At 42.1% G+C, this 144,179-nt stretch overlaps 2 protein-coding genes across 3 annotated transcripts in view; one reads left to right on the forward strand and one right to left on the reverse strand.

The window, feature by feature from the left end:
* Nucleotides 1-3,453, forward strand: part of AMN (amnion associated transmembrane protein) — a 21,028-nt gene extending 17,575 nt beyond the window's left edge. Inside the window, exons 10-12 of the mRNA XM_030950006.1 lie at nt 663-837; nt 2,927-3,029; nt 3,281-3,453. Of these exons, the coding sequence (XP_030805866.1) occupies nt 663-837; nt 2,927-3,029; nt 3,281-3,376 (374 nt within the window). The 3' untranslated portion in view covers nt 3,377-3,453. The remainder of the gene's footprint in view (nt 1-662; nt 838-2,926; nt 3,030-3,280) is intronic.
* Nucleotides 3,454-9,374: 5,921 nt separating this feature from the next.
* On the reverse strand, nt 9,375-101,370 carry CDC42BPB (CDC42 binding protein kinase beta). Of its 2 annotated transcripts, XM_030950442.1 has the most exons (37): nt 101,193-101,370; nt 72,962-73,053; nt 60,661-60,744; nt 57,001-57,096; nt 52,546-52,694; nt 50,505-50,598; nt 48,977-49,177; nt 47,864-48,112; nt 46,823-46,902; nt 45,681-45,847; nt 45,472-45,591; nt 43,505-43,638; nt 41,590-41,832; nt 39,929-40,039; nt 39,231-39,475; nt 38,943-39,048; nt 38,340-38,464; nt 37,490-37,595; nt 35,757-35,905; nt 35,011-35,105; nt 34,844-34,923; nt 32,210-32,299; nt 31,698-31,772; nt 31,186-31,291; nt 28,651-28,787; nt 27,253-27,392; nt 25,620-25,701; nt 21,845-22,061; nt 21,394-21,456; nt 18,549-19,145; nt 15,537-15,634; nt 15,341-15,425; nt 15,075-15,195; nt 14,857-14,974; nt 13,654-13,762; nt 13,493-13,563; nt 9,375-11,096 (listed from the first exon to the last, which is right to left on the reverse strand). In XM_030950442.1, the coding sequence occupies exons 1-37, from the start codon at nt 101,368-101,370 to the stop codon at nt 10,965-10,967; spliced, it is 5,145 nt and encodes a 1,714-aa protein (XP_030806302.1). In that variant the 3' UTR covers nt 9,375-10,964. The 2 variants fall into 2 exon arrangements, with proteins under 2 accessions (XP_030806302.1, XP_030806303.1); XM_030950443.1 differs by lacking the exon at nt 31,698-31,772 and having other exon boundaries at nt 10,660-11,096.
* Nucleotides 101,371-144,179: the final 42,809 nt, after the last annotated feature.

Genomic DNA, 144,179 nt, shown 5'->3' on the forward strand with positions numbered 1-144,179 from the left:
CCCACATGGCCAGTGGGGTTTGAATGTCTCTAAGGAGGGAGATTCGACAGCATCTCTCTGCAGCCTGTCTCCACAACTGACCATCTTTGAAGTAAACCAGTTTTTTATATATAAATACTTAGATAAATATAGGTATTTGAGTGGAATGTACCATATTCAGTATCTGTCCGTTGCCTCTTGCCCTGTCACTGGGACCTGCTGAGAAGAGCCTGGCTCAGTGCTCCAGCTGTGCTCACCAGGGCAGGGCAGAGTGGAAGGGTCACCTCCCTTGCCCTGCTGGCAATCCTCCACCTGCAGCCTGGGATACCGGTGTGCTTCCATGCCATGTCTGACCACAACCAGCTGGGTGCCTGCCAGGGCCCCCAGGTCTCTGTCTGCAGAGCTGCTCTGCAGCCAGAATGCTGCTCGTGGAGGCAGACAATGGAAGCTGGCAGATGCTGATGGGCACACAGGTCACAGCCAGGGGACCTGGTGGTCATTGTGTGGGTGGCAGACCCACAGGGGCTTGTCCCCATTGAGTCCATCCACCTGTGAATCCCATCCCTGTTCCCAGGGAAGGGCAATCAGCCAGGCAGGCAAGACCTGACCCAGCTGAAGGCTCCCTCTGCCATGGGTGTGGGAATGTGTTGCCCTGTACAATCCTCATCCCTATTTCTTCCCAGGTGAAGCTCTCGGCATTTCAAGTGGCAAAATGGAAGTGGCTACTGGCAGCACTGCCAGCGGGCAGGTGGGGAGCCACCCAGCGAGCAGGATCACAGCAGGGACAGTCATGGGGCTGCTCTTCAGTCTCCTGTTCCTTGGAGGGATCCTCTTTCTCTACAGAAAGGGAAAGCTGAGGTAGGGATGGGGCTTCTGCCAGCAGCAGATACTCAGGCTGCCTCTGCCTGGGAGCAGCTGCCAGCCCAGGCTGTCCTTCCAGCCTGTCACCCAGTGTACAGCTGGAGCTCCCACGGAGAGGGGTGTGCCCTGGCACCCTGCTACCCCCAACATTACTGTTCACAGAACCACAACATGGTTTGGGTTGGAAGGACTCAAAGATCATCCAGTTCCAACCCCCTGCTATAGCCAGCAACACCTTCCACTAGATCAGGTTTCTGAGAGCCCCAGCCAGCCTGGCCTTGAACACTTCCAGGGATGGAGCATCCACAGCTTCTCTGGGCAACCTGTGCCAGGGCCTCACCACCCTCACAGTGAAGAGTTTGTTCCCAATGTCTAATCTAAACCTGCCCTGTGTCAGTTTAAAACCTGTCCTTGCTCCTCATGTTTTTCGGGAGGTGAGGTGGCTGAAAAGCACTTCTGTACTCTTGGGCTGTTGCTTCATTCTCCTCCGTGACCAGGAGGAGCTGCGTCTTGGCAGGGTGCAGTGTGCTTGGGTGGGAGCAGGGCTGCTGCTGCTTGGCTGGAGCTCTGCACAGCCTAGTCATGGTGCCTGGTGACATCTGAGCTCTGCACAGCCTAGTCATGGTGCCTGGTGACATCTCCTGTTCCTTGGCACCATTAGTTTGCAGCCCTGCTGGGGAGGGGAGGACTGAACCTGCCAGGAGCTCAATAGAAATGCATCAAAATAATGCAAAACACTTGTCCCACTGCTTCATAACCATTAAAGGGACAGATAGCCTCCAAGAGCAAGTTCAGCTTCTGGTGCATTGCTCGTTCACACAGCATGGAGTACAGAGTGCAGGTCCCAGGGGAGGGCTGGAGGGTGCACCTGACTGCACCACAGCTGGGAGCTAGTCACAAATACCCCTTCTCCATCACCATTTTCCCTCACAGCTTGGATATGGGGTCTGGCAGTGATTAGGGCATCCCAGCAGTGCCCACAGCAAGTGCTTGGGGCACCCACCTCTGCTCCTCCCACATGCACCTTCCACATGTGGAGGGTTTTGCAGGGTATCCAGCTGTGAGCAAGTGGGGTTGACTTTACACACTTGATAACCAGGGGCCAGGAATTGCTTAAATTCGCATGTGCAAAGTGCATCTGTGTCTGCCAGGGGGTGCTGAGCTCCCTGGTGCTGGGGCTGCTGTGTCACAGGCTCACAAGTCAGGTTGTTTGTTCCCTCCTGCCTCCTCCACTGGGATTTTGTCACCATGCAGCAGTGGCCCTGGCCAGGAACACTTGCCCTGCTGCTCGACACGTGCTGACATGATATTTCCTAGCGGTAAACCCATGCCTTCATTTAATTTCTAAATAAAACTCCCAGGCCCAGAATTGCTACTTGATGATTTATCTTTCACTGATGCTTCTTTGGATGCTGGACAGGCCTTTGAAACCAGCTCTGTCAAGCAGCAGGAGGGAATTTTGTGTAGCTACAGGAGACAGAACTGAACGTGAGCCCGGGGCCTGTCCCACTCCTGCTGCAGGTCCCCCTTGTTTCCACCAAAAGGGGCCTGGCAGAGCCTCTCTCAGAGCTCCTGAGGTGATGTGCATGGACCTGCTGCTGAGCCCACCTGCAGCAGGTACCCACTGCAGGGAAGTGCTCAGTGACTGGGACCCTTAGGATAAAAGTAATGAAGAAAATAATACAAGTTGTGATGGTGATTAGGATGAGAAAATGATAATGTGATAAAAGTAATGATAAAAGTAATTAATACTTGTTGAGATTACAGTGGGAACAGGTTTCAGCTCTGTGGCAGTTCATTTAGGCCACTGGGAAGGAATGATTGCTCCAAAGTGAAGCCTGTGCTAGAGTTGTCTGCCTCTGCAAACTCCTCCCTCCAGAATGCAGGTCCCAGATCTCCAGGCTGAATGATTTCTACTGGATCCAGCTGCTTTTCCCTGGGAAGGGGCACAAATATCCCGTTTCAATAACAGCCTGACATTTTGCCCCTGTATAATTTCCCATCCACCTCTGGAGGAGGCTGGGTTTCAGCTGGGGGAGCTGCAGGGCTGGGAGGGGTGTGGATGCTGATGCCCAGCTCTCCTCAGGTTGCCTGCCCTGCGCCCGCAGCACCCCTGGGAGAGGATGGAGGACCCGGCACCCCCTGCACCAGCCAGTGACAAAGGCTTTGACAACCCTGTGTTCAGCGTGGTGAGTCCCCCCTGCCAGGGGTGCTTGGGGCATGGGCAGGAGCTGCTGGCTGCTGTGACACTCCTGAAAGCCTCTTGGGGTTACCTGAGGGGGGCCCTGCTTTCCCAGGCCAGGAGGGGTTTGTGGGACATTCCTGTTCTCCCTCAGGTCACCAACCTCTTGGCTGCTGCAGGGACTCAGCCCTGGGTGGGTTTTGCCCAAGGGTTTTGCTTCTCTCCCCATTGCGTGTTTTTCCTCTCTTGCTGTTGCAGGAGCCTCCAGATGTTGACCTTGGAGAAGTGGCATCCAAAGATCTCCAGGTCTTCTACCTCAACCCTCTGTACGATGCGAGCGAGACGGAGACCTGATGGTGTGGACTCATGCTGGGGGCAGACCCCACTCCCTTGGGGATATCACCACCTCTCCAGCCCTCACAGCCCCTCACAGCCCCTCACATTGCTCCTGGTGGGATTCAAGCCAGAAGCAGATCTCACCTGAATAAAAGTGTCTGTGCAGTGAAGGAAACCATAGCAAACCTTCACTGCTGGGACTCAGTCAAATGGACATGGCCTCCCTGGTGTTACTTCTGGGTTTTAAACTGTATTTTACAGGTGTCAGTTCTTTTTAGATAGTTCAACATTGAGATTTGGGTCTCAGATGGTATCCAGAGAAGTTGGGGTCTAGCTCAGCACCCCATGCTTTAGCCAGCACTGTGCTGGGTTTGCCCCAGGGCACACAGCAGGTTGAAGGAAGCATTCCTGGATGCATGACAAAAATTCAGTGCTCAGACACATTTTAGAATATGACCCAGAGCCTTCAGGGCCTGGAAGGTTGTTTTGCTTTCCAGGAGTGTGCTCAGTGCTGGGGATCTCTGCTCAGGGTCCCCATTCCTCCTCTCACTCCTGTCCACTGGGTGCTGGTGAGGTGCAGTCCTGATTAAACAATTCTCTCCTCAGGAAGGCTTCTGGAGCTTGCTCCTTCCCTCTGTGCCTGGATTGATAGGTAAGAAACCCTCTTGGACCTTTGGGGATTTATTCTGTTATTCCTCGAGGTGAGAAAGTCTTCTCATGGTAGAAGGAGAAGGAAATTTGATGCCAGGGTCCTGGGGAGGGATGCAGGCAGGAGCTGAGGGCTGGGGACAGTCACACCAGCCCATCTCTGATGAGGGTTGGGGCAGTGGCACTGAGGGGCCTCGTTAGCTCTGGCCTGTGTCAAACACCATCATCCGCTCACAATGTCAGGCAGTGCATCTTTATGGAGCAGGGCTGATGGGTGAGGTGGAAATTATGGATATGTATGCAAATGGATGCAAATTTACACTCTACTGAGTATTCAGTAGGGCTTGTTGGCATATGCCATAAGGAAGCAGCTATTTTAAGTTTATAATATTTTGTTCTAGTCTCTGGAAGACATAATCCCTTCTCAAAGGGCTGGGAATTCATTATTAGGTGCATCAGAGCCCTGACGAAAGGCAGCAGGCAGCCTGTGGTGGTGGGAGCAGCCCTGCCCTCTGGGAACAGGCAGGACAAGGCCAGCAGGGAACAAGGCTTCTCTGAGCTCCTGGGTGCTGTGGTGCATTTGCAAGTGGGGCAGAGCCAGGAGCAGTCCTGTGTTCAGGGCACACACCCCCCTTGGGATTTCACCTCTCCTGAGGGGGCTCCTCCACCAGTACTGGGATGAAAAGCAGCTTGCCTGGGCAGGAGTCTCTGCTGCCTCAGTCAGGCGCTTGTTGCTGGGTGAAATGGTCACCAGGCAGGTCAGAAAGCAGAGGAAGCCATCAGCCTGCAGCCGCTGACGTGGGGAATACCCAATCCCCACCATCCCATGGTCCTACAACCAGTGCATCACTGTGGGGTGCAGTGACCCAGGGACAGTACCCAGGAACTCACAGCACACACAGTCACTCCTGTGGTGTGAGCCCAAGGTGGATCCCCAGCCCAAGCCCCCCTGCTGACCCCCCAGGGCCAGACATGGCCAGGGCTCAGTGCAGCTCAGCAGCCGTGGTGTTACCATGGTGCCTGTGAGAGCAGCCACATCCTCCACCAGCTACATGCCTCCTTTCTGCTGTGAGGGCCTTTTTGTGTTCTTTTCCTCTTTCACCTCAGTTCATTGCAGGTGACTCCAGCCCACAAGCCTTCAAATACAAACATACACACACAGGAATTTTCTTTCTGGGGCCAATGCAGTGCTGCACGCTGGAGGCCACTGCACCAGGCAGCCCATCACACCCACATGAGGAAGGGGCTCAAAGGTGGCCCCCAGGGAGTTCCCCCCTCAGAGTGAATTTCTTCCCTCCCTGGCTGTTTTTGGGCCTCGCTCATTGTGAGTGTGAATTGTGATGTGAGGACTGGGAGGGGTCTCGATGGCTGCATCCCCCCATCCTGTGCAGAGGGGGAAAGGCAAGAGCATTCCATGGCCACGGGCTGAGGGAGAGAAGAGACAACCCATTGGCAAAGGGCCCATTGCATAAAATGGTGTCAGGATGGTGTTCTTCCCCTGCAAGTGGCTGAGGACATCAGCTCTGTGTCCTGCCTGGTCACACAGGGATTTGAGGCTGAGCCACAGGCTGGGGTGTGCTTGTGGAGTTGGACGCTCTCCTGGGACACAGCACTGACAGAGAAGGAGGCAGAGCAGCCTATGGCAGGAGCCTCTACCTGGTCACCCCTACACGTTTGAATTTGCTGTTGGCGAAACTTCATTTTTAAAATGCATTAGCAGCTCGAGGTCACTTACAATAGAGGCTTTAATTAATGCAGAGATCAATTTTTGTCAGTGCACGAGCAGAGCACAGTCTGTACTTTTCCTTCAGGAGCCGCTCACTCACTCGTACAGAACGCGCCGCAGGGAGGGGGGAGCTCTGCAGAAACAAAATGAAACACCGGAGTCAGTTTGTGGTGCTGGGGATCGAGAGGTGCTGGAAGAACAGCTGTATCCGTGATTGTATCCGTGATTGTGTCCATGATTGTATCCATGACTGCTGCACACCGACACACACACACAGCCCGTGCTGCAGGCAGGGCAGAGCAAAGGGGTTTGGTACGCAAGTGTCTCCTGGGATCCTGCCTAAACAAGGAATTTAATTCACAGACATCCTTGGTAAGCAGCACTTTAGATGGGTGGTTTATGTCACTGAGGCTGTGCACAGCAGGTCAGGGCACCTGATGACTTTGTTTTGCTTCTGGTCCCGAGTGTCAGGGGTCCCCCACTGTGACAGACTAATTCAAAATGCATTAGTGTTAATGGCAAGATGTCAGGAGTCGTTGCTTGCTAGCATGTCAAAAGAAAAAGCAACCTGCACACTATTAATGGACACCAACACATAGCACAGTGCCTTTGCTTTGCACTATACAGCCGCTCGCAGAAATTGTGCACAAACCCAGATTGTGGCAGAGTCCTCAGAATATCCCTGAGCCTAAAGACAGACTTGGCTCAATGAATGTGTAGTTTTATATCTCTTTCAGCAGGAGGTAGCAGTGGCAGGAGGGCATTTGGCAGGGACAGGTCTCACCGGAGTGCAGGGGCCGGCCAAGGCACTGCGGGGCGGCAGCTCCGGCCGTGTCCATCAGCAGGCAGGGCTCTGCGCTGCCCGTCCTCACGGGACTGCAGAGCGGGGACTGCGTAAGGAACAGCAAAGGCTGAAAAAAATCTGAGGGTTTTATCTATGAGGAAGCATCAATAAACCTGCATGAACCTGTGCAGTCAGATGACAAAAAAGTGCTGCAGCTTATTGGGGAGCAGGGAAAATATTTGCTGCAAGGACAGGGAAGGGGCTCATTCCTTAGTCCATGTTCCTCCTCTGGCTGGAGCACAGCACTGCAGCTCCCGCTGGCTGAGCACGTCCTGCTGTCTTCTGCTCCTGTCCTCAGCTAACCCTGCCGGCAGCGCTGGCCTGAGCATCAGGCACCGCTGGGACCTGCTCCTGCCAGCGTTTGGCTTTCCTGGGCATCCCACACCAGGCCTGCAGTTGATACCTCGTCTCATCATCACCCCCTGTTCCCAAAAACATGTTTAGGATGTCTTGCAAGCACTGAGATTGTGCTGGCACCGTGCCTTCCCTCCTGTCTTCCTGACGTGGTCCTGTGCCCATGGAACCCCCTCCCCTCAAGCAGAGCCCCTCCAGCCCCATGTGCCGTCCTGCCAGTGCCGAGCCCAACATGAGAGCAGCTCTCACCCTGCAGGAAGGGCTGCCCTGCTCTGGGCAAGGGTGGCAGCTCTCGAGCCCATGAGCTGCCGGGAGCCCCAGGGCTGCCAGGGAGGAATGTTGAGGGGAAGCTGAGAGGGGAGCCACATTCACAGGGGTGCAAGCAGGCAGAAGGTCAGGCAGAGCTGCTGCCACAGCAGAGGAAGGCAAGGGTTGGGCAGCTGAACATTGATTTTTGGACTGTCCTCCTCCCTTCTGCCTGCCAGAGTCGTTTCATCCAGAGCAGATGGTGCAAACTGGAACACAAGATGCTCCAGTAGCCTGGCATGCAAGAATGCCATGTGTTCTTTTTGGTTCAAAATAAGCTAAACTCAGCAAGACAGGGGTTCTGGTCATGATACAACACCTTCCATGCATTAACACTTTGCTTAACTGCACCTCAAGGTGCAGTTCAGTTCCTACAGTCATCTCCTCCCCCAAACACTTTCCTGCTTCTCAGTGCTTCAGGCTACCAGTGCCAGCTCTCAAGGTTTTTACACATCTGCTTTCTCCCAGGGATGCTAATCTGGTGTTGTGCAGAACAAGGGTGCCTGCAGCACCTCCAGCATTTCCACACTGAGGTCTCCTCTCGGTGACTTAGCTGTAAGCCCTTACCCTGCAAAATTATATCCAGCTTTTATGCACCCCCCTCTCCGGCAGATAGCACCTATTTAGGAAGCTGTTTATTCTCAGCACACCTGTTCTGTAGACAGAGTTGGTGGCACATGAGTTTGGTTCTTGGGTGGCAAGTGATAGTAGGATATATTCCAAAATACTCAGCTTTTTGGGGAAAAGGTCTGTGCTAGAAGTGACCAGTTGTTCCAGTGAGTTCCACCCACCACTCCAGCTTCAGGACCTGATGTCATACCTCTGTGAAAATAGAATGAGCCAGAGAAACAGGCAGACACCAAATTACCCTCATTCCTTGCATAGCTCAATTCCTCACTTTCAGTCCTAGACTGGTAGCCTCCAGGGATAAGAAAGTGCATTGTCAGAGAATCATTTCACCTGAATGCCTGAATTTATGAAAATTTTCCTGAGGGCTCAAGAGGACTCTTTAGGTAACTAGAATCAAAATCCATAAGGGAAAAGATGATCTGGAAAGGACTGTGGTGGAGGACTTGGGAAGGAATTCTGCTCGGCCAGACTTAAGCAGGAAAAAAAAATAATAATGTATTCATATGAGCAATTAATTAATTTTTCTAGAAACGTTCTCCTGCTTAAATTATAACCAAGCCCTGGCACTGCTGAGTGCTATGATTTAATACCCCCATAATTAAAGACTTTGTTGTCATCCCAAGCCCTCACTGTGCAGAGAAAAATCAGCTCAAGAGCAGGAGAAATGTTTTTTAAAAGTCAAAGGCTGATTAGCATGAATACTTGTGAGAAGGCTTCCAGCACAGACCCTCACATCTCCTGTCAGCTATTACCCCATCCCCAGGACAGAGTGTGGGTGCACCTTCCCAAGCCAACCCATCCCAGCCTCACCAGGTAGGTTTGGTCAGGCAAGAACAGCAGGGTCCAAAACACCCAGCTCGGCCTTCCCTGTGAAGGGTGAGACAAACCAAGAAGCAATTCAGGAACACCTGGCACTCCATATGGGATGAGGGATGCTTACCTAGGACACCCTAGAGGAGATGTTGGCACTGTCTAGCTACAGAGGGCTGTATAGTGCTCAAATACCAGAGCATGAGGAGAGCTGTAAAAAAAACCCTGTATGAGGGGCTGCACCATTCACAACCAATCCTTGAAATGTTCCTAAGCCTTTCCTTGGGAGTACTGCTTTGACAAGTGAAATATATTTATTGTTTTATGATACTTAAGATGCATGAGTAGACCCTGCAGCCTCCTTACCATGCTTCAGCTGTAACTAACAAGTCATATAAATCATTCAAAAAGGAATTAATAGGGCCAGCAAATCAACGACATAACAACACTAAAACAAAACCAAGGGCACAAAATTTCAGTGCTGTATTCTACCAAAAGGACTTCCATGGCTCCTGAACACTCATTCACCTTCAGCAGTATGCACCTTTCTTGTAGTGCTTTGGGAGCTCCAAAACACCTTCAGTTTATGTCAAATGTCCATGTGAACAAAGTGAATTTACCATGAGACTGAAGCAAGTGTCAGTGGTAGATTGTTTTCAGACAGACAGGTAGATTGTCAAGACAGACAGACTATAAACTTTAAAACCTCCCTCTTCTGCTTTATTGACATGTAAATTGTTCAAAAATGTTCTCACAATTCAATAATTACAAAGACTTAGACTTACATTAAAAAAGTAAAAACCAGAAAACCCCCAAAGCAGTAGTGTCCAGCTCTAACTGAGCCCCTTTATCAAGAATCTGAGAAAAAGAGCAAGTACTGTCGAACACTTAACGTAACAGGATTAAATGTTGACTAGAACACTCAGTTTAAACTAAAGATAAGTGCACGTCCTATACAGTGTTTCAGAAAAGAACATTAGCCATTGGTATATCATTAGCCCATTTAAACTGAATTTTAAATAAGTGACATCCAACTGTCATAAAATTGGCACAGAAGGCACACTAGTGTGACAATGACAAACTGGATATGCCAGCCACTGAATTAATTACAAGCTTTTAATGAAACATGGTCACAAATCTTTGAGTACTAAATGTATAATACATGGAAGCATGAGATTAAATATACACGCAAACATCACTGCACGTGGGCCATCGCAAAATATACAGGAGTGTGTTGTGCATTTTTCTACATGATCAATACTTGATTAATAATCATGGGGTCTTCATGCAGGTGAGGATACAATTAATGAGAAAAGCAGCACCCTCAGTTACACATCCTTCACGTTCCACTTTGGTAACCAATGAACAGACTGATGTTTTAGTGCGATACAGTCCCTGGGTCAAGCAGACTCCGAGGGCAATGCGTCCACAAGAAGGCTTGCTAGCTAAACAGCATAGTGTGTCCTTACACCAAAAACCCAGGAGAAACAACTTCTCAGGAGGAGAAAGGCAGGAACTAGGAGTAAAATCTTTTTCACAGCAGTATTTTAAAGCCCTGACTAATGACTGATGAGGACTAAAAGCAGGGAATGGGTAAAGAGATAGCTGTCAGTAGTCCTATGTACAAGACTAAAAAGTTGGTAGAAAGATAGAAAGACAGTTATGCATCTGTATATGTAATGGCTAAATGAATTAAAAGGCCACAAAACTATAACCAGCTTTTCTTTGACTTCCTGGTGACTCTACTGATGTTGGAAACGATCTACAGCTTCCTACCATTCTCCTTAAGATTTAGGAAAAAAACAGTTACAGGAAAAAGGGAAAAGTGTATTCATCTGAGGATGTAACTAGCCCTGCTCACATTTCCTATTTAGAAGTCCAAATTCTGTCTAAAAGGATTTCCTGCTAATCAGACATTACATCATTCTATAGAAAAATAATATTCCTGATATTGTAGCAACATTATCAGTAACTCTATTTCTCTTTCACCATAAGAATAAGACTATTTACTGGTGGCCTTAAATGCTCCTATGCAATAAAACTGTCACAGCTGTGCAGAAAGGAATCAACCGTAACCGAGCAGTGAACAATTCTGCATAAAAAGCTCAATCGCTATTAGTAAAGAATTTTCTTCATTTCCATAGTTTGTATCTACAATCTGGATATATAATTATTCTTGTACAACACTAGAGAGTCTGTGTCAGTCTTGGCACTAGCATCTGAGAGGCTCTGCCCTGCAGTTGAACGCCGTGGAGCAGTGGGTGACAGGAGCTGCGGTGGCGGGGGCGTTACGCGTCACAGGTTGACTGGTCCAGTCCATCCAGCGTAAGCTGATTCCTATGAGGAGAGTTGGGACTTGGGGGACCACTTGGATTTGAGCTGTTCGATGGAGTAGAGTGTTTGGTGGAGTCTGAATCAGGCTGTTAATGAGAAACATTAAAGAATTATGTTTACTTGAAGTGAAGTCTTTACACTCAAAAGCTTTCAAAGGCACTCAAAAATGAGGGTGAGCAACACCTATGAAGCAGTGTGCATTAGATTAATTCCATGGTTAAACATTCAAGCAATTACTTCCATTACCATCAACAGGCTCTAATGCAGTCCCAAAGGTGACCTCTGATGCAACGGGAATTATGGTAAAGTATGTGGAAATTGCTACATCTCTGGCTCCTCTCCTTTAGCCATTGCAAAGCTTTCCTGATGGAACACATCTCTCTGTACATTGTTGTTCGGAATTTACCAGCCTGCAATTTTTATAGCCCGGGAGTAGCTTTATCTGCCCATGCAAACTATAAAAACTATGGTCAAATCATCTTCAGTTTGGTGAGGAGGAAGGAAACAAGCATTATGAACTGTTTACAAAACAGCAACAAGCCTGTGAAGTGCCTGACAAACGACTGAAGGCTGCCAAGAATCTGGCTGGAGATCTGGAAACAGAATACACTTAGTGGGTATGTCCTACGTCAATATCTAATAAAGACCATCCACAGTTATTTCCCCAGTATGAGATTAGTCCTTGGATATTTGCCTTCACAGGCTGGTCTCACTTCAACAGGATGACTGGCAAGTTTCCCACTATTTTGATGTGTTACAATTCTGAGCACTGCACAGATTCACAGCTAATGAAATACTGCACAAAAAAAAAACCTGTTACCACTGCAGCAAGTTATTTTCAAGGAAGAGAAATATATACTTAGCAAATAGATTGAAAGGTAACATCCTTCAAGAATGCTGTTCAGAAGATTTTGCATGGCTTGAACAAAAATAAGATAATCCACAACAAGATTATCCTAACATGATCCAGTTCATAAAGTCAAATGCCATGGGGGAAATAGTATAAAGCCAAAAGGTGTTATTAGAGCCTCTTTCCAGTTTCAAACTACTATTTTTTTAATTTAAGAAGTCATAAGAAATTGTAAGAGCTACCAAAAAGAGAAAAACATTGTAAAAATTCCCCTTCGAATCTATCATTAGTCATGCCTACAAAGAACAATTACCAATAGAGCATGGAATATAATGGAGTTTGGGAAGGGTGAGCAGAATAAGTAACACAGTTCATCATAACTGCCTTTGAAAACCAAGACTGTTTCAAAAATACCTGTGTTTAGAGATCCCCACTTTCATGTGCTTTTAATGGCTAAGTGAAGGTTACAAAGGAAGTCAGACCACAGGTGTGATCAGAACTCTGGACTTGGTGTGTGCTAAGGGATCCAGCAAAAGTCTGGTTTCACATACAAAAACATGCTTCAGAATTCAGAACATCATATGGGCCTGCAGTTGGGTACCAAAAAGCACTAAAAAATATCTTAATCAGGGACTTTGCTTCCCAGGAATAATTCCTAACACTTTCCTTGCACAGACAGTGCTTTAGCAAAGCTTAGAAGAAAACATATGATAAATCACAGATACAAAGTCATGTATCTTCTCTATTTAGATTCAGGAACATCAGTTTTGTAGAGTCAAGACATTTTAAATTTGGTGATTACTGGCACATTGTCACAGACATTTCTTTCATGAAAAATCTTTCAGGATTTTTCCTGCTGAAGCTGAGAAGTTCAGCAACAAGACATAAACAATAAATTATCTGCTGCTGTAGAATGCAGCAAGTCTGTCTAGATTGGCCCAACTTGCATGTTTATAATTAACAGCCAATCCAGAACTATCTCTTAGACACAGTCCGAGTGAGCGAGTTTGTTATCATTCTTTCACTTTTCTTAGCTTAGCTTAGCAGCTTCTAGAAACTCTCCTTTCTTTTTCTTTTTAGTATAGTATAGTATATGTATATATCATAAAATAATAAGTCAAGCCTTCTGTAATAGAGTCAAAAATCTCGTCTCTTCCTTCACCCAAGCACCCTTGTGACCACCGTCACAGCACATACTCTTACTCTTGCTAAAAGCAGTTTTATGTATTATAAATTTGATTATTTCTCAAGCTACATGACAAAAAGTCTTCCTTAAGGCAGCACAGAAAATTACTTAACTAGTCATATTACTTTGCCATTCTATGCTAATATCCCAGAGAACATTTTTCGGAACTTTGAGGACATTTCATCAATTAGTCAAATTTCAGTTGCCTATAAAGCTTAATCGAAGACATTACATTTCTTAAAATATCACCATAAGAAGATCTTTTCACAACTTTGCCTCTGTGCTAGCATATCTCACTTTTGCTGGGAAAAACACTTGTGGAAAGAAAACATCTCCATAAACATCTCCACGAAGTATTTCCTTGGGAATGTAATTTATTGGAAAAAGAGAACAATCTACATCAAGAGGATATCTGTACTGATGTCCATGTACAGAAGCTGTTTTACCTCTTTGTCAAACTCCTGGTCAGGGTCGGACATACTTCGGGAAGGCATGGCTGCTCCCACATCACTGCCACCTGCAGAGAGGAAAGGACAAAAAGCAATTTAAAGCTCCTGTTGACATCACAGATAACAGCTCAGAAGTGAGCAGCTTGTTCCAGCCTTACTTGAGGAGGGCCATGAGATGTAGGTTTTGTTTCTCTGCTGCTGCTGCTGCCGTGACAGGTTAGCTGAAGACGGACAGGATTTTTCATCCTGGGCAGGAGGTAGGACACTCTACAGTGTAAATGAAACACTGTTAGCCAGCAACAAAAGCTATCCAAGAAGAAATTGTTACTCATGAAAACTTTACGGTGCTTTTGAAGCTATTACAACCCAGTGTTGGTAGAAAAACTGAACTTACTTGACCACATCCACATATTTTCAGTAACAGACACAAACCCTGAGAAAGACAGAGAAAGAACTAAGCCCCATAGCAGCCACTGGAACCTGTCAGCCAGCAAACCCTCTATGAAGGGGCAGGGACTGTACTAACAGCTCTGCTTTCCTTCCTCCTCCTGCTGAAATGATAAATGCCTGACCCACATCTGGGCTATCTGAGAAAGACAAGAGAAAGCCTGACTAACAGCCCTAAGATGGAGGGTACGTACAGAACATAAAAGTGTACCTTCACATCTTCCTCTTGTAGATTTAATACTAAAATAGCTCATAAAATGCTGTATTAGTTAAATACAAAATAAAATTAATTCTATAAAGCACTGCAAGTCGCATGCATTTTAGTTACCTCCACAGCATTAGTTTTTTCCCCTTGTTATTGCTCTAGAATTGGTGAAGTGCCACAAGCATACCATATTCCAGTTCCTAACAGTTTGTAGCTACTCCTACCCTTGCTAGGGAAGCAGAGGAGGGACAGGAAGAGGAAGAAAGCAGAAGGGAGCCTTGCAGTGAGGAATGGTCACTCTGGAGAGAGATTTCAGCAGAGATAGGGCTCATGTGATAGACGTGCTCAAAGCCTGTTGGGGGTGATACCAAGAGCAGAATGTTGAGAGGATGAGGGGAAAGGAAACTCATTCTGTTGTTTTAAGACAAACAAGAAAAAGGAAGGAGGAGAGAATGATTATATACAAAACTACTAACAAGCTCCTGGCAGTGATATCTGTCTTTCAGTGTCTCATTCATAAGTCAGCTAACAGTATTTCCTTGCACAGGATTTAGAAGCATTGCACAGCAGGAAGGTTCACCTTTCTCAAAAGGATTTAAAGAAGAATTCGGTACAGGGATAACACTTGAGCCCATCCAGCTCATCTTCACAGCTTTTGTGAGCAAGAACAAATGCACATATGTATCCCTCCCTTATAAATGTATTTTACCAGTGGGAGGTCCATGAGGACCTGCATTCCATCTCCTGGTCCCATATGAGCCACGTGGTTGAAATTCGTTGGGTTAGAAATCATCTTTGACCTTAGCTCGGGGTCTCTAAGCATTTCCCTAAAAAAACAAGAGTGATTTTTACTATTAGCATTCCCAGTCTCTGCATGTCATCATGTATATTCAGTTATTTTTTACAAATTCACAAATAAATTCTTACCTCCTTTGCTGTAACCGCTCTTCCTCGGGAACCTTGAATACGAATCTTCTTTTGCTCCTGGTCCGGAGCATTTGCTTCTTGCTGTTGTCAGAGGTTTCTGGTACACTGAGGCCAGCTCCTGCTGTAATAGCACAAAGCGATTTCACTTACAGAGGTACAGGCTGACCTAGACATATGCAACACAAATTTCATCTCCTGAAAGGTAACATGATGAAAATTAACCAGTTAGAATGAATTCCTCATTTCTTCCCTTGTTCAGGACTCACCTGAGAACTTGTTCTTGAAATATATTAACCTTGGTGGCTCACAGTTAAGGAGGTTCAGTGTGCCATCCATGTTTAATGGTCTGATCTGTTTTGAGGAAGGAGACAGAGAATTACCTCTAGTCTAGCATACACTCTGAAGAAACACCTCATTTGAAAGTAACCCAATTAAGTGCAATATTCAAAGAAAATTACTTACCCTTCGCAGGCCAATAGTCTGGACCCATTCCATAGTGTTAACATCAAACACATCAACACCATACTCGCTATACACTGTTACATATGAAGAATTGCAACCTGCATTGATTGAAAACAAACAGAAACCCTAATGTCATTTCAGTAGTGCAGAACTGACAAACATTTGAGCAGATTTACACAGTTACAAGTTTTCCACTATGTGCAAAATACATTTTAAAACACATTTTTTAAGTCTCAGTTTCAAATGGATTTTTTGTGAGAATAGAGTTTGCTAATGACAACTACCAGCATTATGGAAATATTTAAATTTGACCCTTTCAGTATTTTTTAAAACTTCACATTGCCATTTCATGAAACTGTAAAATGGCATCTGAAGTTTTCAGATGCATACAAATCTGCTAGGTGGTAGGAACTCAGCAGCTAGCTTTGCTACGGATTACTTCACTTCAGAAGTACCAAACTAACTACACATCTGCTGAGTGCAGAGGAGATGAGAAAGCCACCATCTGTGAGCTGGGTCATGAACTCGTGATGCAGATCTGCTCTCAATTTCCTTCCTCTTTTGCTTACAATTTTCTAGCTTTAGATATTCATGTATGGGTTACTTTCATCAAGTCGACAGAAAAATGTCACAATGCTTAAAGCCCGTAACTCATTTTCTCTTTTCAACTTTTTTTTTACAGCATAAAAGGTATCAGCAGACAAGTTTATTTTAGGTCAAACAAAAAGCAGAGATCTCTAGAGCTTTGTATCAACATGCTTCTGCTCATGTAAAGACTGTCTCCTGATGTAAAAAGCAGTTACTAGTAACTTAAGGGATTTAATAGAGAGAAGATGCTTCAATAAACAAAATGAAAATAACCCAGTAGGACACTAAACACATCACAGAATCTTCTTAGAAGAACTGAAGTACAGTTGTGGTGCTATTTTTTAAATTCATTAAAAGAATGCCTTGGACAGCTATCATAAAAATGTAACACAAAAGTGATTTATGGTCAAGCATCTATTGCATGTGGTCTTGGCTGGCATGGATGTTCAAACCAAGAGGGAGAAGCAAGCATCAGGCAGAAACACCATCTGCAGCCAAGGCTGGCACGTGCCAGTTGTAGCTGATGAGCCTGCCCAGGTCTGAAGTGGCTCCTAGAGAGCTGTGTCAGTGCCTGCACTGGGCTGGCCCAGGCTCCAGCCCCCAGCCTCCAGCCCAGCTGGCTCCAGGGCTTTGCCCCAGGCTGCAGGGGAGCCAAGGACACCCACGCTGGCTCACACAGGACACCAGCACAGGCTGGAGCAGGGACAACCCTGGTGGGCCACCCGGGGTAACAGAGCTGGGCTGGTGCTCATCCTGCCCTCTCCTGGGGTGAGGGCACTGACTGCCCCAGACACAAATTCTCTGTTTTAGCCCCACCTCTCTACAACATGGTGTTTACCACAGCAGAATCACTTCCACTTTGTTGGTCTCTCCTACGAAGACTGGCTTAGAGAACTGGGGCTGTTCTCAGCCTGGAGAAGAGAAGACTCTGGGGAGACCTCACAGCACCTCCCAGTACCTAAAGAGGCTACAAGGGAGCTGGAGAGGGACTTTTTACAAGGGCGTGGAGTGATACAACAGGAGAAATGGCTTTAAACTGAGAGTGGGTTTAGACTAGATATTAGGAATAAATTCTTTACGGTGAGGGTGGTGAGGTACTGGAACAAGTTGCTCATGGAAGGTGTGGAAGAAGCTGCTCCATCCATGCTAGTGTTCAAGGTCAGGTTGGATGGAGCTTTCAGAAAATTGATTTAATAGAAGGTGTCCCTGCCCATGGCAGGGGAGTTGAACTAAGATCCCTTCCAACCCAAACCATTCTGTAATTTTACAACCTCCTAACTGGGGTAGTTAAAAAAATCCACCAACACTAGGACTGAGGATTGAGGACAAATCTAATGAAAAGGGAAGTAATTCAGTTTCCTTTGGCAGCAAAAAATGTTGCTCTTTCTACAAAAAGAGCCTGAGGCCAGCACCACTCAGGACTGCACATACAAGAATGTTATAAAATAGTTGACAGTAAGAACACTTCTAATATTAACAGACAAAACCATTAACTAGCAAGTCTAGTTTGCTGAAATGCAAAAACCTGTAAAGCTGATTAAGGGAAAGGAAACATTAGTTTTAGCTAATAGTGTTTTAAAGTAAATTTGCCACTACATTGTTTCCTTGGGACTTTGCTTTAGACTTCTGGAGAGAACTAGGTCAGAGTAAAGCAAGCAAACAATTTCAGTTCAAATCAAATACAATTAAACACATTCCTATTAGGGTCTGGCCTGATCAAACCAACATCCACCTAACTCCTTGCTGTACTACTTAAACAAAAAGCTATTTATTGCCTTCAATCATTCAAAAAATTTTAATTGCTATTTGAGCTTCAAATAGAAATACCAGATTTATCATCACCTGCGTTTGACTACTGAATATTGAAAAACACTCTGCATGTGCCTCTGCTCTACCCAGCTGATAACCAATGCTCCTGAAACAAGCAGAGTGGTTTGAATATTACCCTCCACCTATACTATTTTTGGATATTGTCCCCTTAAAATTAAAACCAAAAGGAGAAAATTTTTATCTCTTATTATCTTCATGAACCTTCAGACTTGCAGTTACATTTCTTCAACTTTCTACTGTAATTTGAGTACAGTACACAGAAGACACCCTACAGGCAACTGGACGTTTATGCTCTTTATAGAATTTCACAGACAGGTAGTGCACTGTCCTGCATCCAGGACTACTCTCTGTAAAAATTATTTTGCATTCCACTATTTATTCTTCTGTGTCCTGTAATAAGGCAGAGCATTTCTTGCAGCATCCAGGATCTCCAAGTCCAAAAATACCACCAGGAAGAACCACGTGTCTGTTAACTCATCAAAACTTAAACTTGATATTCAAAGACAAACTGAAGCAAAATTAAATACAATGCTGAGTATTTTTTGACAAGTGAAGCAGCAACAGGGATATGGCAACAGAAAAACATATACATACTACAGGCAACAGGAGTTGCAGGCCACATTAGTTCCTGCATGCGTGACCTTCGACCTTGTGAATCGACGTAAACTCCCATATGGCTGAAGCAAAGCAGGAATTCCTCATTACTGAGCTCCACAGCACAAAGGGCATCAAAAGACTGCTGGGAGAGGAAGATAAGCGAGGGGTCATTAGGATTTACCAGGTTTATAGATTGTCCATCTCCCTGGATGGTCAACAGAGAGAACCCAGACTGGTAGCCAACACAGAGCTTGTCCTTGAACACTGTCATCCACTGTACAATTCCTGGAGCCTGAATTTCACTGAATTTTTTGTGGAAAGGTTTAGTTCTGTGAATTTCATAGCAAAAAACCTGTCGTTTGACAGCCACAAACAAACAAGTAGAAGAACTCTTCTTTAGTGTTCCAGTTGTAATCAATTGGCAGCCTTTAGTTTCTGCAAGCTTAATGTCAAAGTTCCCTTCTGACCCATCCAGAGAGGCCCAGGGGTAAAGGTGGACATGATGGTTCCGACCACAGATGAGGATGATGATTTTTTCTTTGGGAGCAAGCTCTATCTGGTACACCTTCTTGCAGTCAGCAGCTCGGACTATCACTGCAAAGAAAGCAAGAGCTGCCATAAGTTAAACAGGAAAATCACCAGGCTCAGAAACATTGCAGTGCTACACAGTGATGCCTGAAAATTAATCTAAACACAGACATGTATCAGGTGAGGAAGAGCACTTTATTACACATGTTTGATTCTCTGTTATTAATTCTCAGAGCAAACAATGAAACAAAGCATTCCTGCAACCCTCTCTATTCATAAAAAAATCTCAACAACACTTTGTGGGAAAATGCCGTTAAACATGTAGGATAAATGAAGACATTTCTTTATATAATTGTATCTGTACCATCTGTACAGTGAAAGATGCTGCATCTCCAGAAGTGGGTCCTACCTCCAGGGAAACAACAGCATCTTCAGTAAATTTTGGAGGAAGATCAAATTAGCAGAAAACAAAGACAAGAAATATAAAGTATTTAATCCTGATAAGTGAGGAGACAAGATGCTGTACTGTTGGGAGACGTCTCAGCCAGGTACAAAAGCAGTACAGTAAGGGGGTGTAAAACACACATATGGAAAGGCAGAAAAATGCTCTTTGTGACAGGGAAAGGATAAGAAGGAAAGGGGTTAGGCTGCAGGAAGAGAGGCTCAGTACAGGCACCAGGAAAACCCTTTCAGAACAAGGACTAGCCAGGCTACCCATGGGGAGTTTTGCTGTTTGATGCATATTTTTAAAGCAGGGTTAGAGGCAGCTAAGGGGGTTAGGTACAATGTGTGCTCTTTGGGGATCTTGGCTATAGAACTTTCAAGAATGAAGTGAGTATTTAATGGGGTACAAACAGGAGAGCAATTCTAAACTAGAAAACTTAATAAGCATAAACCAATAACATTAAATTGTAACTTTAATTTTTCTGCTAGCTGAATGCATTAAAATATTTGTGAATTGTAGTTAAAAAAAAAGAGAACTCTTAATTGGAAATTCTTTGCCTTTTTTCAGTAACAGTTGAGTAATGTAGCCAAAGTTACCAAATTCTTTAAACTTGGCAATAAGACTTAGGCTGTTTAAATCACAAAGTGCTGTTGTGGTGTACCCTCACCTGCATAAATAGATGAAATGTCTGAAGAAATGCTCTAGGAAATAACTGGCTTTGCCACAGAGAAATAATTTCCTTCCTATCTCCAACTCCAGCTTATTTGTCAAGAATTAAGCAATATTCTAACCAAAGACCTTTGCAATAAACAGCTGGCAGTTAATTAACACTAAAAATTACAACTGCCATAAAATGAAAAACAGATTACGATTTATAAAAATGCTATTAACACACAGAACTGGCCAGAGAAAACTCCTGCTAAACATCTCTTAACTTAAAACCAAACCTGATAATTAATTTTCACATTTACATATAACATGGTGATGCAGATAATTGTTCCTTTAGGAAATGACCTTTCAAATTAAATTTACAACTTTCTTTCATGCAAGAAGCTGTACTGGAATTCCTGGAATTATTTGCATCTCAAGTTATGTTTATATCTAACTACTTAAAGAATGGTGACCACTGGAAGTTTACTCAAAGGAATGGCATTCATTACTGCTAAAAAGAATTCCAAATATCTGCTGTCTCCATGTATAAAGCAGTTTCTCCTGGAATTGGGCAATGTCTTATTCTAAACAAGAAGAATTTTCTTTTGACCCAAAACCACATCCCTGATATAATTTAATTTTGGAAGTCAAGCAAGTCTTTAAAAACCTATATTCACTGCTTTATTTTACATTGAAATGCAAGCTTTAGCATGAGTAAAATCCAACTTTCAAATAGCCACAAACTAAATTACACAGAAAAAGGAATTGAGAATATCACTGACAAGACCAGCACCCCAAGACACATTTGCTTTGGACACCAATAATCTTCAAGAGAATGTGAGTGGTTGTCAAATTTCTGGAAGAAACAGATAAGACATGGAGGTTTTAAAGGGAAGTCTACCAACTTTGTGTGTGCTGTGCATGCTCTGTGTGCTGAAGCATTTTGATACCTGCTGTGGGAACACAGCTAGGGTGAGAATGTGTCAGGATATGCCCAGTAACTCATCCCTTTAATTTCAGCCTCTCACCTGAATGTAACGATAATGACCAAATTAGTGCTTATAACTCACATTCACTTTTCCTTCTCATCAATTAACTGAGTGTTTAATACTTACTATACATGAAAGGCTGTTGTGCAACCTATATTACAGCAGCACTAAAAGTTATGGAGCTCATTATTTTGTATGTAATTATTGCATGCATTATGGCCTGACTTACCATCACGGGTCACCTCTATCACATACAGTCCTTCTTCTGAACCAATTGCAATTCTGTCTCGATCTAAGGGGGAAAAAAAGGTAATTAATTCAGCTAAGCTTGGTCTTACCTTTAAAACAGGCTGTTTGTTTTGAACAGCTGAAAAAATTTCTGCACAAACAGATTTTCACCAGCAAATCGATTTTGCTTGAGTTCACACAGTCTGTCAAAAAGCATGCTAAGTACCATGTTGCTAAAACAACCTGCTGAACAACTCAACAGTGTTATTTACTCCAAGTGGATGGAGAAACCTGAATATCAATGCAAGATTAGCATTTTTTGCCCATTATTAAATTCCTATCAAGGAATTCAGCTGAGGAATTTATTTCAAGATGTCAGTGCTCTCATTATAAAAGCCCATCTAAAAGTTCCAACCACCTTCATACACTGATAAAAGTTAAATCAAACATACCTACAATAGCAGCAGCTAAACTTGCTTTAATAAGAGGCAGTGTACTGTCATAGGCTTCTTGTGGAATATGCACAATCTGGTTCCTCAGCCTGTTTTTGTGCAGGATAGACTGCAACCCTTCTAGGATTCCAACCCACTTTCTCTTTTCATTCTCATTTTCCGTCAGGATCAGTAGAGAACAAGACTTTGAAGGCAAACCTAAGAGAGAAGCTGTCACCTTTAAACAGACAGAGACAGTGAAATTAGTTAGAGTATTAAAAGCCCTTTTTATCACACAGAACTGTGAAAATAAACTACACTTTCTCATTACAATGGAATGATATACCCAAGGAACATACACAACACAGGTAATACAGCTACAGTTCTTCAAGAAAACTGTCAAAACACAACCACTGCAAGAAGCCACAGTGGCTTTGTTTAAAAGTATTCAGCCTTGCTTAAACATTCTGAATCCTAGCATATGGACAGGGAATGCTACAATAATCAATACATGGCAGTAAAAGGCTCCTTCCTGCTCTGAACCATTGTTTGTCCTGATCCCACCCACCCATAATTTACTGAGAGTGACACATATGCTTTGGGAACCAGATGCATTGAAACCCAAAGGCATTGCTATCATCAGTTCTGAATTTGTTATCTAATTTTCCAAATATTTGTCCAGGGGAAGAGCACATCATGTCTGCATTCAAAGCTCCGGAGGAAAGCAATATTTGAGACTGAAGAACTGCATTCTCCCACGTCCCTGTGCTAAAAGAAAATCACTATGGCTTCACTTAATTTTCAGTTAAATCATAAATCATCCCATAGATCTCAAAGCAGAATGTGTTCTACATAGCAAAACTATCCAGGAACTTCTGTTGCCTGGAGAATGCACACAGTAATTCTTAATATTTCAGAGTTTTGTACTGCATGAAGAGACTGAAGGGTTTATGGTATCATAGGAACCATACTTTCAGCCACAGACAAACAGGCCAACAGCCAGGATCAGCCCTCAGCACAGACTCTGAGTAACAACAGTTGAACAGAGAAAGAGCAACAAAAGGTGTAAAAGTGCAAATCTGAAGAATGTAACATGGAATATCAGACCTTCAGCCTACATGGTGTTATAAGAAAATGATTGTAAGGATGGATGTTGTGGTAATGTAACACACACACTTCATGGAATGAATGAAACAATAACACTCATCTTGAAGATAAAATAAATCTGAAAGTAAACTTGGGACAACAGGATGTCAAAGACAGAAGTTCAGCAGTAAGATGAAGGTGGAGGTGAAGGGACGTAGGGAAAGAACTGAGTAGCTGCAACTGCTCATAGCTCTTACTACTCTGCATTAAGGTTTGTTCCTGTCTAAACTGTTACTAAGCGTTAATATTTTAAAGACAGGTGGAGGCATAATGGATAATGCTTAGAAAACAAAACAAAACCAGATTCCAGCAATGGTTTTCCATTTGAAGTACCACCATGTATTACGCCTCAATCTTTTGAAGCTGGCAATTTATATATAGTAAAATGCAAGAAAACAACCGAGCAGTTGGTACTAATATATATTGCATTATTCATCATATAAAAATCCATTATTTGCTATGAAACTCAAGGCTTCTTAACTTGGACTGCTAAACTGTGGGAGCACTCCACTACAGCCAACTCCTATACTATTATTAGAAATGTGCATCGACAGCAGAACTTAAGACCGTGGCGTCTGAATGTCAGCATGGCCTAACACCCAGCTTTAAAAACTGGTTACCAAGGAGAAATGTTTGAATTTGAGACAAATTCTTACTCTTGAATTCATGGGGAGTCAGAGGTGGGAACATGTGTTTGGCAGCATTCTATTTGTAGAACAGAATTTGCTGGGTATTGTTCTGCTGGTAGAATATCCAGAAGAAATAAAAATCTGTCTTTCATAGGCTACCAATATCAACATGTGTTATATGCAATGACACATAAAAAAGAGAAGGACCACATTTTTACACAGATGATACGAATTAAAAGTTCAAACTGTTCTGTACAAGCTACTCTATGTGACTGTGTCAGCAAGACGCAGATTTCTAGAACTAAATGAAATGGAGATGAGACTCCCAATCAGGTTTAGTGGTTTCCAGTTTTAGAAATTCCTGCTTTTAAGGGAGGACAACTGAACAGCAGCTTCTCTGGTCCCCTACCTAAATGGATATATTCACACATCAAGCTTCAAGTTAATTCATCACATCTCTTTAATAGGGGATAATCTGATCAAACCGTGAAAATATTTGGTCATGTATATCCACACAAGTATTTTGACAGAGGGATATTTGACAAAAAATATTTTTATTATTATACCCTTTCAGTTAAAAACTGCAGGCAGAAATTAGAGCAGCAAGTCAGGCAGGCTGAACTGTATGGATGCCTTGTTCTTAAATGAATGAACCATCATTCTGCACACCATATTTTCTCTCCTGAGAAGTCCTTTTCTACAGTATTCCATGTTTGCTAATTTAAGAAGAGAGCAGGCAGATGGGAACTAAAAAACCCAAAAACCAAAATACAACTGAGGGAACTTAAGGTAAAGGTAGTAGTAAACCAAAGCATGAAAATTCACTGCAGAAAATATTTTTACAAAAAAAGCAGAAAAGCAGAGACAGAGGCAGACAAGTAGCAAAGACAATTCCCAAGTAAAATCCTGAAGGACCAAATGATAGGGACTGCAACTGACTGACAGCTCTTTGCTTTCCATGTTTTCCTGACTTGATTCTAAATGGGTGAATATCAGATATGCTGAAAACAATGAGTTTCTCTATTCAAATGTAAGAGACTATAGATACTGGCTACTAATGTATTCTTTTCTAAATTGTAGAACTCCAGATTTAATATGATTCACACAAAACACAGAAATTAAGTTCCTGTTGTTAAAAAGTAAATACAGCATTCAGATGGAACATACACTAAAGAGGATATTAAAGCTCAGTTCATTATTTTCTCTTATTTTATTTTTTTCTCCTATACTTAAATATGAAATTAAGGAAACTAGATCAGTTTCAGAATATTCTGTTACAGCATTGGATCCTAAAGCAAGATAAAACAGAATCTGGTAATGCCAATGGAAAAAAAGAGAAAATATACTGAATTATAATCAGGAAAATTAAAAAAGTGCCAAACTTTATATACAAGGAAGCAGCTAAAGAAGGAGAACTTTGTTGTCACATTCATATTTTCTGAAAAATCCCTTCTCCCAGGTTTTTTTCCTGGGAAGCTGACAAGCCTCAGAGAAAACAAAAACAATAATTATCTCATTTGTTTCTCCTCTGTTTTGCTCATGTGTTTGGAGATTGTTTATCCAACAGGTGATTGTTTCATTGGTTTCTGGTGTGAGTGTTTTCACTCATTGGCCAATCAGTGCCAACCTATGTCGGGACTCTGGAGAGAGTGGCGAGTTTTCATTATTATCTTTTTAGCATTCTGTAAGTATCCTTTCTGTATTCTTTAGTATAGTTTAGTATAGTATTCTTTAATATAATATAGCATCTTAAAATAATAAATTAGTCTTCTGAGAACATGGAATCAGATTCATTATTGTTTCCTGCCACAGGGGTCCCTGCAAATACAACACTTTGTTCTTTACAGTTCAGTTGTAAGAGAAGCACCATATTGCTCTTCTACATATGTCAGCAGACCTTGTAAATTCTTACACTTCTATGTAACTTAATCAATGTTAGATAAGGACAGTATATGCCACTATCAAAACAAACCAGTGGTATTTAACAGGTATTTTCTGTAGGAGTCAGTGCACAGCCATACCCTGAATATACATGGGATGTCTTTCCGGGTTGCGTGTATTACATCTGACGCTAGGACAGAGCTCACACAAAAATCTTCATCTCTAGGGAGAAAAGAGAACAAGAGCATCACACACAAGCAAACACTAGGACTGGTGAGCAAAATCTAACTGGTATCACCACTGTTTCAATAGGCTGCAATCTCCTAACACCGCACAGAGGTCACAACTGCTTTGTTATGTTCTAACCATCCTTGACCCAAACAGCTCCCAAGCCTCAGTTATGTCTCTACAGCATCTGGTACGTGTACCTCAGTCCACCTGAAGCTAAGCAGGGTGGGGTGGCTTTGTGTAGTTTTGATGTCCCAACCACACCTATTCTACAATTAGAAGCAAGAATACTGCTCTTCCAGCCCAGCAGACACATTAGAAATGAATAATTCATACCTCAATGTGTAGCAAGAGAGGGGCCTTTGGAAAAAAAGAAAAATCACATAAAAAGCTCTTGGCAACATAATTATAGTTTGTGGGTTTCAAATAAGGGTTTTCAAAACAGCTAGATTTTATTCTCTATTATAGTAAAATAAACAGACATCAGAACAACTTTTGCATTTTAGAGTGCTCCACCCTAGAGGGCTTGTCTGCACTAGCCTTTTCAAACTGAATTTGACCAAGTTGATCACCATAATTGCCAATTTTAGTGCAAAGATGACACTAATGTCTGAAACTTGCCTGTGCTAGAATTCAGAGCTGTGGTGGTTAACAGCTATTAAAAACATCTGAGAACCCTCAGATGACAGCCTCAAAGGGGCAGCTACAACAAGCAGATAAAGCATGGCACAGTTGGTATATGGTATCTGGCTGAGTTGCTTCAAGCAATGTACTGATGGGAATGCTGCTATTTGCAATACTTCCACGTTCCTGCTCCCACTGCCAGCATGTCAGAGAGCTGACACTGACAGCTCCCAGTGAGTGAGAACAGCACAGCACTACTGCTGTAACCCCACTGTACTGCTGTCTGGAAAAAATATAAACCAAGGTGCTTGTGAATGCAAACTTGATATTCAACACAAGTACAAAGGTGCTGTAACATTAAAAGGTATTACGCTTTCTTGATATTTCCAAAAATTGAAATAAAAGAAGTTCCTTGGTTACTCTGATCAACATAAGTCTCAAATATTTGGTAGACAGTGTTCACTGGTTCAGATGGTTCCCCTTGAAGTAATAACTCTTGTTAAAAGGCAGGGTCAGAGCCATTTGCAGTGGAAATTAGTTGATGCTTTTCTGCAGACTACTTCAATTTTTCTAATATTCCTGAATAGTTATTGGCTATGGGATGATCTGTGACTCAATGTTGAGGTCAGAGTGCATGGGAAAAGCAATCTACCAATATACACTTGCTTTTTACAGGTGCAAATGGAATTCTAGGAAGGCTGTGAATACTGGTGATTGCAGTGTGAGGGACTGTAGTCACTTAAGTAATTTCTTGTTGAGCCAACTTGATCAGCCTAAACTAAGCTGCAGTTTAGGTACACAATACATGGATCTTCTTAGGCCACAGCTCTCAAAATCTTCTAATTTCTTGTGTACTAGAAATAAACACTCCTGTAAAGAAAACAGTAGAGAGGATTTCTACTCTGCCATAAAAATACAAACCTGAGATCCAAGACTTGACTTGCCACAACTCCAGGCTGGGTGGATTTTCCTTCAGGCACATCATATAAGAACAGTTTACAGTCACAGACAACTGCATAAGCTCTCTGCCACCCTTTCTTAACTCCTGTAGGCTTTGGGACCTGCAGGGAAATAACTGATTGCTTATTACATGTAAGCACATGAAGAAAACATAGAAAGCAGGACATTTAGAAAAGCTTATACTTAGACCAGTGGAATTAGAACACATTCTGCTTGTCCTTCAGAACAGGATGAAAAATAACAAGTAATCAAACAATCATTTTTCCTCTTTCAAGTTCAACCATTTTTTGTTACAGAGGCTTGTCCTGGGTTGACTATATGATGCTTTTATCCCCAATCGTCTCGTTTTGTTTATGCTGAATAAGTTTTGCACCTTTAAGACTTGTTGCAGAGAGTGAAGGGGGGAGAGAAGAAGCGTGCAGTTTTTTTTCAGACACTGCACTCACTCCCCCGCATTCCTCCTCCTGGACTGTGTTGTCTGCGGATGGACAGACAGCGGGACAGAGCTCTCCTTTGCTTTTAGTTAGTTTTAGCCAGCCAAGCCAAAGAAGTTCCCTGGACTGTGTTTTTTTTTTTCCTTTTCTTTGGATCTGTTCAAACCTGCTCTGGACTGAACACCCAGGGGAGCATCGGCAGCTGCACCTGTGGCCCGGTGGGTCTGGCCTGTGACATTTCCAGCACCGGAGGGACTGATCAGAGACTGAGTGAGCTGAGCTGCAACCCGGGAACGGGGGTTTTTCTCAGTTTGTCATCTCTTGGAGCGGCAAGGGGTTTTATTGTTTTATATTGTTTAGGTTCTATTGTTTAATAAACAGTTTTTACCCCTTTTCTCCAAGGTGGTATTTTCTCCCGGACCGGTTGCAGGGAGGGGCCGATTGAATTGGCTTTCCTAGAGGAGCCCCTTTGGGGATTCTTTCCCAAATTTGCTCTAAACCAGGACAAGGCTTTATACAAGACTTAATATATTTTTTAATATATTAAAAAATATATTAAGACTTGTATAAAGATATTAGGTTTGGATATTCCACCAACACCAAAATGGTAGGACAGTTTAACTTTTGTATTATGTTTACATCAAAAATGACAGAAATTCTTTCTTAAACCATTCTTTTTTTTCCTCTTGTTGCTTATGAACATTGTAGCTACTAATCTACTGACCTTCAGCTCTTGTAGTAAAACCAAGTGTTTCTCCCACATCTAAAGCAATGAAGGTTAAATAAGTTACACAGATGGCACACAAAGCCTTAAGGCTTTAGCACTATTTAGGAGATGTGTTTAAACATACTTATAAGGTCCAAGCTGTAGAGCTGTAAGTGAAGCTAAGTACTCTTCTCTTGTCCAAGAAGAAAAGATTGTTACCTTGACATAACCTTTGTAGGCTGTTCCTATTCCTCTTTGCACATCTACTCCAAGAGGCCTTTTGGCTTGTTCAGGGGGTATAGGGCAGACCTGAGGTGCACTGTCCTTGCAGGAAACATGGCATGCAAATGAACACACTAAGTACAAAAGAGAAAATTCACAGTAAAATATGTGTATGAGTCAATCATAACAGGTGATTAACATAGTCTACACTCAGCAAATTTATTAATCACACTGAAACTGGCAGTCAAATATTGCAATAGCTCAATATGCTGAAAAAGTGAACACACCTAGATATTGTATGAGACTCTCCAAAGTGTTTTCATTTCCTCTTTTTAGCCTATTATATTCATAAAGTGCAGGAACTGAGTCAACATTTAAAGGAAAATGAGTTGGGCAGCCTTGCTGGTGTTAAGCACCAACTAACCCAGCCACAGAAGAGAAACAGTATTAATAAAGAAGGAATAAAAATTAGGGTAGTGCTAATAGGTGCTTAATTTGATCCATGTATGCAAGAACACTGCAAAGACAAAGTAAAACTAAACTGATCAAAACCCAGAAAGGGTTAAACTATTAAACACAAGATATAGACATAAATAAAGCATAAATAAAGTAGAAACCAGGGACAAGGACTGAAATACTGCATGATGAAAGAGCCACATATACCTATTGCCCAGAGTTCCAGTAAGTTCAAATAAAGAGCAAACTAGCATTGAATGCTTTCTTACTATTTACACCACTTTGTGCTGCACCAGCAAGGCACAGAGGTCTTTAGGTCTTGTCTACAGAGCACTTCACACAGAAGCAGTACACAGAAAAAACTCCTAATACATGCCATTTCACATGAGACAGACTACAAGAACTGTGGAACGAGTTCATGTGTTATATCATCTGGCCCACAGCTTAGGGGTGAGATCCTTCTGCTGAGATTTTGCTTTGTTTGTCCCAGCTACCCTGTTTCTACCAGTAGGCTTGGGAAGGCAGGAAGAGAGGGGCATGACACTCTGAGCTGTCCTGTGTTTCCTCCTAACCATATTCTCAGAAGTGGGAATCTGGCAGATATCCTAGGTACATCTTGTTCTGTAATTCTGAAGTTTCAAAGGATTAAAAAAAAAAAACCAAACCTGGAAACAGCCTGCTTCTGCTACAGCCACAGACAGGGCAACAAACCTCCTCATGATGCCTGAGGGAGGAGACAGCCAGAGGGGGCAGCCCAGATCAGGTTGCCTGGCTTGTTCTTCGAGCTACTGTCTGCTCCCAGGAGGGCAGGGGTTACCAAACAGTCATACCCACAAAGTACTGTAGGTGCTTCTCAAGATCAGGTAATAAATTCAGCTCTTTGAGGAGGCATCATGATTATTTGGGACTGTGGACATCAATGCACACCAGTTACAGAATAGGGAAAATCCAAAGCATAGAATCAGTTCCAGTCTTCTGTAAGTGTAGCTGTATTCTACCATAGTCTCCAGGATTAGAAAGAGGAGGAATTGGGAAATGCAAGTGATTGAGAGGGGAACGTTTGGCAAAGTTTTGTTCTATTGGAATCATCTCTATTTTTATATCAATGTGATTTTAGTTTTTTCTGTAGCAATCAAGAACTGCGGTAGATTGGGCAAAATGGAAAACTAGCAATGCAGAGCTTAATCAAAATACATAAGACAAAAGAAGAGCGAAGCCCCTAGCTGCACTAAAGGAAAAAGACAGTTTCAAGCTTGCAAGAAGAGATGCAAAACAAAAGCTCAGAACTGTCAGCAACCCGAGACAAAAGGCAGCCCCAGGGCAAGTGCTGGCAGAGTGATAGGTTCTCCTGGGGAAGAACTGCCACCAGAAAATCTGCCAGGAAAAAAGCCCTGAAGGGCAGATGAGGCAATCTACATGTGACACTGAGGGTGTCAGTGGAGAGGCTGCCACTAGCAAGAACTAAGCCAGGCACAGAAATCAAGTTACTTATACTGTAGTATGTATACTACATGAATTTATGGCCTATTTAACTGAGCTCATGTGTCTAATCAATATACAGAAAGTATTTTCAAATGAAAATACCTCCATATACTTGAAAATGGAATTCAGTAGCGATACATGCATCAGAGAAAGCATTTTAAATAAAACTAATGGACAGCAAGACAAGCTACAAGCCAAATAGTACAGCAAACAGTCCTCCCAACATATTGGGTTTATGACCAGAATAGCATAAAATAGACATAATCAGATTCATGTCACCAGATCATTCCTGCAGTTTTCTCTAATACAACAAAAGAAACCAATCCTGTCTTCCCTACCCCCTCCCCTGCACTATAACAGCACTAATGGTAATAGAATTAATTAACAATATACGAGGAAACCACTTCATCATACATCATCATTCTTCTAAGGAGACTTCAGGAATATGCTATGATTGAACAGAAAGGAAAATCATCCAGTGGCAGCCACCCCTCTCTTTCATTCCCTCCCCAAAGAAATGGTTGTCTTAAAATACATTGGGATGTTTTTTTTGAGGGGCTTGCTGAAAATTTACAAGAAGTTTCACCAACTCACCGTCACAGGCATAACCTTGTCGAACTAATCCCACCATGAGAGAGGTGCAATGACTACACTGAGTGGGGCTGGTGAACGACTTGATATTGAGCTGGTGAGCTTTAGGCTGAAAGATACATTCAGGATAAAAAATAACTTCATTTTCTGGACTTGAGTAATGCAAGCACCTCCCTCCACCACCCGCCAGTATATCAGTGAGTACATTATGAAGCCTGGGCTTCTTTTATATAAGTGCATCTTGTACCAGGTGCTGCAAGACAACAGTAACAGTTTTATTTCCGACTCCAAAAGACACTCAGATCCAAAACTACAACCACGTTTCCATGTTTTGTCATCCCCTCCAACAAAACAAAACCCACTGATGTGCATGTGGAAGCATTTGATTAAAAACACAGACCTAACAAAAACACAAACATGACAAACCCAAACAGGACAAGAAAACACAGAGGGCTAATTTATAAATGATATTTTTTCCTTTTTTCTTTAGAATAAGGTTAGCACAGTCCCCCTACCTTTGGTACAGCTAGAGAAATGGACTGAATGGTGGGGGAAGGAGCAGCAGGCATCCTCTGAAGCCGAATTGGTTCCTGAATCACAAGAAATTGTAATTGAGCAAAATAAGGCTGCAAGAATTTGTTTTAAGATTGGGGTGGCAAAGCTTATTGTTCTGATTTTTTTTTCCTTTTTTGAAAATTATCAAAAATTTAATCATTGTAAACATTGCCATTCTGATTTAATAGAAACAGATTGTGTTTTAAAGCACTCACAGGAAAGCCTGCACACTAACAAACAAGCAGCAATACAGAAAACATGAAAATGAGGTACATCAACATACACAAAGCCAGCGAAAAGGTTTCATTTGCAACTGTCCTCAAAGCAGGTGCAATTAACACTGAGACATTGCAAATATGCAGCATTCAATCCTGCTTCTTCATAATGAATGCTGCAGTATGTATTTATCATGAACAAGACAGAGAGACTTTCTGGTGAATTACTCTCCAGGGTAAAATAACGGGTCTCTTACTTCTTGTTGCTGCTCTGCAGTTACAACTGAAGTAGATGGTGAAACCTCTGACTTGGAACCCTGCATTTCCTGCTCACTAATAGAGCTGGTCTGCAAAAGGACAGCAAATATGTTACATTAGATACCACATATCTGATGAAGTGTCCTTGTGTCAACAAAATGGAAACAAGACCCGGTGCTGATTTCTATATGAAGTACACATACATTTAACATCCACTCTGAAAAAAGATCATTCCTCAAAACAAACCCTGACACCTGATGGAAAAGCTGGAAGTACTGAAATGCAAAATCTCATAGTAAACAGCATAAATGCTCTAACAGCTGCATTCTCCCAGCAAGGCTGTGTCTAATCTCTTGCTTGCAGGTATGGAATGATGTTTGAGTAGCTTGGCAATCATCCCTAAAATAGCTGATTTCTCATGGTAGCTTACTACACTAGGATTTTTCTAGCATACAGAAGCCAGCAAACCTGCCACAAGAAAAAATCTTAAAGTAGTAATACTCAATCTTTTAAAAAGTTGTTTAAGAATGATTGGCCTCTGTCATTAAAAGAATCATGTCTAATTAATCACAGTGTCTTAAATTTCACTAACATTTAAAGCTAGCATCCATTACAAGCTATCTATTAATTTCACACTTAAATTAGCAACTACTAATTGCCAGCACAAGGGGGAAGTATGCTACAATTGCAGAGCTAAAGCAGCTGGGTGTGGAAGTAGGATTCTGTATTACTGTACTCTCAGGACATCATGAAAACTGTGATTAACAAACATGAGATTAGACTTCACATCAATGATGTAATTAGCACTAAAGGCAACAAGTAATGAATCACTCACTTCCCAGCCAGTTTAGACAGGAAGACATCTCCAGTTAGCTCACTCAGTTTGTTCAGATACTTGCTATTTTTGTTTTGTTACAAATTGATTGGAAGGGCTGGGCCATTTAAGATCAAATTGCACAATTATGTAATATGAATAATTTCAAAATACTCTGTGATTCAGCTTTAGCTATATAGTCAAACTATAAAACAGTAAGCCTCAAAGAGGTTTAGTGAATTAAGTTACAGAGAAATTAAGGAAGCAAAATATCTAGTTTTAGAGGGCCATTCTTACTAAGACAGATCACAACAAAATAAGGACACAAAACTACTAGCAAAAACTTACTTCTTCCCAAAAGGCTAGCAGAGAAGATGTAGACGAAGAAGAAACAGAATCCTTTGTTGTAACAGATATGAGGGATAAAAATGATCGCTTATCACCCACAGGAAAACTTCAGACAGAATACTAGTTGACTAGCTAAATAAAATTTTATATGGCCAAATGAAACTCATTCAAACTAAATTAACCCCAAAGCAGATGATGCAAAATATCTTTGTAAGTACATGTGAAAAAAAAAGTTAACGTAAGTTATTAAGCACGGTATCAGCAATTTTAATGTAATTCATCAGAAAATGCCACCTGCATTTCCATAGAGAATATGTATTTATTTCAGGATCCATCAAATGGAACCTTATTTAGTTATGGGCTTGATATTTTACATGTTATTGTTTTACATCTATCTGGTACTTTTTAAAACAATGTTTTAAAATATCAAGGTCAGTAGGTAAAAGCTAGCATTGAGAAAGTAGCATGTATCATGCTTCTCTCTCTTCCCTCCTTGCCACACATAGAGCACATCTTCCTGCTTCAATAGAAAGGCAGCATAGACATTTTATGACTAGGAACAGCAAAGATACAAACTGTATGAAAATATCACAGCATGTCCATAGGCTTTTTTGTTTTTAGCAACAATGACAATAAGAAAAAAAGAAAAAGAAAAAAGAGAGTAGACATCTCAGATAGAAAACCTAACCAGACTGATGAGGTTTTAACCTGAGCCCCTTTAACTCCACTTCATCAACAGATTGTTTCAGTTCAAGCCCTTGGTTTTATCCTAAACTGTCTATGCTTTGCAAAACAAAATTTAAAAAAACCCAGAAAAATCTTCAAGGATCAAGAGTTCATGAAGTAAGGAAATGTGATTCAATGTTGCATTTAACAGCTGCTTCCTCAGGGAATGCACAAATCATTTAAAGTGAAACGCCTACTTGGAGCTGTGATTTGAATGATTTGTTTTCTAAGGATCACAGGGTGTGTCATGATAAAATTATTATACCAACATCTGTGGGTCCTCTGATTCTCTTCCCAGCTCCTTCTCCTCTAACCACTACATTAAGATCTGGAGCCAACAATTTTACAAATCTGTTTAAGCACTCCTTGAACTGTGTGAACACTTTTCCTTGTAATAATCAGCATCTTCCAACTGCAAAGCATTTAAGTCCTTATTTGTAACAGGGTGTGCCAGCATTTAAAAAAAAACTCTGAATATATTTCATTTAGCAAATGTTTGAGATTAACCTAAACAAAGAAGCTAGAATGGGAAATAATTGAACTTCTGAGAATATTTCCCAGAGGTGCCAGCTTCTCTACAAAATGCCAAGCAAACTGAAAACTACTGGGCATCCAATTTTGTGCCACGCTGATTTGGCTAATATGCAAGATACCAATCTGCCATACAGTGCCTAAGAGATATTTTTACATATTAAAAATATAATTCTGTTATCTCATTTTGTAGTTATTTTATGTAATAACTCACTCTGAAAGTCAAATCACGTGCAAGAGGAGAGGTGTTGAAATAGTCAAAAATGGAATCTTGAAAGTCCGGAAGTTTGAGACCTAGAACCAAAAGCAGAACAGGCTTAGCTAAAAGGCAACATCACAGGTTTTGTTAGAACTCTGTTAGAACACAGTAAATTTAATTACCTGAATCTGTTCTGTATTTTTCTTCCATTTTTTTCTTCAAACCTTCCATCTCTTCCAACAGTTCTCTATTTTTTGCTTCTGATTCCTTTAATTTACTGAAGTAAAAAAAAAAGATCAAAATGTAATCTGAAATGTCTCAAAGGCAGGAATGACAGTACACAAGGTTGTTAATTTCTGGTCCTACATCTCAAGACTTTCAGAAAATGCCTTTTTGTTTGTTTGTTTCTTTGTGATTTTTGGAGGGTTATGTTGGGGGTTTTTGAGGGGCATTGGGGTTTTTTTAAGTTATTTTTGTTTTGAGGATTATTAATTTTACTTTTCCTCTGAACAGATACCTCATTACTTGACTAGATTTTTAAAACTGTACTTAAGACTTCAGCTATCACCGCAAGTACCTGCCAAACAAAATTATTCTAATAGTACTTTGACTTTTAATTCCCAAGAACATGTCTAACTCTCCAGTTAGTTAAAGAAATGGTAGTGAATTACTTTTGAATTTGCTCTTACACCTTTTTTTTCTCAGATGCCCAAGATTTTCACTTACTATAGCAGTGAAGTGTTTACTTGAAGGAATTTTTACAGTTCTCATTTGACTATGTAAAAAATGCATAGTCTGTAGAATGGGATGCTTCTGACAGAGTCCAATATCCCATGCACAAGGAGCCATTTTAAGGAAGTTGCTGCTATTCTAATCAGCAGTTTAGATCAGCACATTAATCCCCAAACAGAACCAAAACCCTCATTACCTTTCAAAAGATATGTTTGCATCTTTAACTTTCCGTAGCTCTTCTTGAACCAGTTGTTTGGCACGAATTTCTGCATCAAGGGCTGACTGTAATTCCAGCCTTGCTGACATGTCCAACTTCTGACTGCGACGCACTTTCCAAAGGGGATCCTGTTGCAATAAGTTACTGAGTATTACTATCAACTGGCTAAGGATATTTCTGTTCTTCCCAAAGACATAAATTAGCTTTCACACTTGTTCAGAGAATGCTCTTTTAATCAGCTATGGACAGCACACTTGCTACATGAAAATTAGTCAATAGTCAGTGTTCATGACACAAAATGAAGTAATGAGCTACTTCATTATTGGTTACACCATTAACACAATATGGTGAAAACCAAAATGCTGGATCATTGAGCATGGAAGTCAGACAGAACCCACTGGAAATGACTAGTTTTCACAGTGCAATCTAGAACTGAGTGTAAAACTTGTACAGTGATACAACAGGCTTTCAAAGATGAGATGTCAACATTTAATGTAAAACATACTAACATAAAACATACCAAGAGTAGCAAAACCATGAGAAGAAAAAAAGGAAGAAAGAATATTGCGTCTTGAGATGCCCAAGATACCTGAAACATTTGCCTAAGCAAGTCTTATGCTTGCTAAGTAGCATATGCTATATAAGCTACTATACATCTAAGATATGCTACATACATACAACATATGGTATACTACATACATACACCATGCAATTCCTCCCTACTACCCCAAAAGCCAATATTCTGAGCTTTTCCAGACATTTTCCAGTGTGGACTATGTTTCTGAAATTCCCTAATGACTACCTCTCTAGTCATAAATGAACCTGTAAATAATAGTCATGAAAACTGAGAAGCACTTTTTATGTTGAGAAGTAACTGCCTTAGTTATAATATAAAGAACAGACAGTGTTCTTTATTCAGGGAGCAGCTAAGATAAAAATGCAAACTGCATTTCATCCAATCTTTCTTCCTGTTAAACCTCTCTATATTATAATATAGTCTCCTGATGATGCAAACAAATGTCAGCTCACAGACATAAAACTTTCTCTTATTCCTTCATATTCAAAGGTTTGGAAGGGGTGGGTAATTTTTCATGAGCATAAACCAGCAGCAGATGGATTCTGGATGGCAGACTGGTGACTGGCATTAGTGGGGATGTGGGCTCCCATGCCAAGCTGCAAATGGTTCTTTCTTTCCTTATGCAAGTGTTTTTCTCTTTGAAACCATACTCCTTTATGAGAGCTCTTCTATTAAATTTTGGGGGATTCATGTTACTACTGTATGGGAAAATTATGGCACAAAGGCCTCGTTGTTCTGCATGTAAATAAAGCCATATTCTCTGTGTGTCCCTAGTTTCTATTGGTATAAGCCAGATAGTATTTTTTTTTTACAGAAGAAAACTTACTTTGTTGTCTCATGGTAACAGCAATTATTCAATTGTGCATAACATGGTAAGGTGTATTTCTGTATTCCCCTTTGATGGTTTAAGTTATTGTTTCTTTTCTCCTCTGTAATGTTTAATATCTGTGATGGCAGATACTAGTATGAAACAACTGCCCCCTGTAATGACCAAATTCTGATCAGATTACCTAGTTGGATTTGCAAGCAGTACCTAAAAACTATAAGGCAGAGCAGATGATTAATTATCTTTAGGTACAAAAATGTAGCTTCTCAGACATGCCCAGAACATCCTGAATGTTTCTTATTTCCTTACCAGTGTTCGTGACCCCAGACTGGAACTTCTCAGCGATTCCAGTTCCTCTGTCATCTTGGAAGCTAATGCTTGGAGATAGCCACGAGCATCCTTCTCATCACTTACCCTGTTGTGCAATTACAAAAACCCATAACTTAGCAGTTTCATGGCTCACAGCACCAAATACTGTACCACCAAATTATCAGAGTGTCTGTGCTGGGTTTAGGGACATAACAGGAATGAACAGAGCAGGGAAAACTCTCCCAGCAACAGAAAACTGAATACATCCCAGATTGCCTGCCTTAAATTTTTCTTTTATCTGATTTTCTTGATTGTGGCAGTTGCTAGGGAAACTGAAACCTCCCTTTTTCCATTAGCAAGAGTTCTGTAGAGATTTGCTGTTATATGAAAATTATCTGCATATTACTTGCTCAATTTTTGTAAGGGCTACCTTCCAGTCCTTTTTGTTTTGCAAGCTGAAATTCTTGCACACAGCTTGCTAGAACAGTGAATTATATAGGGGAGAAGACTGGAAGTACTAAGTGCTCTAGTACAGCTAGTGAGGTTCTATATGTTAACACTGACCTTTTAAATCTTCACCACTTTCTTGAATGGATTTATCAAAATATTCCAAATTGGATTATTTAACAATCATTTTAGAGACTGAAGAAAGTTGACACCCTGACTCTGCTTTGTACTTGTTTCAGTGGCATCTGGCAATTTTAACAAAATCAGCACTCAGAAGTACCTTGCTTTTGTTGGTCTCAGACACAGACAAGGCCTGGCTATACATTAAAAAACTAAAAAAAAAAGCCAAGCAGTACTTGAGAAGTTGAAAGTGGCCATATCTGGATTTCTAACCAGCACATACCATTGAATGATTTCTGCAATCTGGGCTTCCCAGTGAGCAACAGACTCCTTCTTTGCTGCTAGATCTTGAAGCTCATCTTCCAGCTGTCTGTTCTGTGCTGTTAGCTTGTCCACGAAGGAGCAGAGCTGAAACAAGAGGTTAGTTTCACTTTTTATATATGTGTATGCCTACACACCTTTAGAATCTGAACAAACGACCACCCTGGGCTATCTAGACGGGCTTCCTTTTTGTGAAACTATCAGTTCACATAAAATAATTTAAAACAAAGGAAAATAAAAAAGCAAGTGTAGAGGTCAGAGAGGAATAAGGTTTAACTGTAAACCACCAGGAAGGCAGGCAGTGTGTGTCAGTGATTCCCTCTCTTTGCAGCCTTCATGAATAATCAACAAGAGTGGTGTCCTCTTAATTTTGGGAATCAATCCCCCAAAGAGCAGAGTAGCAAGATGCTAAAGTTACTATGTAGCCAAATCTCTAATATTTATATGGCAAAAATGAAGTTTCTAAAATTCTGAATACTCACAGATCCTGTTCTGATCAGTGAGTAGACTACTTCAACACCAGAGACTAATGAAGTAAGAATTATATGTTTCCTCAAATAATTACCCTCTCATTTTCTGTTGTTAGCTTTTTGTTATCTTCCAAGAGCATAGATCTTTCACGCTCGTATTTCTCCTTCATTGTTCCTACTGCTTCCTCCATTTCACTGTGCCTAAAGAGAAGGGCAAGAAATAGAAACACACTGTCACATTGCTGAACCTGTAGACTGGGATTTTCAAAAAGGAATAAACAGAGTTAGGGTGAAATACCAGCCTGCACAGGCGCCCATGCAATGCAATACATATACACAACAAAAAGAAATCCATAGTGAGGGGAGCATACCCAAAAGCTTACCTCTCTCGCTTTGTTTTCTCTAATTTATCCTTTAATATCATGATCTCTTTCTGGAGTGCAAGCTGATGGCTCTCTGAATCATGTACTTCCTTTTTCACATTTTTTACTTCCAAAACATGTGATGCTTCTCGGCGGACCAACTCCTCTTCATAAAACAAGATTTTCTTTTCCAGCTCAGACTTAACTTTGGAAAGCTCCTGCTGATGTTCCAGCGTGGCACCAGCTGCCCGGCCTCCCTGCTTCAACTGCAAAACAAGAGGAGAAGCCATCAGGGAGAAGCTATGATCTTTTTATTTTGAGTATATTCTTAAAAGTCAGAATTGTCCAGTTGGTGGCATTTTGGAAAAATTTTTATTTGGCTACCGAGTGATTTAAAAGGTGCCTGTCCCCAAGCATTATAAATGACTGCTCTGCTTACATGACCCAAATAAGGGGTTGAAATGGCTTGCAGAGGTAACAAATTTGGATCACATTAGTTGACTAACTGCTTACAAATTATATAAACTGAGTATTTTCAAGACATTAGTACCCAGCAATTAAAGGCTTTCAAGCAAAAAAGGCAAATAAATCTGGATGGGTTAGGTCAGATTTCTAGTAGGGCTGCAGTTTTTAAGTCTCCCACTGGTATCAACAGTTGAGTAAGCCAAATTATTGCAGCTTCTAGGCCATGAGTAAATATTTGTCAAAAAACATGTAACCTTTAAAGCTTCCAGTTCATTTTCCAGTTGTTTGGAGAAAACCTCGCTGTGCTCACGGAGCTTGCGTTCTTTTGATGCTTCTGCTACAACTTCTTCAAGTTGGGCTTCCAGCTGTGAAGAGTCATTTTAGGTCATTTCAACACAAGATAACACTATCTGGATCATTCATTTCCTTTCCTCCATACGGCCCAGCAGCAAGTTTTACTTATTTCTATTTTAAGTTACACCACTATAACAACCATTTCAGAATGTCATGATAATTGTTTTGCCTTCAGTGATTCAGGCATCCATCTGTCACATGCAGAGAACTATTATTTTATGACTCTTTGTACTGATGTGAACTACATCAAGCTCATTCAGGGATAACTGCACAGCTTCTATTACAGAAAAGAGAAGGAAATGGCACTAGAAAGACACTGCAGCTGAGAAAGAGAAGTCTCCCACATTTACAGGTCAGCTCCACGGTTCAGTATCTAAGTAAGGCAGCTTAAAAATACCAACCTTTAAACCAAATTACTGCAAAACACTTTAAATATGAGCACTGAATATTTTTACTTTGCAATTATGGAACAAAATAAGCTCGATCATCCATTTATTGACTTCAGAAAGCTTATCAGAAAAACTATTTAGATTCAGTGGCAACTAAGGCAACTGCTGGAATTCAAGCAACAGCAGCACAGTTTCATACCCTGACAGGAAAAGTAAGATTTGTTTTTCTATGTTCAAATTAAAATAGCAAAGCTGTTTTTAAAAGGATTGTACTTAGAACTGTAGGACAAGATAATGAACTTCTAGACTGTGCTCTGAATAGAAGATTGATACAACTGTTATGAAAGGGAGTACAGAGGAATTTTTAAGAACAAAGACAGGAGATTTTTAAAGCTCTGCATGAAAGTATTTCACTGCATTAGCAACAACACTTGAATGCCTGCTGCACTCTGCTCTAGAGATGAGATGCCCCACCAATTCATCAATTCCTAGTTGACTATCATATCTTGTTCGTGGAGAAAAGCCTTAGAAACTTCATTATCCGCTACATTTTCATAGACTACCCTTCAATTTGCCAGAGGTTTTCTAGCTTATAGCTATTGAATTTCTCTTCTCTTTCACCCAGAGCATGCAGAAAACATTATGATTTTTCAGTAATTAAAACACTCCAGATTAACCACAGAAATTTTTTCTTATGTTCTCTTCTGGCTTTTCACTTCATCTTATGGAAAACTATAAACTGCCTAGAATACTAATTGGAAAGCAGCTTGCTTAAAGATATTACTCTTACAATGACTTAAATACAGAGGAAGGAAAACCATGTATTTAGTTTTGTATCACTATTCCTCATTTCAGCTGAAGAGAAACATTCAGTTAAAAAAACAGTGAAGTCAGAATACTCCAACCTCAGAACACTTGAAGACATTCACTGAGCTTTATAGGCTTCAAGCTGATATGAGTCTACAAGAATCCAAACACCAGAACTAATAAACTGGGCATACAGCAAGAATACTTTCCTCAAGATTCAAATCAGTCTGAGTGCAAATAAAACCCCCACAAAAACCCCCAAAACACACTCCCAGTTTTTCCATACAATCACACAGGAGGTACAGGGTAAGCAGCAGCTGAGACACATGTGTGCTAGCTATTTTATTACTATTTTATCAAGCTACCTCTTTTCTCATCTTCTCTGATTTTCGGACGTCCTGGCGCAGAGCATCGATCCTCTGCATGCTCACTTCCAGCTCCTCCTCTTTGTCGCGGAGTTGCCGGGACAGCTTCTGCTTTTGGGAGCGCAGGTCCCCCATCCTCTCACTGAGCTCAGAGAACTCCTGCACAGCCAGCTTCCTTTGTTGGTGGGCATCCCTCAGCTCTTTGGACTGCATCTTTAATCTCTCTGAGGCTTCTACAAGTTGCTGGTTTTAAAAAAACAAAAAGTAATTTGAACTCCATATATTCTTTCCAAGAAGAAACTGGACCTACATAAGCTTATTTTGACCACCTCATGTAACTACTACAGATTTCTAATTCTTAATTTACACAATTGCTTAGCTAGGCAGCTGCAGTGACATACAAAGACAGCCATTACTCTGCTTCTAGTGGGGCAGCTCCAAAGCTACCTTTGGTATCCCAGAAGTCTTTCTTATAAATGTGACTACACAAGGACACATCACTTCCAAATAACTTGATTTTACATTACCACCATGTACCTGCACATTTGTAACCTTGTTTAAAGGAATGCTTCAGAAGACAGGAGATTCAGGAGCAACATCAAATACATTGTACTAGCACTGAGGGGGCTGCAGCAAATGTGAGATTTTTCAGAAAACTGAGGAAGATTCCTTAACACAACTTGTGAAACCCTTAATACTTTAACTGAAAGTATAAAAACTATTTTCTATACGGAAAGTAGTTCACAAAAATTAACAGGATTAAAATACAAATGGAATGTTTGACATAAAATCATTTGAGAGTTGGAAGAAAAAATAAGAGCAGAATGACACAACAAAATAAATGTATACTGTACAAGGGAATTCTAAAAATTTCTGCCATTAGTAGGAGCATTGCAGGAAGATTAAATTCCCAAAAAGCATGTGCTCAGACCAGAAGATCCACCTTCTCTGCTACTTATACACTCTGGCAAATAATCCCTACTGGTGATTAATAGATAGAAGAGAGATTGTCAAATTCTAGTGTGGAAACAGCACAGAAATTCTGGCCCATGGATTACTTTTGGATCCATATGAATGCTCAGGAACAATATGGCTGGTAGACTTTTGCAAAACTAGTTATTCCAATACAGGTAGCTTTTTAAACTACTATTGAAAGTGGTAGGTAGTATATGCAAATCCCTATTTACTTTACTACAAAATATGATGCTGACTCAAAACTGAAATACTGCTAAATTTCAGGAAGCAATAATAAGCAAAGATAATTTACACAGTAGCAAATAACCTTGATGATTACATAAAAGTCATCATTAACCTTGAGCAATAATTAACCTTTCGGTATAAAGAAAGAGTAAATGGGCTCTTTCAATGAGCTCTGCTAACTTCTGTGCAAAGATCCTTTTCCCCTAAATAGATAGGTGTACCCCAAATGTCACCAGCAGACCCTGGTGTCATGTGAACCGACCTATGGTCAAAAACCCCTAATTCTGCCAGGGACACCAGCCAGGTGTCTGCTGGGGCTGTTTCCTCCCTCATCATTCCCCTGAAACTGGAAGAATAGAGGAGAATAATACTTGTGCTCCGATCCCTTAACAAGTCATTTAAAGGCTCTGAAGTCTCTCTTGATTGCCTCAGACTTCTACAGAAACAGTTAAGAATAATTAAACAGCTTAATTAAAACCATTCTTTAGGCGTTTGTTTAATCTACCAGAACACATTTGAAATAGTAAGCCCATCAACTTCCAAAAAATAAAAGTGTGATACTTTGGAAAACTACTGTACTGCTGAACAGGTTCCCTAACATCTCTGCATCATTTTAAAAAGCAGCACTTAAAACACTAGCATTGCAATCACAAAGTAACTGTTCTAGAACTACTTTACATAACCATTTAAAAAGTATCTATCTTTTGATCAGTACCTTATGAAGGTCCTCCTTTTCTTGCCTCAGTACTCTGCACTGCTTTTCTAGTCCTTTCAACTTGTGTATGGAGTCTTCATGTTCTTGTCGAAAAGCCACTGCATCCGCAAGCTGTGCCTCCAGTTTACTTATATCTGTAGATAAATACATATTAAAGGTGACTGGTCCCAAATTAACACCAATAATATAAGCCAATTACTCATGCAAATTGGCATAACTTTGCTTGGAAAATCAATTTCTTTCCTATTCTCACCATTTTAGACTGTTTAAAGTAACTTTGGGATATTGATACCTCAAAATAATTTTATTTTTCTCAGCCCCAAAGATTGTGATCTCTAATGGAAAAAGCCTTAGCAAAGGCTTTGTTTTGTTTTCCAGGAATGCAACTTCTATCCCTAGAAAATTGTAAAATAAACTTGAAATGTTCCAATTCCAGTTCTAGTAATGTGTTTCCTAAATAGTTTTCCTTATGCAACAAAAAGGGAACAGTCATTAGTGCATCCAGCAAGACAAGCAAGGACTATTTATTTTCTAGATAAGAACTAATGAATAGTTTGGGAAAGAAATACCATCCTGCACAAGGTAACCCGGAGACCTGACTGACCATACTCCTGGCAGCTTCTTCTCACTTTGCTTTCAAAGTGAGAATCAAATAAACAAATCTGCTTTGAAATTATTGGTTTTAAGTGCAAAACACCCAACATAGCCACCTTTACATACTCCTGCTCAGTCTTACCAATTCTAAGAAAATAAACTGCCATTCTCTATTCGGTTTTAATTACCACTTCTACTAAACAAATATGTAAGAAATTTCACAGGGAATAACTGTCTCACTCAAGTTCCACTGGTATCTATGGCAGAACAGGAAAATGGACCTAAGTATTCAGGATCTCAAGCACTGTTATAATGCTTGAAGTATTATTCCTTCCCTCACTTCAGAACAAACTTCCTCCCACCCTACATGAACCAATGCCACTTCTTTTTAAATAAGAACATACTGTTAGAATTTATATTTAACAGGACATCATTGGTAGAAGAACTAGATAAACCTGAACCCTTTGCAAAAGCAGAGCATTAATCTAACTATTGTGACTCAAACCTAATTTCAGAACACACAAAACTAGCTTTTTTTGGGAAGATAATCTGTGTAGGAGAACAGAGCTGATTTCTGCCGTGCATACACCTACAAAAAAGGTATATTGTCAAATGAAATCAGGAAAAGATATTCTAAAAAAATCAGCATCAGCAACTTAGCATCTGAACTCGCAGTATACAGGCCTCTATAAAACCCTCAGCCAAGTCATTAGGATTCAAAACTACCACTTTGTTTATCGCTGATTCCTACTTAAAAATTAGGTGCTAACAGGAGGTTTGCATGGATAAACTAATAGCATTGTCAAGCAACAGATTTTCAGTGATATGGGTGAGTCAGTCTTCCCTCAGGACAGATGCCAGTATTTGTTTTTCTGCAATGCTCAGTGCTTCCTAATTAATGCATCACCAAACACAGAAACACAAAGGGAGCAGAAGCTCAGAAATATTTAAATGTGAACTACTATTACACATCTCCCATCTACTCCTTTATGTTACTAAAGAGGAACCAGACTTCTACCTCCTGTCTCTTACACCTGCCTCCAAGTAAAACCTCTCCAACACAATACTCCTCCCCAAACGGAGGAGTAAGAGAACAGGATCTCCTGAGATTTTTAGGGAAACAAATATCACACAAAATATTTAACTAAATCCATCCACACAATCCATCACACTCTGGACTTCCCATGCTAGTATGTGTTATCAAGCCAAACAAGTGGAAGAACTAGTTAAGCACTCATCTGGAAAGAACTGAAATCCCTCTTATTATTGAATAAGGCTTTAAACACTCTTTGTTTTTTAAATCGCCGAGGAACATTAATTCTACTTATTGCAAAATAAATTGCATTACTATAATTACCATGCCAGAGGCTTACCTGTTAATTTGTTCTTCAACCGTTCAATTTCTTCATTTAATTTTTTAATCTCCTTATCACGGCTTGTATTTGCTGTAACACACACTGGACCTTGGAGGTTCTGCACTGTCTGTGCAGATTCTTCAAATACAAAAAGAAAGGAAAAGATTTTCAATAGAATATATTCCAATGAGCAGAACTAAGAATCCAAACACAAATAAACCACTAACCTTGTAGTTTTCTGTTCAAATCCTGCTTTTCTTGCTCTAATTTCCGTATTTTCTTTTCATAGCCTTCTATTTGTGAAGTGTTCTTTAAGTCTCGCTGTACATCCGTGTCTTTGGTTACAGTGTCAGACTGCAGCATGCTCTTTAAAGTGCCTCTATCAGATAAAGAGCTGAAAAGAAATACATAAGTTAGGACATTTTAATAAATACTCACAGCGGTCTATAGCTGGGACATGCTGGGATTCCACCAAATATGCACCTTAAATTTACAACTACAATTAGTGCAGTAATTGTTACTGTAGAGACAATTCTCAGGGTAAAGTTATTACTCCCTAGCTACTGTGCATGCTGCTGGAGAATTAAGATACCTGCATGGCAGGACTTCAATGATGCAGAAATACCTTGACTTCACAAACTGCCTAAATGACTGAAAATGTTAATTCTCCCATGCCAAAGGTTACCTGGCAGAAATGGAAGTGGGTACCTGCTTTCAAGTGTACATGCACTGAGATAGCTGAGGGACAACCCCAAAAGTTTACTTTAAAGCATGGCAAAGATTGATTTAACTTGATGTTTCACATGATCTCACTGTGAAAAGAATGACATACACGTTTTGGATTCATGGGTAACAAATCCCAGCAAAGAGAAATAATGGAATAACAAAGAGGTCAGAATACCCTAAGATCAGAGACAAGCATATGTTTGAGATCTCTGAAGTCAGATGGAGGCCATTCAAAGATATGCAAATTGAGCCACTTTGTCCATGCTCAGAACCCTCTGTGTTAACTTGGTCTACCAGCAGGACAGTGGAGCAATGAGATAATCCTGAACCATTCCTGGCAGATGTTCAGTGTGGACAAGACTTGCTCTCAGCCTCTCAATGAAGGAATTGCAATTGACACATCTAATCCCTTAACTTTCTTTCATTTCAAATACATAAAATATTAAATACAAAAGCACCTAATCTTGGCAAACAGGATCAAAATATGCTCAGACATTAGAAAAAAATAAACAAGGAATAAAAGTTGGGCCACATGTATACCTATGTACATCAACCTTTCTATATATTTATAAAAATGAGAATTCCCAGGAATCAGCTGCCTTTGGGAAACAAGTTTTCTTTATAAAACATATCCTTTGCTTACCTGTCAGTTGTGTATGTAAACCCAACGAATGGCAAATGCAATCCAGAAAAGCCTGTATGAGAACTTGGTGGCACCACTTCCTGCATGAAAACAATGTGCATGAAAACCCAAGAGAGAACCCATACAGAGTGAAAGGCATTTCATTGAGCCTCAACAGCTAAAAGAGAGACAGCTAATGGAAAGATTTTTCTTAATACACCAACTGACAATTGGCAGTTATGCTCCACTGCCCCTGGACAAGCTTTATTTCAGATTAGGTCGCCTAATAGAATGACTTGAATTTCGGAGCCTCTTGAACTGGCACTTGAAAGGGCAGCATTTCAACAAGTTCAAAGCACAATGCAGCCAGTAAAAGGAAACCCAAAATTTCAAGTTCCCAATTAAAAGTGACCTGGCACCAAAATGCATGCTGTTAGTCTTAGTGTTTTAGTTAACTGTCAGACATGCAATCAAAAAACGTGCCAAAAGCTCCCAGTTTCTTGAAATACAAACCACTGAAAAAATTACCACAAAAACTCTCTACTCCTCCTGAACCATTTGTAAACTACAAGAAATAGAAATGGAGGAGTGCAACACCAATGTTCCCTACTCCAAGAACCACCCTCCTGCTTCTTAAGTCAGTGGGGAAGTAGCAGGATGAGTACTCTCACTTGACACAGCTGTGCTTGCAAGCTACACAGAGAATACATGTGTATTTGTAAAGACAGATTTTTTTTTCACCTTTGCAAAAGCATAAATCCAAATACTAGCTCCCTGCTAAGGCAAACTGAAAGGGCAACTAAGAAGCTTTTTTCCCTACCTAAACATGTTTTAACTTTGACCATGTAACAGTAATGCAGTCTGGCAAGTACTACCACTTAAAAAAGCAGCTCATGATTTCTGATAACACAAAATGCCAAGAGATGAAAAACTTGAATTTTTCACATTTGGAGTGACTTATTTTTCATCTCTTTATTCATGTTGAGGTAAGTTCTCACTACTGCCTTACAGCGCAGCAAGGATGCATACTTCCATTAGTAATATCTAAAAATAAAGACTCACTGGATTTCTTAGTACATCATCATCTACATCAAAGTTGGAGGTGTCAGAAGGACTGCTGACTTCTGGAATGTAAGGTGCTTCTAGGTTTCGGATGTTATCCCAATTAAGTCCTTCAAAAAATGCATGAGATTTAAAATCCTCTATTCCATTCTGTCCCAGCCTACGCTCCCTGCTGCAGATAAGTCTCTGAATAAGATCTTTTGCTTCTTCAGATACATCTGTAACATGGGATGGAAACTGAAATCGTTCCTAGAAAACAAAACAAACAGAGAAATTTTTAGAGAAGGAATTAATTCCAAAACTTAAAACTGTAGTTCCAAAAAAAACATTAACCACACGAATAAAACTGGAAATGAATAGTCAAATATTGTTCTAGTTACAGTGAGCAATGACAGAGCACAATTCAATACATTCAATGACAGATTTTTTTGTCTTAAATTTGATTTCAAGTACAAGAAATCATTTTTCAATTTCTTGAAAACAGATCTGTTTGATCTGTGATTACAATAACTCTGTTAGGCAAAGCAAACTTTTTTTAAAGACACATCAGGATTTTTACACACTGCAATATATTAAAGATCATACAATAAAGACAGACTGGTATTCTTAGTCAGAGGTCCACTGATCTCCTGGAGATTAAATTAATTTCAACTCTTAAAACCCCATGATGGTAGTCAGTTCTTTATGTCGTCATATTTAAGAATGTATTTTTCTAATATACAGCTTAAATGCCTGTATTTCTTACCAAATATAATCTACATTTAGAAAATATTTCTATTCATAAACAAACATAAGATCTAAAAATTGTAATTACCACTAACAACTGAAATTACTCTAGGCTGAAGAAATTGGAGTAGATTTTAATTTTGATTTGTGATGACTGCTTAGATTTTCCAACAAGAAAACCAGCATTTAGAGAAAGATTTCAATTTGTCAAAATTAAATTTCTGGAGTTCAGAGAAGCAAGCTTCCTAAAACCTGAACCAACAAACCTATATATTAATCTAAAACACTGTGAAAAAGCAAACAACTATCATCACTTCAATATCCTTAAGTGCTAAGTTTTTCTGAAAACACAAACTCAGAACACAAGAGATTTAATATAGTTCTTACTTCATGATTCATAATCTTCCCATAGGTTTCCACCAGTGACTCTGCATAGAAGGGTGTTTCACCATAGAGCATTTCATACATGCAGACACCCAGTGACCACCAGTCACACTCAGGCCCATATTTCCCCATTCCATCTTCCATTGCTTGCAGTATCTCAGGAGAGATGTAGTCAGGAGTACCCACTGCTACTGATGACTGTACCTTAAAAATAAGGCAAACATAATTCTCGTAAGTTTCCAGTTTTTCTCAGCAACTGTTTTACTCAAACACTACTATTTTTGACAGAGACACCATGACATGGTTCTGGAGAAGGAAGACATTCATAAATTCACAGCAACATAATAAAGGAAATATTAAGCAAGTAACAAAGACTGCAAAGATTAAGTCCCATTCTACTGCTACATAAAATCAGTTGATATGTTTTATTCTGAACAGAGTAGAATAAAACATATAATACTGTGAATACTGGCGAAATAATACTGTGAAAGCAGAAAGAGAAAATATATTTTTCCTTTGTGTTGGTTTATATTTTAAAACTGCAATTTGCTGCCCAGAACTTGAAATGAAAAATGAGTAAGTAGGGAGATCAGGTCCTACCCCTGAATTTTATAGTTTCATTTGAAGATCATAGAACAAATTTCCTGGGTAAGTTTTAATATGGCAGAAATCAGTCAAATGTTTATTGCCTAATGTGCAACTGGATGTACCACAGGAATAAGGTGGAGAAATTACTCTGTGCACAAGTAGCAGGGAAGCCCTGACCATCAGGGCAGACTAATCTCTAGGAGTATGTTCTCAATTCTAATGGCTCTTTCATCTACATTTTTTATGGTAAAGCTTTGACAGACATTTTATGACTAAAGAACATCAACAAGATGTGAGTTTGTGCCAAAACCAGTGAACGATGCCATACTTTGGCAGGACTGGCACCCCTGGAAGTGCCCTAAATGAGGCAAAACAAACAAAACCTGTCACAAGCAATTCAGCTTTTAGAGGTAAATCCAATCTGCTGCACAAGATGGCCAATTACCACCAGGTTGCTGTTCCATTTGTCAAAGGCACATAAAACAAACTGCTTATTAATTGTAGAAACAAGACAACCATTTAGGTTGGAAAAGACCTTTAAGATCATTAGGTCCAGCTGTTAACTGAGCACTAACAAGTCCACCTAAATCGTGTGCCCAAGTACCACATCTACACATCTTTTTGATACCTACAGGGATGGTGACTCACCCTACCCCCTTGGACTCAAATGGTTATTAGAAGAAAAAGTGAAAATCAGAAAAATATAGCAAAGGATAACTTGAAAAGTTAGCAGCCTGTAAAATAAGGAGATGAAGATTTCAAAAACTCATTTAAGTATGTTGAGTATTTCAAAAACTCATTTAAGTATGCACCCTCAATTTTTAGTGTGTCAGAAAGTTCATAATCTATCACATCCCTGATGATGTCTAATCTCTTTAAAACCAGGAACTCACTCAGAAGGTCCCACTATCAGCAACCTAAATAAATGTAGCTTCATACATACTGTGCCATCTTCACTCATTTTCAGACAGGACCCAAAGTCTGCCAGTCGTATGTGGCCGTTCATGTCCAAAAGAACATTATCAGGCTTTATGTCCCTGTTATAACAGATAGCAGTGAAAGGATTTAAACATACAGTATTAGCTCTGCTTGTAGAAATTAATCTTGCATCAAAATAACATAGAATCCTACCCAATGATGTAAACTCTTTTTGGTACTATTTATGACTCTCTCCCCCTGACCAACCTTAAAGCCACCAGTTTTGTTGCACCATAAAATCTGCATTTCTTTTCAAATGTGAAGTACCAGATACTACTACATGTGTTGAAAAACTTCAAAACTCCACAACACCTTCAGTTTAATCTTTGAGAAGACAACTAGAATTAGCAGGAGTAAACAAAAATAAGGTGCTCTAATACACCTTGCAACATAGATGTGGAAGCTGACAATGGCTGAGTTTTAAGGTGCTGAATTCCAGTTTCACACTTGACATTTGTGAGAAAAACTGAGAGATTTAACAAAGGGTCCTCATATATGTAAAAAGCCTGCCAACTTGATACATTTTTCCAACACAAACTTGACTTAACCTTTTTTAACCAAGGGCTAATGCTCTGAAATTAATTACTGAAATGTCACTAATACCGCTGCTCATTAGCAGTATTAATACAAAATAATAAATGCTAATCTATGCCTGTCTACATTAATTTAAATGTTAAATGTGTATTTGCTTGTCATAATACATAAAAATACGTGCTGAGAAAATTGGACTATGTCACTGTGCTTCCCCAAAAAACAATTAGTAATTCTGCATTGTTAAACTTATTCCATACATTTCAGTTCCAGATATTGTCAACATTCCACGACCACAAGTCAAGCTCAGTAGTTGCAGGGGTCTATAAAAACTAATATACAACTATACACTGATTTGTTTGTTTTCTAAAGAACACTGCTCACAGTGGCACTTGCTGCAGGAGCCAATCTGTGCTTGGCATGCAGATCTCACTTGCCTCAGGGACCAGCACTGCTGCTCAGAAAGGCTTAATGCCTCCTCTCTGAGCTCCACTATCTCCTATCTGCAGCTAACAGGTCATATAAGCCCTTAAAGGGTCCTTGAAACCCTCTCCAAAGCAATCATGCTTCCTCCTCATCCATTCCAGTTGCCAAGCAGTAATTTCTTGGGCACTGGCACATGTCCTATTCAAAGCACGTGTTCTGGCCACAGAGCCACACGCTGCTACTGCCACAACAACCTGCATTCAGCCCTGTGAAAAGATGTAGCTGCTCAGTAAGTCAGGCCACCTTCCTTGGAAATTGGTGCAATGGTGCCTCTGGTGAACTTCTCTGAGGCTGTAACATTTTTAAATCCCCAAATATTGTCCACATTCACTCACAAGAGTTTTAGAGAGTTTAAACATCTTTTCAAAACAGCAATTGAAATGCAAACAGAAGAGTTCAAAGCATTATAGCTGAGAATCCCTGATGCTTTTTGAACTTTAACTCTACAGATACTACCAACCACAATCTAAGCTGACTTGATGGTAGCCACTGATTCAGAATACACATCTTGTGTGCAAAAACAATTAGAACAGCACATGCCCACCAATTAGAAAACCTGTTAGAGGATGATCTCAGGTAAGTAGATGCACTGATGTTATCATGGGCTTACTGTGCATAAATTTTGCAGAATGCCTAAACCTCTGTAGAAAGTTCAAACCATTTCAAACTGCTTCAAACTTCTAGGTTGCTTGGACAAAGGCAGATAAATATTTATTAAGTGAATTGAGAATAAGTCAAGAGCCCTGATTAAAAATAGAACAGACTTTAAAAGGTTAGTCAGATAAATGTCACTGCTTCTGATACCAATCCATCAAAACTTGATATTTAAAATAAAGTAGCTTATACAGCTATTATACAGCATAAAGTAAACATGTATCTACAGTAGTTTGCTTTTGGCTACTGTGTGCATTTGTATACATAGCAGTAAATTTGGGATTAACTTCAAATAACTGTACCTGTATATTTTGCCAAATGAGAAGGTATTTTACCTGTGCACATAATGCAGCTCATGTATGGAATGTATAGCAAGCACCATTTCACCAATGTAGAACCTAGCCATATCTTCAGGAAGCTTGTCTTCAAACTTACTGAGAAGTGTCAGCAAGTCACCACCAACATAGTAGTCCATCACTAGATACTGAAAATAGAGAAATAAAGCAATCAAGTACTGAGAGACAGCTGGCAAGAAAAAAAAAATAAAGTTCATCAGTTAACCCCTGAAAAAAACCCTTTCACTATTTTTTTCTGTGCCTGTGGAAAGCAGTCAAAATTAGTGGTCTTCTGTTTTACTTTTATTTACTTAGTATAAAAAGGTATCATATTCCTTTATTAATCATAGTAAGAAAGGCACATCAACATTTAGTTCCTATGATAAAAAAACCCAAACAAAATATGACAACAACAAAGAAGTAAATCGAGATGAGTTTATTTCTGTCTTAACTAGTATCACAAAGAAAATCATCTAATATCACCAAAACAGATGTTATCTACTCTTAAACTGAAAATTTCCAAAGGACAATGAAAGGAAAAAAAAAGTATAGTTGAAATCAATATTTGATGCAGCTTAGTTGAAAATATACATTTTATTACTTTTTTAGTTATGGTACCATTTCAGTACTACTCATTGCTCCTGAAGTGGCACTTATCACATCAACATCTTCAAATACTCATCTTGGCACATTCCACATCATGGAAGCATAACACAGCTGGCAGGAGTCTGATGACACTGTTCATTACTATACTATACATGGATGCCATAACAAGCCAAAAGCACTGTCAAGCCAGAGGCATTTAAGTGGGAAATTTAAAAGTCAAACATTAGTGTTCTTTTGAATGTGTTTCAGTGAAAAAGTAAAGTTTCCTAGGCCAATCAGGCACCATCCTATCCATGGAAAGGACCAATACTGACGGGGTGACATGAAAGAAAAGGACTCGGGCATGCTATTTGTTTCTCATACCACAAAACAAGGATTATGTTTGAGGTATTTCTTAGCAATATCCACCTAAATCCAAACCATCACTTCAAGTATAATGACTTCATCTAGTACTACCAGTCTTGAGCCATTTTGTTCTATGTTTCCCAAGATGATTTGATATGTGGTTTTAAGACTAACTTGGCTTATTTTGGAATTAAGTTTTCAAAGCCATCATCTTATTTTTCTCCTCAAAATAAAGTGACCTAAAATCCACTCTCCCTGCCACAGATTCATCTTCCATGAGGGAAACAAATTAAAGACAGAAATGCAAAGAACATGAAGTGTAACACCAGCCATTTCCTCACTATCTTTTGGATTAAAACAGTGACTCCAAAAGCCACAAGTTTTGATACTTTTCTCTATTTTATTCAAATTACTGCTTAATCTGATAAGCAAATTGCATCATTATGTTGAAATCAATCTGTGGGTATTGCTCCAAGGAACTTTAAACATGTACTGAGCACTGTACACACTCAACACTTATGTTTGAAAACAAAATGCTACAGACAGAAACCATCAGTCTTCTAAAAGGGATATTATCTTGAAGTATTTTCTCTCAAATTCAAGGCAAAGAGGCTTTATAGAACTTTCTGTGGGAAGTGAAATATCTTCTCTGTCAGAGACAGGGTAATGCACTTCTGTCAGCTCCCAAAGCATTTGTAACTCAGCAAGAACTCAGGTGACCCATGAAGGAAGGCATTTGGATCACAGAAAGATGGTGATATCTGGTCTTTGAGGAAGCAGAACTTTATAAATCTTTCAATTCAAAATTACCTGCTTGCCAGGAGGTGCTTCTCCCTTCTTATGGGGTTAAAATAAAAGCTATTCTGATGCTGAAATCTCACAGTAGTGCATTTCTTCCAGGGAAGTGACTACATCTAATGGTGACAGTAGTTAGGAATCAAAGGAAAAAAAGATATCAAAATACTCTCATGAGTACCCAGTACCTTCAGAGGCTGACAGCAGGGAAATACACATATGCCCTTTTTCATGAATGAGACTCAGAAAGAAAATTAAGAGATCTGAATCTGGAAGAGATGGAGAACTTCAAGTTCCATGCAAGTTCTCAATGTTCATGGACTATGTTTCACTTACATCATATCTGCTTCAGCTAAATCACCAAAGGCTGATTTAACCCATCTTGACATAGGCTGTCTCTTATGAAAGCTTTTTAAGAACCAGAAAAAAGTTACGCAGCATTTCCATGTAATGTCATTTAAGAATTGGTTGTTTAGAAAACAGTAATGCATAATGGATTTACTTGAAAGGTTTTAAAGCTACAAGAGCAGAATCAGAAAATGAACTCCAGAACATATGTATTTAATAGAATTTTGCATTTCTTGCCTAAATAGAAGACCTGCATTATCAAATACTCTGTTAATACTAAAGGCAGAGAACAAAACTAAGTACTTTTAGACTTTCCAAAGGCAGGTACTACTTTTCTATGTTAGTATCTTACTTTGTCTTTTTCTGAACCCTTTATCATACAGCCAGATGAGGCAGAGCACTAGGTAGGAGAAGACACGAGGCTCTCAGGCTCTCTCTCTGCTCAGGGTTAGCTTATGTGGTTTTGCATTTAAGAATCACTAGATATAATGCACAAACATCACTGGGAGAAAATACTGGAACCTAGAGATTTCTCTTGCAGAGGATCAGGTTGGAAAACCAAACTCTGTTGTTTCTTCTTGTTTTGTTCTCAGCTTTGTATTCCATTCTGCAAGGATCATGGATGAAGAGCACAGATAAAAAGTAAACTAAATCTGCCCAGGCTCTGTAACAAGGCAGCACTCTCCATGATGAGGAAAAATGTAGCTATAAACATCTTCAATCTCCAAAGAGAATTGAACAGAGATCTCCTAGCCCCTGGACAAATACTAGATGGGATGGAAGAGAACCTTCTGTCCAGCTTCTTGGATGAATTGATTTCCTGATGTGTTTCACCTTTTCTTCATGCATCATTTACAACAGTGACTGAGACGCAGATCCTCTCCATCTGTGAGCACAGACACTTCCAGGAGATGGTTTCTGAGTAACAGACCAAATTGGAAGGCAGCACCTCAGCACATGCAGGAGCAGACCTCAGGCAAGCTGGGAATCTGCTGACTTTGGCTGCTAGGCAGAACTGTTGCCTTCTTAGATACTGGATCTTAAATTAGATGTCTACATTCTGCTGTCAAGTGAAACTTAATATCTAAACACCTCTGGGAACTTTGGGAAAAGATTCCCCCTCTGTGCTGTCTTTGCTCTTGCTTGTTATCTCACACAGCTAACAATTTTTCCTTAGGTAGCTCCATTCTTAAAAGCTACTTGGAAATACAGAACAGAATGCTTTTATGCAAGTCTGAAGGCTGCTTCGTGGGAATTTGAAACTACAAGCTGATGTGAAATCATGAGGCAGTGCTAGAGACAACTAAACTGCCAGAGATTGAAAATCTGGACCTATCACAAACCATTCAATGGAAATAGCCTGTAAACGAGGGCCTAAGATGTGACTGCTTGTTTTCCTACTATGTGCTTGTTATTCTAAAAATACTCCAAACATGACAAAATAATGTGTTTTGTCTCAGTATCTGTGGAAATGTTTGAGCATTTACTAACTCTTGCTTAGTTCCTGAACTCTTTGGCAGCCTTTTATAAATACATTTTTTCTTATTTATATCCATGACTTGCTACCATGCTACTAAAGTGTTAAGAAGGTAAAAACTTTCACACTACAGCTATGTCAGATGTTACAGAAACAGCAGGTTTGCAAACCCAGCCTGAAGCAGCCACAAGGAAGCTGTATGGTTCAGTCTATTGCAGAATATTGGGGTTTTACTGACTTTGCTCCTAACCAGTACTTTGCTGTATTCTGTGACTAAAGTAAACAGGTTTGTATGTCACAATTGTAGTAACCAATCATAAAGAAATGTCACAGGAGTACAGATTTTATAAGTTTTTGCTAAAGTCTCTCAAATTACTGAGATAACTTTAAATCTGCTGATTTAAAGACATATTTTATAGAAATACTTTCAAGAAATAGGCTATGTTTTCCCCTAAGGATTTTAAAATACCAAACTTTTAAATTACTTTTGCCAGTTTAAAACAAAATCTTGCTTTAAAAGACATTATTAAAGTTTAAAATAAAATATTTCTTACTTTCACAGAGTTAACACATCTCAGATTACTTAATTGCAACCTTATCCAAAATACTAAATTTGAACATAGTATTTTTTATGCAAAGAGAGATTAGTTAGTTTAAGATGCTTAACTAAATCTCTATATACCACAGCCCTTCACAACTTTCTCACTCTCCTGGAGTTACAGTCAGTCTCTTTGAAGTTTTGCTTCAAGGAGAAAACAAGAATGTTGAAACACTGCTGTGAGGCATGAGGTGGATGGATTTAATGCACGAATATTTTTTAAATATACCAAAAATAAAATTTTTTCACAACCCAGAGCTTTTATTTACTGATGAATCAAACATACCAAATAGTTCTCATCTTGAAAGGCATAGTGCAATGTAGTAATCCACTGACAATCTCCATTCACCAAGACATTTCTTTCCTCTCGGAAGCAAGCTGTCTAAAGGAACAGAGGGGGAGAGAAGCCATTGTCAACATCAACAAGTAGTTTTCACAGGATGAATATATATGGATGTTTTATGGGATTATTTCAAATTACTGAACAGAGGTCTCTATTCATTGGGATTCAGTCTACACAAGTGACATGCCAGGGAATCTCTGCAGGTTTTAGTCAGGCATTCAGTCACTCTAATCCTGACTGCGACTTTAAAAAACAAAACCAAACCAAAGCAAAAAACCCCAAACCAAATGAAACCCCCCCTCCCCTCCCCCAACAAATCCCAAAAAACTCTGCACCAACACACAACACCCCCCAACACCAAAAAGCCCACAAGCCAATTCAAGTCAAAGCTATATCTTTGTTTTATAAAACATTTTTAAAAGTCAGAAAATAATAACGTGTCACTACCATCTGTAGCAGAAAGATAATGGCTCTAGGAAAGTAAGTCTGATTCTTCTGATAAAGACTCTTATGAAAACAGTTTCATGTATACTTTTTTACAGTACAGTCCCGGTTCCAGACGCTGCTAATACACTATGGGAAATAAGCAGATTTTACTATTACTGTCTTATCTTTGTCCAGAATAATACATTTTCATTTTCAATAAACCTTCCCCAACTTCAAACAGCACACTGCAACACTTCATAGAAGCAAGCTCTGTGTAACAGGTTTTCTCAGCATCTTTACATAAAACCAACTTTCATAAACTTCAAGAGAGTTCTCCCCAATAAAAATATATTAATGTTTTTATTGGATCAGAACTATCATGGAACAGACCTTGGGACTCTTCTACTACTCTCAATCCAGAGAGGCATTATCAGGATATTTGACAGCTACAGATTGATGTGTTTGGGTTCTAGAAAAGAACTAATTTTTTTTTTTTTTTTGTCATTGCCACTTCTTCAGATGTCTTAGAAAATGTACTATGGAAATGTGCCTGGGAAGCCCAAGCCTTACCATATACTGACTGCACCTTACAAATGTATCTCCAACTATTTTCCCCTCAAAGGAAGCCAAATTCAATCTACAATTTTACTGAAGAAGACCACGCTGTGGTCACATTGTAAATTAGTAATCACTGGTGCAAAGAGAAGTAAATTGTAATTAAATGCCAACTGAATGGTTTAATGGTTTATGAATTCAAGGCCAAAGCAGTGCTCTGCAAGAAAGGCTGGCAGCTACAGCAGCTCCAAGTAATCCTATCCCCTTCCCACAGCAGCAGAGCATTGCACTTCTCAGCTCTCCTGGCACCACGATGTGAGGAGGCTGCCAACACACAGAACTAGTTTGTTTATTTTTGAAGACATCAGTCCCTTGATCCAGTTCACTGTGCAACCTCAAATAGCGAGGGAATGTTATGAACACTGAAAACCCAGTAATGCTGCTGAACACTGCATCATGAATTCAGAGCATAAAATTCTCCTCTGCTTACACCAGCTTAAAAGGCCTTGAGACGTGACTTGAAAAAGCATGACAGGCTACCTAATTAGCCAGTCAGGACTTATTTGGAACTGTCAACAGTAATACACTAATGACTTTGTATTTTGCTGTGAGAACAATGAATACAAATGGTCCTTATCAACAAAAATGGCATGCCTATTTTTGCTTTCAACCCATTTATGGATATCAGATGATATTCACTAACCTTTCGTTCATTTTAGTGGCTTCCAACCATATGGATTTTTTTTCTTGTAGCTAGTACATGAATAAGCAGTATTCTGTTAACTTCTTGCTATGTTTTATGTCATGCACAACAAATATAAACCAGTGCAACACCATGCTTCTTAACCCACTCATAATAATGATAGTATTTTTATATAATAATAGGTGAGGTGGGTTAATAAAATACTTGAAGTCTGCTTTTTCAGTGGAACTCTCCATTTAAGAGGCTACTGTATTCTTGCAGGCTTCATTTTAAAAACTAACAGGTTTTACTACATTTGGGAAATTTTTAACACCCAGATGTTGCATGAACTTGATATGCAGGTTATAACATCCTGCTTATCCAGAAAAGCCAAATCAAGCAAGCAAACTGATCAGGAAAAGTCAAAGCAGTCCTGCAGAGAAGACAGTTTCTTTATTGTCCTTTGTAGATGGGGAAAATCAGCAGAGAGAAAAATTTTTACTGTTACTTTTCCTAAGTTTGTCTTGGGAAAACTATTGCTCATTATACATCCTTCATGCCTGCCTGAGAGGATAAGACAAGTTAGTTGCATGATTAGAACACAATTTGTAAACAGCTGTCTTCTGTACATGCAAAAGCTGCATCTACTTAGGCCACTCACTGAAATCACTTTAAAAATGACTGAAGTAAGGCAGCATAGCTGTATTTCCATTTCAGTTTGGGAGACCCTTGCAAATATTTGTGTTTAAAACAATTCTATACTGACCAATTAATTAACACAGCTGAAATCTGCATAGAAAGGGCACCAAATTTCCCTCCTCCAGGGGAAAGGCTTAATGCAGAACTGCTGATGCAGCACAGCCCAGGGTGTGAAATCTCCTGACAGCTCAAAGGAGAGCCGGGTGGCAGCGGCTGCTGCCGCCTCTGAAGAAGTGCATGGATGGATGGATGGACAGACTGTGACTAAATCAGGCAAAGGCAGTGGTGAAGAGAGGCTTAACAAGAGGGAGGAGATTTTGTCACAGGAAAAGGCCTGGCACTGACTCACTGAAAGGAAGGGAGGGACTAGGAAGGGCAGGCTGGGGGGAGGAGGTGTCAGGAAGGGGACAGAAGAATGGGACAGGGAAGGGTCAGCAAGCTCAGACCTCAGCAAAGCTGCTATTGCTTGCCCCTTAGCAGAACTGCTGCAAGTCCTGATGCAATACATGCCTTTTCTCTTCAAATCTATTGTGCATTTATCTGCTAACTTACATAATATTATGTATGTGCCGTAAGGTTTTCCTCTACCATGGAGGAGTATGTATCCTAGAAATACCTATCCTAGAAAACTGCTTCCCACTGTGTATTCTTAGTATTCTTTTCCTAATGCGTGAATTTACATTTACAGAATTTGTTGTGACAGTATACACCTCCTTTCCCCAAAACACCCCTTCTTAAACAGATTTTACCTTCTTAACACGTTTTGTTTTACAATCTGAATCTGATTCCAAAATATTTAGTTATAGTTTTACTAGCTATATAAATCCTGTTACAAACTGTAGGATGCAAAGCTCCTTAATGGACGCTTTCTGAATGGAAGAGAAGAAAGATCTTTTTCATAACATTTTTGTATACAGCTGTGAATGTCATAGTAGCACCAATCTCAGCTTTCATGTAGTCTTTAACTTGCCTTTACTGTAAACAAAAATCTGGCCAATAAATTCAGGGTAAGAACTAGGGCAGACTGTCTGGTAAATGAATACACAGTAATGCTGAGAACAACAGATGCCTGGAAGGGACTGTCAGACTTGATTGCATTAAAACAGCTTAAGGAAAAAAAAAGAAAAAAGAATGAAGCTCCTATGCTCATGAAATAATTCCTCCTAATCTGGAAGAGTTTCAATGCAATCTTCCTAATGTAATTTTAAAAATTCTCTGTGTTAAAAAACCGTATTACTTACCTCTGCCCTTTTAAGCATTTCCCATTTATTTAGAATTTTCATTGCATAAATGCGCTCTGTACACTTCATTTTAACAACTGCAACCTGAAAAATTAAGATATCTTTAACAGGAGCATGGTTAGAAAAATACAATATTTAAAGAGATCAATACTCACACAAAAGCATGGCCAGAGAAATACAGTTTTCAAACAGTTTAATTTCACAAATCCATAAAATAAGTTACTAAGGAGTCATCAGTGATCAACTGACACATTGATGAACTGCAGTCTGAGTCTTTGCTCCTTCTGTATTCCCCCAACACTATGTGCTTGATGCACCCTGTGTGGTCAAGAGCTCATGATGAAGTACACGGGGGATGATACAGGAGGAGCATGAAGCTTTTCATATGAAGATGTGCAGTAAAGCTGCATTGTTTCCCAAGAACAAGTGGGGCTTGTAGTCATGCCTGCAGCCAGTGGGGCAACATTTAAAAGGGCAGCCTGAGAAAACAAGAAAGGCTGCTGTCAATAGAAATACACTACATTTGACTAATTTGTTTTCACATTTCAGGTCTTAGAAACTTGAAAGATATTTGCAAATTAGCATGCTTTTGTGTACCTTATGCAGATATTTTAAAAGAAAACAATATTCATTTATTTATTCACCATTTTGCTTATAGCATTTTACTATGCATGCTGTGAATTAGACTTGCTTACACTGATCTATTATGAACAGCAGCTCTGCACACAGCTGTAAATGGAAGAGAAAAACAAGAATACAAAAACTTCAAGGCTTAGGAATGCAAAAACTTTATTTTGACCAAGAAAATGTACTGTCATTGACCAAAGTCGATGTATTCTCAAAGACCAAAACTAATTCTTCTTGTGGTAACGCCATAATTTCCACAAAGTTCTTCCAGCTGGCAATAGAAAAACAGGCATCATGACTAACACAGCAACATTTTCACAGGACTATACATGGACTGCTTGAATATTTCTACTGCTGTTTCTACTGCTTCTCAGCTCATCTCTATTTCAGAAGCAGAAAACCAACCAGCTTTCATTGCTTCCAACACAGCTCTGAATAGCTGTGTGAAAAGGAATGACATCACCTCGCCTCTTCTGTTGTTTAAAAATTCTTATCTAGAAAGGATTCAGCTACAGCAGCTTTAAAAAGCTGCTGACTATAAAAAAAGGTTGGAATAGTGCATCAAGCAGAGCAACATCATAAGAAGTCTTAAGTCTTGAGAAGGGAAGAGGGGAAATATAGTATCACCCTGCACCTTACCAGTAAAGAAGTTCCAAATGAGGGGCAGGGAAACTACTGCTTGTCCAGTAACACAAGAACAGGATATTCACATTAACACAGACATCTCAGCCTGCAGGTACATAGCTCAGCCCTCTCCCCCTCAGAGAGTGAAGCTCCACTCACCAGGTCACAATAGTGGGTGACAGCACCTTGTACACACCTGCACAGCCATGTAACAGACACACAGCTCTGAAAAAATGTACCCACTGCAGGGAAGACAGGGGAATCTGGCCCCGGACACAGCTGGGAAAGGTACAGCACTAAGAAGCAGCTTCTCTAAGTGAAGCAGAATATCCAGAGCTATATTACAATCCCAGTGTCTCCTGGCCTACAAACACCTCCCACTGCTCATGCTGTGAAGGAAGAATGAGCAAGACGAGAGAGTCTCAAACCAAACACATGAGGTTCCTTGGCAAGTATGAAACTGCTCAACTGACCTTCTGTAACGGCCTTAAATGTAAACAGCCTTTCTCCACTTTTCATCACACTTAAAAGCCACTGGAAAAACCTCTCTCCATACACTTAATTGGGTCATTACCCCGATCCAGCTGAAGGCACACTGTAAGTCAAACAGGGCATTAAAAGCTTTGAGAAATTGCAAGATGCTGACATTACCCACTACACTTTTTAAACTGTTCCAGAGAGAACATGGTGACTCAGGAAATGCCCACACCTCCAGTGCAGGGCCAGGGACAGAGCAGCACCAAGGTTACCTGCTGCAGGAGTGGTTACCTGCTGCAGAGGAACGAACCAATGCTCTGCAGCAGATGCAATTTGCAAGCGCAGCTCTGTGAGCCCCAGTGCAGCAACATTCAAGTTTCATAACACCACAACACTAGAAGTGCTCAGCTATTTGAGTTCAAACACAGTGCACAAATCAGAACCCAGATAGGCATCGACTGCACTTCATCTGAAGCCATCACTGTCCAAAGGCATTGCAGGATATCACAAGTTTGGAACATGCTCAGGTGCTGAGGAGCAATGGAAGGCTGGCATCACGAAGGGCAGGCACAGCTGAGGAGCTGTGTAAATGTTAGAACAAAGTGGCAAATGAAACAGGCCTGGAAAAAGAAGAAAGGAAAAGAAGAAAGGATGCCAAATCTGTAGGACTTATTTAGCAATTCCCCAGTCACTAACTATATTAGTGCTATTTATTTTCAACTGAAACGACTGCTTTAAAAAGACCAATTTAAACTTTCTGGAGGAAGATAATTGTCTTCTGTGGAAGAGAAAGTATAGTTCATAAGAAGAAAGCTGACTCATATTTTCACATTAAGTGGTTATCAAGTTATGGCACCAGTAAACACACTGCTGCTTTAGTTATAAGGGTGACAGTGGGACACCTTCTCATGTCAGCAGAAAAATTCACTGAACCACACAGCAAATTAGGTAATTCCCCATGAATTTTATCTCTGGAAAGAAATCTTAGGACTGCTGAAGATATCTCAAAGAACTGACAGAATTTTTGCCTGATTAGACCTAACTCCTCAACAAATTCAAATAATTAGGATTTTTTTAAAAGAAAACAAACAGAAAAGCATAACCCAAACTTCATTGATATTTGAACTGAAACAGGGAAGCACAAATAAAATAATGCCTTGATAAACTCAGTGCTATTATAAGGAAGAATACTATTACAATATTGGAAAAGATCCTTTCTTACATAAAATACCTCAGCATTTCCTTGAGTTACCTTTCTTTTACTTTCCTCATCAGGTGGCAGCATTTCTAAGTTTACTTTTGTCGTATAATGCTTTGTCTCCTCCTGAGATGTTGCAGTGGAGTTGTTTTTTCTTACTTTTACATTAATTCTTCCTTCTCTGGCATACCTCAAATTCAGTTACAATAACCACACTGACCACTTTGTGAGATCAAACAGAGGCCTCTTATACTGCAGTTGTGCAAAGCATGCAAGATGTTTGATTTAAAATATGATGGTTTTTATCCTACATTCCGATCCACCACATCTACTAATGTAAGGCAAAACCATTCAGCTGGTGTTCAGAGGTATTCCAAAGGACATAGATTTGCACACTGCTACAAATGCCAGCTTTAAGAACAAAAGCATTGTTTCCATCTTCAGTTTAAAAATTTAGTGGCTGAACAAGTGCTCATGTTATGCACAGACGAGGATTTAATATTGGTTTTGTCTCTCCATTTCTAAGCCTAATAGAATTTACACTGTATTAGTAGTAGTTAAAAAAAAGAAGTATGCTAAGAATAATGAAAGGAAAAAATGTACAAGCAGAGGTATGATAAAACAGCTTCTCAAGAAGAAGATTTAATAACCTAAAATATTCCAGGCCTGGAAGAGGTAACAGCTATGACAGACATAGGAAACCATGAATGTCATGGAGAACATGAACAGAGAACAATAATTTACCACTTCTCATAACACAGACATTTAAAACATCAAATTTAAAAAAAAAAGATAAGAAGATTAAGGAAGTATTATTGTCACAAAAAAGTTCTGGAACTCAGCCACAGGCTGCTGTGCCCACCTAAGTATTCAGAAAGTATTTAAATATTTAAATACAGACATACTTTATACCTGAGTAACACACACTCCAGTGTGGGCCTCAGTGACTACTGATCCCTGGGTTAGAGGGGTGTGCTGGGGACTGCCTGAACCCTCAGCCACTGGAAACTCTGAAGATTCATCTTTGCTCTGTCCTTGGGTTTTTTTCATACACCTCTCTACCTGGTCAAAGGGATGGGACATGGGCTAACCAACCACCTTTAATGCCTGTGTCAAACTAAGGAAATTAAAACTTATTCCCAATTTGCATCTCATAATGCCAGACTGGAATGCAGCATCAGGGGGGGCAAATGCTCAACAATCACAAAGTAGTCTCATAGATATTTAAGTGATTCTCTTTTATTAGGTGTTTAAAATGCGACAAGAGAAAATTGCAAGTGTAAGGGTCCCCCCAGCACTGCAACCCCCCTTCCAGTCTGTATGGACTGATCACCATCTGATTTGATTAGCATCACCACGACTTGTCATGCTCAAGACTGAGGCAACAGGAAAACCGCAATAAAGCTCAAGTATGTTTCCTCAAGGATTTCAGAAAGCCTAATGAATCCTAGTGCCTTCACTTCAACCAAGTTTTGACATATTTATGTAAAAAAAAGGTAAGACAAGCGAGGCTAAAGCATAACGGAGATCCATCTATGGTAACTACAAGCCACAACACCCCATCAGATTTGTATTGCTTCTGCCATCCATTTCTTTGCCATATTTTGTGTCTCAAAGCTCTGCTTCACTTGCAGTACAATAAAATAAAATAAAGAACCCATATAGCTAAAGTAGCTTTCTAGACTTCAGCAAGAGTTCTTGAACAATTCTTCTTGAATTGTTTTATAGGAGTATTTTGCTATGTTTTGATCTTTAAAACTCACTCAATACTGACATTTCGGGCTGCACTGTGCAAAGCCATCCCAGCCAAGTTCCACCTTTCCCAGAGTTCCAATGAAATCTACAGGGTGCAAATCTGAGCCAAACCATCCTCTTCAGACAAGACAGAACTTCCCAGCACTGTACTGTGCCCTCTGGGTGACACGATCATCATCAGTAAGCAGCATCAAGTTACAAATTTTATTTTATGTAAATGGTAAGTATGGTGCAATAAAGAGCAGAAATCATTTAAATATAAGACTGGCTTTCCAGAAAACAATTAAGACAACTAACAAACCCTTCTTAAAAATCACACTGGCATTCATTTCAAGGCAAAGTAAAAAAAAACTCACTAGGACACTACTCATGCTCATGGCACCTAAAACTTTCAGGTAAAATTTATCTTTAAGGGCTGGACTTACAGGAATAAGGTGAAACTGGACTGCAAAATGTTCTCAGCTGAAGAGGAACACAGACTTAAAGGTGATAATACTTGTGCAAACAGCTCATAATGGCAGGTAGTTAAGAAAAAAGGCAAACTGAATCTGGAATTCATAGGCAGATACACACCACTGGGGATGGGTAAACATTACTGCCTCGCAATACAAACTCACTGGAAACTCCACACACAGCCACACCCCAGAAAAATAAACTTCATCTGGAGCAGGTGTTCAAGAGGACTGCTGAGGTGATCGAGAAACTAAAGAGCCTCTTATGCTAGCGTGGGAATAGAAAAGCCTTATTTGCCAAAAAAAAAAAAAAAAAGGTGTACATTATTGTTATTATTAAAGGTCAGGGTGGATGGGGTTCTGACCAACCTGGTCTAGTGAAAGGTGCCCCTGGCCCATGGCAGAGGGACTGGAATGAGATGATCTTTAAAGCCCCTTCCAACCAAAACCATCCTATGACTCTATCTAAAAATAAAATAAGGAATGGCATCAATAAAAGTGGATGATAAAAGATCTCCTTAGTCTAACAGACAATAAAATTACATGGATAAAACTGTAAAATACCATGAATTAACCTTTGACGGGAACTTGGAAAGGCTTTAGACATTTGAGGAGAGATTTTAGCCAAGCCTTTCAACTGGGAGAAGAGACAAAATGTCATTTCAGATGTAAACAATTTACCCATAATGTCTTATTACCAGATTTATAATTGAATATTACATTCATTTCCTTTGGCTAAAGCTTGTTTATGCCACATTTACTCTACTATTTCTGTCTCATGCTATTGATACCCTGCACACCAGCTACTGCAAAAAACACTGCAGCAACTACTTTATCCTCCTGACACTTTCAGATAGGAAAAAGTCTTTGATATATAGCTCATTAGTTGACAGTTTTAATACTGCATCTTTGAGGAAAACTGGTCTGGGCTGCTCTATCAGGTTTTTTTAATGTCTATTTTACATATAAATTTAAAAACCAGAGTGTCTTTTGATAGAGTTTACATGCCATGGTGCAGATTTCCAAAGCAAAATCAGATTTTTTTGAGCATGCAGTGTATATCTTCATGTTGTGCAAATAAGAAATCCCTTACAAGTGTCAGCCAGAAAGACTCTGCAGAAGAAGAATAAAGGCCCCAAACAGCACCTAAGCTGTTCCTCAGGGCCGGGGGGTTTGCAGAGACAAATGTCTGCTCTTACAGCAGCACCACAATGAACTGTGTGTGTCTCTGGCTCCTTGCAACCTGCCTGTCTCCATAGTTACTTGGTGCTGCCACACAAACACACACCGAGCTGGGGAGGACTGAGATAGCAACCAGCTCTTTTGAAGCATTTTCAAAACAAAGCAGCTTCTTTCTTCATCCATTTCCACAGCAGAAAATAGCTTGCTTTGATTTAATTTTCTTTTTTTCATGAAAAGCATATTAAAGAAAAGCAGAGCTAATTAAATACTTCTTTTGCATCGTATTCTGAATGCTTTGACTCTTTGAATAGTTGAATGAAAAGTGTCATATGTGGTGTGCAATCCTTTGGAATTCTGTTAACCTACAGTGTAGGAAGGTACAGCCCCTGCTGGGCACCTAACAGCAACCACCAAAGCTTCTGAATAGTTGACACAGCCTTAATTGCAGTCCACAGGCTCCCTGTTCCCCAGGTTAATTTCTAGAAGTACATCAAAACACTGAACTCAGTACCCTACAGCTGTGATTACAAGGTGGAGAGGGCACAAAGAGCTCTGCCTCTCTGCAGAGCATGACTGACCACAGGAAGGTCTGCTTTTACATATTCCCTTCTGACTCACTGCAACCTCAGCCAGTATCTCTCTCATTAGAAACCACATCAGTGATCAGAACCTGTGGTACACAGGGGATCAGCCCTATTCTCTCTCAGCCATTATTTTCTTCTGGAAACACATTTTTCTGTCTGTTGATCCCAGCTGAGACTGTGACTAAGCATCCTGAGTTGAGGTGACGTATTATTACCAAACACTACACAGATCAAGTCTGTGCACAACAGCATTTACATGAGAAGGTATTTCTAATCCATCCAGAACAGTAATACTTAGGTGGGGCACATTAAGAGTTTTAGTTATTTTTGTGCTAAGCAAGACCAAGCAGTTCCACCCTTCTGCTAGAACCACAGTAAGTATTGCTCATTCAAGAAATCCTTGCTAACAAACAAGGGAAGGAAGACAATTGTTTCAGTCCCACACTGCCAAATTTCTAGGTGTCAGCCACATTATACAATCCAAGTTCTCAAACAAGGTACATTTTGACTCATTCTTCCTTCAACAACTGCTCTTTGACTGGAGTGTGTAATCTACAGCAGTGTGCCTAAATGGTCATTTACACAAAATGAGGACATGTCACATTAAAGACATACAAGCACGTTACTGAGGGCAGATGAACCTTGCAAAGAAGCACATGCAAGTGTTTAGAGCCATAGTCCCCATACAGTGTCCTCTTCCTATCCCTCTCAGCTTGCTGTAAGCACAATTGCTCCCAGTTCATTTGGCATATGCAGCCAAACACCAAGCACACAGGAAGTGCTTCTCAGGCTGGCCTGAGATTCCCAGTAAGCCCAGCCCCACGAAGCCCAGGTTCTCAGGACATCCTTTCATTTCAAGTAATGGTCCATGGTGTTTCTAGATGAAAGGAATAGTCAGGCACAAGCAAACTTCAAACCACAGCTCAACTGCATTTTGGTTTCTTTGTTGTTTCGGTGTTGTTTTCTGAAGGTTGAAAATCTGAAAGAGTTTTGCATTCTATGCTGATATTCCTTAAATCTTCTAAGGACTGTATTTTCACTTCTGTGTAGTTTGCAAAAGTGATTTTCACTCTTGTGTAGTTTGTGTGTTTTCTGTGTAGTTCACAAAATACTTCATGCCACACAAAATACTCTTTCTTGTCTACAAACACAGACTTCTAGAGTCATTTTATTCATAGAAACCAGAATTAAGATAACAGAAAACCATTTTACTTCTGAATTTATTTCAGGGGGCTTTTCACTTATTATTAGTTTTGTTCCTTGTGGAGGTTGTCTCTCTGTACAAGAGGTACTTGCCTGTATGATCCAGAAAATGAAAGACTGAAAGTAACACTGGGGCACTCATGAAAATGCTCCACCCAGCTGGGTATGGGTATATACCCAGGCAACTACAGCCTAGGAGATGAGGAAGAACCATGAGCACTTTATCGTCCTCCTAGCATTTCAAATTATAAACTCTTCTAACTGTCACACACTCTAATAACATGTAAAACTTGTTACATGTTTTAACATTAAACTTCTAACTAACTTAGTTAGAAGTTAGTTAGAAGTTTAACTAACTAATTAGCTATTTCTTCCTAACTATGAAACTTCTGAAAAAAATAAGTGATGTTCTCAAGCCAGTCACTTCCTGAGTCAGAGCCTTACATGCTGCTATAAGGAATATTCAGATATTCAGTTCTCCCTGATTGCAGAGTGGCTGGCTTGCTTTATGTGAAAGGAGAAGTCCAGGTGGCCACAGAGGAAATCTCTAGGCTCTAAGCTAGGCTGTTTCTCCCCTAGCATAATAATGACAATTTAAGAAACATTTTTCTCTTGCTTTCTCAGACATGCCATACAAGGATTTTCATTAAGGTGGTTTTGCATTGGGTTTTGTTCTCATATTGTTGGAAAAAGTGTAAAGAACCAAGCTGAGTTCTGCAAAGGAGAAAGAAAGAAAAAGGTACTGACATGCCAGTACAGATGTGTTCAGGTGATTATATCAATCTGCCTTAGATACTGATTTTGCAGTTGTGTTCACAGGGATAAAAGCTCCCATGTGCTCTCAATCCTCTTTTTGGTCAAATACCACGTTTCCTTCCTTGGCTTACATCTTTTCTGGCAAAAATTGACCACTGATCCTGATTAATAACTAATATCATGCTTTTATTTTGTTTCAACTGTATTTCTTCAAAGCTACTGATTTATGAAAAAGTTCTTTGGGAATAATAAAGCCCCTGGCACTCTCCAAAAAAATCCAAAGAAGCTAAACTGAGAAGAATGGAATGTAATTTTCATCCTTTTTGATGTCTACCTTGTTTAGCTGTTCAGTATTTAAATTAAACTATTTCATTCTAACAGGAATAGGTTTAGTTTAATTCTGAGTTATTTCTTTATACATTTAAACAAATATTTTATAGGTATTCTTAAAATGTATTTTTAGCACATAAAGCCCATCAAGTAATTTCCAACATAGTTCCCATGTATGTATGAAGGTATTATGGAAAAATTACTCACAACTCCTCCATTCTACTTTCTCAAGTGTTGTTTTATACAAGTCAGATGCCACCAGTTCCTTTCAAGAAACTACATTTCATTTTCTTATTATGGAATGTCAACCTTTACATAATTACAATTTTATAATACCTATAAAATCTGGCAGTTATAGCAGTGTGGTATATACAAAGGTCAAAGGATTCTTTCATAAGCAAAAAGAACAAAATATTCTGTGGCAAGAGAGATTAAAGTATAATGAACTTAAGATCAATGATTCTTGTATAATTTAAACTGATCAAAAGTTTCAAGCTGCTGCAACCACAAATTAAAACTTTTCTAGATAAGAGATGAACAAGATGTGATATTGACAGGTAACTGACACCACTGACTCTGTGAGCACTCAGCTCTAACAGAAGGATGAAATGAAGATATTTCTCATTTCACTTCTGCAAAATTTCATTTCCACTGGGGGGGGATGGGATGTGTGAATTGCTTTTGTAAAGTTCCATACTTTTCCAAATGTAAGAGTATGAAACACATTGTTGATTCTGGCACTCCAAACATTATTAACACAAGTTTCCACTCAGCATTTTTATCTTTCATGCACCTTAAGACTTTGATCCGAAGCTAAGAAAGGTCATCCCAGCAAATATAAACTGAAGTCTCTTGAAATGCATATAAATACTTCATCTGCTGTTGTACTGAGATTTCCAGCTGGTCAATTCTTTAAGTAGAGAAGAGCACCTTTTGAAAAAGAACAGAACAAGCCCTAAGAAAACAAGCCCTCCCTGAATATTGTACTGTGGGAAGGCATTCCCAACAGTGACTCCATCTGCAAGTCACTATAAAGGGTTCCCATTCTTGATAGCCAAAGCAATCACAAGTCTAGTTCTGAAAAGATCCAGAAACCTTTTCTAATCCTGCCAAAAGACAAACTGCCAAAATGCTAATCTAAAATTCTTTAGATATCAGTGGTCACAGCCACTATAGCAAGTCATTTGGCACAGCAAGAGCAGAACAAGATCAAAGTATCCTGTGCTGAGCCTTCCCATCTATACTGTATGCAGCTCAGGAATTTTGTTTCTGACTGTATCTACCCTGATTTCCTGGACCAAACATGCTTTGAAGCTCTTAGGAGAGTCAAACCCAGTGATTGATTCTTATGCACTCCTTGGATCCAAAAGGCCTTTTGGTGCACACCTGGAATGGAGGTTCTGGTTAGTTTCCTCCAGAAGAAACCCAGCTCATGGAGAGTAAAATTCTCATGCAGTAGGTGGGGGCATTCAAAACTGTGCCACTGCTTTGAACCAAAACCCTAACAGAGAGACAGACAGGTACCCATTACTGTCTTGATTCTTTAGGCCTTTTATCTACTCATAAACCTTCCTCCTTAGACTTCTTTTCTGGACTAAGTTTGTAGCTCTCAGTCCTCCCTTAGACTAACCAATATTTTTCCTATTATTGCTTTTTCCTGACAAACTTTCTACAGTAACTCAGATAATACTTCCTTTTTTGTAACAAATATTGAACTTTGGTGTTACAGGGCAAGATGTAATTGCTAATCTGGACATTTTATTAAAATGCTCTACTTCCTTCAGCAGCTGTGTTCATGATGATTACATGTAAACTACATGTTACTGCATCATTAAATGATGGTACACATGAAGAGATATTCTTGAAACATTAATTTCTGTCTTAGGTGACCACTTTTCTCAAAAGCAGTTTCTGAAGTAGCTTAAAATTACGTGGATATAAAGTCTTTACTTCACCCACTACCAAGTGCACATGCACACAGAAACCTTGTTGTTTTCTGAACCCAGGTCAAGTAGGGTCTCCCTAGTGTTTCTCTAGCTGAGTTTCTGGTTGCCCTCTGCTATCCTGTCCCACATTCAAACCCTACATGAAAGAGTTTGAGACGTCCAGAGCACACCAGGCTTGGAAGGAATGCCTGGAATGGCAGAGTCCTGCTCTCTGTGGAGACAACAGAACATGGGGATCAGGAAGCTTCTCCTTAGCCACAGGCAGCAGAAGGTGCAGCTGAGTGCTCATGGGCTGAAGTCAGCCACTAATGGCAGTCTCTGCATTTCACTTTAGAGTGGCATTACTTCAAAAAGGTTTCCTGAAAGAAATAGAAAGGTTTTTTTACTTCTAGAAATTCTCTAGTTAATCACCTTTTTTGCTGACAGCTATGACTTTAGTTACCTGTTCTTAAATGCTGAAAAGGTTGTCTTTGAGGTCCTTCTGAAGTCTTGGGTATCCTATGCCTGCTGTCTGTGAATGCTTTTGCCAGTGGCAAGCCCTACCAGGCTTGTGTGATTGATGAGACTTTCATCAAATATATTAAGAAGTTAAGCTTCAGTCCAGGGTCCTGGGACTGGCGAGTCCTCAAAACACAAGGCGTTCCTATCATCCCAGCATGATTCAACTTGCTGTCCAAAAAACAGATCCAGCAGCCTTTGATCTTCAAAGATGACAGGCAACAGCCTTTGAGGCAGCCAAATGTGTCTTTCTGCATTACCAGATTGCTACAGAGACAGGCAGATGGGTGGAGCAGCCTCCACGCTCCTACCATAGAAGCAGCCCAGCTCTGTGTTAAATTAGAGCAGCAGTGAGCACTACATATGGCAAGTGGAGAAGGGATCCCAAATTCAGCTGTGCAGCTGCTAGGTGGGACCATCCTGCTCATTCAGTCATCCAAGAGACACTTGTTTGGCTACAATGGAAAGCCAGTCACAGAAATGGCACACCTGGACACTGAGCAACCTGCTTCAAAGGGACCTTGCATTAGGTACCTAGCCATATCCCACATTTGGAAGTATTTTAGCACATCTGTGTGAACCTTTTGTCCTAAGGTCAACTGTAACAAGAAATCAGATGCACAAAAGATGAATGTTTCATTATTACAACTGAAAGTTGAAATCTCTTACCTCTCCAAATGCACCTCTTCCGATCACTTTTATAATTTCAAAGTCATCTCGGTGAAGTTGCATTTCCTTTACCAATTTTGTAAATGGTTTTGCTGTTTAACCAAAAAAAAAAAAAAAAAAAAAAGAAAAAAAAAAAAGAAAAGTCAATTACAAAGAGAAACATCACAAGCCAACTCATAAACTGGAGGTCAAAAGTATTCATTGCATACCCAGAGCAATAGCAGATTTTCAACTATTAAAACTACAGACGGGAAAAAAAGCTAATTACACTATTTAATTAACAACTAAAATTTTTTTAGAAGTTCAATTGCATGAATGCTTCTGCCTTGCTGCTAGTAAGAATATAGAGCAAAGTGGTCTTTCAGAAGGATTTCCCTCCCTTTCTTTAGGGTTTTGTGAATCAGTGAAGGACCACGTGAAAGGGAGAGCCCATTCATTACAGCTAAACCCTATGGACAATCTGTCCTGCCCTGCAGGCACTAGATTAATTATCTTCTAAGTGGAGTGCAGCTTTACTTTTTATTTCAGCTAGTACCAGCTAAGGCTTTAACAACCCAATCTCAAGAGATAGCTGTCTCTACTCAACAGCAGCAAAACCATTTCCCACAAGATCTGTGGCTAATTTAAGGTTTTTACTTTGAACTGTCTTTTCTGCTAAGTAACATTCACCACATCTCAATTAGACCAAGTAGTGAAGGGCTGCAGTCTAAAAAGATGTCCAGTGATTAACTAATTTACTTATTTTGTTCTGGTGGTCCCACATTTCTCAAAGTATTTGGTGGATAAATTCCACTATACCTGTAGATCCATCAGTTTTCTCCTCTCCAGATCCCATTCAGAATACTTCATTTATTTCTAACACATCACAGCATGTGGATCACTATTTAGGTAGAACATTTGCTACAAGTCACTACTTTGAAGACCAGATCAATAATGAAAACCAGTGATGTAAGTGCAAGTAAACTGCACAAGGATGAGTTTGCACAAGCACAGCAGCAGTTTATTCTTCAAACTAAGCACAAAAAGATCGCTGCTCTTCACCTCATCACAAATACTGTTAGACTAAAAAGACCAAAGTTTTCCTATACGTGTATTTTTTCCTATCTGCAACTGAATAAAACACCACAGAACTACTACCTGTAATTCAGCCCAGACTCCCGTTTTACCTCACATTAAGATAGTAAGTTACAAGCCCAACAGAATTCCTGCAAGAGGGGTCACTACCTTTACAGTGTATTTCAGATGCTACACAAAGAAATCAAACCTTACAACCACACAGAGGTACAGAAGTCTGAACTGGAGACTGAAAATTTCATTATGAAGTCTAACCAAAAATGCCTGAAAACCTCTCAGCAAAAACCATTAACTGCTAAAATAATGAAGAAACAGCTATGCTGAAGAACAGTCATGCTGCTCCTTTAGGAAGCTGTTACTGAAAAGGCTTCCTCCAGAAGTAATACCCCTTTCACTGAGAGTTTCTTGTCTATCCAAAGTATGAAATTTAAAAAATGAGACGCTGCTAGATTTTCTGCTAGACTCCCTATTTCAGCTGGGCAGAAATGCCAATCACACTTCCCTCACCACAAGGCCACTGAGACTATTACCTCAAACCCAAAATAATTTCCACTGAACCTCCCCAGCACTACCACCTCAAACCAGTCAGAGATCTGTACCAGTCCAGTCAGACACCTGTACAAGCACAGTACACAGCTGTCAGCACTGCTATTATCAGCTGTTTTGCAAGGTTCTCTCACCTCCTTCCCATCAAATGAACACAGATGGAGGAAACACAACTGCAGACAAGAAATAAACATGCAAGTTCCCCTATTAAGGGTTTGGCTCTATAGAATACTGGTCATTGAACTAATTTTGCAGAACAACAGCTTCTGTTACTAAAATTCAAGGGGAAATGAAATCTAGTATTTATTTCTAGAGGACATTAACCCAATAATGACTTTTGTTTTAAATAAATAGCAAATTTTAGCAGTAATTCTACTAAGTAAACAGAATATCAAAACTAGAGAATCACAGAATGATTTGCGTTGGAAGGGACCTTTGGTATCATCTAGTTCCAATCCCCTGCCATGGGCAAGCATACCTTCCACTAGACCAGGTTGTTCAGAGTCCCATCCAACCTGGCCTTGAACACTTCCAGGGATGGAGAATCCACAACTTCTCTGGGCAATAAAATAATTGCTTTAAGTATTAAAAGCTCTGCTGCTGTAAATTGATCACAAGCAACTTTCAAAGCCAGGAGACACAAACCTAGTAAGTTCAAGCTGTCTTGTACACTCAAAAAAACCCCTTAGATCTTACACTTCTATTGACTGGTGAAAAAGTATTTTATTATTTCATCTACAAATTTCCCTACTTGGAAGTGCATCAAACTTCACATGACTAAAACTGGAATTCAGTTTAGAAATGTGTAAAGCTGTATAAGAGCAAGTTAATTTGATTATTTTTGTATTTTAATATTAATAAATTCATATTGAGCAGAGCACATGTTTAAGTTTCAGTAAACAGAAGAAATAGGGAAGGGCATTATTGCCATCTTTCTAGAAATTGTATCCTTGAAGAAGGAAGGATGAGCAGCCCTCATTTTCTTGACCAACATTTTTGATAAAGTAAGTCCTACAAGAGTCCTAGGTTGGTCCTCCTTTTTCCAACTCATTTGGTCAACTGAAGTACTAGTTAATGAAATCAATGGTTTAACATATGTAAATTAAATATTCACTCCTAGAAGGAAGCTACTGTTTTTACAAACCATTGGTCCACTTAACTAATGTTTTAGTATTTAATAGGCATTGGTGCTCAGAAATACTGCAGCTTCAGTGGTCTCTGTCTTAGAAAGCACCAAACATGAACATTTGAATGTACAGAAAAATTTTAAACTTGGCAGGACTTCTCCTGAACTGGAAAAATTCTGAGTCTTTGTCAAGGCATCTAAGATTCCTTAAAAGTAAATATAACTCGAAAATAAGACTGAGTGTCAAGATAATCTAATGATCACAGAGGCTACAACAGCAGTTACGGAACAGATCAGAGCTCAGAGGAGGCAACAGACCAGTAATTTATTTAAACTGATATATACTTCATTGGTATTTTGAAGTAGAACCCTGATTACACCAGGAGTATGTGAACTGCTGCATTTAAGTACTGGATTCCACAATTTCTATCTCTTAGTTAAATCAAAAAATATTTCCAATTTGCATTCCTGCAGTTGTCCCAGGAGGCTGCTGTTCCTCAACTGTAAATATGCTGCTGATCAGTAGCATGCACAGAACTGGCAAAACTGAGTGAGGAGAAACTTGCACCAAAAAGCATCAGAGACAGACTGTGCTTGCCAGGACAATGCCAAGTGATTTATCACTACCTAACTGGTAAAGAGAGATACAGCTTCTCCCTTTGCATACCACTATTTGATAAACAGGGAACTCAAACCAAACTTATCTCCATATACTGGAATGAATAATTACTTTTCATCCTAATACTGAAGGCAGAACTTATGATCTGGAGTTGATTTAATCCTTAATGAAAATATTTCATCCTGGCAAACAGAAGCATTAGCTGTACTGGGGGTTTTGTTGGCAGTGATTACTGAATTTTTTTATATATACACACTGTTGTCAGGGTAACATTAGCTGCAAGTAATCGCAAGAGTTTGTTTATTCATGACTGTGAGGATGTAATAAGAATTTGGGATAGACATTCCATGAGCAGAATCTTTGTATGCACCATTGCCTTTTCTCTCAAGCTGATTTTGCATTATTGTACTTGATGTTGTTTGGAAGAAGGGTGTTTTCTATAACACCAGGCAAGGAAAAAAACCAAACCCAAACAACCAATTTTCAGAAGCCAAGTAATGTATGCTCTGAAGAAAATAATACAAAACAGTAACAGTTGATGTTTTGATTCATAATGAGAAGTGAAATGCCAGCATTTATTTCCTTGTTGAAAACCAGGGTACATGTGAAAGACATAATTCTCCACACACCAATTCTATTCTGATCATATTCTCCTCTTCAACTGATAGATGGATATTTTGTTTACACAAAAAGAAAACATAAATTTTAATAATTTGAAAACATAATTTAAATGTTTTACTCACAGGTAAATAGGTTTGTGATATAGGTTTGAGAGCTGGTGCATCTACACTGCAGTCAATGTGTATTATGCCACCTAATAGAAAATATTTGGAGGCAGTTTCAGAATGACTGAAAGCTGCAGGAAATGCCAGCAGAGATGATCTGACACAGCAGACTGGGCTCTCTGCACTGCTATCCCAGGAATGGGTGCATGCTGGCCTCATATGTCACATTTCCTCTCGTTTCTCAAAGCAGATCAGGGAAGGATGCCAGTGTTGTCAACATCACCCTCAAAAAATAATAGGTCAACTCTTCCCACCTGCAATGTGGTTAAAAATGAGAAGTGTGAAGGAATGTTTTGAATTTCTACTTTCTGTTCATACTCTTGATCATTCAATTTATGCCAGTAATTTACCATTTGGAATCACAGAAGCTAAAACCCTTACACTGCAATGGGCAAAAGACAACTTGCTGGATTATGATCACTGCTGCTTCAGTGGTGGAGCTACCCCAAGGATTCTTATTTGAAGACTCGTCCAAATTTTGTTGGCCAGTACAAATTTCCAGAAAGTCACAAAAATCACTTAGCTGAAGCTGCCAAATGTTCAAGAACACCTGATGTTTTGTATCACTGGCAGCTCCAAGTTTTAAATAAATGTGACAATGGCTAGAAAATAATACAGACTCACAATTCAGGCTGAAAGGGACTAGCAGGTCTCTAGTCCAATCTCCTGCTCAAATCACAGTCAAGACTGATTTCAGACCAGGTTACTTACTCATGGTTCTGGTCAGGTTTCAAAAACTTCCAAGGATAGAGACTCCACAGGCTCTGTGGACAACCTATTTATATAACAAACTGCCTACACCAGATAGTTTCACAGGTGATGCTGTAAGTGATTTGGGGTTTAAGTCATTATATAACACAACAACAACATTCAGGTGGATCTACCCTGAAGGTATGTCCAAACTGTCTGGTCAGACACAAGTTCATCTGCCACCATGCTCCCTTTATCTTCTCATTCCCTCTACAAAACATTGTGGTAGGAAACTATGTGAATTGCAAAATATTAATGTCAGGGAAAAACAAATTGACGCAGATAACTGTCTGTGGAGCCATACTCCCACCAGGCAGATCCAGTATTTTATTTAAGATGTTTTCTTTGGAGGAAGAACATGAAAGAGCAGCAAATTTTACCATTTCCCTCAGCCATCCTTCAACTAACATTCTACAAATCAAGTAACTTGTGTGCCCTTTGTGCACCCTTTTCAAAGAAACAGCACTCCTATGATATTGCTACTAAAACAGCAGGCTGGCAGGTTTAACAAGTTAGTGCTTGTATACATGTCTTGGGAGATACCCACACCCAGGTAGCCCCAACCTGCTTACTAAGGTGATAAATACCTGTTACAACCCACACCTGAGTTTTAAAGAAGTACAATCCTCTTGTATCAGATTGTGAAATTTCGCCTGCATTTTAGAAATGAAAATTTTTTTATTCTTCCATCCTATACTGACTCCAGTTTTAATTTTTCCAAATATAGATCCTTGCTTCCCTTTTCCTGTGCTGACCTATTTCCTCTTACTGTCTACCTCTGTGAATGCTTTTTTTCAGTCTGGTTTCCTAAGGAAATAAGGTGTGTGTGATCACACTGTTGGGCATTCTGAAGCCATTCCTCTCTCCCAGTACCTTTTGATCCCAATAAAGTCCCTTCATATCCCCTTTACCAAATTTCTCTGAAGTTGTCCAAAGATACAAAGTTGCTATAACTTTTTTTTTTGTTTTAAAAATGGCAGTGAATAGGAGACACCCATGGTATCACCTCTGCTAAGGGAAAGGCAGCAGCAGGAATAAAGCAGTCACCTGCTCAGCTGGCAGCCAGCACACACCCACACCTCACTGTCCACAGTCATGCAGGGACAGTGGGACAATACTGCACAGAAGAGGGAAGAAAGGAAGTGTGCAGCAGAAAAGAGAAGCTCATGCAGTGGGAAGGGCAGGCAGTTATTCCACTGAGCCCAGTAAAGTTGATAAATACAAATTTATAGGAAGACAAACTTCACCAAAGTTCTGCTGTTTACAAGTCAAGGTGACACATTCTGTGTTCTCTGATACATTTGCTGCTGGGCCTTTGGCTTCTGCCATGCCCTCCCTCCTGTTTTTACAATGTACATACACACATTTCAGTTACTCTGTCTGCCTCTTGCCCAATGATCCAGTTCTTCATCACTCATCAACATCCACTGGACCAATGCAGTGGTGCAAGACTCTTGGTTATCACTACAATGACACAGATTCCACTGGCTTTAAAACCAGAGAAGCACAACCTGGTTACCACTTATAGGCCCTGCAGCCCTTGCAGAACAGCCTGTTGCTACAACACTGCTTCACACACTGTCAGAATCCTCTTCATTTCCCTGAACAAGGCCAGCCAGTTTTACAGTGGCTGGTACTGTTCTCTTATAACAGTATCACTGGCATTTACTAAAATTTACTAAAATGCCAGTAGAAACACATACATGAACACAATAGCAAGAACGTCTGAGTATTCTTGATTTTTCAAGACAGAAGATGGAAACCAATTATTAAGTTAAATGTCAAACTGTTAGTCTTTATTTGGTATATAAATGCTTTAAAAGCCTTCAAGCTTTCTGAAGAACTGTTGCACAGAGGTATCCATTTGCAGCCAGTTATGGATTTTGCTTCATTTCATGAAAGTTTTCTGACATATGTAAAAGAGCATCTGAGCACCTTCAATCAGACACTGCTGACACTAACAGAACTATGAATTTGGTAACATTTGGATTCAATAATTACATGCAAAACCCCTCAAAGGTTTAAAAGGATAAAAACATTAATTTTAGGCAAAAACCAAGTGTTTGTAGCTTCTGCATCTTGCTCTGTAACCGGCTTTATCAGTTACAGAAGAACTGATTCTGGCATTTGGCATTTGTACACTACTCTGTGATAACTGCATGAAAAATTTATCACCAAGCTAAAGGCTAATGGCATTGGGAAATGCTTTCAAGAAAAATATCAAGTAGTAGTTCTGATGTTGATCCTATTAGTGTTGCTAAATTTGCCAGCAGAAGAGCATGGCATTTACCTCGAAACATCATCTGTGTTCACTGTTATTCTTTTTGTGTGGCAAGCCCCAAAAGCAAGTGCCACACAGAAGGACTCAATCAGCAGCAATATGCCAGCTTGCTGATGAATGTTACCACAAACACTTAATAGCTGGCTATCTGCCTGCCCAGCCCATTCATTGCTTTCTGTGCTTACAATGAAAGGACATCCAAGATGATACTCAAGGTTTGTACAGACAAGCACTGAGGAACACACAGATGGTTTCCAGTAGTCCAAGTGACAAAACACATTGCCAGTTTAACTCCTGCCAAGGCCACTGTGTGTCTTTGAAAACTAAACAGAAACAGAGTTCTAGCAGGTGAGAGGATGTAAGGGTTGGCTCACACATCCAAAGAAACACACCAAATGACTATCTGCTGTACTCATATATATGCAAGACCTTTCTTTGCCAAAGGAAAAATAATAGGTAAAATAAAAACCACATGCCAATCAGACCATGGTGTATGCTAGTACTACAAGGGATGCAAGTACAATGAGACGAGGCTTGCATCAATATCAGAGGGTGAAGCTCACTGCCCAATTTTTCATTTTGTTCATGTTACTGTCACAGAATGATCTGAATTTAGGGAATTACTCCTTGGTTTCTAGAACAAATTCAAGCAGGGTTTGTCTTATTTTTTAATTTATTAATATTGAAGTTGATCTTGGAAGATGAAACTGTTAGTACTAACACTGAAGAATGTGACTGTAAGTAGCACTGACTTTGGGAAAGCCAAAAGTGAATTACTGTGCACACAAACCTGGTGAAGCTTCACAAAATGTAATATTTCAGGATACCACTGTCAGGACATATACTTTTTTAAGCAGGAAGAAAGACTAGACAAGAAGACCTGCACCTTTGTAAGTACTCATAAAGGCATTTCAGAAAACACCCAGCAATCTGAGAATAAATTCTAGCCTGACTCTCATGGGGGAATGAAAAAAGCCCTTAGAGAAACAGTGCTCCTGACTGCACTTGGTAATCCAGTTTTTCATACTCTTTCCAACTTGCCACATTTGTTTGGGAGAGGAAAAGCCATCTTTCTCTAACCTTTTCCTAATGTTTTCCCTAAGATTCCCAGCTCTTTTATCAGACTACATACCAACCATGGATTCCCTGGTGGTCCATCAGCCTCTTCAGCCTTAGAACCATCACAGACTAAAATACTGAACAGAAGTCCAACAATATCTGCAAGCTGGCACTTTCTGCAGAGACCAAAACAAATGGATCTTGCTTCAACTCAAATTTTGCAAGGTTTTCAAAGATGGTACTTTCCTTCCTCTTAAGTCTTGCTAAAAATCTGCAAAGAAAAGATTACTATTTCACAATAAAAGAACTTTTCTGCTCTTATGTAACTGTTGATATTCAATGCCTTCATAAGCTTCATCTTCAGTCTTTTTATCTTTCTCAAGATGATAGTACCCAGCATGGAAGACATATGTACATCAAGCCATATACAGATTTTCCTTGGGACTGACATCCCAGACATTTGAGACAACTGAATAGGGAGCTACACGACAACTTCAATCCAGGAAATTCATTCTACTCCTGAAGGAGTTCCTCCATGTTCCTTCTCACCATGCTCCAGCCCATTGCTTGGATCATCAGCCTTCAAGTGGTACGTCAAACAAGGAACTTTTCCAGGCAAAACCTAACTTGTCTATCCCATTCCACCCCCTCCCATCACACCATTCACCCAATGGGACTCCCATACAGCTGTGACAGGGAGCAGGATGAGGCTGCAGAAGGGCAGAAGAGCTTTCAGAACTGAGGTAAATGTGGTGTGGAGCACAGCAACCATGGAAGTGGCTATACCACAGCCTGCACCACATTAGGACAGGCTCCTCAAAACACATGTTAAACTTTGTAAGAAACACCACAGAATGCAGTATCTGTTTAATTTAGCTTTATTCATGCCTCAGTTTTTCTGTAGTTCAGGGCCAGATTTTGCAGGTGTTGGAGGCCATTTAAGCCACAGCAAATGACAATCAGATAGTGAAGCACATCAGTAATGGAAAAATTGTTTCAGGGGGTTTATATTAATCACTAGCTCCAAACAGTAAAATTTCAATGATTCCATTTCTTTTATTCCATAACAACACTGTAAATATTGCTAAAATCCACTTATTTTACTGCATGATGAACAATCTCAACAGCATAGTAATTTTTTTGTAGAATTACCTGAGAATTACAACTGCTCAGAAAAAAAAATTGGTATTTTTCAGATGGTTTCAAAGAAGAGATTAAGAAAATCCCAAATTTGAGCTCGCCCAAATTTCAATACCATAGGATGAAACTAAGTTGCATCAGACCCAGCACCTCTTGCACATCCTAAGAAATAAAACAATTCCAATCTGATGACCACATTGTGCTGATATAAGCATACATACACTTACATTAATTAAGCCACCACTTACATCATCAATGTATGAGCAAAGTTCTGACTGCATGCTTTATTTAATCTTAGAAGTAAAACTTAACAGGAAAGCAAGTATAGCTGTTTTACCAATCACTTAGTGTAAATGCATGGGGTTTTTTTTCTCCAGATATACACAAAATTTTCTCTCAAGTTACTATAAACACAATATGTGCATTATGTAATAAAACAATTTACATTTTACACTGGTGTTGTATTTACCACATGCCACCTCCTTTATTTATAGAGCTTAGAGGTTTCCAGTAAATTCTTCTTGCCAGAGTATCCTACACAAATGCACTTACAGTAACAGGAGTGAATTCCACCTTATGATGCATTCCTTTGCTCTGCTTATAAATTTAGAGTAAAGCAGCTCAATGGCCCAACTGTAGTGGATCGCTGTGACGAGAGCAGCAGTTCCATGGATCTGCTCTCCATCAGCTCCAACAAACCCAGCTGGCCTCAACTCACTGACCTGATTCTACTCACTAAACTAGCAGGATCCCAAGCTACCAAGACACACAACACATCTATCACCCTGTAGTTGAGGAAATTGAATCATCAAGGGTCGGGAGAAGCTGCTGTGCCAGCAGAAGCACTGAGGGTAAAGGAGCAGAGCGTTTCTCCCAAAGCCGCTGTCCGCAGGGCCCGGGCTGTGATGAGCTGCCCCCACCACGTCCAGCTGCTGCAGAGCTGAACTGCCCTGCTGCTAACAGGGAGCTCCATGGAAAGCTGGATAAGGAAGCACAGGCAAATGACAATTACCTCTTGCCTGACACTTCAGTTCCCAACCAGATCAACACCATCAACTAGGAAATGCAAGGCTAAGGGGATGGGACAATTAGGTGAGCTTACAGTGCTACAGAACTGCGCCTGACTTTTTTTTACCCTGAGCTGTTTTTCAATTTTAAGAGTTCAGGCAGCAACAGCTACTTTAAGAACAGGTGTGGCACATCTTTCTATTCACTTCCTTCTAAATGGCAGCGGGCAGGAGGACATTTTCTCAGACATTACTCACCCTGTTTCAAAACTCGCCTGGAGCTTGAGATCTAATTAAAAGGTCACTGAAAGTCAGATCTTCGCCGTAGGAAAAGGCCACAAAGACATGCGACAAGCAATTACTGTAACCAGGCACAAGAATCTTTGGAGTAGCTCAGGCTACTCAGAAGCAGAGAAGAGAGGAACTGTCTTTAAATCTGCAGAGAATACTAACAAGTCCCATGCTAAGATTTGCTACACATTATACTGGACAGCTCAGAGTGGCTTTTTTATTATTATAAATACTCTCAGGATTTATAACTCTTGTTCATTTCCCCCTCTAGACCAGGAATCTATAGCCAAAGCTATTCAGTCTTGCACTACTCATTCCAATACCACCAGCTGGCAACAAGGAAGAAGAAGACCACTTAGAGCAGCACTATTTTCACTGACTTCAAATGCCAAAGGTCACTACCCACAAAACTCAGGGCAAGCAGGGCATCAGGAGCATGGCCAGCTGCCTGCAGCTGTGAAAAATCACTGGGGTTTGGGGTACTCAGAAGGTAAGCACATCTCCAGAGGGCATATCAGGATGCTTCTTGACAAATTACTTACTCAGACAGGATGGAAAGAAAGTCGAAAGGGAAGAGAAACACATCTCTCAGCCTTCCAATGCGTGATGAAAACATCACCCAGATAAGGCAACATGCTTTTAATTTCACTGTGCAACTTTTCCTTAATGTCTGACACTGCCTCAACATATTTTAAAATCTGTCTATATCTATTCCCAGGCTTTCCACATAATACAGTTAAAATTTTACATGGATAAGAAAGGTCTAAATTTTTACCAAGAGTGGGGAGAATCTACTGGAAAGCTGAGAAAATCCCACCCCTGGCCTTAGAAGTAGCTTTCAAAAAATGGAGTCAAACTCTATGATAGGAGATCATTAGCAGTACATCTTTTTTTTAAAAGTGCTTATTGCTAAAAAAAACCCGCAAAATAATTTAATTACCAATTAAATAAACCAAGAAGCCTGCAGAATTCTGTTTTAGAATACTGCTGATTTCCCAGCTATTAGTTATTAGCTTGCTAGCATAATCTAATTATTCTGAAGTTTGAAACTGACCAGGACCATTACATCTGCTATTAAATTTTTAAAAAAAATCCATTTAAAACAGGGTTTGGTTTTTTAACACACAGTGAATACCCATGAAACAAAACTTTTGGATAAATGATAATCTAGAATTTTAGACATATGACAGTTTATACAGGTTCAAATTTTTAAACTCTTCTTCAAATCAAAAAGTCATTGTTAGGGCAGGCAAATCCTGGAACAGTTAAGAGTGAATTTTTAAAATTTAACTGAATTAGAACATGACTAAAGAGCTTTAACATCACATGTGTATGCAAAGCATAAGGAACAGGAAACTAAAAATAGAACCCCAAGCCTCTTCCTAGAGACATTTCCAAGTCTCCAAGCATTATAAATTCAGCTTTCTCTAGTACAGGCAGGATGAAGTTCTTCCTTCTTCTCTCCCCCTCATTCTGTATTTTTATCATGCTTTCCTATCCAAAGTTTTGGTAATTTATGTACAGTACACTGAATAAGCTCTTTCCCCTTATCTCAGTATTTTGTGTATCAAAGAACAGTTTTGGTTTTGTTTAGTATTTATAGCCCATCTTTTCTTAACATCTTCACCGTGGTGTCTTTCAGAAATTCTTAAATCCAGCTTCTGGATCATGGTTTTAGGAAAGCTCTCAACAGACTGCCAGCCCATATGACTTGCTGTTTAATGGACATGCTTCTAGGCATCCCCAAACCTCTTGTAGGCTCCTGCAATCTTATATCCTCCATTCCAGTCCAGATCATACCTCCTGTTACTGCACACATGATCAGCAGCAGGCCAAGATCCCCGAGTTCTAGCTGCTTCCTCTTTTTTACATATTCTTAAAGCTGGCAGGGAACAAAAATCTGTTCCATCACTGCACTCACAATTGCAAATACCATGTCTCACCTCTATGTCTTGTTCCTCAGCTTTTCACAATAGGCATATCAAGTGAGGATCATCCCAGAAAGTTTTTATATCAGGTGCAGTATCTTAAAGCATTCTGCTTTTCAGCTTTTCATTTTAAACCTAAGTTTTCAGTTTTGTACACTCCTCCTTACGGTGTAACATTATCCACATGCCATCTATGTTTAATAAACACTACATCCATGATCCTTTTGCTTTAAGATTTATTTCCACACATTTGAGCAGAGATTCCTTTTTTTTCTTCCTCATTTATAGTCCATCTAGACAGGTGTGTTGATTTCAAAACAGCAAATCAAGTACTAAGACATTCAGAACAAGCTTGTAGTAGGCTGGCAATCTCAAATCTTCATCTATACCTCAGGCTCCATTCTGTTGGCTTCCAACCTTTTTCTTTCCTCATACTTGGAAATAACAATCAAACATTTGGAAGCTCCTATGCAACACCAGGGTGAGCACCTGCATGCCAGTACAGATGCAGCTGGAAAACCCTACTGGTGTAGATGTGCTTTTACAAGTTCCCATTTCCAGAGCAGGAATGAGTAAAGATGTATTAACTTCTTTCCAGAAATCTTCCAACATAGTACTTGGCCTCTGAGGAGACCACAAGCAGAAGTGACCACAAACAGAAAACCAAGGAATTTCAGTCAATCTACAAAATAATTTAATCTACTTCAATGCAACTGCAAACTACTACAGACATTGAGCCAATATTTACACAGATAAAAGCCAAATGGTTGCCCTTCTACTTTCTTACACATCATTTTAGGTATACCCCATTCCCTTTTCTTTTTCCATATAGAATTTAATATTTTCCTTTACTAATTTGTCTCCAGTGTCATCTAAGTAAACCTTGGGTACTTTACCCATTTCATGATTGTTTTAGCTCTTCAGTAATATTTTCCACTTGCATCAACTCACTTTAAAAGCACATTCAGTCCCAAACCACAATCTTATAAAGACTGTCAAACTCTTCATCGTTGATACTGTAATTCAGACAAGCTAGGTTCATTTTTGATATGAGTATTGTGGAGCTGAGGCTATGTAATCCTTTTATTCCATAAACTTCTTTGGAATTCTCTAGTGTAAAAGTCTGGAAGAGCTGTCTATTTTTTTTTCTTTACTTTACATAAGATACTCAATATATATGTCACTTAGGGCTCTTTTTTTTTTTCAGCCTCATGAGAAATGTTCTCAGTAATACATTATTCCATCTTTGAATTGCCACTGTGAATCAAGCAAGGACATGACATTTATCAAAAATCTCTTGGTAGTTTCATGGCTTTAACATACAGCTTCACTCTGGTTCTCATGAGCAGGTACACACACAGTGCAGGTCTGTGGCAATGGTCTGCAGGACACAAATAACCCACAGCACTGGGGGGAAAGATGACTGCTTATAAAAATTGCTTTTTTGTTCATCAAATTGTCTGGAAAGGCGTTAAAAAGCCTTGAAGACTATACTTCTGGCAACTGTTCTACTGTTTATACATTTAACAGCCCCAAAATTTCACTTTTATAATAATTTCTTGATGTTTAACTCTCGTTTCCTATATAATTTGAATTTTAAAACATGTCCACAGAAGCATCATTAAAAAAAAAAAAAAAACCAAAAAAACAAAACAACAAAAACCTAGGTCCGTAAAATCTTTCAAAACAAGTATCAGTCATGATAAAAAAGAAGGAACAGTCATGTGTTAAACTACTCCACTGCATTATCTGCACAAGCAGCAAGGGTCACTGTGTCACCATGTCTGTTACTACGCTCAGACTGCACCAGTCATTACTCTTACACAGGAACAGAAATGTACCTAATTGTTTAAAGCAATTTTACAATAGCAGAGTAGCTTATGCAGTTGTTGGCAAAAACTCACTCCTGATTGACTATTCAGCTGTATTTTAAAGGAAGGAAAGAAAACAGGAGCACTTACAACTGTATTACATGAAATCAAAATTTAAGGAATTACTCTTCTGAAGAGCCACTCTCTAGGGAGTGCATTTTTAAGGAACCAAGAAGTCACTTTGGAATCTCACCTTTCTTATGTGAACATACTCGAACAATTCAAAACCCCAAGTCTAGTAAGAATCTTTGTTATCTCGTGAGAAGTTTTTCACTGAGTACGATCAGTTCCATCTCTCCTTCAAAATTTTTCTTAACAGACATTTCAGTAGAAATCTCAACCTAAAGTTTACTTTAAAGTACAGGAACTTCTAGAAGTACCAGGTAAAGACATCTTGACCAATGTTTGTAGTATATTGACCAATATTTTGGACTTTAAATAATGTTTTTTTCCACTCCTTTCTAATTCACAGATCTGCTTATTTTTTATTCCAATATTATAAATTTTAAAACAAATACTGTGACTCTCCAAAAATCTATTTCTGGATATGTGTTAAAAGATTACAAGCAGACAGTGTTGATTTCCTCTTCCATGAATTGTTATGCACAGCTAAATTTATTTCCTTGCCAATAACTTTTTTTTTCAATTTTTTTAAACACAAAAGTGATAACAAGCAATCTCCACCCAAGTACCTCAGAAAATGGAGAGGACAGGTTCTTAAGTGTTATATGGGACATGAGGGGGGAGGAAGAGATGAGGGCAAGGAGATTGATGTAAGAAGTAGGTCTTGCCCATGCTTTCCTCTTGCAGAAAGATAATCCATTATCTTTCACCAGCTGTCACCCACAGAGCTCTGAAGGTGAATTACTGGAGCACATTTTCCAGTGAGGTCTGTATTATTTATTCTGTAGTTATCAAGCACAAACTGGAAGAAAGAGCTATCATTACCAATGTGCACAATGACATATTACAGCCACTGACACAAAAAATCATTGCTGCCATGTGTGCACAAGTGTGCTCTGCTGTTTTGAAGACATCACTACAAAGTGCCTTCTCTAAATAAGAAATGAAAGTATAGAATAAGTAAGAAATGAAAAGTGATGAGTCTGAACAATTAAATGAAAGAGAAAATTTGGGCATAAGAGGAGGAGAATGGTATTTCTCAGTAGTTTTAAGCAGCAAGACAGTCCACAAAAAAAGTTATTGTCATTATTTCACTATCTTTTCCCCCAAAATACCTCCACAGTGTGCAAGCACCAGAGCATCTGAAACAACTACACAATACTTTGAGAAAAGTTTCTTCTGAAAAATGAACACACATTATAAACTGTTCAGACACAGACAGCCACAGTGCTTGCCCCAGAAGGGCAGTGGACCATTACATTATATAGTGCTCTCAATGAATGCCTTCATGACATAGCTGACAATGTATGTTCTCTGAGAAGGGTATCTACCAGACTTCCAGGCATTTAGGAATGTAGGAATTTTGAAGAATATTATTATTTTGCAAGGGTTTTGCTGTAAGCAAAATACTCAAAGACACAGATATAAATTCACTGTACAGAAAGTCAAGTGCCACTTTGGATACCTTCTAAGTAGAAAACAGCACTAAAGGATTAATTTCTTAGGTTTTATCCCATTTGTGCATTGTTATCTTCATCATTGATAGCCCTTCCACATACCAATATGATTTTGAAACACTGAATTTGCTGTGCATTTTGGTTAGCTGAGTCTACTATCATCAATCAAGAATATCGGCACTAAAAACATGTTGCAAGTCCAACTTCATGTAAGTCATATGAATTCTCAGTTTACAGAGAAAACAAAAAACCCCAGCTAGTACCTCCCATTACATCTTCCTCTTATGAGGAACATTTGTTTCACCCTGTTGTTAGCAACTGCTTACCTAGACTACTTATAGTGTCAGGTGTAAGCATATTAGGAGCCCTACTAGATAAGAGATCCTTTGTGATATGAGAACATATCTAGTACAACAACTAAACCTGTACTTTTCATAAAGGATGATTCAGGTTCACAGTCATGCAGGGAAGGCAGGCTCTTCTGACAGCTCCACAGAGGAATGCTTTAAAATATCCGAGTGCTATCAAGGCTAACTAGACATAAGGAAACCACACTTGAGAGAGAGCACTAAACATAAAATGTAGGTTCAAAGTTCTTAAAACCTATTCTGGCAAATTCACTGCCACGAACAAGGAAACTGGTGCTTTCTTCAAATACATGGAAGAAAAGCACAAACCAAATTCAGTTTCCCTTCATTTAACAAGTCTAGTTAAAAGCTTGTCAATACTCATGTTCAGACTGTGCTAAAATGCCAGCCAACCAAGGTGACCACCTGAGACTATCAAAAAAACTTGTATTAGTTACTTTATCCACAGCAAGAAGATGCTACGTCACATATTGCTTTTCATTCTGGGAAGTATGAAGAACAACTATTTACTATTAGAGCACCCGTGAGGTTAAATATATTTGTTAACTCGAAAAAAAATATACTGAACCTCAGAGTAAACTTGGGTTGGAAGGGACTTTTTGACATCAGAATCCACCCAAATTACTCAAAGCTGATAACATCAAAGTTCAATCAGGTGACAAAGGGCTTGTCCAGCTGAGGTTTGTTGCCAGGATAAAGAGCCTTTCATCTTTCTGGGTGACTCTTCCAGTGCAAGACCATCCTCAGGAGGAGTACTTTTATTTTTCTCTCGCAAAGAATCAGAATCCTCCTTGCCATAGCCTGTATCCACTGTTTGTACTTCTTGGCAGTGCACCCAGGAAGCATTTGCCTCTCTGTTCTCCCTAACCACACATGCGGCAGTGGAAGGTAACAATGAGATTTCCTTCTCCAGGCATCCCAGGCTTTTGCTGCATTTCACGTTCTTTAGGCCCTCAGCCACATCAGTGCTTTACTCCTAGACTCATTTCAGCTTCCCAGTGGTTTTTCTGTACTGGGAAGCCCTGAACTAGACACAGTACAAGAGAAGTGGCCTTGGAAGAGTGGTGTAAAGAGAATAACAATCACTTCCCTCAGCCTGCTGGCGACACTCTCCAGATGCAGTCCTGTACTCAGGCAGCTTCCATTTCTACAATGATGCACCACTGACTTTTTCAACTAATGTTACCAGGATCCACAAATCCTTTTTTGTAAGGCTGCTGTCTAGATGGTCATTCCCCAACTTTTACAGCTGCACATAGCAAGACTGCATTTGTCATGCTGAATTTTGTGATGTTTCACAGTGTGAGGGAAGTATAATGCTATATACAAAAGGTAGAGGATGGAATGTAGTATCTGCTATCCCCACCCTCAAAACATGCCTGAAACGTTAAACACAATCTTTACGATGTTTAACACTACCCACAAGAACAGGAAGTCTACACCTAGATAACATACAGCTTTGGTTCTGTCAGGATAAACCAGGGCAACTTCTCCTGGTCTGAGCCACTCCAACGCATGCATACCTTCAACACGGATGAAAATTACTGCAAAGCCCTTTCCTAAGGGCAGTAAAAGCTTCTTCACAAATAGCTTCTAATTTTCTTAATTAAAAATCTCCCACTTCCCTCCTTCACAGAATGTCAGGGCTTTTATCTTCCCAATTCACATCACAGTCAACTTCAGGATGCACAAGGATTGATTATTTCTAGCCACAGATGTTAAACCTGACTAGGTGATGCCTGCCAGGGTCAAGCCTGCCCAGTATAGCCCTGTTGGTACAGCACTACATCCAATCCAGCAAATCCTGCTGCCCACAGTAGTAAACACACACTGATAACCAGAGTTTCAGTTGCCTTAATAACCAGTAAATACTTCTAGGGTAAGATAAAGACAATCTGTGGCTCTGATACAGCCTCCAGTGAGGCATCCCCCACACTGTGTTGTCCCAGGTTATCTGGAGTACCAGGCCAGAAGAACCACAGTTTAAAAACAGTTGTGTGTATATTGACATTATTCCCAACTTAAATATCAACTGTTCAGGAAACCAAAGGCTGAACTAACTGGTAATGGAAATCTTCAATTACATACCAGAGTAAGTTAACACAGTCAAACTTAACTCCTCTATGCAGTGATATGATGCCACATGACCTAAGGCATTTTACTACAACTAGTTAAAGCTGCTCTGGAAGGAAAAGGTGTGGGCTGCTTCTCTGTGACACAGCTGACCTGCAACTTCTCAGTGTGCTGTGACAGATGAAATGCTGTGAGTTTAGGAAAAATACATATTACCCAGTAAAGACAGAAATATTAAATACCACAGGCTCCAGCCTTCACTCTGCACTTACAACTCAACATCTATCAGTTACTCCACTGAGGTTTAGATCACTTTTAGCCTCTTGTACATGAAAACTTTTCTTCTCACAGCATCCTGGTGGAAGTCCCATGGTTCTGAATCACAAAAATGTCTTTTCCTTCAAAACATCTAACATGAGAGCATTTCAGGGCAACAATGCCACCATAAAAGTAGCCACTGATAGGGAGAACAGAATGAGATTCCCTCCTTAGCTTAAAGAGCATACAAACTAAAAAGAAAGAAAATGTGGTCAGATATTACATTCCCATTTCATGGTGACATAATGCAAGCAATCACAGACTAGACACAGAAACCTAAATCCTTAATTTAAAAATTTTAATACAAACATCTTACCCAAGTACACCTGACTATAGGAAAAACACCTAACAATAGGGAAAATTTGCTTTTTGTCCTTTGGATCCAGAGTCCAAAAACTAGAAGCCTATAGAACAAAGCCTGCAGAGCTTGCACACTGGGTGACCATCTCTGAGGGCTCATAAAAGACAGACCACGGCTATGCAGTCATGATACACAGAAATGGGGGTGGAGGGAACAAAAACACATGACAACCTAACTAATCCTATTGGAAAAAGAGCTAAATCTAAAGACTAAACATGCATCTTAAAAAGCAAACCTTTGGGAGCATATTTCAAAATGATATAATAGGATCTTCATGCCTGGAGTCACTCTCCTGCTGTTTCTACTCTGCCTTAATTACAGTAAAATAAAAGCACTCTGAACACTCCAGCTTCCTGCATTGACAATCCAAGTCACATGGGCAGCAGTAAGGCTGGCAGCACATAGAAAAGCTCCATGAGGAAGCCAACTTTTGAGTAAGGATGTGCAAAATGAAGATCACAGAAGCCATGTTATAACAACATCAGCAATCCTAAGGTGTGCAAGGTAATGCAGACATTTCCTGTCCACTCCCAAGGTACACATCAAATCTCTGTTAAGGAGCAGTGGGGGGAACCAGGGACAGAGGAATTCTCAAGAGTGGGAAAAAGATTCCAGATGTCCCATGAGTATTACAATGCAATTACTAGAAACCTTGTGCTCCCTCAGATGAGGACAGAGATTTCAAAGGCATACAGTGCAGTTCTTAGGCTAAGGGACCATTACTGGCAGGGAAATCCTAATAGACAACCCCCATACCTCTACAGTGGTTGCTGTGCTTTGGGTAAAGTCATACCTCCTGTAACAAGAATGAATCCACACCCCACGAACTACACAGTCCCAAATAAAGTACAATATTGCCAGAATTGCTGCAACACTTCTTTAAGACTGCATTCCATATATCGCCTCAAACAAGTTTAAAACAGGTGTCATTTTACTTGTTATTTCACCTTTCACCAAATCTTTTGATGACAATTAGAACAACATAACTCAGCTTTAAGCTGAATTAAAAGTCCAGACAGAATTTTGTATTGACTTTTCCAAAACCCTGAGCATGCACATCTCTCTGAACTGGCATAAACATTCCAAGCAGGACTTCACAAAGCAATTATCCATGTTTATTTTTATGTTGGAGAATAATTATAAATTATGAAAAGAATTTGGGATATATTTGAAATTGGTGCTGCTTCTGACCTCTTCTCAGCCTTTTGGGGAAAGGCACATATACATATTTACCCCTCAATGGCACTGCACTTAAACAAATTAAAAACTGTATCTCAGACCTCACTAGTGCACATCTGATTAATAAATTCCACATAGTTTCAATGATTTAATATTTGGTAAAGATATCCCCACCATTTTCTAAAGCTCAAACTCTTTATAGATGTCTTAGGTTGGGTATCCAGAGGAACTAATCACATTTGAAGCTTTAGGCCATGGTTAAGTAATAACACGTTTCAGTGTTAAGACCCTGATGACATGAATGATAGAAATTAAGATCTCAGGCACTTGAGGATGCCTAAGGCCTCAGCTGGAAATGATGGATGCACACACTTAATCTGAATGCACTCTAAGTATATCTCCAGACATGATTACTGAGGTCTATGCAAAATCAGGGCTTAAGAAAACTGTGTGTAGTTTCCTACTGAAGAAATTCATTCTAGTGAACAAGATCTTTATAAATGAAAGCCTGCATTCTGGCAATCTGCATATGCTGATGAGAAAAATAGGCTGGAAGCTTTTAGTGTTAAGAGACAGCTAAAAAATGAACAGATCACACTGAACCACAGAGCAAATGTACATAAAATTCTCAGATCTGGAGAATATTTTAAATTAAATCCCTTTAAAATACATATATATATATATATATATATATATATATATATATATATATGTATATTTTATTACACACACATATATATATAATAAAATGCAAAACCCCTAGCACTTCAGTGGGATATAACAGTGAGCATGATACAAGCCTTTGGTAAATCAAGAATACATTGGAACTCTCAAGTGTACCTTATGAGACTTAGGAAACAAATGTCAACTCTATTTAAAGTATTATCAAAAGCAAAAATACATTAAAAAGCTTGAATAAGTCCCTTCTAGTTTTCTAAACTGTTTATTTGTGGTCCATTGTCCTACTGATTTTTTCAGACTTTGGTAATGAAAAAGATGAACCCATAAAATTTTTCATAATTCTAGGCACTGCATTCTGTTAATGGCACATATAAATTTGCAATTGTTAAGTATTATAATTCTTCCTTTTTGTAATACCCATCTTAAACCAGCTTGCATGAATTGCCTCAAATTACATGCAAAGGAAAAAGTGTAATTTTTTATAAATTTAAAGAATCTGTAGTTTAACATTCCCAGCTAATCTCAATTACAGATCAACATTCCTAAAACCTAAAATAATAATCAACCATAAGTAGAAGTAACTTGCTAAAAACAGCTAATGAAACAAGTATTTTAATTCTGATTCACACAATTAAAGTCATTTGTTCTAGTAGGTGTGGAAGAAACTGACTCCATCCTACACATTGTTTGCAAAAATAGATTAATTCAACTTAATTTGATAAAAAAGTTCATTGTACTAGATCTGTTGACTAAACTGACTTTCAAGACATTTCCACTGATAATTTTTAATTCTGACAACCATGCAAGTTTTAAGGATGTAAATTGAGTCAATTTTTTTTGCAAAATATTATATCTTAATATTATCTGTGAAAACTCAATATGAAAATAATTTAGATTTGCAAGTGAAACAAGACAGGAAAAGAGTTAGATTTATGGATGCTTATGAAATCTTACTTCTGCATTATAATCTTACACTTTATCATGTACCATCTAGAAACTACTAGCTACACACATATTTTCCAGGATGAAGAGAAACTTATCAGTAGCTTATTTACCCCCTTCTGAGTTTTCATAGATAAACAAAATTTAAATGCAAAATATAGATCACAGCCTTCAATACGCCACATAATTCCTCAAGCCCTAACTAAAGACTGGTGCTATTTATTAGCACCTTCATGCACAGGAGAAAAGCAATAGTGACTTCCTTCTTTGGGACAAAAGACAATCTTCACCCAGGCCATCTGTCACTTTACCCTCACATGCCAATGGGCCTCTCATCCTCCAGACCCTGTTACTTAAACATGACTGCAACATTCAGTCCCAATGCTTCACAGCATGAAGTTTCACAGAAAAAGTCATTAAAAGATTCTGTCTCATTCTAAAAATACTAGATTAAAACAGATGTCCTGTAAAGAGTCCAGCATCATACAGCAGCAGGATTTTAACCACATGCACTCATGTTGCTACACTGACTACAATGCTGTCAAAGCTAACATGGCAGTTAGGCTTAATTCATGTTGAAGTAGCCCAAACATACATCTTTGGAAAGAACAAAACCAGTTTCATCAAAGCAGAGAATGCAGGAAACTGGGATTCAGCAGCCAGGGCCACACTATTCTGCCGGATGACCTTGTTACAGAAGGTGATCCAAGCTATGGTGCCCCATCTACAACCACAGGAAAGCCTTCTGGAGCAGGGAAGAGTTCCAGCTGCATCCACACTGCACAAAAAACCCATGGTCACCACCACCACCACTCACCTCTCCAGAACATCTGCAAGGCACCTGTAGCTGTACTCTGCCCCAGTGGGCCTCCAGTGCACACCCTCCTGCCACTAGCTCTGGTCTAAGGAATCATAACAGGCTTTGGTGGATAGAGGATGATGTAGAGGAGACTTAGCCAAAATCTGAAATTCAGTTCTCTTGTTCATCAGCTATCTTCATTATCCAACCACTGTCACTTTACACACGTGCCCAACAGGCTCATCACTTACTGCACAGCTTCTGCCTGCAAAGAGAAGAACATTATACGAGCTGGCAGAGCCTGAGGCCCCTTCCTGAATTTTTATGTGTATTTCCGCAAGCAGGGGAAGGAGAGGAGTCCTAAAGGGAAGAAATAAAGGAATTTAAGCCCTCAAGTCAAGAGATATGACATGTTATCAAGTGACAGTTTTTCCTGGTGTAACCCCAAAAGACCAACAGATCCTCATAAGCAACACTAAAAGTCCATCAGCTCTGAGGTCATCTCAAAAACACTTGAGGATAGTTCTGCCTCCCATGCTAGCAGCACACTTGCCACACATTGCGCCCCTGCCCTTAGCCAGTACTTTTTCTAGTACAGCAGTACCTGTGGCACAGGACTAGGTCAACCCTGCAGCTGGTTTAGAAGATGCTCTAGTGCAGGCTGGAAAGACCTTTCTCAGACTCACATGTACACTTCTGAACACCACTGCTCTCAGGCTGAGAGAACAGGCTTTGCACTGTTCTGACAGAAAGGCCACCCTGCAAGGTTATCCCTCCCCTAATTAGGTATTTTTTTATCTGAAAAGTTAAGGTGTCTCTTTAAGGAGAACTGAAAGGAGGAGGGACTAGGCCTTGGACTCAACTTGCAGAGCTCACAGAGCCCCTCCAAATGGAAGATCCAAACTTGAAGCACCAATCCCAACAGTGACCTAAAGTTGTGAATCACTGCACCAGCACAGAAGCCCTTCCTAGTCAATGCTCTGTGCATGATTTTTTCCATCTATGGTCCAGACTCAAGTGTAACAAATATATACCCAAAAGTGGCAATTCAGGGCTAGGCTAGAGCACTCTGTGTGTACGTTTTTTCTCTCCTCTAGTCCACACTGGGAATATATTGATGCTACTACAACAGCACCCACTGTCTATTATGCCAGACTGTCTTCAAGAGCTCAGCAGCAAGTGCCAAGCTGGCCTACTTGTGCTAATCATCTGCATCTTCTTCATGTTCCCCACAGCTTCAGCATCATTAGAGTTCCTCTCAGGAAAAAATAAAAACAAACACAGAGACAAAAAACTCCACCACCACCATCCAAAAGCAGAACACCACTCTAGGTGGGTAGCAGCACAAACTGAGAACATAGAAGGTAAGTCAGCATTCAAACTGACAGGTCATAACAAATGAGGAGAAACATTCCACAGAAGTGTTTTGTGAGCCTGCATCAAACAAAAACAACAAACTACTAAACTGCTCTTACATGGGGTTTGAGGTGCTGCCACAGAGAGACCAGCCAGCACAGAGTCTGGGAGTGAGACAACATTGAATGAAGTGTTTGGGGACACGTGCCACCTTGCCCTCTGCAGCAGGCCAGCAGTATGAAACGGGCTCAGAGGAAACAAAGGCTGAAGCAAGAGAGGCTGTGCAGCACCAGGATCATTTTGAATACAAATAAAGCCCATTCCTGAGACTCTCCTCTGAACGTGTTTGACTGCTGGCTGCAAACTGTGACAAGCAGCTGTCCAAAAACGGAGCAGCCGGTTGTGCCAGTCCCTGGTGACTGGAAGGAAAGGGCAGTGAGCACCAGCCACAGCCTGCTAAGATAACTCCTGAAAAACAAGGTGATGTCAAACCAGCACAGAAGTGATGCCAGCCAGCAAGGTGCCCTGCAAGCAGCCACTCTAGCACAGCGTTATGCAAGACTCAGATGCCTCAGTGTGAGAGAATGAGAGGCTCCATGGGGAGGAACATGTTGTTCCTGAAAGCTAAAGGACAGGTGGTGCAGACACCTGAGCTGTGACTGTGCTGCTCCAGCACTCTTGTACTTCTCTCCTTGTCAGGGTAAACAAGGGACAGCATTTTCTGCAGGAAAAGTCTCTTGGGACATCCCCCTGCAGTGCATGGACAATACACACTGCAGCACCTATAGTCCATCAGGTAAGTCCAAAGTCCATGCAGCCTCCACCAGCAGTGCCTGCTGATAGCTTCAGGTAGTCCCATTTTCAGACAGGAATGAGCAAAGCCAACTAAAATAAACAGGACTCCTCAGTATTTCTCACCTTAGGAGCAGCAGATGCAGCTCTTACAGTTTAAAAGACGCTAAGCACAAATTTGGGAAGTCCTTTCTGAACATGTAGACATGGGTCTGCTGCCTAACAGATTTGGAATTCAATTCCCACTAAGAATACTGAGCATTATTTCAATATCTATTAAATAAACAATATAACAGTGATAACCAACTGGATGTGAGCTTATTTAACAGAAGCTATAAATAAAAATAACTAGAAGAAAAGGACTTTGGACTCCTCACTTGCAGTTCAGCTAGCTCTTCTCCAAAGACACTTGGTATAAAGAGATGTGTATTATACATCCAGTATAGGGAAAGAACTGTCTGTTTGAAAGCTCCATTCACCATGGGAAAGCTATAATTGACAAGGTTAAAATGGCAGATTCTTACAAGATTTGTAAAGCAATGGAAGCCACAAGCTGCCTCAAGGCAAAGGACCACACCCTGAGCTCTTCTATGGTTAGCAAATAGGAAAAAGATTTAAGCCTGTGGCAGGACTACCAGGAAGCAGCAGAGGAATTAATAGGACAGAAGCAATGGGATGCACCATTTGGAGTTTATCAGCCTCCACAGGTAAGGTGCAAGGCTTCCGCAGGCGTTGAATAGAGAGGAGGTGGCCTAAGTCTCACAAAATGAACATGGAACTTAATTTTCTGGAGTCCCCATTTCTCCAGCATCCACCTGCTACAGAGTATGAGCAGCACCATGCTCTGTCAGAAAGCAGAGATATCCATATCCAGCAACTACACCATGCAACTCACAATCTCCTCTGCACCCCACAGCCAGAGAAAAACCCTGCCTCAACTACCACGCCTGAACTCCATTTTTCTCTAGCCAATTAAGAAGGCAAGCAAGTCCATTAGCTACGCTGAATCATTTCCAGGGAATTTCACAGATGTGATACCTCACACCCAGTTTTAAAATCACAATTGTAAAAAAAAATGTTTGTTATATAGCTCATCTTAATTCAAATTTAATACCTATGCAGCTTATTTCCATTGTCAGTGGTAAGTCTCCATTTTGTCAAAAGGAAATTCCTTCTGTCTCCAGTTGATAAAGAAACACAGATCTTCAAAGTATATCCCAAATATTTAACTACACTCTGATGCTTCTACAGACACATAACAGCACAGAAAACTTGTGCACATTAATCCAGAATATCTTCTAACAGCAAATCAGGCTGTAATTAAGACACATCATGACATAAGGAAGATTAGCATGCTTGGCATGATATTTTCCTTATTAGCTGGAGGCAGAAACAAGTTCCTTGTCAGTGGAAACACACTGTGAGGGCATTAGGACACAGATAAAAGGTGTCTCATTGCTGGCACTTACTTGTTTTTAACAGCTTGAAGGAAAGGAAGGAACACACAGTATCAACTGTAATTGGTTTTAAGGGTATCCCTTGTTGATGGAACACAAATATCCAGTCCAGACTTAGGTCCACCCCCTTACCATCAAGAGCCTGGATTACAAACTTTTATCCCTACTCTGCAGCACCAGATGGTAGCTCACATACATTTCAATTATTTATTGAATAGGCACTTTGTTATACCAGGGTAATCCCACACTGCAGTAAAACCTACACACTGTTTTTATTGCGAGCTATACTTTTCATCAAGTCAGTAACCTTTTCACATTCAGTGAGCACAATAAATAGAATTAAAAGAAGCTATTTTATAAACAATTGGATAATCAGCCTCTCCATCACACAAAAAATGACAACGCTGGGATCAATCCGTAAGACACAACCACCAGCAGCGCTATAGAAAAAGCATATCATTCTCTGGCCTGCCCCAAATCCTTCCAACTTCAGTTTTCAAAGTATGCTGCAGTCTGATCTATCACACTTAACAATTTGCTGGTGCTCACTCCTTCAAGCCATCAGCTTGAAAACAAAAAGCCCTGAATGCTCTTTGCAGAAGACATACAAAGCTCCCATGACAAAACAAATAATCAATGTTCCCCAGGCTGCAGCCTTGCGGGGCAGATGTGATAAAGTGGTTAATTATTCAGTTGGCAATCGCATTACTGACGTCAATAGAAGAGTCCAGGAAGTGAATCCTCTTAGTTTGTTAGTGTATGACAAAGAGTGGTGGTCCCCACAGAAATTAAGGAGAACCAGCTGTCCCTTCATGTTAGTGCTCTGGTCTCTAGTGCTAAAGACAGACATTTGCATTTACTGAAGTAAATCTGCCCCTCCCTCTCCCTTAGGAAATCCTTTGTTTTGTTGGTTGGGGTTTTTTTGTTGTTTTTGGATTTTTTAAGAGTGCTCTTTTAAGGCCTAATTAACTGTACATGCATGGAACAGCTGATAAACGGGGCAACGTTCTCGTGAGCAATGATCACTCCTCCCTCCCCTCCAATTCTTATTCCATGGAGAAGTTAAGTCACTTTCGTCACACATTATTATTCATAACTTACTCAGCTGAATAAACCAGTCAGCCATCATGGCCTTTTTAACATAAATTCATTTAGACATGCAGCAGGATCTCTGCTCTCCGCATACCTCTAGTCAATAGCCTTTACTAACTAACACTGGTTCGGAAACTTTTATCCTAAGTGCCATCAAAAGTATCCACATCTTCTTTTGTCAGCATGCTCCGGACTACTGGAGGTCTCTCGTTATCAGGCTGCTTAACAGTAGGGAACCCTTAAACAAAGCTCTTAGAAAGGCTGCCTAGAAATACTCTGTCCTTGGAGGGCATGCCCAAATTAAAAAAGACAGCATGATGAACGGGAACTGGTTCATCAGAGCCACACACACACACGCCCTCTCTAAAGCAAGGAGCCAGCACCAGAGCAACATTTCAAAGCCTGAGCCTGGTGCTCTCCCCTGCTCCCCTCCCCCAGGTAGGAAACCCTCCGAGGAGCACTGGATTAGCCTGACGTTTGGGGCTAAGCCGAGCACGGTTTCAGGCCAAGGACACTCCGCTGCTGCCGGCTGCCAAGCGGTTCGCCTGGGACCGAGGGAGGAGACCTGGAGGGTCAAGGCCCGGCTGGCGGCGGGGGTGTTCCCCAGGGAGGCGCCGCATCCAGGGGCGGCGTCTCCGGCCGCTGCCGGGAGCGGCGGTGGGAGCGCACCGCGGGGCCGGGCCGCCCCCGGTCGGCCCGCCGCCCCTCACGGGCACCGCGCGCAGCCCCCGCCCCACGGCCCCCGCCCGGGCTCACCCCACTCGAGGAAGTCGGACACGTATCGGTCACGGCGGAGCGGCGAGTCGCGGCTGCACTCGGCGTAGACGCCGACCAGGAGGTCGAGCAGGGTCTCCACGCTCAGCACGCTGTCGTGCCGCTGCGGCCCGTCCAGCACCAGCTGCTCCAGCCGCTTCAGCCGCACCTTGGCCGACATGGTGCCGCTCGGGCGGCGGGCGCGGGGCGCGCACGGGACGGGGCGAAGCGAAGGCCCCGGGGCTCAGCCGCTCTCAGCCGCCCCGCGCCGCCTCCCGCGGCCAAGCGGCTCCTTCCACGGGCTCCGCGTCGGGCACGGACGGTCCATGGGCCGGACCCGGCCACCCCCGCCCCGCTCCGCTGCGGCCTCGCCCCGGCGGCGGGGAAGGGCCGATCCCGCTGCCGATCCCGCTCCTCCTCCCCGGGCCCGGCGCGTCCCTCGGAGCGCCTCCGGCCACGCCCACCGCGCGGCGCCCGCGCGCTCCGACGTGGGCAGGGCCGCGCGCAGGAAGGTTGGGCCGGGCGGCGCCCCGTAGCGGCAGATTCGCCGCGGAGAGCGTGAGGGGCGGTGTGGGCTGCGCGTCCGCGTCGGCACTTTCGTGTGCCTGTGCCTCTGTGCGTGTGTTATCCCCAGTCAGGAGGTTCTTTGGTGTCAGATCTGTGTGTGCCTTCAAGCACGACGAAGGAGTCCTAGTCAGTGGGACAGGCAGCATCCCTCCCTCACGGACCTGCTGGCACTGAGGAGCTTCAAGCACGCAGTACATGGCGGTGTTGGTGTCCGTCTACGTGCACAGAATCACAGGCTCTTGGAATGGGTCTGGGACCTCAACGGGGCATCTTGTCCAAGCTCCTTGCTCGAGCAGGGTCACCCCAGAGCACATGGCACGACATAGCATCCAGACGGCTTTGGATGTCTCCAGTGAGGGAGACTCCACACCTTCTCCGGGCAACCTGTTCCAGTGCATGGTCAGTGCACAGTGAAGTTCTTCCTCATGTTCAGATGGAACTTCCTGTGCATCAGTTTCTGCCATTGCCTCTTGTTCTATCACTCGGCACCAACGAGAAGAGCCTGGCTCCATCCTCTTGCCACTCTCCTTTCAGATACTTGTAGACATTGATGAGGTCCCCTCTCAGTTGGGTTTTCTCGAGGCTGAACAGGACCTGCTCCCTCAGCCTTCTCTCATAAGAGCTCCAGTCCCCCAGTTATCCTTCCTGTTTTCCACTGGACCTGCTCCAGGGGCTCCATTGGTAACTTGGGTAAAATACTCAAGGTCCAAGTATCCTATTGCTGAACCATCTTAAGTGTAATACTAAAGATCACATCTATAGGTCAGAAAGACCCCTGCCCAGATGAAGACCCTTTCTCTGAGCATATGTAGAAGTTACCTGAGTTTATGTAACTCGTATGGAAATAACTAACCAGTCCTAGTAGAGGGGCTGAGCTTGGGAAGTTGCTAACTCTGAATTTCTGTTTATGAATAATGGTGCAGAAACTCTGGTGGCTTGTGCTTGATTTGTGCAATACCACTGAGTACCCAGGCTTGCACATTATCTATCTATTGATAGATAATCAATGTCTCTCTCAAGTGTGCAGTTCTTGGCATGTTGCACACCAGATAATGATTCCTATTTCGTGGACAACATGTATGCCCAGTGTGTGTGCCCTGGCCTGTGCCATCCCGACAGGGCTGCAGGGCAAAGTTCCCGTCCCCACTGGTCAGCCCTGGGGACCAGGCAGCCTGCCCGAGCCACCCAGCTCCTGCCCGAGCCACCCAGCTCCTGCCTGAGCCCCCAGCCCCACACCTGGGTTCCCATGGAGGATGTGGTGAATCCAGGGCCACCATCCCCACAGGTCTTAACTAGATGCCATGGCCATTGCAAGAGTTCTCTGACCACACCTGGAGTGGGGCCTTCTCTTTTCCAGCCTTGGTCATATTCCCTGCCTCAATGGGGCTGGCAGGGTAGGCATGGCTTTACAGCAGGACATGGTGTCTGGAAGCTGTGGCTTTTTATGCCTTTTAGACATGACAGGACTTTATTTCCCAGCAGCAGCTAGCCTGGGCAAAAAGCCTGCGTGTTCACAGCTGCTGCCCTTGGTCCCTTGAAGGAGCTGGGTGTACGGCACTCAAACCTTTCCTCAGCACTGCTTTTTTTCCCATCACAGCTTATTCTGAGAACTGTTCTCTCTGGAAGCTGCAGCACCTCAAGGCAAGATGCTGAGTAGCTTGGGATGGGAGTTTACTTCTGCAGGAATGCAGCCAGTCAGGTCCTGATGCAAAGCTGAACTGGCAAGGATGCTGTTTCCTTGCTTGTCTCCCCCGGCAGGTAGCTGAAGTGCTGTGCGTTCACAACCATCGCACCGGAAAGGAGGCAGCCGAGGAGCGCTGGCTGTGTCTGGGCTGGGAACACCCTGCCGCGGGCAGCAGGAGCCAGACTGGGCTTTGTTCAGGGTCAGACGTGACATGGCAGTCACTGCCGAAAGACCTGAGCGGTGCCATCTGTCACCTCCAGGGCCAAAGGCGAGGCCAAGCCCAAGCAGAGCTCACACGGGGAGCTGCCATTTCCCAAGGGTCGGGAGCACAGCCAGGCAGAGCAATGGGATATTTATTGAGGAGCCGACCATGTGATACAGAGGGCCAGCAGCTGATTACAGAAATACCTGTTTCTGTTTCTAGGATCCCTTGGCCCTCAGGGATGTTTGATATCTCTTTGACAGCAGATATCTGTTACATTTGAAAGCCACTCAGTTCATAATAATACCATCCTGTGCATTTGGACCTAGTACCTGGGTCTAGAAGATACAGGCATGCTGGGACCTGTTAATTCTAAAAAATGCAAGTTGATAGAAGATCCTATGAATCACACAGAAAACATATAATTTTAAAACAAAGAAAACCCACAGTGGACTAAAATAGTTTTGTTTTTCCTGAATAACTTCTATCTCTTTGTGCTTCCTTCTGCAAACTTCCAGTTGAAAAAAAAAAGTATTTTGCTGCAGATCTCGAAGTTTTCATTGTTCTCTCGAGGTGTTCCTCCTTGGTTACAGTTGCTTCATCTGACCTCATACTGTGTCATATCACAGATACATTCATTTAGAGGAGCCTTGGTATTTTAACAATCACAATTGTTCTTGTGGTGCTGTTGCTTTATTTAAAAGGAGAGCCTAACATTTTCAGCTTATTACCACTTTAGAGAATAATTTTCACGCAGTTCATCAGAGTAATGGCTAGCGAGAACAGAGTTTTAAAGATCCTGTTACAATATCTGTCTTTGCCCTTCTTATCTGTTCCTGCAGGTGGTGATTACCATCACCTCCTTCAGCAAGGAAGAGATAAAGCAGATTGCAGCTCGGTGAAGAAAGAGCCATCTCCACCTACCAATGGCTCTGCTCTGTTGTTTCCAGTCCCCTCAGTCTGGTTTGCATTAGCAGAATCCAGGGGTTTCGGGAGCTACTCCTGACTTGCACCAGTAGCAGGGAAGAGCCGGGTCCAGCGCTGGGAGAAGGACAGATGGGTGACAGATGATGCTGAATCCGGCTTTAACAGCTATGGAGGCTTTAGCACATCAGAGCAGCACGTGCAGGATTATTTATGAGTGATACTGTAGGTATTCCAGAATTAGGTGAAATTTTGTTTTAAAAAAACCCTTGCAAAGAGTTAAAAGCCGTGTGCATTGTAAATAATTCTGGGTTTTCACAGCAAGGGTTTCAGCTACAAAAACTCTTCTGAGCTAAAAGGTGACATTTGGTATTCCTACTAGGAATTGTATGTAAATTTGGAAATGTAGCTGAAGGTATTTTGCTTCTGTTACTCATCTGTGCCAATTCCATAGGCTAAAAATAAATGTGATCTGGCTAAAATGGACTAAATGACCCATCTTACCAGTTCCTTTTTCCTATGGCATACTTAAGTGGAAAAATACAGCCCCTTTTTCTGGAACAAATCTGATTTTAAATTTTTCAGGAGTTTGTTTGTTTGTTTAGGGTTTTTGTTTTTGTGCTTTTTTTTTTGGCAAGTGAACAGGTTCTCGGTTTACTCACTTATCTGGAATCATTGTAGATCTGCAGAACTGAAGGCACAAAGTCTATGTGGCAACAGAAATGTTTTTATGAATCCAATCAACTCAATCAACTTAGGTATTTTTTTTTCTTTTTTCTTTTTTTTTTTTTTTTTTTTTTTTTGTGGCTGTACTCCAAGTAACTTAGTAACTTGTCGAGGGAGAAATTCTGTTACAGAATTTTGATGGCAACAGGAAATAGCTGTGTCACTGCTTTATGACTCCAGGAAAATCCACCCACAGACCATTTTGGAATGAAGGAAAATGAAGAAATATAGAGTATGGACAGAAATTGCAAGCATAGCTCATTAACAAGGGAAACACCAGGCTAAAAATAAAAAGTGAAGAAGTTGCAACTATCTCCTTTGTTACATTCAGACAGATAATTATAGAAAAAGAGAAAAAAGCATCAAGTTGCAATGTTTTCTTTGGTTTTTGCCTAAATTGTTTTAATAGTAATAAACAAAGGGGAGTCTAAATAGCTAGAAAACCGAGCTAGAAGACCTAGAAATATATTCTATTCATTAAGGAAATTAGATAAAATTTTTAACTGAGAGAGAAGATGACTAATGTGCAGCAAGGGAGAAGTTTTCTAAGGATCCAGAATGCAAAATATAATTAAATTGAAATCAGAGAAAGCTCATAGTAATGTGTTCCAAAGGTAGAATATAAAAAAGAGTTAAGCATGTCTAAAAGTCACACGACTGCTTTGTATCTTGTTGTTATCATGGACTTTCCTTCCTGGAATTATTTTTTAGGAAACTGTCACCTTTCCAGCTCTTTTTGTATTTGGCAATATTCTAAAAAATCCCTTCTTGCCAAACGCAGTGTAAATATACAGCTGTCATCTATACTGGGAGCCAAAATTAATCTATCAGTGGGGGCTGTCTTTGATGACATTGCACCATGTAAGCCAGAGCACTGAGCTAATGCAGTCAATATTAAAAACAACAGCAAAGTCACCACTGGTTTGTTGGCCATGATGGCAAGTACATAGGAAATTTCTCAAAGAAGACAAATTCTCTGCTCTTTTGTTGATGAATGCTAGAACTGTGCTTCAGCTTGCAGGGAGCTCTGTCTGCTTCAGCTCTCTGGTAATGCAATATCTGAGCAAGGCAGTTTCACTAATGCTCTTCCCTTTGCACATGATGATGAGTGAAGTGGGAGGAAAGAACGGGCAGTTGTTCACTGGAAAGTGCTGGGAAAGGCTGAGAGTCTGGTCATTTCCAGTTCTCACTAAAATGCTTTCCCATAACATAAATTAGAAAAAAAAAAAAAAAACCAGCAACAAAACTGCTTGGCAAGTTACCTCCTGTTAAGTGTGTTCTGCCATTGGGTGCATTTGTTGGCAGTGCTTCTGTTTTGCTCTTGTAACCATCTAGATTTTGGTGATGTATAACCCAACATTTTGACTGAAGGTGAAGCAAACCAGGATGTGAAAAGATTTTGTACTTGCTGCATGCTTCCTTAAAGAGAACAAAAAACAAAGAAGCAAAAATATATTAGGTGAATTAGTAGAGACTTTTAGGGATACTGTCACTTCTGACTTGTTTGCTTTACAGGACTTAAGTAGCAGAGTTCCTTAATAAGCAAAGGAACCATGGTAACCCCTCACTTCCCCCAGTCTAGCTACAGCAGGTTCCCAAACACATCATTTTATCTATTTTTTCATGCTCATACAGTTGTCTTACTCAATAATTTATGCCCATATAAGTTCCCCGGAAAGAAGGGATCTTGCCTGTCTGCTGGTGTTTCAGGAAGCCATTGGTCTTACTCATCTACATTTCCTCCTTATGGGCAGTTTAACTTGAGGAGCCTGAAATGGATCCCATCAAATTAAAAAGCTTCCCATTCCATTCATGCTTTGAGTGCAGCATTAACTGAAGTGGGCAGCTGCTTTCATCAAAATCATTATGAGATCACTTGTTCTTTTCTTTCTTGTTTTTTTCCCCCCTCCCAGTATTTGTCTGAAAAAGACTGAAGTGTAGAGAACTATGGGTTTAGATGAGGTCATTGTCATGGACATCTGTAACAGAATGTCATCACCATGTTTAGGCAACACAACAGCTCATTTTTATTTCAGTTCTGATTTCAAGTCCACAGTATCCTAAGGAAAACACTGGTTCAATGATCCAGTCTGTTTAGGCACATGGCAGTGTTGAAAGAGTGACAAAACAAAACATAAAACCCTCCTGAGGCTCACAGTTCTTCATGGATCTCCCAAGAAGGTGGAAGCAGTGGCACAGAGATGATGTTAAAACCCCCTAATACTTCTCAACAATTATGATGTCTTGCAAGTCACAGCACCATGTCTTGCTCTCTGTACAGCTGCCATTTTGTCATTTAATAGTGTTTGTTACTGCAACTTCACATCTGCCAGACTTGGTCAGATCAATCTTTGTACAAAGTGTGAAAAGCATCGTTGCTGGAGGCGATTTTTTGCGCCTGGGTTGACGCTAGACTAAGATTATCTGATTTTGTTTTGTGGGCTTTTTTGTTTTTTGCTAGATGCTCTGGCACCATGGATCAGCCAAGCTGACAGTTGCACTGTTTGTTGTAGAGAATAAGGGGAATTTTAGGGGATGCGTGCAATAAATATATAGGAAATATGTTCCTTTTTCTTAGCTAATCTGTAGGATTAGCTCTCCTGGATTGCTGAGAGTAGCAGTGTTATTCATACCACATTTTAAATTAATACTGCATTTTATTAATTTTTTTATGTCTTGAGAGAAATGATAGGAGATGAAAAATAAAACTTCTCCCGTCTTCTCTCTTGAACCTTTAAAAATCTGTCACTGACTTTAATAGTAGTGTTCCCATGGAGATAAGCACAACTAAGTCTCTCTAAAAGGAATAGAACTAATCTGCTTTGAATGAAATATTTTTGCATTTTAAGTAATGTTACTTTAATGCATACTTCATTCTTCTCTGACAAAGTGCTCTTTGATTTTTCAGAAAATGTGTAATCAAAATAAAGAGCAAGTTCTATTGTACTCTCTTCCCTGGTTCCCTCTCCACAATGGACAATCCATAGATAATAATTTTGTGGTAATGAGAAGTTGAAATCAGAAAATATTCCAATCTCTTTCTAAGATACAGGCGAACCTAAATAGCTTGCAGGAAAAATGCAGTTGTACACTGCCCTAAAAGCAGCGGGAGACACTGTGCAGAAAAATGCTTTTACTTCTTCAGTAATGATGACCTGGCAAGCCATTCCCAGCTGATGGTTCTCTATTATAAATTTCTGAGCACTGTTCAGAAGGGCATAGGTGGGACCAAAATGGCTTCAATTCACAGTATCCTAGGACAGTAAAAAAACAACTGTACCAGCATCAGCATCAAATATCCTGAAAGACTGCTCCTGATAATTCACACTTTTCTGTTCGATAAAACCTCTTCCAAAAGCAAAGTGATTTTTCTGACAATGTGCAAAGAAGACATTTTGCTCCTCTTCATTTGCTCTGAATAAAGATTTCAGCCAAGCTTCAGGCTGATCTTGACTGCACCATTGCACATCCAGAGGCACTCAGTGTGGATCTGCAGAGTTACCCCTCCACAGCATGGAGCTGTGCCAAAGGTCTCCGTCTCATCTCACATGTTAGCAATTACAAAGATTTGTAACAACACTGACAGCACTTCAGAAGAGACCTGGACTTCACAGCACTGCAGGCAAGAGTGAGTGCTACCCCTGCCTGGCTCCCCTGCTCCCAGACACCACCAGTCCACCACCTACCAGAAATATTTGATTTACCCACTTCCCACCTCTCTGCTGAGGGCTGGCTCTCTGTCATTCCCCATGTTGATCCTCTTCTTTTTGAGAAGAGTGATCCTCCAGTGGCACACACCTAGACTTTTCAGAAATCTGTGGAGGAGTCAAGGAGAAGGGCAGACAAAAAGCCAGGAAGGATCCTGAAGAGCTGGGCATGCATCAGCTAATTTGGGGATGGGGGCTGACTGGCAATGCCCCTAGTAGGACATTCACCTGACTTCAGAAGGAGTAGCAGCAAGGCTGGCTCTCCAGCTTCAGTGAAGAAGGAAAGGACAACTGCTGGTCCCACACAGGTCTCCAGCCAGCTCTGTAATTGCCAGCCCTCAACCACTCCTGGGAATATAAAGTTATCTGCAGCCCCAGCTCTTTAATCTTGTTCTCTTTTTAGCTTTCTCCATATAGTGTTGAAATGTTCCCCACATTTTAGAGCAACCCGAAGTTCTGAAAATTCAATCTGTGATGAGCTGCTTCAGTTGGGATTTCAGCTTCCCAGACAAGGCCAAACACCTTGTTGCAGATGTGGGTGCAATTCCCACTAACATGGGGGTAGAGGCTGCATCTGCTAGAGTGTGTGACAGTGTCAAAAATCCATTTTATGGCATCACAAATGTCTTATCAAAGCCCTGTTTTCAGAGGTAAAAGACCAGGCAGTGATTACCACATGGTGCTAGGAGTCCATAGTCCCATGTGAGGAGGTCTTCTGACCAGCAAACACCGTGGGAGAAACAGCAAGGAAGGATTCCCCAAGGAGCCTGGGGTTCAAGAGCTGCTTCTCTGACATGAGATATGAGAGCAGATGTATGGTGTATGAGGAGGCAGCTGCTGTGGTTATCACTTGTTCTGAGTCAGCTCTGATGGAGAAACGGGGACTTTTCTAAAACTGAAGTGGCCATGGCCATTGTCACAGGCTGAGGGGCTCAGGCTAGGCAATGCAGAAGAGCATGAAGCTGTGATCTTTCTTTCTGATAGGATCTTCTTGAATATTGTGTGCTATCCTGGTCCCCACAATTTACGAAGGGTGTGAGGACCTTGAAGGCATCCAGAGGAGGGCAACAAAGCTGGTGAAAGGACTGGAAGAAATGTGCTTGAGGAGTGGCTAAGAACTTTGGACCTGTCTAGTTTGCAGAAAAGGAGGCTGTGGGGTGATCTCATTGCTTCCACAGCTTCCTGAGAAGGGGAAGTAGAGAGGGTGATGCTGGTCTCTTCTCTTTGAGATCCAGTGACATAACACATGGTTCAAAGCTACATTAGTGAGGTTTAGACTGGACATTAGGAAGCATTTCTTTACTGAGAGTGTGGTCAAACGCTGGAAAGGGCTTGGACTACATGATCACTATAGGTCCCTTCCTAACAGACTGATACTATTCTATTATTCTATTCTATTCTATTCTATTCTATTCTATTCTATTCTATTCTATTCTATTCTATTCCATTCCATTCCATTCCATTCCATTCCATTCCATTCCATTCCAAATGGATATTGCTTTTGTTCTTGCTATTAAGCAGGAGGTGGGGGTGGTAGATCCTCAGCTACAGTAAATTGCCATGACTTCATTGGAGTCAATAGCAAATTGCACAGACTCACTCTGTCAATAACTAAACTCCCCAGGGCTGATAGAATTGGTCATAACTTCATGGAGATCCACTGACATCCATCTGATCCTGAGGTTTTGTTATTGATTATGTTAGGAGTAGGACAAGGCCTAAATTTAATTTTGTGATGGTCCAGGAACAGGATACATTATTTCAAAGCATTCATCATTACTGTAGTTAATTGGGGCCTGTCCTGGACAAGGCTGTCTCTTTCAATCATTAAAATGCTGCTTGCCAATCTATGATTTGCCCTGCAGATGTGAAAATCTTCACTGACATATGTAAAGCAGAAGGGCTTTGACTGTTTCAGGTTTCCTTTAGGTGTGTAGTCTATGGTTGCCTCAGGTAACGCTGAGGTACTACTTAATCATGATAACATGATTAAGATGCAAATGCACATGCCTAATTTAAATACATTTGTTCTCTGAACCATCCACCTGGGTGTAGTTTCTACCAGTAAATGCAAAGTACTCACAGCAGGCTTCAGCTCAAGCAGAATCTCAGGGACAGCTTCCAAATGTAATCACTCATTGTCATAGTAGAAAGTTGAAGTCACCTTTTTTAAAAGTCCAGGTGTTACACATGCTCTTCACTGTTTCTGTTACAGAATCACAGAGTGGTTGGGTTTGGAAGGGACCTCTGGAGGTCATCAGATCCCACTCCCCCTGCTCAGGCAGGGCTACCTAGAGCCCCAGGGCAGTATCTGTAGGGGTGAGAGAATATTTCCAGGGGTGGAGACTCCTCAATCTCCCTGGACAACCTGTGCCAGTTCTCAGTCACCCTCAGGGAGAAAAACTGTTTCTGGATGTTCAGATGGAAAGTCCCAGGCTTCCCACTGCCCACTGCCTCCTGTCCTGTCAGTGGGCACCACTGAAAACAGTCTGGCTCCATTCTCTTTACACTCTCACTTCAGGTATTTATTTTATTACACATTGGTAAGATCTCCTTGAGCATTCTGTTTTCCAGGTTGAACAGCTCTCAGCCTTTCCCCATCAGAGAGATGGTCCAGTCTCTTCATCATTCTAATGTTCCCTCCCTGGACTCTCTCCACTGTGTCCATGTCTGCCTTGTACTGGGGAGCCCAGAGCTAGACACAATGCTTAGCTGGGCCTCACCAGGGCTGAGCAGAGGGGATCACCTCCCTGTCCCTGCTGGCAGCATTCCTCCCAACACAGCCCAGGATACCTTCAGCCTGCTGTGCCACAGGGAAGCACAGCTGATTTATGTAATTGCCTTTTTTTCTGGGGCAAATGGGCTTTGGGCAGAAGGGAGGTGATAGGGAACCTGCAGAGACACTGCTCAGCAGGGCTGACAGGTCTCTCCTCTGAATGTGACAAAGAGTGCACTGAGCTAACTGATGGATTTTCCTTTCTAGGTTCTCACTAGTCATGTCCACCCATCTATCTTGCCCCAAAACCACCTGGTGTGTTACTGCTGCAAAAGCCTCCTCCAGAAGCAGCCACCACTGAGCAAGGTGGTGCGCAGCTCCTCTTGTGGGGTCCTGCTGGACCCCTACCAAAGCATGAGGATACCACTGGCTGGAGGCACACACAGGAATTTGGGGCAGCAACCCAAGGTCTGAGCCACTCTGAGCCCTGGCTGGCCAGCTATTCCAGGATTTTGTACCTGATGGCATTTGGGCAGGCTCATGTATCTAAGGTGCCTGGCTGGTGGGACACAGCCTGGTCAGAGTGGCCATGTCCCTCCTAGCTGTGAGTAGCTGTCCTGTCTGTGTGGGACAGGTCATGACATTGCTGGTGGACTTGGTCCACCAAGTTTGGCCTAAGTCCAAACCTTGGACTCAGGTTTACAGCTGCACTTGATGAACTGAAAGATCTTTTCCAGCCTAAATCCTTCTATCATTTTAATGCAGTTGGCATGCAGCCACCAGGCTGCAGCTGAGGTTAGACCCAGATGCACTGCAAGTTTACAGCTTGTCCTGTTCTGCCTGCACCTCCTTCTGCCTTCTGCCTTTCCCCTTGAGAAAACTCCTGAGGCTCCAGTGAAGGTTTGCTTCATTTTCACTACCCCAGGCAGGGCTGTGGGCCTCGTTCAGCACAAAGTATGAGCTCTAATGGTGTTTTAATGGCCCTTTCTAGCTAGTGTATGACCCTGCAGAAGGACTTTAGTATTCCCATGGGCACACAGCTAATCCTTCAGTAGCTTTTGTTTGCAGGCTCCTTTCCTCATCACCAATGAGAGTGGTCAGGTGAAGAAGCCCGGTTCTTTAGACTGCAGGCTGGGCATATGCTGAACATCTCTCCTATAAAAGCCCTGATTTGTATGAAACTCAAATGCACATTGGGAAATCACCTAACAACAATACATTCAAGTGGATCTTGGAATGTTTGGATCCTATGCTGTTAGGCCATCCCCCAAAATACAACATTGCAATCAGAGGAGTATCACAGCCATGCAAAAGTTGAGAGAGCTGGAACACTCTCATTTAAAAATGAGCAAAGCCACTGTTTTGTAGCAGAAGCAAGCCAGCTGGATATGCAGTGTGAGCATGTATTATGATGAGCCTGGGTTATTAGCAGTCACCAGTTTCGAAGCCCTCAGTGAATAAATTTGCTGTTTCAAGATAAAAAAGGGAGCACGGTATCTGCTTTTCAGTAGTCACTGCAGAAGTGAATGATGAAAAAACAGGAACAGTCCATGAAGAACTGCCCAGATATGTGCTGGTTTTCTCAAGTTATCATAAGAAATGGGCAAGAGAACTAAGTGCTAAAATAGGGGAAGAAACCAATCACATGTTCAAAGAGTCCTGGGGCTGTGAATAGTTACAAGGGATGAGATCTGCTAAGAGTGCCACACCTAGAGATATGGTACAGAACTCCAGAGATCAGGTCACTGTTTATCTTGTCATTGCATTTATCAGTAGTGACCCAGGATGGAGAGTGTTCACGAGCTGCTGAACTAAGAAACCTTTTTCAGTGGATCTGTGCCCTGTGCACCATCATTTTTCTACTCATTCTCTGTGTTGTTTCCATAGCAGCACCCCCGGAACTGCTCTGTGTCCAGCACTCAGACCTGTACCTGCCTTTCCCACCCATGCTTCCCATGCCTCTCTCCTCCAGCCCTGTAGTATGCTGAAGTGTTTACCACTTCCTTCTGATTCATGTCAGTATTTCCAGCTCCCTTTCTGTTTCCTACCTGCCTCCTGTGGGTTCTCAACAGTGCCACAAGGATCCTGGCTGTGCTGGTTGCCAGACTCAGAAGGTAAGGCCTGGAGGCAGCCTTGTCTTCTCTCTGGGAGGGTAAAAATGCAGCTTCTCCTCTGTTAAATCACCCATTTACACAGAACTTGCAGGATGACAATATCTTTGCCATTTCTATGCTTTTGCCAAATTTGGTAGAAATCAGGTTCCATAGGTACTGGTGCAGGCGAAGCACCAGACAGAACCAGGAGACAGTTGCTAAGGAAATCAGAAACCTGGAACACCAGGCTCCTGAGGAGCTCTGACTGTGACTCGTAAGAATGCTGATAGCATAAATACCTGCATGATGAAGAAGTAGATGCAGAACAGCCACAGAAATACCCCAGAGGCTTTGAGAAACACAAATCTAGAAAGGGACATCACAGAGATGCTAAGAATTTGAGGGTTTGATAGAGTGCTGTATGAGAGTTGTGAAAGATCCTGGTATCTACAAGATCCACCCAACATGGGGAGGATGACACAAAAGCATCTGAGGATTAATGTGCTGTGTGACTGATTGTTTGCATTCAAAATCCAGCTCAACCTCTTGCAGAGCCATATGATATTGCTGAAAGTGGGTACAAAAAGCTGACAGGATGAAGCAAAAGATATTTCTTTTGTGGCTTTCTGGACATGATGGGGCAGAGTAGGAGTCCTAACAGCATGTGAGCATTTTACAAAAGTGGCAGTGAAGGGAAGATAGGAAGTGGGAGTGAGTCTGATAAAGAAGAAAAATGGAAGCTTTTAGTTCTAAAGAATTCAACTGTGGGAAGGCAGAGGAACACTTTAATGAGGTTCTTAACAGAGAAGTGGGCAAAGGTGAAGAGTAAGTGGCCATTTTCCAGATAGCTGAGCTGTTTGCAGCAGGATTAAAAAAAAAAAAAAAAAAGAGAGAGAGAAAAGATGCAAAAGACACTTACTTGGAAGGCTCAGGCTCAACAAGGGAGCAGGGCGCAGTGTTCCTGCAGAATTACTAAAAAATGGGTGGTAGAGATAACATGAAAGCCTTTACAAGCTATTTTTACTGGCTTGGAGGATTGAAACAATAATAGAAGAGTTGACTGTGACCTGAATTGCATGCCCAGTTTGGAGAAGGGAGGAAAACAGGAGTGTGGGAACATCAGAAGCTGCTCTTTAAGGCTTGTAAAATGTAACTGTGATGCTCAAGAGAGTCAGACGCCTCATGCCAGGGAGCTAGCCAGGCCTTCTCAAACACAGGACTCAAGATAGTCCAAGTCAGTGTTGCTGCTGACATCCCTGAAGGCCTTTCAGTCAGTGCCCTGATCCGAATGAGCAGCTCTCTGGATTCAGGCTGGACAGACACAGGGACACACAAGGCAGGTACTCTCTTCCTGACTGCTGAGGCTATGCCATTAATATATCTTCTTGCGTCTGTTTCTGGATGGCCTGTGAGTTTCTTCTCTGTCTCTCAACACTTGTCACTCAGCCTCAAACACTACCCAGACAAAACCACACTACCCAGAAGAGCTGAATTCCTGAGCAGCCTCCTCTATATGAAGCATATGTTTACTTCATCTTAAAGATTCCTTAAATGGAAAAGCAGAATTGAAACCTACCATGGCTCATGCAATTTAACACAAGTCCTAAGCCAGCATTTGTGGAACTACTGCATTTGGTTTGTGCTGTAGTCTCAGCAGAATGCACCTACCACAGGCCATGTGGCAGAGATTCTGCATTCTGTATCCCCAGCAACAGTGTTATTTCTCCCAGTTTTATTGCAGTGACACACAACGCTGATGAGCTCAAAACTTTTCTGAACAGGACTCAGAAATACTTGGCAGTGTATTGCATGACAGTGCTGTTTGCAACTTGGCACCTCTCCCTGATGTATTGTTTCACATTAGTCATCAACTTTAAAACCCATCTCTCCTTTATTGGCTTCAGGTCAGAGACTGATGCCCTGATTCACTTTGAGAAGCACCCAACTCTGCAAATATTCCTACTGACGTTCAAGGATCTCCCGTTCAGTTTGTAGAGCAGGTGGTTATGAAACTATCATTTGCTTTTCCATGAAATAGAACCATGTTAAAAAAATTCTAGTCTGCAATTTTCACAGTCACCTTTCAGAGCAGAGCTGTATTGCACACATACCAACTCCCTTCCTGCTTATTAAATCCAACTGTTGTCTTAACCTGCAAATTTTGTAACTAATATTTCAATATCCCAACCTAGCCATTTAAAAATACAAGACATTACAGATAATTAAAGTCTTAAAATTGAATGCTTGCTGGTGCTCATGTCCTAGCCTCCCATCATAAGCTGTTTTTAAGCCAGTTGTCTATCTAACTCAACGCTTTACTGCATTATCATACCACAGCCAGAAGTCAATTAATCTTTAACTTTTCTCTTTATGAAGTGCTTTTAAAAATCTTGGCACAAAATGTCTTCTCTATTTTCTCTTGCTATCATCCCACTAACAGCTCTGAAATATTGCAGTGAATTAGTTATGCAAGACTTCTTATCATTTCACATCATCTGTCTCATCATTGCAAATAAGGCACTGAAGCACTGATTTAACAAGACCTGTCTCAAACAGATTACTGCATCCTTCAGAAATAACAGTATTTTCTTCCTAATACATGTTTATGTTGGGTTTCCCCCCCTCAGCTCTATTTGACTGCATTTTTTTTTACTGCAATTTATGGAATACTGTCTCACTGTCAGGATTGGTTCAAGTATTTTTGAACTCTGCATGTTCTCTGCAGGTTCACTGACCTGCCTTTTATTGCCTCTGGTGCCTTTCATCTTTTTTGCTGGGCTGGCTGGCAAGTTCAACCAGCATTCCCAACACAAGGAAAAACCAACAGATTCTGCAGGTTCTGTCATCATTTCCCTCAGCAGAGTTGCTGAAAGGCTGAGGAACACCAGCCTTCATCCTGGCAGCATATCATTGCTCAAGAACACTTTGTAGGTACGTCAACTGTGGGGACATATGGTGCAAAATATGAGCCAGCAAATCATTTCCAACTCTTGTGGTCTTTAAGGCCCTGAGATACCTCGTTCAGCAGCCTGGGCTGCAGCAAGAACATCGCCACATTCTGTGGCATCTTCCTTTTCCCTAACTTATATCCACTTCAATAGAAGGAAAACAGTAGCAGCAGATTGATTGGAACACAGTTCCCACCTTTCAACACAAAAGGCTTTATTTTAAATTTACATTTACCCTTTATCTTGTACCTTGCTTGTACTTGTCATGTCAATAGTTACCAGGTAGGAAAAGGAAAGGAATGCAACCCCAGATAACCTAGCTAACAAATGTCATGGGCTAATTTTTAGTGAAGGAGTTTTTCCACTTTGAAATGACTCAGCAGGAGCTGCCATAAAATCTTCGCATACTTTAATAATTTTTTTAATAATAGTGGAATAAATAACAAGTTATTAATGCTCAGGATGAAAATATAAACCGAATCTCAGAGATTTTCTTCAGCTTGCTAGTAAGCCTGGCAGTTTGCTGTTCCAACAAAAGCAATATATCTAGGAAAGCAGCAAGTACAATTTATTCACGCTTGACCTGATGTGAGAATCCTAGGATGCAGAGTGATCTGAGTCACTTGAAGGCTCAAGCAACTTATTTCTTGCTTTTAGAACACTGCAAAGTGGATGAAGTACCGTGAAATGGCTTTTATAGGCAGGACACAGCCAGGCCTGCCCAGCAGCTGCCCACAGCACTCATGAACCTTTGTTTTAGTGCAAGTGCTCCCACTTAGTTCCCTCACAGGTGCCCAGGCTCCATCATACCTGGTAAATTGTCAGTCCCCTTACCTCCGGGCCTGTGGCACAGCAAGCCACAGCAGAGTGCTGGCAGCCAGCAATTTTGGTGTGTGTGGCTGCCACACTGTGCTTGCACACAGGGGTGGGCTGCAGCCCGCTGCTCACTGCCGAGCCCAGGCTGGCCCGGCCACCAGAGCCTCTCCTGGCTCCCCACAGGCTCTGTTGGCTAGAAGAGCTTTATGGTCCTGTTTTGGAGAAGTCTTTGAGCACAAGCAGGAGATGCCAGCCCAGCCTCTGTTCCTCACTGCTGGCTGTCACTTTGCCACACTGCAGCAGCAAGTGTGGTGCTGCAGGAATCCCCTGAGCCCTGGAGAGCTCAGGGCCATGCCCTCTGTGGTGCAGACCAGTGCATCCTCCCTACACTGGTGTCTTCTACTTCAGCCTGAGGAGAGCTGCAAAGGAAACCAAAGCTTAAAGCAAGCCCTGGAAGGGAGAGAGCATGGGTCGAGGTCCCTGTAACACAGTGACCACTGCAGCCAGCAAAGGCAATGCTCACAGCTCTGCACCTCCCTAGGAGGCACTACTGAGAGCTGGCACGGCCACATGAGCTCATGACCCCACGCCAGTGGAGATCCTTGAGGGCCAGGGTGTAACCCAGCAGGCAATGTAGGCTGTTTTTTCTGGTCTGAGGTAAGATGTGCAGATGTGGAGAAGGGAGATGGGATGATCCAAGTCACCTCATGGCCAGCTCGCCTCATCCCTGCGCACATGAAGGGATGATGGTCGGTGGCTGTAGAAATGGGGGAGGCAGGGCAGCTGTGCCTGGTGGGGCCAGGGCTTAGGAGCAGCCTCAGTCTCCTGAGACTCTCTCTGCTTGACTAGGGCTCAGTCAGAGCAGAAATCCAATCTGGGTGGCCAGATGTGCCCCCTGCTTCTCCTCCTCTTTGGGCATGGAGAAGTCCTGCAGTATGTGCACGTGTATTTGTGTCTGACATGGACAAGCCAGATTCCTGGAAATATTTCAAACATGAATCCAAACAGTCAAAAGCTGGAAGTAGACACAAAAACACTGATGAAGTCAGTGAAGAAGAAAATATACAGAAAGAAGAAAATAGAAAGAAGTATACAGAAATACATAGAAAATATCTAGTCAAGAGAGATACAGAGGGGAGTAGTTTTCAATTAAATACCACTTAAATTGTGATGATTACTTCAATCACAAAAGGGCCCACAATTTGGTCTTACACTGCAACAGTCACAGTGTTAGAGCACAGGAGGGATGCTGGGAGTGAGGACTTACGTGTAGCTGAGTCACGGTGGTGAGAAAAGCAGAGAAAAATAGAAAGGTGGGCTAGACCCTCAGGTTGTGGTTGGACATGCCGGATCTCCAGCAGCAAGATTTCCTCCTGCTGCTCGCTCCTGTGTGAGCTGCATGGTGCTCTGTCTGCACTCCTGCTGGCACTGTTCTTTGTAGCTCCTCCACCACTTTATGGTAAGATCAGGCAGGGATAGGAGTGGAGGGGACAGAAACAGCTGTCATGTCTCAGGGCCTTGTGGGAAGCAAAGAGTGGCAGGGAGGGACCTTTAAAAGCACCACTGATGGGGCAACATGTCCTGCATTCTCAGGGTTGGTGGGGTGGTTTTGTAGAGAGGTGAGGCATAAGTTGTTGGAAAATATCTGGGTTTTCTCCCCCTGTGAGACAGAGAACAATTTGAGATTAAAGTGCAAGAGTTGTTTCATAACAATTGGAGTGACAATTAGTGACAATGGCAGGCAGCTGCTGTACTGTGACCGTGGGTTATTAAGCTAATCATAATTGTCTCCCTGTTACCTTGTGCTCCTCCCTGTCTGTATGGGGCATCCATCTGTTGTCGCTCATTCTGTAATTAAACCGGAAGCTCTTTGGGGCAGGGACCATCTTTTCATTATGTCTTGCACGAGGGGGTCCCAATCAGAGCCTCTAGCTGCTACTCCAGCACAAATAAAGTGGCAGTAAATAAGGGAAAATACTCTACTTCGATTTGAATGGCAGTTACAGCTTAGAAAGAATTACTGTTAATGAGATGTGGTTTGTGAGAGAGAAATGTGCTTCAGCAGAGGTAAGACATGTGCTTCACTGCTGGGGAAGGCTCAGGGTCACAGTGACACCCTCCCTCCTGTGACAGCAGTGTGCCAGCTCCAGCACCTGGGGGGAAGACAAAAGCTTTGTTTCCAGCCGTGGGTGGAGGAGGCACCAGGGAATCTGCCACAGGTTGTGTATCCCTGAGTCAGGGAGGATCCGATCAGCTGGGTGATCCCAGGAGCTTTGACCCTTCCTGGCCCTCTCTCTCAGCCTTGATCCCTGGAGCTGTGCCCCATGTGTGTGGGCAGTGGCTGCGTCCTCTGCTCTGCTGGGGACACCAGAGTCAGGACAGGACTCCAGGAGCCTTCATGACAGGTCAAAAGAGAGGAAAAAAGCCCATCCAAACAAGGCACCAAGTGCAATCCCTTGGTCTGTGCAGATCATCACTCACATCTCTTTCTAAAGGATCCTTTCTAGGCCCCTACAGAAGTGTATTCACTGCTGCATTAGCAATCTGCTGCAGAGTCTGAAAACAAAACCCCACGACTCCAGTTCATCCTTCACTGGTCATCTAGCTTCAGATGTGTCAGATGTGCTCTTATTTTATCTGGAGCTCTGGAAGGCTGGGAGTGCACACTTTATGGAACACCCGGCGGGGCCATCTCTCCCCCAGCACCACCTGGAGGTGCGGCAGGACACGGTCCAGGACCCATCTCTCCCCCCGCACCACCTGGAAGTGCAGCAGGATGCGGTCCAGGACCCATCTCTCCCCCAGCACCACCTGGAGGTGCAGCAGGATGCGGTCCAGGACCCATCTCTCCCCAGCACCATCCGGAGGTGCGGCAGGACGCGCTCTCACGCCCGGGGCCGCCGCAGCCCACGCCGCGCACGCCCCGCTCCCGGCGCTGCCGGCAGCCCCTCTGGCATCCCCTCGGAAAACAGCAGCTGCCTTTGTGATCGCTCCCGCTCCCTGCAAAACAGCTGAAAAAAACCCTCTGCTGCCGTAAGAGAATATTGCCAACCCGCCCCTAGAGCGCGGCGCATGTTATGAATATTAATAGTCAAGGCTCGGTGGAAAAAATAACCCGAGTGCCCTCTAGTGCCACGGGCCCGGAGCCGTGCCGGGCTCCTGGGGCACCGGGCTGCCTGAGGGAGGTGCCGGGAGCCCACGGGCTGATCCGGGGAACAGACCCTTGCAAGGGTGAGGATTTATGAAAATAACTCGTGGCCTTGTCATTGTAGCCTGCTGGAAAGCCTGTTCGTGTGTGGCAGCCGTGCAGCTGGGGTATGAGTGTACAAGCACGCTGACCATGTGCACAGCCCGCTGGTAAAGGTACAGGCACAATCCCTGACCTGCCTTTTCCAGTCCTTTTACCCAGGTTCTCTGGTTCTTCAGCTTCTTCCTGCCTTGAATTCATAAACTCCCCTGTGACACAATATTTTCCATGGAAACCAGTGATAGAGTTACAGACAAATGTTCCTCGCAGTTCTATCATCAGCTGCCCTTTCAAGGAAATGAGGTAAGCAAAGGGATGGTGACATCTCTCAGCCCTCTCCCCTTGCCCCTACAGTAGTGGGGCTCTGAGCTAAAGCCCACTGCCCTGAGCCAGGCTTTTCTTCTCTCCCTCCCTTCTTTCAGCCCTGCACACAGCCAGGGTGAAAAAATCTGTTCCTCCAGCTCTCCCTGCCTGGGGACTGTACCTGTCCCAGACACTCCCTGGTTTTTGTCGTGGCTTTGCTGTGTCTGTCCATTCACATTTGTGCAACTGCAGCAGGCTCAGGTGGGAGCCTACCTGTTCCTTGGCTTCCTGGTGAAAATCCATTTACTGGATAAGTGAAGTGAGGAAACACACAGCTGAGGAAATTGCTGGTGTCTTCAGCAGGCAGGCAGCTGGACTGGCACTGCCATTGCTAGGAAGAGGGAGTCAGTTCAAATGGGCAGCCTGATTGCCAATACATCTTCCTGATCCAATGTGGCTGCTTGGAATAGAAAGAAACTCTCATGCAATAATGGAAATTATCATTGTAAATCAAATAACATTAATAAATAGCTAGGGTAATAATGCTGATTGTAATGATTGTGTTTTTTGTGGCAAAGCAAGACCGGAACAAAATGCCACTGATCTGATCCCATAAACTGTCCTTGGCCCACACAGGCTCCAATTCCAGCACACAGCCCTGCACAGTGACAGGAGGTGGGGAATGTTCACATCAGCCACACATGGGGCCTTAGGAAAGTTTGTAGGTTGTGACCTGTTCAGTCAGAGATACTGGACTGTCTAATGCCTCCAAACATTCTGATGATTTTGTTTTAAAAGCAATGGAAGCTTGAAATAAGTGAGAGCTGAGTGGATTATTACTTGGCTTTAGATTGCTGAAGGATGAGGCTTTTAATATGCATGGCCAGTTTGCAGAGCTTTTCTCTTCCATTGCTCTTTTGCAAAGCATTTAAAGATATTGACTTAGAACTAGAAAGCAAACTCTCAAACATTAATTCCAGACAAAAAGCCTTTTTTTTTCCTGGGAACTCTGATTGGGCAGATGCAGCTAGTAGCTGCACTTGATTTATAAAGGAGCAGTTCTGACCCTTGAATATTGCAGATGCCTTGTGAATATGGTTTTTCAAGCCCTGACTAGCTGTGCCTGCTGGGCTGGATGTTATCCTGGAGGAGGACCCCAGGATGGGTCTCTTGGGGGTCAGGAGTGGAGGTCTGTCTCTTCTCAGCCATGGGGACTGCACAGCAGCGCTTTAGCTGATGCTGGCAGTACTCTGTGTTGCACTGCAGAGGAACAGGCAATCACTCCTGCATGTCTCAGTCCATAAACCAGCTCATAAATCACCCCAGCAGCAGCAGCCCAGGGAGGGGACAGGAGCTTGTGGTAGTATTTCTCCATCATTTCCAGCCAGAACTCTCTTTCCAAAGTGCCATTTTCCCCTCCCTTGAATCCAAATTTAGTGCTGAAAATCCTGCTTGCTGCAGCAGAAGACCATAACCATGCCCTCTAACCGTGATGGGGATGTTAACCACAGCCCTGTGCTGTAACTGCAGCAGCAGGAACTGTGTTGGCAGGGCTTCTGGCTGCTCCCTGCCTATGTCCTTCCAGAATCTGCCTCCTTCTGTAAGAGTTAACAAACAAGATTAATTAATTGAGCAATAAGATGCCACATTGCTGCCTGTGACTGGACTTCTCCAATCTGACTAACAGCAAATGCTCCTCTAAGTCAGCAGCCCTGAGTTCCTGGGGAGTGTCAGAGCTCCCAGCACTCAGGTTTGCTGCAGATCAAGTCACCATGCCACTCCTGGTTTCGTGCAAGCTGACGTGTGAGCACAAGCCTGGCTGTGGGGATGAGCAGGGCACCGAGCTTGCAGCCACCAACTCCCCTAAGTAATCTGCATTTATAGATTTAATGGTTCAGCTTTGCAGCTTGCCAGATGTAGGCCAAAACAGTTTACTTTCCCTACCTTCCTCTTGCAAATAATTAAGAAAAAGCAAGTTTCAAAAGGAAGGAAAGGTAACTTTTGTGTTGCATCATAAGACTGGCATAACACCAAGGTTGTGCCACTTTCCCTCTCGATTCACAAACCTTCCTCCAACCAGACCCCAGGCTCTGTCTTGAAGTCATTCACTCTGCCTTGTCCCCTCCCGGACACTTTGGTTCCCCTGGGTAGGCAATATTGATTTGTGGTCTCCTGCTACTTGTGGTTACACTTTTTTCAGCAGCTACTTCCCAAGCCTGCCTATTGAATGCAGAGGACTCTCTTAAGTCATCTCCAAAATTTTCTAACAGAGGTTTTATGGTGAAGAGGACAAATGGAGAGGAGTTTAACCATGGGCAGCAAAGGGGATGGTTTTGCTGCTGCCTTCTGCTTTGTCGCATAATGCAGTCCGCTGTCCTGAAGCACCTGGGGTGAGAGGGGACTGTCCCTTGGGGAGTGTTTGCACAGCACTTCACCCTCATGACCCACCAAGGAGCCCCCAAGGTACAGTGAAGGGGGCATGCACACCCAGTAGGTTCAGAGGTGCCACCAAGGGGGTCTCAGTGCACAGCCATAGACAAAGTCCCACAGCTGTGGGGCAAGGAAAGCATGAGCTTGTGTCTCCCTGAAGTACAGTTGGTTTCCTCTCCAGGGTACTGGCTAGACAGGACTTTGTTCAGCCATTTTATGTAATATTAAGTTGAAAAATGAAGAGAAAAAGCCTAAAAGTACCGTCTTTGAACCAGGATCAGTGCTAGAGTGGTGAATAAAAGTGAGCACTTTACCCTGCCTGGGGCTCCAGGCTCCTGGTGGGGAATCAGTAAACTTATTGCCCAAATTAGAAGTGAATGAATTTAATTTACTTGCCTTCACCTTTGATGAGCAGAGTCAAAATCAAAATCTTTGTGATGGAACCAGCACAAAGATGGGTGGGCTTCCTGAGGACCCTTACGGTCCCATGATGTCCCCTTCTTCACCTCCTGTCTGCCCCTTCATCTGCTGATCAAAAACCTGAATTCATAGAGACTGATCCTTGGGTAAGAACTATGTCTTCACTCATTTCTATTATACATCAAGAGAATATCTGCTCATCTGGAATAAAAATAGATCCAACAGCAAGGGAATCAAAAGGCAGAGCTCAGCCTAGGCAGTGGCCTTTCTCCAGCTGTGAAGCCAACACCCAGCCCCTCATTGCTGCTCCTGGGCATTAAATAATTCCTACTGAAGACAAAGGAGATGGGGAGTGGCAGACAGAGAACAAATGCTGCTTCATTTAGCAGCACATCCCAAATTTTAACTGCACTGACCAGCATTTAACCTTCTGATAAAAGAATGTGTCAGGAAGGGGCTTGCAGGCTGCCAGGATGGAGGTAGCAGCCACAGTAGCTGCTGTCTCTGGAAAATGCTGGCAAACAAATGTCACACACCTTCTGTTGTGTCTGAGCCACACAGGGCTCTGAGAGGGGATGGTCAGCATTGGGAACAAGGGCAAGGAAAGGGGTTTGGCAGCTGCTGGCCTTGCAAGGGGCTGTGTCTCAGTGCATTTGTTCCAGCAAGGGTCACATCCAGTGTCTGCAGACTGCAGTGGGAATCTGGCAGCTGGATTTCATGGGAGCTGCTGCTTTAAGGTGGTAGCCTGAGCCCTCTGACATGGCCAGCTCTGTGCTGGACCCCATGCCATCAGCACTGAGAACATGCCTCACACAGGTGGCACTGATAGCAGGAGCAGGGTCTTGTTTCCCACCTCATGATGGCATCTCATGAGAGAGGGGAGGCATCCCAGCTCTGCTTCAAGTGGAAAGGGTTTGCACATGGCAGTGGCTGGTGCTGTGCTGCTTGAGGTCAGCTCTTCTCTGTGGTGTCAGTGGTGCTTTGGAAGGATCTGCTGGAGAAAAAGGCCTAGTACCGAGGGACTATGAAGGAAAGCTGAGTCTTTCTGTTCACCTCTCTTACCTCCTGCACTTCTTTGACTTTTTATTAGGGTGGTTCGAAAGGCATGCTTATGCTGCCCTCTGTCCAGCACCTTGTATTGTCTCCTTTTTTACAGTGAGGTTGGTGAAACAGTTGAACAGGTTGCCCAGGGAGGTAGTAGATGCTCCATCCCTGGAAACATTCAAGGTCAGGTTGGACAGGGCTCTGAACAGCCTGATCTACTTGAAGATGTCCCTGCTCATTGCAGGGGCTAGGACTAGATAACCTTTAACAGTCCCAACCCAAAATATTGAATGATACCAGGACAGCTCATGTGCAGTTGATGTTACTGAGACCTGCATGACCACACCAAAGGGACTCTAAACTTTATTTTCTCTGTCAGTTGTGAACTACCTTGCTATCTAGTAGTGAAGTTCCATCATGATGGAGAAACCCTCCAGTCTGAATGGTACCATTTCAAAATAGCTTTGCTTTGTTTTCCAAAGCCTTCAGACATTTCTAACACATGCAATCCTTGCAAAATTTTCTGAGAAAGTGACAAGTAAACAGTGATTCTCACAGAGAAAGAACATGTGCTTTCCACCTCACACACTCTTTGTACCATGAGGCAGAGGAGCTCTTGGATCGATTGGCAGGGCAAGCTCCTCCTTGCTGAATGCTCCAGTAAGCCCAAAGGAACCCAACCAGTGAGAAGGGAAAGGCAGACACATCACCAAATGGTATAATTCTCCATAAATTTTCAACACCTAATGACATGTCTCTGAATAAAGCACATCAAGCATATTGGATGGCCCAGTGGCTGTTCTGCACCCAAACGTTTTCTAGCTCCTTTGTCACATACTGTCACTAAATTTCATGGAGTATCTCACAGGAAAATGAGGTAGAATTGAAATAAATTGGCCTGGAGGCAGCTGCAGGCTTGTGGGTGTTTAAAAGACTAGAAAGCATCACTTCAATTCCACAATATTCATTTGGCAAAGAACTGTTTCAGAAGTGCTATATGCTGTATTATTATTTGTGCTGTTATCAGGCCTTAGTTTCAAATTTTATCAGGCCTTAGATTTCAATTTTACAAAACCAGGACTTCTTTGAATCTGACACCATACCACCAAGAGATGAAGAAATTGTCCTGCACTGGGCAGCTTATGTTTGAAATACAGAGAACAGATGAAAAGGGGAAAGAAAGCCATGGGAAGGTTCAGTTACCTGCCTGAGATCAAGCAGCAGAGCATCAGACCCTAATTCACAGCCCTGAGGCTGCAGGGACATCCTGATCCTCAGCCATGCTTTGGGTGGCATGGCTTGTCACTCTTGGTGTCTCAGAATGAGTTATGGAGAAAGGGATACAGGTGGGACTGAAACACAAGGGGAAAGAATAAAAGAGAGGAGGCAACAACAATGAGCACATTTTCAGGTGTTTTGGCTTCACAGGGATGAAAGGAAGAGGTCAGCTGGCAGAAGCTGACAGGAGTGCTAACAGTGCCCTGGCAGAGAAGAGTTTGGAAGGTGTCTAGAGAGAAGCAAGAGAGGGGAAAGGGCTGCCAAGCAGGCGTAGGGTCATGGCTGGTGAAAAGAGAGGTGAAAGCTGGGGTGAAGAAGGGCCAGAGGAGCTTGCAGACAGGCTGGGAACAAGGAGGAAGGTGACAGCTCTCTGAAAGTGCTGCAAGGTGAAGACAGATGAAGATTTAAACCAGGTTGCAGGGTAGATGGAGGATGCCACAGGGACAAGCAGGCTCAATCCCATGGGTAGCAGCAGCGAAAGGAATTGCAGCTGCACATCCAGCAATACAACTACTGCAGAATTCAGCTTGAGAAAGTTCAGCAAAGGGCAGAGAAGCGACGACTATGAATTATCTTTTTTGCTTGGGAGAAAGCACATCTGTCCCTAAAACTGCTGCTAAGTCACGAAGGCAGAAGCATTAAACCCCTCTTGCTGGGTGTTGGAACTCAGGAAATTCCTCTGGCTACCCTGGAGGACTTGAGCCCCTGCCCAGGGGGCCCAGAGACCTTGGCACAGAGCCCATGACCCCTGTGCCTTTGATTTAGCCCTTGGAAAAAACAATTACCAACCTTAGATGAAGAATTACAAGCCACGAAAGTTTAAGCAGAATGATAGTGAATTTATCATGGAGTGAAAAATAGATTTTTGAAGTTTTTAGAATGGAGGTTTAGGGGGCAAGACGGAGGAATCTGGGCATGTCCAGCTTTTCTCCTTCTTCTTCTTGTCCTCCATCTTCTGCTGTGATGCTGGCGCTTTTAGATTGGTTTGGAGTAGAAACTCACTGTCTAACATAAGTGATAGGAAGTTATTGTAAACATTGTACACGTAGTTTTTAGTATAAAAAAGATAACACCGTCCGGAGGCGGGCAGAGTGCCTCTGACTATGGTGCTGAGCGGACCTCGGCTGGACAGGAGAAAAAAAAATTATAGATAAGATACAATAAACAACCTTGAGACCGAGAAATGAAGAGCTCTGACTCCTTCTTCGACCGCCGGGTTGGGAAAAGAGGGTTTCTAACTTATCTCGGGGTCACTCTGACCAATTAGAGACCCCGAGAGCTGGGAACATGAACACAGCTGTGAAGCCAAAACCCCCTGGAAAACCCAAACTGCTGCCTTTTGCCTGGCAGCCGGGGGCCGCAGCCCAAACGCCGCTTGTGTATCCCCGCACCCGGGGCTGCAGGACGGCCGGGAGGGCAGCGGGGCCCGGGGGGCTCCCAAGGCGGGCGCGGCGAGGCGGCCGGAGCTGCGCTGCTCGGGAAGGCCACGAGAGGGAGCCCGGAGAAAAGCAAAGGCGGCCCCTCCGCCGCCGAGCCCCGAGCCCGCCCGGGAGGGTGCGCGGAGGCGCCGCGGGGGATCCGGGCCCTCGCAGCCCGCGGCCGCAGCGCCGCGCCCGCCGCGGCCTGCACGGCTGGGCTGGCCCTCGAAGGGTTAACAACACCTTTATTTACACGTGAACACCCATGGGAGAGTAACCTTTGCCATCAAAGGCTAAACCTGACCTAAGGGGCATAGGTGGATGCCTCTGGTGCTCGCCCCTCTTCCTCCTGCGGCTGTGCTCCAGGTGTTCAAAGAAACGGGTCTTTGCCATGGCAGAGCGGGGCCTTTGGAATGGCAGAGTGGGGCCATGTTTTTAGTGCCTCTGACTGTCGTGCTGAGTGGACCTCGGCTGGACAGGAGAAAAAAAAATATAGGTAAGATACAATAAACAACCTTGAGACCCAGAAATAAAGAGCTCTGACCGCTGGGCTGGGAAAAGAGACTTTCTAACTTATCTTGGGGTCACACTGACCAACTAGAGACCCCAAGAGCTGGGAACATGAACATGTTTTTAGTGCACGGCCCAAAGGGTTGGGGATGGTCCCGTCAGCCTTCCTAAAGCTGGCATCTTCCCTGACACCATGGAGGGAGGATGAGGAGGTGAGGGTGAGAAAACTGAGCAGTAATGGTGTGGATGAAAGCTGCTTTCTCAGCACCCGCTGAAGTCTTCACCTCATAACTTCAATGGAAATAAATGGGGCTTGGAATTGGCCAGGGATGATCCTTTGAGCTCTAAGCTCGCAAGGAAGGTGAGTGCATGCTTGTGTTCAGCCTCTGTTTGAGCCCTTTGCTGAGTCTGGTTCCAGAGCTGAGCACCTTTCAGGGGGAGATCTGGACCCAGAGGAGGTACATTCACTTGTTTGGGGATCTGTTCTTGTATTGCTGAAGTCTGTGGGAAGCGGTGGTGTGGGAGCAGGGAGGACAGCAGTGCTGTGAACCTCCCTGTGAGGGCTCTCAAACACCTCCTGTGCCACAGCTGGGGAGCAGCAGCTTGGCTGACCAGAGAGAAGGAGACTCTTGAGTCTGCCCTGAAACCAACACACAGAAACTGTCATTTTAAAAAGTGGCTACAAAGGTAAAATGCAGCCCCTATTGAAAGGCAAATTAGTAGCAGGCTCTGTCTAGCAAGTGTTGAGGGAAATGTGTACAGGCCTGTGATGTTATTACTCTCCCAAAGCTTCCTACCACACTGAGAGAGGCACAGTCAGGGCTCAATAAATAATACATCATAATTTTCAAGTCCCAGAGAGGTGACTCGGAGGCAGTTCAAAAGTTCAATGAATTATCAGTTCCCCTTGGGTTCATTATTTCTTTTGCAAAGGATGCTATCAATCTCTATAACTCACAAGCTACCAAAAATAATAATAAGTAAAAGATCATTATGTTGAAATATGTGTTGTAAAGCAGCATAGCAATTTCGAAGATTAATTCAGTCCAGAAGGGGTAATAGCTGCTGGCTGGAGATGGGCTGGACACCAATTACTTCTCCCGCTTATTACTTCCATGGACAGAGATTGGGAAAACACCTGCAGTGCATGAATAATTCTCCTTGAGTTAATATGCTTTCAGTGCTGATTAACTCTATTTATACCTCATCTATAGTGATGCGAGCAATGTGATTCATTCCTTTATTTCTGTAACTCTCTGATAAATGGCATTTATTTGCCACCTCTGACCTCCTCATGCGCGTGTTGCCCATTAATCCTTCTCAGCTCAGGCTGCTGCTGCCATCCCAGGCCGTTCAGTAGCCATCAAACAGCTGCTCCTCATTCTGTTTCCTTCATTTAAAAGCACTCACTCTGCTACAAAAATGTGGGTCAAGGGGGAAAAGAGATGGGAAATTTCACTATGATATGGAGGGGGGTGATGTATTTTGTGTACATGGTATTCAGTTCTGTAGACTCTTTGTCTTATAGGGAAACCTCAAGGTACTTCTGAAGAAATAATGATCAGATGTGATGTGTTTGGAGTATTTAGCCCTGGGTGACTGATAGCTGCAAGTTAAGGCACCCTGGCCATGCTGCAGTAACCAAGGCATGACCAGTTTGAAATCAGATGTTGCCACTGGTGTCACTGAGGACTAGCCTGTGTCATGGGATTACTGGAATTACTGCTGGAATTGTCTGCCCAGGGAGGTGGTGGAATCACTACCCCTGGATGTGTTAAAAAAACCCTGGATGTGGCACTCAATGCCATGGCTTAGTTGAGGTGTTAGAGTTGGGTTGGACTTGATGATCTTAAAGGTCTCTTCCAACCTGGTCATTCTATGAATCTCTGTGTGATTTTTTTCCCCCCACTTTTATTTTTTGGGTTTATTTTAATTTTTATTTCCCTAGCTTCTCCTCTGGCACAGGGCTACAGGGTTCATGACCTAGGGCTTACTCTTGAAGCACATTATGGCCAAACACTCCTGAGGCTGGCAGGATGTAGTCTGCAAAGAGACCTTGAGTGTATGAAACCTTCTTGCTTCTCCCCATCACTACCCAAACCCAGCAGTAAAACTTGTCTTCAGCTGGGATGTAAAGTAAAATTATCTGATTGTTTGCAAGAAGTAGAGAGGTTCTTTTGCTCTGTTAGAAGTGGAGATGCATTGCTCAGTGGCTGGTGGAATCTCTCACATTCACAGTGGCAGCACAGACCCCAGTCTGAGAGAAGACCAGGGAAGTTTGTCTTCTGTTTCATCATTTAACCATCCTTGCCAAGAATAATTTTTCCTTTACATATAATATCTTACTTTTCAGGTATCTTCCATGCCATCCTACATCCACCACTTGGTATTTCCCATAATCCAGGCAGAAGAAAACTTGGTCTATCTGTTAAGGCTTGCCCATGTTCTCCCTACAGCACAAACATGCTTTCTGGGTGTGGGACAGGCTGGATTCCCTGGAGGAGCTGAAATACCTCTTCTAAACCTGATTCCCACCACCGAGCTGTGAATCGGTTTCCTCTGACTTTCTGGGGGCAGGTTCCTCATTTGCATTTTCCTTTGATCATTGTTTTAAAATCTTGAGGGATTCAGCTGCCTGCTCTGTTTATCTTGCTACCCTTTTTTCTCATTCAAGGTCTCCAAACACCTTCTCTAAGAATGAGATAAAAGCTTGCACTGAGACCCTGGCTGTTTTGTCTAATTCCCCAGTCTGCCTGGATCTCCTCACTGGCCTAGACAGGCTTAAATGTCATTGTACTTTTGTGTAGATGCTTCAAGATAGCTCATTGTCCTCCTTCTCCATGCATTTCAAACCACACTTTTATTTCCAGCGTGTCCAAGGTCTTTTTTCTCAGTAGAGATCTGTTCTCAGCAGGCTGCTCTGCTCTCATGGCACTTCAGAGCCAGCCCTGCCCAAGCCTTTGGTGAAGAATTTGTTGCAAGTGGGCTCCTGCCACTGATGGTTGTGGTTCAGGTGCTGTATTTGCTGGTGCTTTTTGTCATCATCTGGTACTAATTGAATTATAACTGGACAGTGTGGGGGAGTTTGGGGACAAAAGGATCAGAGCTGGCAAGGGTGGGTTATATCTACCAGTTAAACCAGTTTGTGGTAGCCAAGACTGGGACCTGTCACTTACTCCCACCCCAAGCAGCTCAGTGCCTCCTGCTAGTTTGAAACAGCCCAGAGTCAAATGAGGACACATTGCATCTGGAGATGCTCTCTGCCTCCAGAAGATCAGCAGGATTTCAAAAGCTTAAGAAAGAGGAAAGCCCTAAAAATGAGCTTTCATAGCTCATTTCATGGCTGTTTTGGCTTGGCAGAGTGATGTTTCAGGCAGAGGTGAGGTCAGATAACTGCTGGCAGAACACTGGGTGGCCGGGTCAGACTTCATCAAACAACACTGAGATCTGGAACCGAGAAAAATACTGTAATTTGAAAAAATTCATATAATTTTCTGTTTCCAGGCTCGCTGTTGAAGGAAAGTCATCAGTACCGAGAGATGTTTAGATGTGAGAGGTGGCACAAGGGTCTGCAGATGGGTGGACACTGGAATCAGGCTGTGTGGGGATTAATTGCTGCGAGCCCAGAAAATAACCGTAAAGGGATAACACAGCTGCTGCTGGAAAAAGCAAACCTCTTGGCTTCTTGCACCACCTCATGCACAGCGTTCCCCTCCCCTCCATCTCTGCCTGCTCCCTGTGTGCTGCCATAAGGCACGTCCTGGAGCCGTGCTTAATGGAAAAGTGATTTGTCTCATAACTGCAGCTTTACACAGTGTGCTACTGTGGGCGTTACAAATTGCTAAGCAGATTTAAAGTGTTCTTTGAGTTGCAAACTGCAGTATTTCTCCACGTAGTGATTATTATTCATCTTTTCCAAGACACCGTGGGCCTGATCCTGCAATCTGCACTCCTATTAAAGTCAGTGCTGTGGGAGTACTGCCGGCATACAGACGGCAGGAGTAAGACCCAATTAATTTAGCCACAGGGAAGAGTAGGGCAGCAAACAACCTTTTTTCCTTTCTTGTTTTAATTTTTTCTTTCTTTTTTTTTTTTTTTTTTTTCCCCTCTCCTGTGCTTGTATGTGAATTTTCTTGTTCTGTGGCTACTTCTAGAGAAGTGTACCTGGGTGCAAGCTGCTGGCCAGTGCAACCCAGATGTGCTCATCAGTTTCTCAACTCTCTGGGAACATGTTCCCTTCCACTCCACCTCCTTCTTTCTGTCTTTCTCTTGGGTCAGATGACCAGTAAGTCTTTCTCAATGGAAATGTCGTCCAAACTGAGCTGTGTGCATGGTGGGAAGGGGCATAAACAGATAATTAAAATGCTATGTCTGGAAAAGCTGCAGGTCTAAAAATGTGGTGTGTGGGTGTGTGTGTGTATGCCTTGAGCCCTGACCCACACCACAAACCCTGCAGAGGCTGGGCCCCACCAAGAGCAACCTCACATGGGATGGATGCTGCAGACAGAATTTATGGATATGTTCCTGTCGTGGGTTTACAGGAAATAGGTTTTCTGGGAATGGAGTGGCCAGAGGCCAATAGGTGTTCAGAGTCTGAAACTGGCACCTGTTTTGGCCATTGAGGTATTTGGATACGCCTCTGAGAACACAGGGGTTAAAAGCAGAACTTTCTCTTGGGACTTCCTCTTTGGGTTCCAGCTGGGAGACAGGTTAGACCTTCCCCTGCCCAGCTCTGTCGGCTGGGCAGGGGGAGGGGAAGCATGTGCCGGGTGAGGTGGGGCCTTGGACGGAGAGGGGAGGTGAAAAGGCCCTTGAAGATCAAAGGGTGGGGGCACCAGGAGGGATTGGGCAGCCCCCCCCCTCCCCGCCCCGGGAGATGAGAGAGAGAGAAGCCGGCGCTCCTTGGTGTACGGGGCTGCGGCCTTGAAGGCCTTGAAGTTGTCAGCATGCCCGGCTTGAGGAGAATAGGGGGAGCATGGAGAAGTCTGGCCGCTTTTTAACCCCTGTTTGGACAATGGAAACCTTGCAAATGCTGACCCTCCTGGAGCTGAATGAGAAGAGGGATAAGAGATGAGATAAGAGGAAATGGGCCATGAGAGAGGTGGAGAAGAACCTAAGGGTGGGAAGAGATGGAGTGGCTTTTTGCTGGACTTTTCTTGTATTGCCATGGACAGAATTTTTTTTTCCTGTGACACAGAAACTGCATCTAGGGGGAAGGCAATGGCTTGGAGCCAAGAGAGTTCAGTGTTGTTTTCTTGAGACCCCTCAGCCCCGGGGGGTGACCAAGTCTGGGGGTGGACAGTGGTCCCGAAAGTGAGAGACTGTGCTTTTTTGGAACTGGGCAAAGCATCCTTAAAAGGGGAACTCTAGAAGCAGCTCTGGTCCATGCGCAGTGGTGAGAGCACTGGGCATGGAAGGAAGAGGTCACGACAGCAGATTGTACTCCAGGCGGTGCCACGAGTGACACGGAAACACACGAGGTTTCAACAGTGTTTCCAGGGGAAGCCTATGGCACAAGGAAGACTCCTCTCCTCTTGAACTGAGGATTGATTGTCTGAAGGGTGGTGATGGATTGAGAGTTGGGAATTTGGGGGAGAGATGTATTGTATTGGGAGAATTTGGTGGGGGGAGGAGGAAATGTTTTTTGCAAGGTTTTCATTTTCCCTGTGGTTTTTTTTATATGTAGTTGTAGTGTAGTTAATAAAGTTTTCTTTCCTTTATTCCTAAGCTAGAAGCCTGCTTTGCTTATTTCCTGGTCACATTTCACAGCAAACACCAGGGAAAGTGTATTTTCATGGGGCACTGGCATTGTGCCAGCGTCAAACCATGACAGTTCCCCACCCAACATCAGGGTCTGTTCATGGGCAATGTGGAAAAAACCTCTGACACTCATTGATCCTCTTCTTCTGGAGAAGACAGCTCGGTGCTCTCCTGGAGGAGAAGGCAACTCTCCTTCAGTGACTGGCCTGCTATGCTCTCCCTGCCTAGAGGTTCTGGCACCAAACTGGCGAGTTCCAGCTGCACTGCAAGGACCATAAAGCCCAGGATGGCTGCCCCGGTGGCCCAGCCCACGGGCTGTCCCACTGGCCCTTGTGTCGCTGTTCCCTCCATCCCAGGAGGAGACCTGGCATTAGGATCAGTTAAAGAGCATTGGGACAACAGTGACCCTCATGGTGTAAGGTGTTCATGGAAATGTGTGTTGCTAAGCAAATAGGATATTGTGCTTTGTATCAACTGCAGTGTTTACAGCTTGGGAGAGTGCATGCCTTGAGGACAGGTGTGACAGCTGAGCCTTGGAGCTGCAAATACATGGTCTTGAGGTCAAGGATGGGCTGGAGTCATCCCAACAGGAGGAGGGTATTTTTGTGACTGTGATCTTGGGACACAGGGTGTCCTCAGCAAGGGCTCCTCAAGTCCTGCTGGGCTTCGGATGAGAGCTTTCACCATGCAGGGAAACCTCTGCTTCCTTGCCCCAGATCCCAGCAGCACAGGGTGATGCCAGGGTGGGAGAAAACATCTCCTGCTTGCTTTGGAAGTTTTCTGGGATTTTTTTCTGGTCACACAAAAAGCCATGACAAATCTCCTGTCCCCTCCTAGGGAGGCAGTGCCAGCCAGGAACACCTTAGGGAGTGAAAAACACTCTGTCAAAAACATAGGAAAAACCAAGTGGAGAAAGATCATGATTAGTTGCTTTTCTGCCATGTGCATGTATAATAATGAACCTTGGGAGCGAGGTCATGTTAGTCCTAATTATAGCTCTTGAAATATTTATGTAGCCTAATCTGCTCACCTTCATCATTGACCCAGTCCAGCATATCTGTAGGGCTACCCTTTCCAATTCAGCCCCATTCATACATTTCACTGGCCCCTGGGTAGCTATTATCTGAGAGGGGGAAAACAGATCACACCAGAAAGGTAAACCCCAGGTAAAAAGGGTCCAGTCTTAAATAAAAGCAAGAGGTACAAATGTGTTGTTTTGCCTGCATAACAGGTTCATTACAATCTCCTCTCTCAACATCATTTATGCAGATTTTTAACAAATGCAAAATCTGCAGATTTCAGGAAAATTCAGCATTGGACATACCCTGAAGAATCAACTGAGACAACCATGCTTGTTTTCCTATGTGACCTCCATCAAATTGCAAGTCACACCTTCAGCAGTGGCGGAGTGGTACATTAACCCCCCCTTTCACTTCTCAATGCTTCATTACAAAAGGTCTATTTAGATGTAATAGGAATGGCTGGGAGATAGATTAGTTGCTCATGGCTATGATGTGAAATTAGTTGTGTAACCAACCCCTTCTTTAGCCCTTCTCTTAAAATCCATTTTCTTAAAATCCTTTTTCTAAAACCTTTCCTTCAATAAACCTCAGGAACTCAGACTAATTTCAAATGAATTAATTGCCAACTAGAGGAGGGAAAATTCCAGATTATTTATGAAGCCTTTCATTTCGGGGTCACAAGATTCCGTTTCCCTTCCCGAAAGGAAATGAAATTTCAGTGGGGACCAAAAGGGGAATCTTTGGTGCATGTCCCTGCCCTTGATGGCATGCCATGCCTTAGGATGGCTTTGACTTACAGGGAGGGTTTTTTTTTTTTTAGGATCCATGCCATGTCCCTCATATCTTCCTCCCCAAGTTGTGTCTTGCTCCTTGACTTATCCCCTGCTTTTGCAGCATCTGTCAACTTAGTTTTTGTAGGGAGAATTGTAAGGGGGCACAGTATGTAATCTTATCCCCCAATGAGCTGCAGCTGGGGCCAATTAAGAACCACACCTATAAGCAATTAGGAACAAGTAGCATAAAAGAATGGAGTCAGAAGACTTCAAGAACCAGAAGAAGACTGCAGGAGAAGGCTGCAAGAAGAAGGAGAAGACTGCAAGAACCAGGAGAAGGCTGCTGCAAGAAAGAGCTGGATAGCTGCTGTGAGAACCAGGAGTGCTACAAAAGACAGCACCAGGAGAAGGCTGCTGTAAAAACCAGGAGAAGATGGTGAGTTCCCCTGGAGGGGATAATCCCAGGAGAGGATCGACCCCAGGAGAAGGGTTGAAGAAGCTATGGACATGCCAGGGCTCTGCGGCAGTTTGGCAGCAATATCCTTCATTGGATCGCTGCTGGATTAGCTGCAGATGCTTTGGCTGTGTGCTTCAGGAAAAGCCCCTGGAGGGGATGGACTCTGTAATGGAACTGTTGCAATGTATTGCTGTAATATATAAGTAGTATTGTAAATGTATATAAGACAACACCTAGCAATTGGGTTGGAGAAGCTATGGACATGTCAGGGCTCTGTGGCAGTTTGGCAGCAATATCCTTCGTTGGATCGCTTCTGGATTAGCTGCAGATGCTTTGGCTGCATGCTTCAGGAAAGTAGTGTATAAGTATTGCTGTAAAGTGTATAGGGCAACTGTGACCCACTGGGACGGAGTGGGGGAGGAGGCGTTGGTGTAGCTGAGAGTGGCAGGTGGAAGCCACAAGGAGGTCCGGACCTGATTTCTTCCAATCAAGACACCTGGAAGTAAGTGAGCCACCAATTAGCAATACAAGTTGTAATGTATTACTGCAATATGTAAGTATTGTTGTAAATGTGTATAATATTGGGACATTTGAGGTCTCTGCTTTGTGTTATGACCGCCTCGACAAGAAGAGATAGATGCTGTGACAATGTAACTGCTATAATGTATAAGTTGTAATGTATTGCTGTAATATAGAAGTATTGTTGTATTGTGTATACTATTATAATATATTACTGTAATGTATAAGTATTCTTGTAAACGTGCTTAATACAACAAGTTTTGGCCTGTTTTGGTGCTTTGCACTGCACTGGATATAATCCCGGTCCATTTTCTTGTAGTCACTAAACCTTGCAACCCGGAAAAAAAAGGCTGACATACACTCTGGAAAGGAGATAGGATCAAATGAAACGCAATTGAAAAACAAACCAAAAACCCAGAAAATCGGGAGATTTCATGTCTTCTAAACATGATCGGTGAGGAAATGAGTTGCAGTGCAAAGCATCAACACAGGCCAAAACTAAGCTGACAGATGCTGCAAAAGCAAGGGATAAGTCAAGGAACAAGACACAACTTGGGGAGGAAGATATGAGGGACATGGCATGGATACTTAAAACAAAAAAAAGAAAAAAATCTATCCCCAGGTCAAAGGCATGCAAAGGCAGGCCATATGCCATCAAGTGCAGGGATATGCACCGAAGCTTGCCCAAATTGATCCCCGCTGAAGGCCAAAACAGAAAACAAGCACTTACAATCACTCTGGAATGGAGATAGGATCAAATGAAATGCAATTGGAGGAGAAAACAAAGAAATTTGGCAAATTTAGTGACTACAAGGAAATGGACCGGGATTATGTCCAGTGCAGTGCAAAGCCCCAAAACAGGCGAAAACTAAACTGACAGATGCTGCAAAAGCAAGGCATAAGTCAAGGAGCAAGACACAACTTGGGGAGGAAGATATGAGGGACATGGCCTGGATCTTCATAAAAAAATAAAAAAACCTTCCCCAAAGTCAAGGCCATCCAAATTCATGGCATGCCAGCAAGTGCTGGGACATGCACGAAAGATTCCCCTTTTGGTCCCCATTGAAATCGCAAGATTCCGTTTCCCTTCCCGAAAGGAAATGAAATTTCCTTTCGGGAAGGGAAACGGAATCTTGCGACCCTGAAAAGAAAGGCTTACAAACACTCTGGAAAGGAGATGGGATCAAATGAAATGCAATTGAAAATAACCAAAAAACTCAGAAAATCTGGAGGTTTAGTGTCTTCAACAAATGGTCGGTGAGGAAATGAGTTGCAGTGCAAAGGACCAAAACAGGCCAAAACTCAGCTCACAGACACTGCAAAAGCAGGGAAAAAAGGCAAGGAGGAGGACACAACTTGGAGGGGAAGATATGAGGAATGTGGCAGGATGGTGAAAAAAAAAAACCAAAACCATACATCCCGAAAGTCAAAGGCATCCAAAGGCAGGCCATATGCCATCAAGTGCAGGGACATGCACCAAAGCTTGCCCAAATTGATCCCTGCTGAGGGCCAACACAGAAAAGAAGGACTTACAAACACTCTGGAATGGAGATACAATCAAAGGAATTGCAATTAGAAGAAAAAAAAAAAAAACTAGCAGATTTAGTGACTACAAGAAGATGGACCGGGATTATGTCCAGTTCAGTGCAAAGGACCAAAACAGGCAAAACCTAAGCTCACAGATGCTGCAAAAGCAGGGGAAAAAGTCAAGGAGGAAGAGACAACTTGGAGGGGAAGATGTGAGGGCCATGGCAAGGATACTTAAAAAAAGGAAAAAAAATGCAAAAAATCTTTCCCAAAGTCAAGGCCATCCAAAGGCATGGCATGCCAGCAAGTGCTGGGACATGCACCAAAGATTCCCCTATTGGTCCCCATTGAAATCGCAAGATTCCCTTTCCCTTCGCGAAAGGAAATGAAATTTCCTTTCGGGAAGGGAAAGGGAATCTTGCGACCCTGAAAAAAAAGGCTTACAAACACTCTGGAAAGGAGATAGGATCCAATGAAATGCAATTGAAAAAAAACCAAAAAACCCAGAAAATCGGGAGCTTTAGTGGCTTCAACAAATGGTCGGTGAGGAAATGAGTTGCAGTGCAAAGGACCAAAACAGGCGAAAACTAAGCTCACAGATGCTGCAGAAGCAGCGAAAAAAAGGCAAGGAGGAGGACACAACTTGGAGCGGAAGATATGAGGAATGTGGCAGGATGCGGAAATAAAAAAATAAAATGAAAAATCTTTCCCAAAGACAAAGGCATCCAAGGGCAGGCCATATGCCATCAAGTGCAGGGGCATGCACCAAAGCTTGCACAAATTGATCCCCGCTGAAGGCCAAAAGAGAAAAGAAGGACTTAGAAACACTCTGGAATGGACATACAATCAAAGGAATTGCAATTGGAAGAGAAAAAAAAAATTTTGGCAGATTTAGTGACTACAAGAAAATGGACCAGGATTATGTCCAGTGCAGTGCAAACGACCAAAACAGGCAAAAACCTAAGCTCACAGATGCTGCAAAAGCAGGGGAAAAAGTCAAGGAGGAAGAGACAACTTGGAGGGGAAGATATGAGGAATGTGGCAGGATGGTGAAGAAAAAAAAGAAAAAATCTTTCCCAAAGTCAAAGGCATCCAAGGGCAGGCCATATGCCATCAAGTGCAGGGACATGCACCAAATCTTGCCCAAATTGATCCCCACTGAAGGCTAAAAGAGAAAAGAAGGACTTAGAAACACTCTGGAATGGACATACAATCAAAGGAATTGCAATTGGAAGAGAAAAAAAATTTTGGCAGATTTAGTGACTACAAGAAAATGGACCAGGATTATGTCCAGTGCAGTGCAAACGACCAAAACAGGCAAAACCCTAAGCTCACAGATGCTGCAGAAGCAGGGGAAAAAGTCAAGGAGGAAGAGACAACTTGGAGGGGAAGGTATGAGGGCCATGGCAAGGATACTTAAAAACGGAAAAAAAATGCAAAAAATCTTTCCCAAAGTCAAGGCCATCCAAAGTCATGGCATGCCAGCAAGAGCTGGGACATGCACCAAAGATTCCCCTATTGGTCCCCATTGAAATCGCAAGATTCCCTTCTCCTGAAAGGGTATTCCCTTTCCCCTGAAAGGAAATTTCAATTTCTTTTTTTTTCTTCTGCAATTGCATTTCCTTTGATGCTATCTCCATTTCGGAGTGTTTTTTAGTCCTTCTTTTCAGTTTTGGCCTTCAGTGGGGATCAATTTGGGCAAGTTTTGGTGCAGGCCCTGCACTTGATGGCATATGGCCTGCCTTTGGATGCCTTTGACTTTCGGGATGTTTGGTTTTGGTTTTTTTTTTTCACCATCCTGCCACATTCCTCATATCTTCCCCTCCAAGTTGTGTCCTCCTCCTTGCTTTTTTTCGCTGCTTTTGCAGCATCTGTGAGCTTAGTTTTGGCCTGTTTGGGTCCTTTGCACTGCAACTCATTTCCTCACCGACCATGTTTAGAAGAGACGATATCTCCTGGTTTTCTGGGTTTTTGGTTTTTTTTTTCAATTGCATTTCATTTGATCCTATGTCCTTTCCAGAGTGTTTGCAAGCCTTTCTTTTTGGGGTCGCAAAATTCCGTTTCCCTTCCCGAAAGGGAAACGGATTCTTGCAATTTCAATGGTGAGCAAAAGGCGAATCTTTGCTGCATGTCCCTGCCCTTGATGGCATGCCATGCCTTAGGATGGCTTTTTCTTTGGCGAAGGCTTTTTTTTTTTATGAGGTTCTAGGCCATGTCCCTCATATCTTCCTCCCCAAGCTGTTTCTTCCTTTTTGCCTTTTTCCCCTGCTTCTGCAGCAAGTCTGAGCTTAGTTTTGACCTGTTTTTCCAATATCCTCCAAAGTTTGTGTCACACCCAGTCCCCACTCTTTACACTGTACATCTACGGGATAAATCCATGAAGTAAATGTCCCATAGTGAGGAAGTAGTTTAATTATGGAATGTGTATAAGAGTATCCATGAAATGACCACCATTATGTACAGATAAGCTGTTCAGCTCTCAGGATTGAGGTTATCTTTGTAATTCGAAGACGCTCTAATGTCGCATACTTCATCCTTAGCACCGTTATGGACTTGTTATGCAAGCTAAAGAACACCTCTGTACCTCCACTTGCTTCCACAAAACCTTTATGAGGGAGATATTACACCCGAGGGACTAAATTAGTTTGCACAAAAAGTGCCTGGTGTTCTCATGCTTTTCACTTCCATGCCAAATTTCCTGGCTAGTCTAGGTCTGAAATAAGCATGAAATCAAAACAGGGACCTTTCTCTGCCTTTGAAGCCAAGTAGCACATATTAGCCATATCCAGCCCATAGTACATCTGACTCTGGGTCTCATCTGAGCCCTGTGCTATCCCTATGGCCTTAATACAGTATTCTTAGAATTATCTTTTTATTTAGTTTTTTTTCCTACTTCTAAGTGTCTGAAATAGTATTGAAGTTGAGCAGGGTGATATTTTATTTCTCTGAAAACAGGGCTATGGAATAAGTATGGCAGTGTGTGGGGTGAATAGTGCTGAAACTGGTGCAGTCTATTCCCCCCTGCCTCATATTTGGGAACAGTCCTCAGTGCATACTGCCCTCCATGCCATGCCTGGCTGGCACCAGGACAGGGAGGAAAGCAATGACTAAAGAGCATAAATGATGGTCAGCACCTGGGGCCTTTTGTTTGCTCATGCCAAAGGACCCAAAGGAAACCTCCATGAACAGGTGCTGGTTGACTTCCCAGTGAAGCCATTTGGTGTCTAGGCCTCCTGAAGGCTCATTTCAACTCATTCCAGTTGGCTGGAAACTTTCCAGCAAAGTTCCAGGTGAACAGCTTCTTTCTGCAGGACTTGAAGATAGAATGAGTTAGGTTCAGCCAAGGCTCTGGGGTGCTTTCCTCTGGATCCCTAACATCCCTGGGCTGGGGGTGTTGCAAACTGGGCAATCAGAAAGATGTATTTGGAAAGTCTTTTCCTGGGCTAAGAAGCCTTGAGGTAAAGGGTCTGGCCCCAGTTTCCTGAAACTCAGAGGGAGGGGGAAGGAGGAAAAATGTTCCTTTTGGTGAACCAGAATTCCTGGTCTTCAGCCAGCTCTGGTACTAACATTGGCATCTATGCCATGTTTCCAAGCATGTTAGCCAAGTGATTGCTCCTTATCAGACTGACCTCCTTGGTACCATGTGGGCATACCACAGCTCCAGTGACACCTTGCCTAGGTGCCAGCTCTCTGGTGCTGTCACTTCCCAGGGCTTGAGAGCAGCATGCTGGTTTAGCAGCACTGCACAGCCACACTGAACACCCTGCAGGGGCCTGAGGAGGCTGCCTCTCTAGAGCTGCATTCAATCTCCATCTGGAGAGGAGCACAAGGAGAGCCACAGGGAAGGGATGGCTCTCCTGGAGCCAGTGCAGTGCTGCAGGAAGGAAAGACCTCTCTGGCAGGCAGGCAGGCAGTGGTCCCACTCTTTATTCAGTTTATGAGGGGCTGGGCTATATTTCTGCATGTATCTTCCCTGACATTATCAGTGTGCTGAACAAATTAAGGACAGTGCTGGGACAGACTCTTTTCCCAGACCACCCTGTTGCCAGTGAGGAACAAGACAAAATTTGCTTCCAGCATCTTATTTTTTTTTCACCTCAGAAGTGCCCCAGGATCTGCCAAGGTGGTTATTAGCAGAGGAAGCCAGTGATGGGCAGAGACCTACCAGATTTGAGCAATGCACTCAAATGCCTTGAGAAGAGCTTCATCAAATGCGGTGCAGAGACAGCCTCCAGTAGCAGATAAGTATTAAATACATGTGAACTATACAGTATGTGTTCAAATACTAGGATAATATATAAAACCTCTGTTCTCCAGGTATTGACTCCTTATTTGCGTCACATTCAGCCCTCTTTCCTCCTGTACATAGAATCCCAAAATTATTAAGGTTGGAAAAGACCTGTAAGATCATCAAGTCCCCCCCATTAACCCATCATCACTGTGTTCACAACCAAGCCATGTCTCCAAGTTCCACATCCCATGGTTTTTGACCGTTTCCAGGGATGGTGACTCCACCACTTTGCTGGGCAGCCCATTCCAGTGCTTGACCACCGTTTCAGTGAGAAATGTTTCCTAATATCCAATCTAAATCTCTTCCTGGTGCAACTTAAGGCCATTTTCTCTTGTCCTTTCAACTTGTTAACTGAGAGAAGACGCCAAATGCATTGCACAACTCAAAATGAAGTCAGCCAAGACTTTCAGGTTTTCTGCCTCCTACCACCACCCTGCAGCTGTTATCCAGGCTTGCTGCCCTCACATCCCATTCCCACATGGCCAGCAGTTTGCTCAGCTCAGCACACCTGCAGCAGCTCACACAATGCAGGGTTCAGTGACCAACAACACATTGATTGAATAGTTAAGCACACTGTGAACCCAGTATGTGTATAACAGTAACACATCCCAGGCAGAAAAACTCTCTAGGAAAGGTTCTCCAACTCATTATTTCACTCAGCTGATTAAGAAGATGAGCTGTCAGCACTGAGCTCCCACAACAGAGCTCCCAAGGCTGACCAAGATGCAGGCAGATTTTAGGGTGCTCAGGAAACTCAGTTAATTTGCAGTGTACTTGTGCTGCTCTGTAGGTCCTGTGTAGGGGAAATCAAAGCCCAGACAGCACAGCACACCCCAGCAAGGCAAACCTGCTCCTCTGTGAGAGAGCTGGCTTCCCCTTTCCATACCTGCAGGCACAAGGAGGGCTAAGCTGGCTCCTGGTGTGGCCCTGGAGTGATCATTCTACCTTCAGACAAGACCTGTTTGGGTCTTGGGAGTTTGGGATGAGTTGATGTACCAGGTACCCTGTGCTGCCCCATGCCCTGTCACATCTGTCCTGGAGATGTGGGCAGCACTGAGCCTTTGCCACAGCTGTCTGTCCTTGAGGAAGCAGAGGGAGCATTGTCTCCTCCTGAAGGGAACTGAGGAGTGGGGAAAAAGGAAGTGAATGGCATTCCTGAAATGTGGGAAAAGAAATGTTTTATCATGGTTGCCATGGAAACTGGGAATGGACAATAAGCACTTAGATGTTTTATCATGTCCCTTAGCACTTGTAGCATGCAACCTGTGTGGAAAGAAGCATTATCTTGTACAGGGAGGCTGACAGGTACCTGAATGGGAAAAATAAGTTGGAGAATCTGTGCCAGGGCATCCCAACAGAATGCATCTCATCAGAGGGGCTACAGAGACAGCAGGGAGATAGCACTTCCTGACGAGCTGCCAAAGAATGGGAATGAGGTACCCTGGAAGGATGGGCAGTGCACACAAACACCTGGGAAGACAGGATTTGGCATGGAGAATCCCATGGAACTCCAGGGCATGTGCCACCCTTGGGCTCTCATTACTGCCAGCCTCACTTTGGCACCTTTCTGTGATCCTGTATGTCCTCAGTCCAACCAGGCATCTCACT

Source organism: Camarhynchus parvulus, chromosome 5, assembly GCF_901933205.1.
Source record: "Camarhynchus parvulus chromosome 5, STF_HiC, whole genome shotgun sequence".
NCBI lineage: Eukaryota > Metazoa > Chordata > Aves > Passeriformes > Thraupidae > Camarhynchus > Camarhynchus parvulus.

Excerpts from the sequence above, each read along its gene's own strand:
- CDC42BPB (XM_030950442.1), bottom strand. The coding sequence starts at position 101,370 with ATGTCGGCCAAGGTGCGGCTGAAGCGGCTGGAGCAGCTGGTGCTGGAC. Across the intron at positions 45,592-45,680 it reads TTTGAACAGAAAACTACAAG|AATCTGCACAGACAGTGCAG; the intron begins GTTAGTGGTTTA and ends TTGTATTTGAAG. Across the intron at positions 38,465-38,942 it reads TAACAACAGAAAATGAGAGG|CTCTGCTCCTTCGTGGACAA; the intron begins GTAATTATTTGA and ends CTCTTGTTTCAG.